General features: G+C 45.2%; 1 protein-coding gene and 1 long non-coding RNA gene across 2 annotated transcripts; one reads left to right on the forward strand and one right to left on the reverse strand.

Moving 5' to 3' along the window:
* Positions 1–10,009: 10,009 nt before the first annotated feature.
* On the reverse strand, positions 10,010–13,868 carry HMGB3 (high mobility group box 3). The gene is made up of 5 exons (XM_077285224.1): positions 13,719–13,868; positions 12,156–12,312; positions 11,889–12,028; positions 11,635–11,809; positions 10,010–11,511 (listed from the first exon to the last, which is right to left on the reverse strand). The coding sequence occupies exons 2-5, from the start codon at positions 12,303–12,305 to the stop codon at positions 11,368–11,370; spliced, it is 609 nt and encodes a 202-aa protein (XP_077141339.1). The 5' UTR covers positions 12,306–12,312; positions 13,719–13,868; the 3' UTR covers positions 10,010–11,367.
* On the forward strand, positions 12,621–85,923 carry LOC143805682 (uncharacterized). Its single transcript, XR_013221304.1, has 3 exons — positions 12,621–12,728; positions 85,593–85,716; positions 85,796–85,923. It is a non-coding gene; the product is annotated as an uncharacterized LOC143805682 (long non-coding RNA).
* Positions 85,924–142,354: the final 56,431 nt, after the last annotated feature.

Here is a 142,354-nt window from a genome sequence, read left to right on the forward strand (position 1 = left end):
AAAAACACATCACCATCACCAATGCATTTCTTAAAAAAAAAAAAAAAATACATGTAACATTAAAACTTGATTTAATCAATAGATCATTTTTGATAATCAACGTTTGAAATAGGAGTGGGCGCCAAAATTCCTCCAGAAAGATGTCACAGACTGATCATATCATATCATCATATCATGCAGAAAATGATTACTTCCACTTATTGCTGCTGAAGAGTTGTTCTACAAAGCAATTTATTGATACATGGGGTGTATTTTTTTTCACACTCTGCTTCGGCATTTTGGTCTAGTTTCTGTTAATTAAAGTGAACGTGACATCTGAGGTATGCTGCCTAATCCAGGGGCAACACAGTATCAGGCACTGGCTGTAGGATCTCAGCCAGGTATGTTTGAAATTCTTTTAATACTTTTAATAGCTGCCGGGACTGAGCTGTGCTGTAGAACAGTCGGACAGGTGGGTCCCCAGTGGTTTCTCCCTGCCCAATCACAGTGATTGACAGATCTATGACTATATGCACACGGTAGGCAGAGACCTGTCAAACCAGCAGGTGGGGAGATGCTGCTGGGGGATCCATCCGTGTTAGTAGTCTCCTGTTTGGCTTGGTCCCCGGCGGTTATTAAAATTATGTTTTTCTAAAATGCCGCAGCGTTTCAGAGTCAAACATACCTGGCTGAGATCCTACAGCCAGTGACTGATACTTTCATCCCACAGATTGGGCAGCATGTATCAGATGTCAGGTTCGCTTTAATGGCACGAGTGTAATTTAACATCTATTGTTGCTCATATGACATTGTATTTAACTATTGTTAAGACCTTCTAAGAACCAGATGTTATTTTTTTTATTATGTCCTGATATATAAAACAGAGAGCAAACACTAAGATGAAAACAACTTAGTACCCCTGGGTGAAGCTTTCTGAGCGAAACACGCGTCGGGTGTGGTGGGCACCTGGATATCTACACTTTGTGATAAATATGTAATGTTTAGTTAGATCTGCATACACTGCTAATGCCTGGGCTTATTATTGGCACTTTAACGGTGGTCTGGAATATATGACACATTGTCTCATTACCATAGATCCCTGTTCTGTACAGGGATGTATCTTATTTGAAACCCAGTTCGATGGTCCACAGCGTTTACAAGCACTTGCACTTTACAAATATTTTGGATGTTGTGTGTTTATGCGCATTTAGTATTTCCCAGGACTATTCAATTGAGATATATGTAATATCAATTCATTGCTTTTTTATATCCAGATGTTCCCACCTTTTTCCTGTTCTTGTTTTTTTGTGTCCCCTCCTGCTGTTACTCATTGATTAATATATGATTATTATTATTATTATTATTGTATTTTAAATTTTGTTTAATAAAAATGTATCTTTTAGCCCATTAAGAAAAAGTTGTTTTCATCTTAGTGTAGTGTTTGCTCTCAATTATCCCCTTTTCTTTGGGTGTAGTTATTTTGGAACTTTAGGTTCCTTTTGGTGTTACTGATATATAAAACCATAAAAACCATAGACCTCAAAGAAGGTGTAACGGGTTTTTCTCTTGACTGTATATATATATATCTATATATCTATATATATCTATATACATATATGTATGTATATATATATATATATATATATATATATATATATATATATATATATATATATATACACTATATATATACAGTACAGGCCAAAAGTTTGGACACACCTTCTCATGCAAAGATTTTTCTGTATTCTCATGACTATGCAAATTGTACATTCACACTGAAGGCATCAAAACTATGAATTAACACATGTGGAATTATAAACTTAACAAAAAAGTGTGAAACAACTGAAATTATGTCTTATATTCTAGGTTCTTCAAAGTAGCCACCTTTTGCCTTGATGACTGCTTTGCATACTCTTGGCATTCTCTTGATGAGCTTCAAGAGGTAGTCACCGGGAATAATCTTCCAACAATCTTGAAGGAGTTCCCAGAGATGCTTAGCACTTGTTGGCCCTTTTGCCTTCACTCTGCGGTTCAGCTCACCCCAAACCATCTCGATTGGGTTCAGGTCTGGTGACTGTGGAGGCCAGGTCATCTGGCGTAGCACCCCATCACTCTCCTCCTTGGTCAAATAGCCCTTACACAGCCTGGAGGTGTGTTTGGGGTCATTGTCCTGTTGAAAAATAAATGATGGTCCAACTAAACGCAAACCGGATGGAATAGCATGTCGCTGCAAGATGCTGTGGTAGCCATGCTGGTTCAGTATACCTTCAATTTTTAATACATCCCCAACAGTGTCACCAGCAAAGCACCCCCACACCATCACACCTCCTCCTCCATGCTTCACGGTGGGAATCAGGCATGTAGAGTCCATCCGTTCACCTTTTATGACACGGTGGTTGGAACCAAAGATCTGAAATTTGGACTCATCAGACCAAAGCACAGATTTCCACTGGTCTAATGTCCATTCATTGTGTTCTTTAGCCCAAACAAGTCTCTTCTGCTTGTTGCCTGTCCTTAGCAGTGGTTTCCTAGCAGCAGTTTTACTATGAAGGCCTGCTGCACAAAGTCTCCTCTTAACAGTTGTTGTAGAGATGTGTCTACTGCTAGAACTCTGTGTGGCTTTGACCTGGTCTTTAATCTGAGCTGCTGTTAACCTGCGATTTCTGAGGCTGGTGACTCAGATAAACTTATCCTCAGATGCAGAGGTGACTCTTGGTCTTCCTTTCCTGGGGCGGTCCTCATTTGAGCCAGTTTCTTTGTAGCGCTTGATGGTTTTTGCAACTGCACTTGGGGACACTTTCACAGTTTTCCCAATTTTTCGGACTGACTGACCTTCATTTCTTAAAGTAATGATGGCCACTCGTTTTTCTTTACTTAGCTGATTTTTTCTTGCCATAATACAAATTCTAACAGTCTATTCTATCTATCAGCTGTGTATCCACCAGACTTCTGCACAACACAACTGATGGCCCCAACCCCATTTATAAGGCAAGAAATCCCACTTATTAAACCTGACAGGGCACACCTGTGAAGTGAAAACCATTCCCGTGACTACCTCTTGAAGTTCATCAAGAGAATGCCAAGAGTGTGCAAAGCAGTCATCAAAGCAAAAGGTGGCTACTTTGAAGAACCTAGAATATAAGACATAATTTCAGTTGTTTCACACTTTTTTGTTAAGTATATAATTCCACATGTGTTAATTCATAGTTTTGATGCCTTCAGTGTGAATTTACAATTTTCATAGTCATGAAAATACAGAAAAATCTTTAAATGAGGTGTGTCCAAACTTTGGGTCTGCACTGTATATATATATATATATATATATATATATATATATATATATATATATTAAATACAAGGATGCTGAGTAAATATCATTCTATTCTCTAACATTCCATTCTGTAAGCGATGGATCTCACATATTGATTCTATTGCATTCATATTCCAAGCGCCCGATCACGTGCAGCCAGTGTTTAATAACAAACTACTGCTCACACGGTGGCATCAGGGATCCATGAAGCTGGAATTTCAACATATTAATTCATCCAAAGGCTTAGAGAGGCGTTGTATGTGTGTTCTTTCACCGCACTGCCATTACATCTTTGATTATTCTAGCTTTATGTTTGTCAGCGCAGCATATGGGTGAGATAATTTGTATTCCAAGTATTAGGCTGCCAGTGTAAATTATTAAAGGCCCAATTCAGAAAAGCAATATTCGCCATATGTATTTTCTTTCTTGTTTCGCAGCATTTTCCTAATGTGTCCTTTTCAGACAAAACTGGAAAACATTAAAATGCTTAAATGACTCAGTTATCCAAACTGAATCCAGCAGAGATAAAGAAAATATACAGCATAGGCTACTGTAGTATAATAATCCCGAGGTTTATGTGAGACCCTGCGTGAGGATATCACATAATTGGTATCAAGGAATTTTCTATATTATGTTATTCTGTCGGAGATAAGAAATAATGTAATTGTTTTTATGCTTTTTTTGTTCTATTAATAATATGATTGTATTTACACCCCCAGGCCTCTTTCACATGTCTAACATTAATGTTCATAGGCATATATGAGGCTGTTGAGTTCACAACCGGTCAAGACATGGTTTGACCATGAATGGTGGAAATATCACATTCCTTAGGATAAATCTCTGGCTGAACACAACTTAAAGGGGTTATCCGGGACAGTTTTATCTTTTTTACATAGGGTTAAGAGCTGACTTTTAGGTAGTTGCTAAGTGTTCTGCTTGGTGCTGGTTCAGACAGCTCTTGCCGGCGATTCTACTTCTTCATTTGAACTCACATCAACAGGACAGCTCTTCCTCTCCTGGGCTGCTCTGTTAATGGGTCATTACTACCAATGTTGTTTTTAACAGCTGGCTCCCCGCAGTTAAGCAGAGGGGAGCTGGCTTTCAATCACCATGACATTAGCAGTAATTGCCCAACATTAGAGCAGAGCAAAAGAGAAGCAGCAGCTCCGACGTGGTGACATCACCGGAAGCCGCAAAATTGCCACCAGGAGCTATCTGAGCCAGCAGATATCATGGCTGGGCAGAATCAGTAGTTAGCAAGTACCTGCCTATAAGTTCTTAGACCCATAAGAAAAAAATAAAATCATCCCGGATAACCCTTTTATTTATGGTTATTAGGGTATAAGGCCTTTGGTGATTGATCAGTATTTTTTCATTCATTTTTAAAAGAGGTTGTGTCTGATGAGGCCAATCAACAGTTTTCGCCCTATTATTGTGCATAAGAAGACAGCTAATAAGTAGCGGGTTGACAAGCTTATCAATATGCAGGGCTCCTGAGCCTGGCTCGCACCACATCTGATAATCTTCAATGTTTTGAAAACTACGCCATACTGAAAAATGACACATCACTGTAATCAGGGAATCTGTCACTAGTCTATGCAGTCCTCAAGTAAACAGATTTTGCAATACAAACTGAATACATTTTTGCATAATTAAAGTTGACTTGATGAGGCTGTTGTATTAACTTTGGAAATCTATGTGAGAATGGCTCTATAATGCTTTATATTACCATTAGCTTTTATGAGTTGAGTAAAAGAAAAGAGCTCATTATTCCAAGTTTCAGTCTGACAGATGCAGTTTGTACTGAGCAGTTTGAGCAACAGGGAGGAGGGACACTGAGGAGCTGTCAATCAAACTAGATAGGCTGATTGAACAATTGAAATTGTCAGCTCTGTCACCATGTTTCAGAATTCATAAAATATTCATCTTAAAGGGATCCCGTCATCAGATTCATGATGCCTAAGGTGCGGGCAGCATAAATCAGACAATGGCTGTGTGATTGCAGCCAAGTATGTTTTACTCTGAAATTCTGCAACGTTCTGGAGCAACCATACTTTGAAAATAGTATTGGTAAAAACTATGGTAGTGAAAATGGTAGTGACAATATGTTTTTGATGACTAATCCAAAAGACACGTCCATGACTGGCTTCTCACTTTTCCATTGACTGATAGGTCTCCCCAATGTTGGCACATAGGGGAGACCTGTCAAACAGATCGGGGTGGAAACAAATCGACTGTGGACCTGCCTTTTGGACTTTTCATCAAAGACACATAGTTACAGCTGGATTTTCACATTTTGTTTAATTTGAAATCCATTCTGGTTCAGACATAATGGATTTTGTTTTAAAAAAGAACACCTGTCTACTCAAGTTCTGACATCAATTTTTAAATTAAGCACATCAGTCTTCTCAAGTCCAAGAAATCTTTGTAATGATGTATTCAGCTTGTACTGTGAAATCTTGTCACAGACCGGCTTTAAATTAGTTCTCTCTTATCTGTATTTACAGAGGGTGAAATAAGTATTGACCACGTCACCAATTTTCTAAGTAAATATATTTCTAAAGGTGCTATTGACATGAAATTCTCACCAGACATCGGTAACAACCCATCCAATCCACATAGGCAAAGAAATCAAACCATAGATGTCCATAAATTAAGTAATGTGTAATAATGAGAAATGACACAGGAGAAATGAATTGAACACATGAAGAAACAGAGATGCAATAAGCACTGGAGAGTCATGACAGCAGCTGAAATCTATCAGTAACTAGAAAAGCCACCCTGCCACTAAGTGAAAAATAATATCAGCTGGTTCAACTGGTCACCTATAAAAATGTGTCTCACTACCAAGGTGCCACACAAGAAAAATCTCATGTGGCACATGATGTCTCAAGACATTTGTAACCTTATTGTTGCAAAACATACTGATAGCTTTGTCTAAAGAATTTCTAAACTAGTGAAGGTAGTCAGCACTGTTGGCACCATAATCCAAAAGTGTAAAAAACATAATTTCACTATCCAGCCACGACCAGTTGCTCCCCACAAGATTTCAGACAGAGTAGTGAAAAGAATTATCAGAAGAGTTGTCCAAGAACCAAGGACTACCTGTAGAGAGCTACAGAAAGACCTGGAATCAGCAGGTACATTTTTTTCAAAGAAAACAATAAGTAATGCAGTGAACCTCCATGGCCTGTATGCACGCTCACCAGGCAAAACTCCATTGCTGAAAAAAAACATGTTCAAGCAAGTTTAAAGTTTGATCAACAACATTTAAACAAGCCTGTGAAATATTGGGAGAATATAGTATGGTCATATGAGACTAAAATTGAACTCCTTGGATGCCATAATAGACACCATGTTTGGAGGTCAAAAGGCACTGTATATCACCCCAAACAGACCATAACAACAGTTACGTTTGGAGGTGAGAACATCATAGTGTGGGGCTGTTTTTCAACATACAAAAATGTCAAACTTCATATAATTGAAGGAAGGATAAAAGGACAAATGTACTGAGACATTCTTGATCAAAAATCTGCTGCCATCTACAAGGATGATGAAGATGAAACGAAGGTAGACAGTTCAGCAAGACAATGATCCCAAACACACAGCCAAGGAAACTCTCAATTGGTTTCAGAGAGAAAATAAAGCTGCTAGAATGGCCGAGCCGATCACCTGACCTGAATTCAATAGAAAATGTATGGAAGGAACTAAAGCTCTGAGTTCACAGAAGGAGCCCATTTGTGGAGAATGGGACAAAATCACACCTGAGCAATGCCCGAGACTAGTTTCTCCATACAGGAGGCGTCTTGAAGCTGTCATCACCAATAAAGGTATTAAATAAATTTATGTAACTGGTTAATACTTTTTCCCTGTTATTACACATAACTTAATTTAGGGACATCTATGGTTTATTTGTGCGGATTGGATGGGTTGTTACCGACATCTACTGAGAATTTCATGCCATTAGCACCGTTAGAAATATATTACTTATTTAACCCGCTGTGTGTATGTGTATATATATATATATATATATATATATATATATATAATTTTTTTGTTAAGACCTTCTGTTTATAAAAGTACCGTCTGCCGTTTTCTATAGTTAAATGCTAAACTAGCCAGATGAAGTCTAAAACCACTATTTTATAGCCCTTTCAGCTTCAGATTGGTTTGCAAACAAAAAAAAAAAAAAAAAGATCATATGAATTCAGCTGTGTTCCAGATGCATTTGGTGATAACGCAAGTGCACAAGTTTATTTTTACATTTGATGCCCTTCTTATTTTAACCCAGTCATATTGTTGCTGAAGACATTGAAAGGGATGCTGGGTGAGACATGGGCTTCTACAGAAGTATATGGACTGGATGATATCAGACCGGACGCCATGGCAGCTGTGTACCATCACTCCTGTATATATAGGGTGATGTACACACGTTGGTCACCTTCTGCAATTTTGGGCCCCTGCATGATGTCACGTGTGATCACACCATCAATCTTAAGGGATTGTGCATACGTGTAATGTTTGAACAATTCTGACACATATCGATGCTGAAGCTTCACTTGCTTGCAAATCAGCAATCCTTTATCCCCGATGTCTTGCCAGTGGACGCCATTGCTGTCTGAAGATGCCCCCACTCAAGCTTCTGCAGGACCATCTGCTTCATTGATTTTCTTTTTCTACCGCATGGACTCTATGCAAATGATTAGGCCCAGACAAGAGCTGGGTCCTGAGAATACACGGATGCATACCATTATTGTTTTGCTATGCAGTCTGCTCATGCCCTAGTCTGTGCAGCTGCCGAGAGCTCATTGATAGAGCTGCTAGATGAGCCCGAGTGACCTGCCCTGTATAATCCATTCCAGGGACAGCGCTAATGGCCACAGATTATAGCACTGGACTTTACAGCAGGATGGCGAGGGGTTATAATTGGAACGCCTCGTGCGCGAGGAATACGGATCTACACAAGTCACAGCACTGCCATTCATTAATACAAGACGTTAAAGAGGATCTGTGAACACTCCTATACTTCATTTAATGAGGGGGGTCTCGGCTTCTTGGAAAAGGGGAAAATTGCAATGTGATTCTAAATACAAGCTATTGTGTAATGTACCTCTTATTAAAAATTCTCAGTTCAAGAACAGGATTTATAATTTTATAGTTAATGGCTCTGTCGAATCGTTGCAGACACCGCTGCAGTCAATCGCTGGTGGACAGTCTCCTAGGCAAGAAGTGCAGGAGTTTCAGGCTCTCTGCTATAGTTTGCAGGCGTTGCTCTGAAGAAAAACCAAAGGCCACGTCCCCTGATGAAGCTTGGTGAAACGCACATTGGGGCGCAGGGCTACACATCATTACTATGTAAGTTTGCAACATATAATCTTCCATTTGATGTATATATTATCCAGTAGGGAATGTACTGCAATAGATGGGTTTACTAACTATATATTGTTTATAGTTACCTTGAGAGGTTTGCGGTTAAGCCCTCCTCTATTTAACAAAATCCAATATTTGGTAGCAGCATTTCTTTCAGGTTCATCTCTTATTTTCAGCCGGATACAAATACTGAACGTGGCCTAACCATTGGTGAGGAGTGCAGAAGTGGAGACATTTCTATTATCCTTTTCCTCAGATTGTTCCTCTCCTGATTTTGGCTAACAGAGGTAAAACACCAACTGGTTTTACAGGAAGATAGGTTGCTCCTAATAATGTGACTGTATCTGGCCAGCTTCAGTGCCCCTGCGCTCAATTGAATCAAGGAAAAGCTACCTCAGAACACTTTGACCAAGATGTTGGTTCAAACTACAAGTAATGTGCCATCAAGTAGTAAAGCATCCAGCACCAAAAGGTTGTTCTCCAATAAACTTTATTCCAAAATCTTGATATAAAAGCATAGACAACAGACAATAGAAAAAATGGCAAAACAATAGCAGGGGTTCCAGATGCCGGTTTAAACGTTTCAGGGCCAAATATGCCCCTTTATGTGTTTTCTACCACCCTGAAACGCGTAAGCTGACGTCTGGGACCCCTGCTATTCTTGCCATTTTTTCTATTGTCGGTTGTCTGTGCTTTTATATGTAGGTTTTGGAATAAAGTTTATTGCAGTGCAACCTCTTGGTGCTGGATTTATTACTACTTTGGATTTTCCTGGGATGGCAGCCATGCAGTGTGGACAGGTGAGCTGAAAAAGACTATTTGCTCAAGTAATGTGCAATCCTTGACTAGATGCTCAAAATTTGACTTGAGAAAGGATGCTTATGCTAGCACTATGTAGATTTCCCTTTTATACCTTCCCCTTGCTGTTTTTTTTTTTAAATATATTTCCAGGAGGAACAACACTCGCCCAAAAGTGGAGATGGTCTTTTTGCCCTTCCCTGAGGAAATGCAATAATTTGCTCAAATAGACAGGTGAGGAGCTCATGGGTCCCATAGAGGTGGCCTGCATCTACACATAGCAGGTGCCTGTACTTATGAGCTGGATTATCCCCGTTAGAAGTGACTCTTAAGCAAATCTGCCAGAAGATTGCTCATTAGTTACCTGCTGCTATGCACCACCTGCATGTGAGTAATGTATGTCACCAATGGGGGGGGAGAAATAGGGTTTCTATGAAACGCCCCATCATACTTTACTTGCTTACAAACTTGTCCAACTGCCATTTTCTACCACCCCCATTTTAGATTAGGATAATAAATGTGATACATGTCAAGTTTAAGACCACTTGAAAGGAAATTTCTCATTACATTTTAATACCATTTTTAACTAGGAAATATTAGAACATTTGTATGTTAACAATTACAACTTTTACATTGGTCCATTATACCATTGCATGTGACCGTACAGTCAGGAACAATTTTACATATGCAGGGAGGCGTAAGGCACAATAACCTACTCAAAACTTCTTAGTCGGATGGCAAGAGTTAAAAGTTTCACTTCAGTTTAATGTGTCATTAGAACCTGGAGAGATTAGGATGGTAGCATGACACCATCGTCACCACATAGGAAACATCCCGATCGTTACCCTACCATGTGTCACTGCACTTCAGATGCAGAATGCTATGTAATGAAGAGCACAAACTTCTGAAACCAGAACTGTCAAGAACAGTCTTAAAAAATGTAATACTGTTTTATTCGCTTCAAAAACATTTCAGCATTCTAAACATAAAAAAAAACAAAAAAAAAAAAAACAGGACAATGCAACATGAAAACGATGAAAACGCAAAATGGTTCTCAACTCTGCAAACCTTTACTTGACCCTCACTTTAGTCAGTGAAGCTGTGGCTACAACTTGTTTAAAAACCTATCGTACTTAACGAAAAAAAAAAAATTCATACACTTCTCATGCCAGCTGAACTCCTCAACAACTAAACGGCATAATGCTATTTCACTATATACAAAAAATAAAAGGTGTGTGTGTGTGTGGGGGGGGGGGGTTATAGAAAAAAAAAACAAAAAAAAACCAAAAAAAAAAAACCAAAACACCTATATATAAGCCAAGTTGATGCCCAATGTAGTGTGTAAGTCTTGTGTGCATGCTTTGGGCTGAAACCCTAAAAAGGGGCAGATTGTAATAGCCAGGGATGGTCTTAAACCCTGGAGGTATCAACATCTTAAAAATAGAAGAAAAAAAAAAAAAAAAAAAAAAAATGATATGCACCATAAGAAGTTGTCTAGTTTACAGATTAGATATGTACAGTTTACAACCCAGGATTTTTTATCTAATCAATAACCATTAACACCTTAAATTAAAAAAATATGAAAAATGCTTGAAACATTTTTAAATGCTTTGATACACCAACAGCAAAGTGCACAGAGTGAGGAGAACACTAGAGCGCCTGTCTGTTTTAAAAATGTGTTGGAAATATGTACAACTTTGATACAGTTTCTGAATGCTCGGCTTACACACACGGCTACATAATGTAAACCCAGTTACAACTCCAAGAGCATCTTTTTTTTTGTGTAGAAACTGTAAGAACCAAATTTTTTTCCTTCAATTGGGCCTAATAAAGGGCAGTCAGCCATCTTTAAGATGGCAGCCAGAGGTGATTCCCCTACTCTGATATTCACATCAACAGAACGTACAACTTCATTCGTCATCATCTTCCTCTTCTTCATCCTCTTCCTCCTCCTCGTCTTCATCATCATCTTCATCCTCTTCTTTTTTCCGGGCCATTTTAGGAGCACTTTTAGGACCATCAACCTTCCCTTTGGACTTGTAGTCGGCAACATCCTAGAAAAAAAAAAAAAAAAATTATATATATATATATATATATATACACACACACATATACATAGCCCTGTAACACCAACATTCATCCTTCATTCATCCTGACATAACGGAGGCCGGACTTACCTTCTCATACTTCTCCTTCAGCTTGCCAGCCTTGCTGTTGTAGGGCTGCTTCTCGCCATCACTCAGGTTGTTCCACATCTCGCCCAGCTTTTTTGCCACATCACCAATGGAGATCCCAGGATTAGTGGATTTAATTTTGGGACGGAATTCTGAGCAGAACAGGAAGAATCCAGATCTAGGAAATAAAGATGATCCAGGTTATGGTCACATTCCCAAGAGAAATACCTCTATGCCCTGCCAAGAAGAGAGCTTACGGGGGCCTCTTAGGTGCATTGGGGTCCTTCTTCCTCTTGCCTCCCTTAACGGGTCCAAAGTCTTTCATTTCCCGGTCATATCTTACTTTGTCAGCTTTTGCCAAGTCGTCAAATTTGGACTTCTCTTTTGCAGACATGATCTGTGAAAGGATTTTTTTTTTTTTTTTTTTTTTTATTATAGCACTCAACATCCACAAAAAACTACAATATGATAGACAGAGATATATAGAGAGAATATATTTTTCTTTTTTCTAATACCAGACATACCTTCCATCTTTCAGAACATTTCTTTGAAAATTCCGCAAAGTTGACGGGTATTTCAGGACTCTTCTTCTTGTGTTCCTCACGACACGTCTGCACAAAGTAGGCATAAGCAGACATCTTGCCTTTCGGCTTCTTAGGGTCACCTTTAGCCATGTTGAGTCTGAAGAAAAAAAAAAAAAAAATTAAGACAATTTTAGCTTTTTAACAAGGGTGCAGTACCACTGTATACTGTAGGGGCACTAGAGCTTGTTTGTGGACACGGCATTCGAGAGGGGGAGGAAAGAAAAAAAAATATAGAAAAAAACAAAAAAAAAAAACACTAGAGCCATTACATTAAGACATAAATGCTCGGCACATTTTAATTAAAATTATCTGTATTTTTTTCTATTATACACAAACAAAAAAAAAAAAAAATTGTCAAAAAAAAAAAAAAAAAACCGCAAGTAGAGCCGTGTGGCCGCGGTACCGGCCGGTGAGGTTGTCCCGCCATCTTTACCCGTCTCCACAGCCAAGGTCACGGCGCAGATAATACGCCCGGCCGGTGGGGGGAGCAGGAGCGGAGGGAGCACACGACAGGTCAGACACCAATAATTCATCTTCCATTTTGTGAAAAGCTTCTTCATGAAAGAAAGTGCCCCTGAAATGCGGCTGCGCAGCGCCCCCGGGCGGCCGGGTGGTGGCGGCGGGCGGGGCGCCGTGTGCGCGGTGGCGGCGGCCGGTGGGGCGGCGGGGCCGTGTGCTGCCGTGGGCTCCGCCGCCTGCCGCCCGCTCCATTCACTAAGATGGCTTCTCTCTGTGAGCGCAGACAGCAGCCGCCCGCACTGCTCCCTGCACGCCGCGCAGCCCCGCACTCAGCGGCCGATAGCTCGGCGGGACGGGCTCGGATCGGGCCGAGCGAGGCGGCGATGGAGAGAGCGGACGGCGGGCTAGCAGACCTGCGGCTCGGGGCAGCGCGGGGCGCCCGCGGAGGGGCGGGACTGACGGGTTTCGGGGCGCCCCCCCTCCTGAGGCTTAGCGCAATCCCCTGTATAACAAAGAGCCGTGATCAGCCATTACTGGCGGCACGGAAAAAGTGACCGGGCGGCGGGACCACGGGGACAACAACCGCCAAACCGACGCGACCGGAGAGCGCACCGTCCGGGGAGGAGGCCGAGCCGCTGATGGGGGCGCTGGGTGCCCTCCTGCGGGGGAGCCGGCGGGTACAGGAGGGAGCCCCGGCAGCGCGGACACCGGGTCACCGCCCCCTCCCCGGACACAAGGCGGCTGACAGGACAGCCATGTTATTATGCGGAGAGCGGAGCCATGTTACTGCGGAGCCCTGCCGCCCGCCCATTAACCCCCGCAGCACCGCGCCGGCACCAGGCAGCGCACAATGCCGGACTCCAGCAATGGCGCACGGGCTACAAGAGGTTAATTGGCACCGCGGCAAAACCGTCACTGACTGAGAAGATATGGAAATAATAACGCCTATAACACGGGACGTGAGGGCCCCGGGGGTGACGGGCACCCCGAGTCCCGGGGGAGCTGGGCGCGCAGGAGCGCCGGGCCCGCAGCCACCGGACCTACCTGTATTGTTCGCTGTAGTGTGATCCTCCGTGTGCACGCCGCTCACTAATGCTGCCTCACAGCCTCGCGCTAGCTTACTACGAGAGCGCCCTGATTGGCTGGAGCACACTCCCCCGTTTAAAACAACCTCCCAGCCTTGTGATTGGGCAGGAGACTTATGAATACCGACTCCGCCCACTCCATCCATTGGATGAAGTACAATCTACGTCATTCATTCAAAAAAAATAAAAAATAGTCTCCCCGCCCGGGGGACGATGCAGGCGATAGTGGAGCGCTGTGCTATGGTGTGGGAATGGGGGCGGTGACGTCACGCCGTGTGCACTCAGCCCATTGTATGCGCGAGCGGTAAACATGGCGCATCTTCCCGCAGCGGCGACATTTGTCGCACTGTACAGTCACACGTGCCCGAGTGCACACAGCCGAGCAGCGCGTTATGTCCGGGCGGTGCAGCTGCAGGGTCAGGCTCCCCTATGGAGGCTCTGGCTTCTGCCTCTGGACCCGGGATGGACGCTGTTTACTGTGGAAGTAATTAGCCACGTGGTTGGCGCTATTGTGGAGCCACAACGCTCAGCATGCCCACAGAGGTGACAGCACGCTGGGAGTTGTAGTCCCACAATTCGCATGCAAAGCACAGAATAATGACCAGGAAAGTGAGGAGGGCACAGTACTATAGGAGAAGGGGTGCAATCACACCTGGGCCCTGCAGACTAGGGGCCCCTATAGAAAGAAGGGATCTGTCAGTAGGATCCACCCTCCTATATGGGCCATAGGAAGCAGAGTAATGACACATTATACATTATACATATATGCGGAGGCAGATTCTGGGGAGATCTACGGCCGGCCCATAGATCGGAACAGCTCATTCCTATATAATAAACACGTCGCTTTCTCTGGATCACAGATATCAAGGTGTCATGGTTTTCAGCTTCTTATGGCTACATAATAATAATCTTTATTTTTATATAATGCCAACATATTAAAAAATAAAGATCTACTGCTGACATCTACTGACAGATTCCATCTAAAGGCCTCTGTTAGTGGGGGCCCTATTGGAGATGTTACATTGGGGTCCACAAGCTTCAGGTTATGCCCAGTGACTTAGATCAAAATCAGACATAGAAACTTGGGGCCTGACGCATCGAAGCCGTCACATCACAATTCTGCCATCATTATTATTTATATAATGCTATTAAAGGGAACCTGTCACCCCCAAAATCGTATATGAGCTGCGACCACCGGCATCAGGGGCTTATCTACAGTGTTCTGTAATGCTGTAGATAAGCCCCCGATGTAACCTGAAAGATGAGAAAAAGAGGTTAGATTATACTCCCCCAGGGGCGGTCCTGCTGCGGTCCGGCATCTCCCATCTTCTTACGATGACGTCCTCTTCTGGTCTTCACACTGCGGCTCCGGCGCAGGCGTACTTTGTCCTGTTGAGGGCAGAGCAAAGTACTACAGTGCGCAGGTGCTGGGCCTCTCTGACCTTTCCCTGCGCACTGCAGCACTTTGCTCTGCCCTCAACAATGTACGCCGGAGCCGCTACAAGAAGAGGACGTCATCGTATGAAGATGGGAGGTCCCGGACCGCGATGTCCATCAGACCCGGACCGCAGCAGGACCCCCCCTGGGTGACTATAATGTAACCTCTTTTTCTCATCTTTCAGGATATGTCGGGGGCTTATCTACAGCATTACAGAATGCTGTAGATAAGCCCCTGATGCCAGTGGCCGCAGTTCACATACGATTTTGGGAGTGACAGACTCCCTTTAAAGCTTTGAAAAGTCCCAAAATGTAGGCAGAACTCTGAGGGTATGTGTCCACGTTCAGGATGGCATCAGGATTTGGTCAGGATTTTATGCAGGTAAAATCCTGACCAAATCTGCACCTGAGGTCACTGGCAGGTCACCTGCGTTTTTCATGCGTTTTTTGACGTGTTTTTTCATGCGGATTTGTGTGTGTTCTTGTAAGCTCAATAAAGATATACCAAAAAAAAGGGTGATGTCATTTCTTGTATAACCTCTTCATTTACATACTCCATTGAAGAATAATGTTTACACACACAGACAGATAGATGATAGATAACAGATAGATCTATCGTATTTATCTATCGTATCTATAAATATATCTATCGATAGATATATCTATAGATAGCTAGATAGATATATCAATAGATAGATAATAGATAGATAGATAGATAATAGATAGATAATACCAAGCCCGATGTTTAGTATATCTATGTATCTTTATTCTGTTTGTCTGTCTCTGTCACGGAAATCCCAAGTCGCTGATTGGTCGCTGCAAAACGGCCACGACCAATCAGCGACGGGCACAGTCCGGCGGTGAAATGGCCGCTCCCTACTCCCCTGCAGTCAGTGCCCCCTCCAGTCAGTGCTCACACAGGGTTAATGGCAGCGTTAACGGACCGCACTATGCCGCGGTGTAACGCACTCCGTTACCGCTGCTATTTACCCTGTGTGACCAACTTTTTTACTATTGATGCTGCATATGCAGCATCAATAGTAAAAAGATCTAATGTTAAAAATAATATTAAAAAAAAAAAAAAAACATGATATACTCACCCTCCGTCGGCCCCTGGATCCAGCTAAGGCCTTTCCCGCTCCTCGCGACGCTCCGGTGACCGGTCTATGCATTGTGGTCTCGCGAGATGATGACGTAGCGGTCTCGCGAGACCGGTATGTCATCATCTCGCGAGACTGCAATGCACTCTTGAGACCGGAGCGTCGCGAGGTGCATCGGTAAACGCCTCGCCTGGATCCGGGGGCCGACGGAGGATGAGTATATAATTATTATTTATTTCAATTCTTTTTTTAAAGGGAACCTGTCACCCCGTTTTTTCAGTATGAGATAAAAATGCCGTTAAATAGGGCCTGAGCTGGGCTTTACAATAGTGTATTTTTTGTCCCCTGATTCCCCACCTATGCTGCCGAAATACCTTACCAAAGTCGCCGTTTTCGCCTGTCAATTACGCTGGTCTGGTCAAAAGGGCATGGTGAAATGGCCGTTTCTCCCCCACCTCTTGCTTATCTTCCCGGCGTTGGCGTAGTGTTTTGTGCATGCGCAACTGCCGAATGCACTGCGCAGCGGCAGACAAAGAGCGCGATCTGCGCTATTCACCGGCTTTTCCTGAAGCCGAGTTCGCATCTCTGCTTCAGGAAAATGGACCGGCGTGATTGACAGGCGACAACGGCGACTTTGGTAAGGTATTTCGGCAGCATAGGTGGGGAATCGGGGGACAAAAAATACACTATTGTAAAGCACAGCTCAAGCCCTATTTAACGGTATTTTTATCTCATACTGAAAAAACGGGGTGACCGGTTCCCTTTAACAGGGATATGGTGTCCACATTGCTATATATTACGTGGGCTGTGTTAGATACTGCGTGGGCTGTGTTATATACTACATCTCTGTGCTATATACTATGTGCGCTGTGCTATATACTATGTGGCTGTGGTATATATTACGTGGCTGGGCAATATACTACATCGCTGTGCTCTATACTACGTGGCCTGTGTTATATACTGCATGGGCAGTGTTATATACTACGTCTCTGCTATATACTACGTGGCTGGGCAATATACTACGTGGGCTGTGCAATATACTACGTGGGCTGCAATATACTACGTGGGCTGTGCAATATACTACGTGGGCTGTGCAACGTACTACGTGGGCTGTGCAATGTACTACGTGGGCTGTGCAATATACTACGTGGGCTGTGCAATATACTACGTGGGCTGTGCAATGTACTACATGGGCTGTGCAATATACTGCGTGGCCTGTGTTATACACTACGTGGCCTGTGTTATACACTACGTGGGCTGTGTTATACACTACATGGCCTGTGTTATACACTACGTGGGCTGTGTTATATACTGCGTGCGTGGGCTGTTATATACTACGTGAGCTGTGTTATATGCTACGTGGGCTGTTATAAACTACGTGGCTGTGTTATATGCTATGTGGGCTGTTATACACTCCGTGGGCTGTGCTATATGCTACGTGGCTGTGCTATATACTCCGTGGGCTGTGTTATATACTACGTGGCTGTGCTATATACTCCATGGGCTGTGCTATATACTCCATGGGCTGTGCTATATACTACGTGGCTGTGCTATATACTACGTGACTGTGCAATATACTACGTGGCTGTGCTATTTACTACATGGGCTGTTATATACTACATGGCCGGCAGCGACCAATCAGCGACAGGTGCAGTCAGGCCGTGAATTGGTGCGGGATTTAAACCACGCTTCGCTAGTTGCTCGCGCCCGGCCGGCCGTGACCAATCAGCGATATTGCAGCAGGATTTAAACACCACTTCGTAAATAAAGTACATACATATTCTAGAATACCCGATGTGTTAGAATCAGGCCACCATCTAGTAGATATATAATAGCAAGGCCGATGTTTATGAATGAACGTTTAATTTAAAAAAAAAAAAATGGGAAAAAAAATGGTGTGGGCTCTCACACAATTTTCTGCGCCAGAGGGGGAAAGCCGACGGCCGGGGCCAATATTTGTAGCCTGGGAAGGGGGTAATACCCATGGCCCCCCAAGGCTATGAATATCAACTCGCAGCTGTCTGCGTAGCCTTTACTGGCTATTAAAATAGGGGGACCCCCCCAAAAAAATTGACGTGGGGTCCCGCTATAATTTATAGCCAGAAAGGCTGCGCAGACAGCTGCGGGCTGATATTCATAGCCTAGAGAGGGGCCATGGATATTGGCCCCCCCAGCTACAAATACCAGCCCACAGCCACCCAAGAAATGGCGCATCTGTAAGATGCGCCAATTCCGGCACTTAGCCCCTCTCTTCCCACTCCCGTGTAGCGGTGGGATATGGGGTAATAAGGGGTTAATGTCACCTTGCTATTGTAAGGTGACATTAAGCCGGGTTAATAACGGAGAGGCGTCAATAAGACGCCTATCCGTTATTAATCCAATAGTAATAAAGGGTTAATAAAACACACACACATTAGGAAAAAAGTATTTTAATATTCTTCATTTAACCATACTTACCATACTTCAGCACCTGCAAAAAAACATAAAATAATAAACCGTATACTACCTGTCCGCCGTAGTCCAATTAATAATGTGTCCCACAACGATCTCCCCTATAGAACAGTGACATCGGGTGATGTCACTGCTCTATAGGACCCTCAGTGACACACTGACAGGAGACAATGGCTCCTGCAGTGCATCACTGAGAGGTTACTAGAGTTCACTGGTCTCACTTTATGGCAATTGCTGCATGGGAAAATTTCTCACACAGCAATGCAAAAAGTGAGACTAGGGACTATTTTCTCACAGGGGCGTATGAATACATTGTGAGGAATACATTGTGGAAGGATACCCTCCATCGTATTCCTGGAGCCCCTGGAGAGCGGTCGCATCAGCTGATGCTCCTGCTCTCCACGGGAGATCGTCGTGGGACACTCGTTTTAATTGGATTTCTGCGGACAGGGAGTATATTGGTTGTTTATTATTTTAATATTTTTTACAGATGACACTGGCTTCGGGGATCAAAGTGACAAGTGATGGTGAGTATGTACTCTATGTTTAATGTACTGTATGTATGTTGTATGTATGTACTGTATGTATGAGTTGTATGGTGTATGTTGCATGTTGTATGGTGCATGTCGTATGGTGCATGTCACATGTCACATGTCGTCGCATGCCGCATGTTGTCGCATGTTGCATGTTGTCGCATGTTGCAGCATGTCGCATGTTGTTGCATGTCGCTGCATATCGCATGTTGTATGTTGCATGTCGCATGTCGTCGCATGTTATCGCATGTTGCATGTCGCATGTTGTTGCATGTCGCATGTCTATGTTGCATGTCGTCACATTTTGCATGTTGTCGCATGTTGCATGTCGCCGCATGTTGTATGGTGTTTGTTGTGTGGTGTATGTTGTATGGTGTGTGTTGTATGTTGTGTGGTGTATGTGCACACAGTGTAGACGAGTTCAGCTCTGCTACATCTGGATGCCTGACATCTAGATGTAGCAGAGCCGGTAGATGATCGCCGGAGATAACTCTCCAGCGATCACCTACACTACAGCGTTCTCACAAACAGCTGATCCCCTCCACTATGCTGTAACATCTGGACGCTGCGTGTTTGACGCTGCGGCTCTATGCAGCGTCAAACATGCAGCGTTTCCTGAAGGTGGAAACATACCCTGATACTTTGTGTCTTTTATCGTTCTCACACCAGTTTCTCCCAACTCTGCCAAGATAGGTGCAGCTGGGACGAGGGCTTGGCGACCACCACTTGTCAAATTCATGAGGCCTTTACTACGCCACAAATCTTACTCCAGCCAGGATTTGTGTCAGGCCACTCCTTCAGTGCTCTTGATTCATAAGACGCGCACCTCCTCATGATTCAGGAGCGCCTGACTCCGCACATCTCATCAAAATCGGCGTGAACAACGCCTGTCTTAATGCATTGCACCCTTGGTCCTCGTACAAGTGAACAACCCCATAGACTATGAGGCCACCTGCACACCCTCAGTATATGATGAGTTTTTACCTCAGTATTTGATGAGTTTTTTACCTCAGTATTTGCAAGACAAAACCAGTGGTGGAACAATCAGTATAAGGGCTCTTTTCCATTTGCGAGAAACACATCCATGTCTCACATGTGAAAACCAAGCTCTGGCGCCGGCACTCCAGAGCGGAGCGTGCGGCCGCATAGGAACACATGGAGCGGCACGCTCCGCTCCCAAGTGCCGGCGCCAGAGCTTGGTTTTCACATGCGAGACATGGACATGTTTCTCGCAAATGGAAAAGAGCCCTCGGTAAGTTCACACAGGACGTTTTTGCTGCGTTTTTTTTTATGCTAATTTACAGCTGCTTTTTCCAGTACCAGCAAAGCCTATAGGCCCCGTCTCACATAGCGAGATCGCTAGCGAGATCGCTGCTGAGTCACAAGTTTTGTGACGCAACAGCGACCTCCATAGCGATCTCGCTATGTGTGACACGTACCAGCGATCAGGCCCCTGCTGCGAGATCGCTGGTCGTGTCGGAATGGCCTGGACCTTTTTTTGGTCGTTGAGGCCCCGCTGACATCGCTGAATCGGTGTGTGTGACACCGATCCAGCGATGTCTTCACTGGTAACCAGGGTAAACATCGGGTTACTAAGCGCAGGGCCGCGCTTAGTAACCCGATGTTTACCCTGGTTACCAGCGTAAATGTAAAAAAAAACAAACAGTACATACTCGCCTTTCGGTGTCCAGGTCCCTTGCCGTCTGCTTCCTGCTCTCACTGACTGCCGGCCGTACAGTGAGAAGTGAGAGCACAGCAGTGACGTCACCGCTGCGCTCTGCTCTCGCTGTACGGCGGCTCAGTCAGAGCAGGAAGCAGACGGCAGGGGACCTGGACACCGAAAGGCGAGTATGTACTGTTTGGTTTTTTTTACATTCACGCTGGTAACCAGGGTAAACATCGGGTTACTAAGCGCGGCCCTGCGCTTAGTAACCCGATGTTTACCCTGGTTACCCGGGTGCTGCAAGGGGACTTCGGCATCGTTGAAGACAGTTTCAACGATGCCAAAGTCGTTCCCCTGATCGTTGGTCGCTGGAGAGAGCTGTCTGTGTGACAGCTCCCCAGCGACCACACAGCGACTTACCAACGATCACGGCCAGGTCGTATCGCTGGTCGTGATCGTTGGTAAATCGCTTAGTGAGACGGGGCCTTATGAGATTTCAGAAATCTCATGCACACACATTGGTTTTTTGTTTGATCAGTATTTTGTGCTTTGCTGCCTTTTTTTGACATAGAGCATGTCACTTCGGCCTCTTTCACACTTCCGTCTTTTCAGATCCGTTGCAATGCGTCGTTTTGGGAAAAAAACGGATCCTGCAAATGTGCCTGCAGGATCTGTTTTTTTCCCATAGACTTGTATTAGTGACGGATCGCGACGGATGGCCACACGTCGCATCCGTCGTGCAACGGATCCGTCGTGTTTTGGCGGACCGTCGTCTGGAAAAAACGTTCAATGTAGCGTTTTTTTGTTTGTGTCGGGAAAACGTGTCGCGACGGATCCTGCGGCATACGTCGTTGACTAGAATGGAAGCCTATGGATGCAGGATCCGTCGTGACACGTCGTATGACGGAATCCAGTGCTGGAATCCGTTTTTTTTTTACACTGAGCATACACAGAATCAGGAATTTGTAGCCAATTGGCCAGACAGGCCCCAAACCTATATAAACCTGGCCTGGGGCGTAACCCCCAAATGTGCCAGCAAGACTCCTGCCAGCCTGAAGACAGCCAGCCAGCCAGTCAATATATTGGTTTCCCTATTTTCCAGTAGCCAATCACATTAGGGAGACTCCCATTTTTAGGCATGGAAAATGGATCCGTCAAAAAAACAGATGACACGAATGGTAAAAACGGACAAAATGGATGCAACGGATCCAGTTTTTCGACGGAACCGTCTAGCGGATCCGTTGAAATACTGGATGCGTTGCATCCGTTTTTCACTACTTTTGACGCATCCGTCGATACGTCGCGCCAACGCATTGTGACGGATTAAAAAAAACGGAAGTGTGAAAGTAGCCTTCTTTCAGCGTTTTTACTGCATTTTTTTCGCCTGTTGACTTGAATGAGTGTTGAAAAAACCGCAGCAAAAACGCAGGTATCATTATTTGCTGCGTTTTTGCTGCTGAAAATCCAAGGACATTAGCCTGGACAAAGAGAAAAAAAACGCACCCGAAAAATGTACCAAAAATGCACAAAAAACGCACCTAAACCTGCGTTTTTGACGCAGCTTCTTTCCCGCCAAGATGACCAGGTTTTGCTGCAGAAAAAAAAACAGCAAAAACACCCTGTGTGAAGTTACCCTAATAGGAGCACGTCACCACTTCTGTATTTATCACCCACTCCTAGTTTTGTCTTACAAATACTGAGGTAAAATACTCACCAAATACTGCACGTGTGAACATGGCCTGAAGGGTACATGTTGTAGCCATGAAATCACTGATGGACGTCAGTGAGGCCTATAAAGCCTTTTTTTTACACCAGATCTCCACAAAAAATATGAAAATATCACACAAGCTCATACCAGGAGCGAACACAGACAGAAGGGGCCCCTGTTCACAAGCAGGATATGGGCCCTTTGGAGTCCAATAACGTGTTTGTGCCAGAAGTGGATCGCTGCTTTGGAGGTGACATTAGCCCCCTTACCTCCTGGCTCATACATTTCCAGCATGACCCTCCAGAATTCACTTGTTGCCATTGGATGAATCTTTCATGATAGCCAAAAATGATTATTTGTCAGCAGCACATCCTATAGTAACAGACAGGTGGAAAGATGAGTGATCTCAAAATTAGAGAAAAATTATCTCTAAAAGCATCTCTCCCAGAAAATTATTGGAGTTACACGTTTTGTTATACACATGTTTATTTCCTTTGTTGGAATTGGAACAACACAACAAAATCTGAGGGAAAAAAAAGTTAAATTGGACATAATTTCACACAAAAGCCTAAAAATGGGCCATACAAAATTGTTGGCAACTTTCCAAAATTGGGTAAACAACTTTGTTTCAAGCATGTGATGCTCATTCAAACTCACCTGTGGCAAGTAACAGGTGTAGGCAATATGTAAATCGCACCGTAAACCAGATAAAAAGGGGAGAAGTTAATTAAATTTTTTTTTGCATTGTGGGTCTTGTGTGCCACCCTAAGGATGGAGAACAGAAATAGAAGAGAACTGTCTGAGGACTTGAGAACCAAAGTTGTTGAAAATTATCAACAATCTCAAGGTTACAAGTCAATCTCCAGAGATCTTGATGTTCCTTTTTAGTCAGTGTGCAACATAATCAGTAAGCTTACAACCCATGGCGCTGTAGTTAATCTCTCTGGATGTAGATGTGTCATGTCGGACGCTGTTCAGACCAGGTCGTCCGACAGACAGCGGTAATTCCGCTTTTGACCACTATTTACTCATTGGCGTCTGCTAGATTTTGTCTAGCTGTTCCGGGGTTAATTTACCTGATCCACGGATTGGAAGCTGGGCCATTTCCATGGCCTTTAAATAGTTCTCCTGATCATTGGGCGTCGCCGATTATAGCTTCTGTCTTGCGTTGTTATCTCGGTCTGGAGTGGAGAGCTGGTGGTTGGAGATTCGTTGCTGGTGGTGTATATTCCTTCGTCTTATTTACTCCTTCCTATATTTGTTTATTTTGCCCTGCACATTTAGGGTATGGCTCCACGGTACGGTTTGCCGGCGGGATCGCCGCAGCGGCGAAGCCGCTCGGCGCTAAGCCCCGCCCCCTTTCTGGGACGCGATGGTGCCGGATGTGTACAGTACACATCCGGGATCATCACCCCCCTCCCATAGGGCCCTGTGATATGCCTTGCGGGGACGCTGCGTCCCCGCAAGGTGTACGGACATGCTGCGTTCTGAAAAGACGCGCAGCATGTCCGGAGTCGCAGGGCCGCCGCGTGCGGGTTTCCACGCATAGTGGAGACGGGATTTCATAAAATCCCCTCCACTATGCTGGAACATCTGGACGCTGCTTGTTTGACGCTGCAGCGTCAAACAAGCAGCGTTTACGTACCGTGGAAACATACCCTTATAGTGTATTCCTGAGTGTCTGCGGCGTGGTGTATATTTTCCTTTATCCTTGTCTGTGCTAACTGTGGGTATTTAAGTATTACCTCTTCACTGGGTGGTGGGTGGAGGTTTCAGCTTAGGGCTGAGCTCAGGAGTTAGGGTGAGGTTCGAGGCCTGGACATGCACACCATCAGTGTAAACTTCAGGTAGAGGGTCAGTCAGGATTTCCCTAGTCTTAGGGAAATTGCAGGAGCCTGGGTTATTAGCTCTCGCTCACCAAGTCTCTCCCTGACAAGATGGCAGAGAAAAATTGATGAAAGGTTGCAACGCAGGATAAGTCCAGATGGTGGATAAGCAGTCCAATCAACTTCCAAAGAAATTCAAGCTATCCTTGCATGCTCAGGGTGCATCAGTGTTAGGCTAGGTTCACATTGCATTAGTGCAGTTCGTTCAACGCATTTAAAGTTCGCGTTATGCGATCGTGCTAGCGCAGATGCTCCATCTGTGCTAGCGGTGACGGACCCGAAAACGCTGCAGACCGCGTCCGAGGGTCCGTCACAAAATGACGGCACATCGCTAACGCATGCCGATTATGACATGCGATAGCGATGCGCTACATAATGGCAGTTAATGGGTGCGCTAACGCATCCGTTACATAGCGTTAGTGCCGCTATGTAACGGATGCTGTCAGCGCATTGCCATTAACGCAATGTGAACCTAGCCTTAGTGCAAACTATCCATCGACATTGAAATTAAACACTATGGCAGGAGACCCAAGAAGACCTACTGCTGACACAGAGACATTAAAAAGCTAGACTGCAGTTTGCTAAAATGTACATGAGTAAGCGTAAATCCTACTGGAAAAGCGTCTTGTGCACAGATGAGACCAAGATAGAGCTTTATGGTAAATCCCATCATTCTACTGTTTACCAAAAACGGAATGAGACCTACAAAGAAAAGAATACCGTACCTACAGTCAAATATCGTGGAAGGTCAAAGATGTTTTGGGGTTGTTTTGCTGCCTCTGGGTGCTTTGACTGTGGGCAAGGAATCATGAAATCTGAAGATTAGCAATGGATTTTGGGTTGCAATGTAGTGCCCAGTGTCAGTGACCTTGACTGTGGCAAGTGAGGTCTGCAGTTCTTTGGATGTTGTTGTGGGGTCTTTTGTGACCTCTTGGACAAGTCGTCGCTGTGCTCTTGGGGTAATTTTGGTCAGAAGGCTATTCCTGGGAAAGTTCACCACTGTTCCATGTTTTCGACATTTGTGGATAATGGCTCTCAATATGGTTTTCTGGAGTCCCAAAGCTTGAGAAATGGCTTTATAACCTTTTCCAGACTGATAGATCTCAATTACTTTGTTTCTCCTTTGTTCCACAATTTCTTTGGACAATGTCTAGCTTTTGAGGATTTAGGGTATGTGCACGCGTCAGGATTTCTTCAGGATTTTTTGCGGTTTTTTTGCGCATTTCCCCATCAAAAACGCTATAATACCGCATAAAAAACGCATACATTATGCATCCTATCATTTAGAATGCATTCCGCATTTTTTGTGCACATGTTGCGTTTTTTTACGCAAAAAAAACGCATTCCGGAAAAAGAAGAAACATGTTCATTACTTTTCACACGGGCCCTGTAGGTTTGTATTTCTTTTCACGTTAATAATAAAGATCTTCATTTAAAAACTGCATTTTGTGTTTACTTGTGTTATCTTTGTCTAATATTTAAATTTGGTGATCTGAAACATTTAAAGGGAACCTGTCAGCAGTTTTGGCCGATATAAGATGCGACCACTGCCTTTCAGGGCTTATGTACAGCATTCTTTCAGGTCCGACCTGAAAGATAAGAAAAATAAGTTTTATTATACTCACCCGGGGGGCGGTCCCGTCCAATGGGTGTCGCTGGTCCGGGTCCGGCACCTCCCATCTTCCTGCAATGCCGCCCTCCTGTTGCTTCATCGCTCCCCGGCATTGCGCTCCTGCGCAGGCGTACTTCTCTGCTCTGTTGAGGGCAGAGTAAAGTACTGCAGTGCGCAGATGCCGGGAAAGGTCAGAGAGGCCCAGCGCCTCTACGATTTTCCGGAATATCACAGACATGTGACTGGCACAGGTAGGAGTGCTATCCGTGAAAACCAGGGATAGCACTCGTACTTGAAAATTAGACATCTAAATGAGACCTAAGATAGAAAACGTGTGTCACTGAAATAAATGGGTCACTGTGAAGGAACCCCATTTAAGACAGGCCCAAGTAGCTGGTTTTGCCTCACTGTGGCCTTCATTGACCTGGTACTACAAGCCTGGTCTCACATGTTTGATCTGTTCTTACAAGAGGCGTCTCTGAAGGCTTCTAGTGTTCCACCTTTCTGTATGGACACGACATGAGCTTTATGACTTTGTATTTGGGTGGTGTGGATGTAACTCTCCATACGATGCCACATGGCTCCAGCATTTTGTCTGGTGTAGATTTGGGTTTTTGCTTTTTATTCCTTTGGCTTTAGGGTATGTGCACACGTAGAAAAGTCTATTGTGGATTTTTCCGTAGCGGATTTGATAAATCCGCAGGGCAAAAGCACTGCTTTTTTCCTGCGGATTTATTGCGGATTTACCGCGGTTTTTGTGCGGATTCCACTGCGGTTTTGCAACTGCAGTTTTCTATTATGGAGCAGGTGTAAAACCGCTGCGGATTCCGCACAAAGAACTAACATGCTGCGAAATGTAAACCGCTGCGTTTCCGCACGGTTTTTTCCGCAGCATGTGCACTGCGGATTGCATTTCCCATAGGTTTACATTGTACTGTAAATGCATAGGAAACCACTGCGGAAACGCTGCGGATCCGCAGCAAAATCTGCAGCGTGTGCACATAGCATTAAGGTACCTTCACACACAGCAACTTTACAACGAGAACGACAACGATCCGTGACGTTGCAGCGTCCTGGATAGCGATCTCGTTGTGTTTGACACGCAGCAGCGATCTGGATCCCGCTGTGATATCGCTGGTCGGAGCTAGAAGTCCAGAACTTTATTTCGTCGCTGATGAACCGCTGTTATCGCTGGATCGGCGTGACGCCGATCCAGCGATGTGTTCACTTGTAACCAGGGTAAATATCGGGTTACTAAGTGCAGGGCTGCGCTTAGTAACCCGATATTTACCCTGGTTACCATTGTAAAAGTTAAAAAAAAAACAGTACATACTCACATTCTGATGTCTGTCACGTCCCCGGCGTCCACAGGGTTAAAACTGCTTTTGGCAGGAGCGCTGCTAATGCCGCGCTGCCGAGATCTTCCCTGCACTGACTGTCAGCGCTGGCCGTAAAGCAGAGCACAGCGGTGACGTCACCGCTGTTACTGCCAGCGCTGACACATTCAGTGCAGGGAAGCTCTCGGCAGCAGCGCGTGCATTAGCAACGCTCCTGCCGAAAGCAGTTTTAACCCTGTGGACGCCGGCGGAGGACGTGACAGACATCAGAATGTGAGTATGTAGTGTTTTTTTTTTTACTTTTACAATGGTAACCAGGGTAAATATCGGGTTACTACGCGCGGCCCTGCACTTAGTAACCCGATGTTTACCCTGGTTACCCGGGTGCTGCAGGGGGACTTCGGCATCGTTGAAGACAGTTTCAACGATGCCGAAGTCGTTCCCCTGATCGTTGGTCGCTGGAGAGAGCTGTCTGTGTGACAGCTCCCCAGCGACCACACAACGACTTACCAACGATCACGGCCAGGTCGTATCGCTGGTCGTGATCGTTGGTAAGTCGTTTAGTGTAAAGGTACCGTCACATTTAGCGACGCTGCAGCGATCTAGACAACGATGCCGATCGCTGCAGCGTCGCTGTTTCGTCGTTGTGTGGTCGCTGGAGAGCTGTCACACAGACAGCTCTCCAGTGACCAACTATGCCGAAGTCCCCGGGTAACCAGGGTAAACATCGGGTTACTAAGCGCAGGGCCGCGCTTAGTAACCCGATGTTTACCCTGGTTACCAGTGTAAATGTAAAAAAAAAAAAACACTACTTACTTACATTCCGGTGTCTGCCGCGTTCCCCGGCGTTCTGCTTCCCTGCACTGTAAGCGGCGCTGACAGTGCAGGGAAGCGGACGCCGGGGGACGCGACAGACATCGGAATGTAAGTATGTAGTGTTTTTTTTTTCTTTACATTTACACTGGTAACCAGGGTAAATATCGGGTTACTAAGCGCGGCCTTGCGCTTAGTAACCCGATGTTTACCCTGGTTACCAGTGAAGACATCGCTGAATCGGTGTCACACACGCCGACTCAGCGATATCAGCGGGTGATCCAGCGACGAAATAAGGTGCTGGCCTTCTAGCTCCGACCAGCGACATCACAGCAGGATCCTGATCGCTGCTGCGTGTCAAACACAACGATATCGCTATCCAGGACGCTGCAACGTCACGGATCGCAAGCGATATCGTTGTTAAGTTGTTCAGTGTGAAGGTACCTTAACGGTACCTTTAGTATATTTTCTGTGTGTGGTTTTCTCAGTCTGTAGTAGGACAAGACCTTTCCTGTACAGAAAGTGACTGAGGGAGATAAGAAAAGTCTACAAGGAACCTCTGTAGGCTGCCTATAGGTCAGACAGAAACAATGCGCATACCTTGAGTAGCGTGGCTTTGTCTTATTATTACTGCTGTCTCAGACACCATCTAGCAAATGGCCACTGGAGTTCCCAGTGTGATGCTTCACACACCATTGTATCAGAAAGTGGCCTTATATGATATCATTATTTCTAATTAAAGGAGTTTTCTAATGGCAGGCATTTATGGCATATGATTAGGATACCCCTGTAGTGTCCGATCTGTAGGGGCTCCATTGCTATGATCTGTGGCGGTTACACTAGTAAAGCATGTTGCGATTATATGATTATATGTCTGTCAGGAGATAACCCCTTTAAGATGTCCTAATGTTCACAATTGAATCTAGATCTTCATTCCCTGTGGTCTGTGTGTCTTCTCCCTATCTATGGCTGACAAGAATCCTCAAAATAATACAAATCATAAAAATTACACCAATCACAGTTCCCTAGAGCTTTCCACTTTGGCATATCACTTCCTGCGCCCCAATCTTATATCTTGGTGTGCCAATCACAGCGAAGCCCACTGACACCTATACCAAAAATTGCAGAAGGTTAATGGCAGTACTTTCACCATTTCCTTAAAAATTCTTCTTTTATCCAAAAATTCACTAAAAAGTTAATTGAAAAAAATTGCATTCCACACGGAATAAAGCCTAATGAATTGCGGAATAAAAGGAGAATTTAAAAAAAAAAAAAAAGTAGTGGAAGCGCTGTGATTCCCCTTCTGCCATTTTCCATATAAAAACTACAGTCAGATGAATTTTCTATTAAAGGCCCAAAAACTTTTTCTTGGGGACAGCTCCAGCAGGGGGCAGTGGTTATTTATTTCTGACTTATCCATGTAGGGACTATACATGTCATTATAGGCCAGGAGGAATGTATCCAGAACCACAACTATTGCCTATTTGTTTGTTCGCTATATTCGGACATCATATGAACCTTTCAGAAAAAGCAGAAATAAATACCATAAAAAAAATAATGCCTAGGGCACCGTGGGCAATGGAATTCATGATTACCATATATCTTCTGACTGTTACCACATTAATAAAACAATGTAGTAGACAATGCAACACAAGTACTATGGCTGAGCTACTGCTGCACCAGGAGGTGTGTTTTTGTCTTCTTACTTCAATGGAATCAACCAACAAACTCAAGTCTAAGGGTACCGTCACACAGTGCCATTTTGATCGCTACGACGGCACGATCCGTGACGTCGCAGCGATCGTATGATTATCGCTCCAGCGTCGTAGACTGCGGTCACACGTTGCAATCACGGCGCTGGAGCGATGCCGAAGTCCCCGGGTAACCAGGGTAAACATCGGGTTACTAAGCGCAGGGCCGCGCTTAGTAACCCGATGTTTACCCTGGTTACCAGCGTAAACGTAAAAAAAACAAACAGTACATACTCACATTCCGGTGTCTGTCCCCCGGCGTCTCAGCTTCTCTGCACTGTGTAAGCACAGAGGCCGGAAAGCACAGCGGTGACGTCAGACGTCACCGCTGTGCTCGCTTTCTGGCTGGCCGGCGCTCACAGTGCAGAGAAGCTGAGACGCCGGGGACAGACACCGGAATGTAAGTATGTACTGTTTGTTTTTTTTACGTTTACGCTGGTAACCACGGTAAACATCGGGTTACTAAGCGCGGCCCTGCGCTTAGTTACCCGATGTTTACCCTGGTTACAAGCGAACACATCGCTGGATCGCTGTCACACACAACGATCCAGCGATGTCAGCGGGTGATCAAGCGACGAAAGAAAGTTCCATACGATCTGCTACGACGTACGATTCTCAGCAGGATCCCTGATCGCTGCTGCGTGTCAGACACTGCGATATCGTATGGATATCGCTGGAACGTCACGAATCGTACCGTCGTAGCGATCAAAGTGTGACTGTGTGACGGTACCCTAAAGAAAATCCAGCTGCCTGATAAAAAAAACAAACAAACTAACAAACAGGAATTGGACCAAATAAAATAGTTGATTCCTACTAGGTTCTCAATGTCAGGCAGCAGCTGCAAAAGCAAACAAGATTTTAGGGTGTATAAAAAGAAAGATAAAATCCTGTGATCCCAACGTATTGTTACCTCTCTATAAATCACTTGTGAGGCCACATTTAGAATATGGGATCCAGTTTTGGGCTTCACATTTCAAAAGGATATTCAGACGTTAGAGTCAGTTTAAGGCTGCCGTCACACTAGCAGTATTTGGTCAGTATTTTACATCAGTATTTGTAAGCCAAAACCAGGAGTGGGTGATAAATGCAGAAGTGGAGCATATGTTTCTATTATACTTTTCCTCTAATTGTTCCACTCCTGGTTTTGGCTTACAAATACTGATGTAAAATACTGACCAAATACTGCTAGTGTGACGGCAGCCTAAGGGTGTGTGTGCACACGTTCCGTATTTTTCACATTTTTTTCGCTATAAAAACGGGATAAAACCGCGAAAAAACCGCTCACTTTAAGCATCTTATTAATAGAATGCAATCCGCATTTTGTATGCACATGCTGTTTTTTTCCAGAGCGGAAATGCATTCCGGAAAAAAACGCGGCATGTTCATTAATTTGCGGGATCGCAGGGATTCCGCACACATATGAATGCATTGATCTGCTTACTTCCCGCATGGGGCTATGCCCACCATGCGGGAAGTAAGCGGATCATGTGCGGATGATACCCAGGATGTAGGAGAGGAGACTCTCCTCCAGGCCCTGGGAACCATATCACTGTTAAAAAAAAAAAAAGAATTAAAATAAAAAATAGTGATATTCTCACCTTCCGATGGCCCTCGGAGTCCTCCCGCCTCTCAGCGGTGCACGCGGCGCCTTCCATTCCCAGGGATGCTGTGTGCGAAGGACCTGGTATGACGTCGTGGTCACGTGACCGTGACGTCATCCCAGGTCCTTCGCACAAAGCATCCATGAGAACGGAAGCCGCCGCATGGACCGCTGAGGAGATCGGGGACTGTCAGAAGGTGAGAATAACCATTTTTTTTATTTTTTTAAATTATTTTTAACATTATATCTTTTACTATTGATGCTGCATAGGCAGCATCAATAGTAAACAGTTGGTCACACTTGTCAAACACTATGTTTCACAATTGTGACCAACCTGTCAATCAGTTTTCCAAGCGATACTACTGGAAAACGCTAGCATCCTGCAAGCTAATTACGCTTGCAAAACGCTAGTGCTTAGCGGGAAAACGCATGCCAATTCCTCATGCGATTTACCCATGGCAGGAGTTGCAGAATTGCCGTGGAAATTTCCGTGGCAATTCTACAACGTGTGCACTTAGCCTAAAGATGGGCAACTAGATTATTACAAGGGATGGAAGGCCTCTTATATGAGGAGAGGTTGGGAAAGTTGGGCTTGTTTAGTTTAGGAAAAAGATGGTAAATACAAAGGATTGGCACATGACTTATTTCTCCCACAGCCCTTACAAAGGACAATCATTACGTGTGGAGGAAAGGTGACAAGAAGCTATGCAGGAAAGGGTTCTTTACAGTTAGAGCAGTTAGGAAAAGCGTCAGATGGACATATAACTTGGACTCGAAAAGGTTGAACGTGATGAAACTGTCTTTTTTTCAACCCACGTAACTAACGTAAATTGGAAAAAAAGATGTAAGCCACTTAAGCATCTCAGGATGCCATATATTTTCACCCATCTGGTACCTTACACCACTAAGATGCAGACATAGCCACCTACTAGTGAAGAGCGAATATACTCGTTACTCTAGATTACCCGAGCATGCTCGGGTGTCCTCCGAGTATTTGTAAGTACTCGGAGATTTAGTTTTTCTTACAGCAGCTGAATGATTTACAGCTATTAGCCAGCTTGATTACATGTGGGGATTCCCTAGCAACCAGGCAACCCCCACATGTACTTATGCTGGTTAACAGATGTAAATCATTCAGCTGCGGCGATGAAAACTAAATCTCCGAGTACTTACAAATACTCGGAGGACACCCGAGCATGCTCGGGTAATCTAGAGTAACGAGTATATTCGCTCATCACTGCCACCTACACTTCCCTGGGTAACTGGCAAGCTGGAATTAAGTCCTTCACAACCTGAAACTACTTCAAGAAATGCACTTTTTTTTTTTGGGGGGGGGAGGGGGCATTTTGACAAAAATGCAACATGTGAACATACCCTTAGAAGGGAATTGATTTGATCTTGTATTTTCAGACATCAGTTTCTCTTGGACGAGTTCAATCTGTATTTTTCAGGGATAGAACTTGTACCTATTATAATCGGACAGTGTGGTCTGTACCACGACACAGAGACATGTCTGATTTTTATCTGAGTCACGGCTCAAACTCCCCAATTCAAGTCTATGGGTCAGTAAAAAAAAAAAATCATGCACGTGCTGTTCCTTTTTTACGGACTGTTTCGTAGGAAAAACTTGAGAAACCTCCATTAGTTTTTTGGGGGTAAATATTGACAATGACCAAACTCTGATAGAAAACTGATCCCTCACACCAATGGAAATTGTCCAGTTTTTTTTTATTAAAAATAATTTAAAAAAAACCACCATAAGGATACAGCCTTCCTAAACCCTGTCTGATGACAAATGCACTCGTAGCAGGATGTAGCAGACCCCCCACTAATAAAGGCAGGGGCAGCACAGGCGCAAACCACTGATCAAAACAGCCACCCCCACCTACCAGATTATGGAGGGGTTGGCTGCCTAGTAGAAGAACTTGCACACCAATAGGGCTTGTGTAGAATGCCAGTCACACAGGTATGTGCGGTGCAAAGTGTCTGGCTTACAGCCTTCTGATGACGCCCATATTATTATCAGGTGGGCTGCCCAGCACTATATACATGCACCTTACAGGGACAGACGCCCTAATACAGCAAGCCAACAAAAAGAGGCCAAAATATTAACTAAAACCTCATTTAATGTATTTATCAAATGCATTAATTTTTTCGCACTTTTAATAATTTTTTCAGGATGCAGCACCTGTGTGACTGGCATTCTACACAAGCCCTATTGGTGTGCAAGTTCTTCTACTAGGCAGCCAACCCCTCCATAATCTGGTAGGATGTTTTTATCAGTAGTTTGCACCTGTGCTGCCCCTGCCTTTATTCTTGGGAGCCTGCTGCATCCTGCTAGTGCATTTGTCATCAGACAGGTTTTGGGAAGGCTGTAGCCTTATGGTATGTGGTTCTTTGAAATTTTCTATTAGCCGTTTTATAAAAAAAAAAAAATCACAAATGAGGCCTAATGGTGCGTGCATGTCTGAACTGCTCAAACTATAGGCTGGGTTGCACAGCAGCACCTGCAGTGCGAACCATTACAATTTGTAGCATCCAAAGCTTTGAGATTTCTCAACAAGAAGCTGGTTTCCGTATTTTGCACTTGACGTGGATGCACTTTTCAAGTCTTCATCTCAAGTGCAGAAGAATAATACAGATGAAATGGAGAATTGTTTATTGTTCTCCGCTCTCGAGGTATATCTGTAGGATTAATCGAGTATACTCTACGTTATAAAGTGTTCTCTGTGAATCTGTAGGATTAATCGAGTATACTCTACGTTATAAAGTGTTCTCTGTGAATCTGTAGGATTAATCGAGTATACTCTACGTTATAAAGTGTTCTCTGTGTATCTGTAGGATTAATCAAGTATACTCTACGTTATAAAGTGTTCTCTGTGTATCTGTAGGATTAATCGAGTATACTCTACGTTATAAAGTGTTCTCTGTGTATCTGTAGGATTAATCGAGTATACTCTACGTTATAAAGTGTTCTCTGTGTATCTGTAGGATTAATCAAGTATACTCTACGTTATAAAGTGTTCACTGTATCTGTAGGATTAATCGCGTATACTATAGTATAAAGTGATCACTGTGTATCTGTAGGATTAATCAAGTATACTCTACGTTATAAAGTGTTCACTGTGTATCTGTAGGATTAATCGCGTATACTATAGTATAAAGTGATCACTGTGTATCTGTAGGATTAATTGCGTATACTCTACGTTATAAAGTGTTCTCTTTATCTGTAAAAGATTATCTTTATCTGTAGGATTAATCGAGTATACTCTACTTTATAAAGTGTTCTCTGTGTATCTGTAGGATTACTCAGGTATACTCTACTTTATAAAGTGATCGCTGTGTATCTGTAGGATTAATTGCATATACTCTACGTTATAAAGTGATCGCTGTGTATCTGTAGGATTAATCGAGTATATTCTACGTTATAAAGTGTTCGCTGTGTATCTGTAGGAGTAGGACTAATCGAGTATACTCTGTTATAAAGTGTTCTCTGTATCTGTGGGATTAATCGAGTATACTCTATGTTATAAAGTGATCGCTGTGTATCTGTAGGATTAATAGAGTATACTCTACGTTATAAAGTGTTCGTTGTGTAGCCCACCAACTTCATCCCATGACACAGACGTATATGATGAAATATTGCTCCCACACGCTCAGGCTGCTGGCTCAGCACTTTCCCGCTATTTGTAAATTTATTTCCAGACAAGAGAGAAGAGCAGATATGATTTCGGTCTCATTGCTCTACAATGTACTGCAGAGAGGTGGCAACTTTGAAGGGATGATGAAGAGCTGGAATCTCGTTTTATTTCACGATGCAGAGAACAAGCGTGGTGACAGCATCCATCTCAGCGGTGCAGTACAAGCTGAGCCTGGTAAAGGGTATTGTTGAGTCAGGCTGGAGTGTAATATATGACATCTCATTTATCTCTCCTTGTAATTCCCTGCCCATCCAGTTCCAATACTCTGGAGATCATGCCAGTCTTGGTTTACACATGCTATAACGGTGGCGTCACATACATCCATGTGACCACTGCAGTCAATCACTGGCCTCAGCCAGTGAGGAACAGGCAAATACAGACAGCACACATATCAATCATGGCCAATGTGCTAATGAAGCATGTGGTAAAATCACAGCATAGTCTGTTTTACAGACCTGAATTGTGTATGCAATAGGAGGCTGCTCTTTCGCCCCTGCACAATATGGACATGACTGAATCCGGCCTTAATCTCAAAAAACACTATTGGGTTTTACAATGAGCCACTATATGTTGTATACATAAAAGTGCACTTTTATTATTTTTTGTATACATTGTGTAGTAATGTACATTTGTATGAGCAACCCCCTTTTTTTTAGCAACAAAGCTTAGGTAGTTATTAACATTTTTTAAAAGCGTTGCTGTGCTCACGTGAGGTCCCGCCGGATGTTGATTAAAGAAGGATGAAACTCTAAGTAAGGTGACCTGTGACTGTATGTTGTATACATAAAAGTGGAATTTTTTTTATTGTTTTATTTTTCCTTGTCACATACCTATTTTTACCTATATATCTTTAGCACACTTTTACGGTAAATGTTTACCCCCCTCACCCACTTTTTGTTAATAACAAACTCTAGTTAAGTATTAAAAACGTTTAAGGGGTTTTCAGCGCTAAATGCGGAGCAGCGTCAGTCTGAGAGATATCAGGGGTGGTTTTCTATTTTTTTCTTTCATCTCCTTTGGCCTTATTTTTAGTGCACAACCCGTCAATGTAAATCATAGAATGTTAGAGTTGGAAGGGACCTCCAGGGTCCAGACCTCCTGCTCAATGCAGTATTCACTAAACCATCTCAGACAGATGTCTGTCCAGCCTCTGTTTGAAGACTTCCATTGAAGGAGAACTCACCACCTCTTGTGGCAGCCTGTTCCACTCATTGATCACCCTCACTGTCAAAGTTTTTTCTAACATCTAATCTGTATCTAAAATAACAGATCACATAGAGCAATAGTGATAACAATTTCTGTAATTAAATGGAAATATTACATTTGTTTATCTTTGACCAAGTCATGGAGAAATGGCGTAGTCATGAGGTTGAATAATTACACGAATCATCAAAAAATGCCTTAAAGGTAACCTTATAGCTGATACATGCTGCCCAATCTATAGGCGTCGTGTATCACACCATGGCTGCGTGACTCCAGCTGTATATATTTAACACATGGTTTCATAGCTACGGGGGACCAAGCTTCATGGGAGAGTAGCCAGACAGGATGGTACCAGGCGGCTTCTCCCTGCCTTCTACCCTTGAGTGATAGGTCTCTCCCTATACACATACGCATGGAGAGATATGTCACTCCAGGGCAGTCGGGAGAGAGAAGCTGTGATGGAACCGGCCTGTCCCACTAGTCTCCCATGCGGCTCGGTTCCTGGCAGCTATTAGGCTGCCGTCACACTATCAGTATTTGGTCAGTATTTTACATCAGTATTTGTAAGCCAAAACCAAGAGTGGAACAATTAGAGGAAAAGTATAATAGAAACAGGGTCCGGCGTCAGCATCCGGTGTACCCGGGCAGGTGCCGGGGCCCTGGCGAGACAGGGGGGCCCATTCAGGGCCGGCGTTAGGGGCAGGCAGCTGCCTAGGGCCCCTGCTCCCCCATGGGCCCTCAGCTAGCGGCACATCATGCAGCCGCTATGGGGCCTCTGTGAGGCAGGGGGGCCCGCCTGTCGCCAGCGCCAACTCCACCGCCACCGCATTGAATTATACCGGCGTCTGCGGGTAAAGTTCAAAGCAAATGATGGAGGAGAGAGTGTCACCTGACGCTCCCTCTCCCATCATTCCCCACTCTGACACTGCCGCTGCGGGTGCGCGATGACGACATCGCGCACTCTGTGTGTGTCAGGCAGTGCAGCGGCAGCCGCCGAGACTGGAGCAGGGAGCAGCGCGGGCACGTTGAGAGGTGAGGAGAGTTTTTTTTTTTTTTGTAACTATAACAGTGAGTACTGGACTATGGGGCCATTCTTGGGGGGAGGGGGGCTGTGCTGTATTCTACATGGCTGTTCTATATACTACGTGGGCCGTGTTATATACTACGTGGGCTGTGCTATATACTACGTGGCTGTGTTATATGCTACGTGGGCTGTTACATACTACATGGCTGTGTTATATGCTACGTGGCTGTGTTATATACTACGTGGGCTGTGTTATATACTACATGGCTCTGTTATATGCTATCACGAATCGTGGTATGTGTTAAAGGGGGGCCCACTGAGACTCTTTCACCCGGGGCCCTCAAAAACCTGGAGCCGACCCTGAATAGAAACATATGCACCACTTCTGCATTTATCATCCACTCCTGGTTTTGGCTTACAAATACTGATGTAAAATACTGATCCAATACTGCTAATGTGACGGCAGCCTTAAACCGCAGCGTGTCAGAGTCAAACATACCAGGCTGAGATCATACAGCCAGCATCTGATACATGCTGGTCATGGATCGAACACCATGTATCAGCTGTCAGATTACCTTTAAAAAGTACCGTAACTAAACCTTTTGTAAAGTATCTTCATATTTCATTGCAATTATAATCACAAGCATGGAGGGTCCTGGTTCACAAATTGCTTAGAAATTTCCCCCGCGAGGTGCACAGTTCAGGAGGTGACAGACAGCTCCAGCCTGTAAAAAAAGGGGCAAACAATTAAATAAAAAATTGGGAGATGCATAATATAAAATGTAAAAGCGGAGACCATAGGAAACATTAAATTAAAACAAAAGCAATGCCAATCACATGATATCGAACCCCATGGACCGCCCCACTGCCCAAGTTGTAATACAATGATGGTTAAGAGGCAGACAAAATAGAGCCCTATCGCTTAGCAAAGAATGTATCCAAAACACATGTCCCTAAATAAGCGCTGCAGTAGCCATTAATTAGACATAAATCAATTCATCAAAGACATGTGAATATTAGAACAATAATTACCTAAGTGGTGCTACCACAAAGCCAGAGCCCAAGTGTTTCCTCACCCTGACGTGCGTTTCGCCGCCTGCTTCTTCCGGGGGCTATCTACTATACATTTTATCTATCCATCTGATATCTATCTATTATCTATCTATTAGCTATCTCATATCTATTATCTATCTATCTCTATCTATGTAACTATTATACATCTACCTATCTACTATACATTTTATCTATACATCTAATAGCTATCTATCTATCTATTTGTCTAATCTATCACTGTCTCTATATATTCTCTGGTGTTATATATCATGTATTGTCATATCTTTCTCGATCTTGCTATCTCTGTCTATCTAGTTTTGCAGGTTTCCAGGCTAGTACAGCCAGGAATACATTGTCGAATTACCATTTTCCTCACATTTTGCTTGAAATTAGAAGCCTGAATAGAAAAAGTTTTCAAAACATTGTCCTCAATGGCAAGTATTACCTATTCACTATTTGCAGCCTACTTTCCCTTTTATATCCTCTGCTATTGAAGAGTCACACATTTCAGTGGGGAAGGTTGATGCATTGTTATGCTATGCAGGCTAACTTACATATAGAAGAAGTGTTCAAGGTGTGAAAAGGGAGCAGAGCAGCTGGACAATAGATGCATTCATCTGCAGATTGCTGCCAGACAAAACATGCTTTCCACTCCCAGACAATGAATAGAAGTGTAAATACAAAATACATGAAGGGTTACAGGCTGTACTTGAGAAAAACCAAGCTGTGTAAGATAAGTTAAGACATTGCAATATTTTGTATAAATATCTGTATAAAAATATCAGCCTTTGTTACAAATCAGGCACATAAAATTGTAAATTAAAAGCTCATTCACATTTTCAGATTATGTCACTGTATTTATTCCCTTTCTATTTTTAATTGAAAACTAAATGTTGCCAATACATTTGAATGGTTTTATTCAAACTTTTTAGGCACACCATGCCACCATGCACAGTATCAGTACCATTTGTAGTTACTTCACCTTTTGGACTTACTCAGTGGTCCTCCTCAGCCACCCACACAGACGGACATACACTAGACCTGGTCTTCACCCGTCTCTGCTCTCTAACTTCACCACCTCCCCTCTCCCTCTATCTGACCACCATCTGATCACCTTCTCATCCCTGTCCTCCTCACCGGTCACCCATGTCCAGCAACATGCGCACCCCCGCAGAAACCTTGCACACCTAGACACCCACATACTCTCTGACTATCCTACCACTGGCTTCCATATCTTCACTCCACGACACAGACAGTACCACTGCTTTCTACAACGCCACTCTCGCATCAGCTATTGACACGGTTGCCCCTCTTGTTCATGGCAGACTGCGACGTATCAATAGACAACCCTGGCACAATAACACCACTAAAAAGCTGCGGCAAGTGTCCAGGGTGGCAGAGCAGCATTGGAAGAAAACTCATTCGCAAGATGGCTTCACTGCATTCAAACAGGCAACACTCGCTTTTAAATCTGCTCTCACCTCGGCTAAACAGGCCTACTTCACAACCCTCGTATCTTCCCTATCCTACAACCCCAGTTATTCAAAACCTTTAACTCCCTCCTCTGCCCCCCACTGCCCCCTCCAACCTGCCTCATCTCTGCTGAGGACTTTGCCACACACTTTAAAAATAAGATCGACCAAACAAGGCAAGTCTTCATTGTTCAACCACCACAAACCCTTTGTGTACCAGACCAATATTCAAATCCCATAACCTCCCTATCCAACATCACTGAAGGGGGGCTTAATTGTCTCCTCTCCAAATCGCACCTCATCACCTGTGCGCTCGACCCCACCCCATCCCATCCCACCTCCTCCCCAACCTCACCACAACACTTATCCCATCCCTAACCCACCTCTTGAACCTATCACTAACTTCTGGCACCTTCCCTTCTGCTTTCAAACATGCCACAATGATGCCTATCCTTAAAAAGCCAACCCTCGATCCAACAGCTATGTCCAGCTATCGCCCAATATCGCTGCTCCCATTCGTTTCCAAACTCCTGGAGCAGCACGTCCACGCTGAACTTTCCTCCCACCTCTCATCTAACTTGCTCTTCGACAATCTACAATCTGGTTTCCGCCCCCATCACTCAACTGAGACAACCCTGACCAAAATTACTAACGACCTACTTACAGCCAAAGCTAACGGACAATACTCTGTACTCCTTCTAGACCTGCCCTCTGCTTTCGACACAGTTGACCACTGCCTCCTACTACAGATCCTCTCCTCCTTTGGCATCAAAGACCTCGCCTTATCCTGGATCTCCTCATACCTTTCCAACCGCACATTCAGCGTGTCCCACTCCCACACCACCTCCTCATCCCACCCTCTCTCTGTTGGAGTCCCCCAAGGCTCTGTTCTAGGACCCCAACTCTTCTCAATCTATACACTTGGCCTGGGACAACTCATAAAGTCTCATGGATTCCAGTACCACCTTTATGCTGATGACACTCAGATCTACCTTTCTGGCCCAGATATCACCGCTCTGCTGTCCAGAATCCCGGAGTGTCTACCAGCCATATCCTCCTTCTCCTCTCGCTTCCTCAAACTCAATGTGGACAAATCTGAACTCATCATCTTTCCTCCATCTCATAGATCTTCCTTACCTGACCTATCTATTGCAATTAACGACATCATGCTTTCCCCCGTACCGGAACTCCACTGCCACGGAGTAACCCTTGACTCTGCCCTATCCTTCAAACTGCAGATCCAAGCTCTTTCCACCTACTGTCACCTCCGGCTCAAAAATATCTTCAGAATCCGTCCTTTCCTCAACCCTCAATCTACTAAAATGCTTGCGCATGCCCTCATCATCTCCCGCCTCGACTACTGCAACATCCTTTTCTGTGGCGTCCCTGCTATCATCCTTGTACCTCTCCAGTCCATCCTTAACTCTGCTGCCCGACTAATTCATCTCGCTACTCCTCTGCTTCCCCCCTCTGTAAATCTCTTCACTGGCTCCCATTCCCTCAGCGTATCCAGTTCAAAATACTAATACTGACCTACAAAGCCATCCATAACCTGTTTCCTCCATATATCTCTGAACTAATCTCCCGATATCTTCCCTCACGTAATCTCTGGTTCTCCCAAGACCTCCTACTCTCCTCCACACTTATTCGCTCCTCATCCAACCGCCTCCAAGACTTCTCCTGAATATCCCCCATCCTCTGGAATTCTTTGCCCCAACACGTCCGACTATCAACCACATTCGGATCCTTCAGACGGAACCTGAAAACTCACCTCTTCAGGAAAGCCTACAACCTGCACTGACCCCGCTGCCTCCTCACCACTACCGAAGCTACCGCCTCACCAACACCGGAGCTCCTGCGACCCTCAACCTATTGTCTCCTTCCCCATCATCCTGTAGAATGTAAGCCCGCAAGGGCAGGGTCCTCGCCCCTCTGTATCAGTCTGTCATTGTTAGTTTGCTTACTGTAAGTGATATCTGTAATTTGTATGTAACCCCTTCTCATGTACAGCACCATGAAATCAATGGTGCTATATAAATAAATAATAATAATAATAATTTGTAGCCCATAGCAGTTGCGTGAATTTAGAAAGCACATTCCTATTTCCATAGTCTGCATATGTATATTTGTGCATTATTTTTTATCTTCCGTATTACTTCAACATTATAAAAACAGCAAAAAAATAAAGGTTAATCCTTTAAAAACAAACTGAACAACTATGGAGGAAACCTAAACAATTAAGGATGATATATAGAAACAAAAGTGGATGATATACTATAATAACAAAAATGGAGAAAATTGTAAAAAAAAAAACCCTTAAAGGGAACTTGTCACGTTGGATAACAGTATTAACCTGAAGATATAAGGTTAATCTGCAGATTAATAGCATTAGGCCGGGATCACACATGCGACAAATAAGGCCGAGTCTAGTATGTTAATAGCCGGCATTGCCGCCGTCACTCAGGAGCGGATCGTGCAGCCGCATAGCAATACATGCAGCTTGCACGCTCCAGTCCTGAGTGATGGCGGCAATGCCGGGTATTAGCATGTGAGACATGGGCGTATTTCTCGCATGTGTGATCCCGGCCTTAGAAAGAGAAGCAGCCAGGAGAAAATTAACTTTATTCCTCCTGGGAGCCGCCGGCTTTCAGTCATAGAGGCGTGCCAGTGTAGTACAGTCACTAGTCACAGCACTGCGAGAGGTGGCTACAGGCACGGCCCGGCAGTGACTGACAGCCGGACCAGCAGTGGATCAGTGTAGAGCTGGCTGTCAGTCAGTGCTGGGCGTGCTTACAGCTGACGCTGTCAGTGCTGTGAGCAGTTACTGCTATTGCTATGGGCATGCCTGCATGACTTAAAGCGACTCCCGTGAGGAAAAAAGTTCATTTATTCCCAGATGCCACACTTTCCCATAATGCCATAAACTTGCAGATTAACCCTATATCTGCAGGATAATACCGTTATCGGACATGAGAGGTTCCCTATAAGGTGAACCTGACAACAGATACATGCCGCCTGATCTAGGGACAGCATGTCTCGGGCACTGGCTGACAGTTGTTTGACTCTGAAACACTGTGGTATTTAAGAGAAGGATATACTTTAGAAGCCACCGGGAACCGAGCCACATGGAAGATTAGTTAGACAGATGGGTACTCGGCAGATTTTCCTTGGGCATAGCCTTTGATTGACAGGTCTGTGCCTATACTCACACTCAGGCTATGTGTCCACGTTGCAGAATGTTTGCAGAATTTTCCTGATAAAAACCGGACTATTTAGCAGGAAATCCGCTCGCGTTTTTTTTCCGGAGCTTTCCAATACAATAATATAACTGCAAATCCGCCGACATTCCGCAAAAATAATGAACATGCAGCATTTGTTTTCGTGGAAAAAAATGCAGCATGGGCACAACAATGCGGAATTCCATTAACAATAATGGGAAGCGTTTTGTAAGCATCTTGTAAGCGTTTTTTCACTGCGAAAAAAACGCAACGTGTGCACATAGCCTCAGGCAGAGCAGCGGGCGGGAGATGCCGCTAAGGACTCAACTGTCCGACTTGTCTACAGTGTGCCACGTTCCCCAGTGGCTTTTCAAGTAAGTATGTTTCCTTTGAAATGCGTCAGTGTTTTAGAGTCCACCATCCCTAGCATTGTTGATACAACCAATGCCTCAAGTGGGTGATAAATGCCTGTAAAATGTATAAATGTAAAATTTTATAGGGACCACATCACATTTGAAGTGACTTTCAGTGGCTTATGAGACAGATAACACCCAAAAGTGACACCATTTTAAAAGCTGCACCCCTTAAAGTGCTCAAAATCACATTCAAGAAGTTTATTATCCCTTCAGATGCTTCACAAGAATTAAATTAATGTGGATGGGAAAAATGAAAAATTGACTTATTCCCACAAAAATTTTACTTTAGCTCCAAATTTTTCATTTTCACAAGGGTAACATGAGAAAATGGACCACACAATTTGTTGTGCAATTTCTCCTTAGCACTCAGATACCCCATATGTGGTGCAAAACTACTGTTTGGGCGCATGGCAGAGCTCAAAAGGGAAGGAGCACCATTTTACTTTTGAAACGCAAAATTGGCTGGAATTGTCAGTGCACGCCACATAAGGTTTGGAGATCCCCTGATGTGCCTAAACTGTGGAATCTCCCCACAAATGATCCTACTTTGGAAACCACATCCCTCAAGGAATTTATCTAGAGGTGTGGAGAGTACATTGAACCCACAGGTGCGTCATAGAATTTTATTAAGTTGAGATGTGAAAAGTTAAAAAAAAAAATAAAATTCCTATAAAAATGTTGCTTTAGCCCCAAATTGCTCATTTTCACAAGGGTAACAAGAGAAAATGAAATTAACCATATAATTTGTTGTGCAATTTCTCCTGAGTTTTCACTGGCCCATATGTGGGGGAAAACAACTGTTTGGGCACATGGCAGGGGTCGAAAGGGAAGGAGCTCTATTTGACTTTCCAAGCACAGATTTGCTGTAATAGACTGCAGACGCCATGTCGCATTTGAAAAGCCTCTGCAGTGCCCCAGAGTCCTGGTCGTTGCAGTACTGTGGCTCCGCCACTAAGGGGAGCTATGGTATGTCCGATGGCACTGAAGGAGTTCATCTGACCAGGTATCACAGACACCAATACATTTCACAGTCGGGCCTCCAGGGGGAGCTAAGGGTTCTATTCATTAGGCCACTCCCCACCATTGCGGGTAAACTGGGGGTCAGGCAGGAAGTTAGGCAGAAAGCTGACTGGGTTGGAACCAGGCAACACCTTGTGGCAGGGGGTGTTGTGGGAGAAGATTCGGTAGGGTCCCTGTCAGGGGTGGGATCCTGACAGAGGCCTGGCAACTTGAGAGAACGTAACGGGACCGTGCCTGCTCAGCATAGCGGCGGTGCCCAAGGAGGTATTAGAAGCGAGATAGATTGTGCTGAGTGAGAAACGAGATCAAAGCAAGAAGGAGAATACCAGTAGGAGTCGTGCTGCGAGACCGAGGCAACATCCTATTGAGGCGCACAACCGGCGTCCGGAACGCCGAGGAAGTATTACTATATTCAGCTTCAGGCAATACTTCAAACCTACGGCAGGACAGTCAGTCATAGGCGGGCTGTCTCACCTAAATCACCTACGAAGACATAGGGGGCAACTTGTGGAGAGGGGCGACTCTAGGGTCCCGGAAGAGCTCCGAGCCTACCCGTCATACGGGTGCCGTCCTAACCGTAACATCAGGGAGGGACGGAAGATTAGCAGAACATCATCTAATCGAGTTGTGAGGGAACTTAAGAAACAGACACAACAGTTGTGGGGACTTTCTGTAAGCACAGCAGGGAAGGACCGCAACACATAGCGCTAGCAGGAAGGCACAGATTTCCACCTGCAAGGAGAACTCTGGAGGTGTCATTGGACCGGCCGGACTTGCGCAGCCTGGTTAACCGTATTCCGGATTGAGGACCCAGAGATCTTTAGTAAAGAGGTAAAGAGACTGCAACCTGGTGTCCTCGTTATTTACTGCACCGCACCACCACCACCATCCACATCTATCATTCACTGTACGCCCCTCAGCAGGGCCACGGACCGGGTACCCCTCGGCCCTGCGGCAGTGGGGGCGCTACAACTTGGCGTCACGAACAGGATCTACTTAAGCCTGAAAAATCAGGTCATGTGTGCCTTGGAACTGTGATTTATTGTGCTTGGACTGTACTTTATTGCAAAGACTGTATGTTGCCATTTACCGCCAAAAGTTCCCGCCAAAAGTCGCCGCCATTGCAGCGTCCCAGGGAGCGCGGAGGAAGAAGAGGGACGTGCCATGGGAGGAGACTACCAAAGCGGCGCCAGAAGTAGCGACCGCCCCCTCCGACTCCTGCTGCGAGAGGACGACTTACCCAGCAGCCGAGGAGAACCGCCCCCTGACTTGCAACGGCGGGAACGAGGTGAAGGAGGAGCTCGACCTCGGAGAAATGGCGGAGCCAGGTGCATGCGTTGCTGCCGAATGCCCGACAGCGACGATGAGCAGCAAGTGCCCGAGCCACAGCGAGGTGATCCTGGCCTGCCCCTGCCCATCAGAGACGGACTTGCGTCCACCGCCGGTGAAGGACCTGAACTCCTTGGAGCCGCCGGTGGAGGAGCCGAGCTTACCTATCCCAGCCACGGAGCCATGGAGGGCGGAGCCACATCCAGAGACCACTCCGGAAGAGCCGCGGTCCGGGCTGCAGCCGATTCCAGTGTCCTTGTCAACGGACCGGAGCGACATCGGTGGAATTACATCAGGCGCAGGTATGGACGGCACCCCTACTCCCCCGGCCGATTCTGCTCTCCCGACCGATCCGGCTCCCCTGACCGATCCCGCTCCTGTGACCGCTCCTCACCCCAGCAACAATAACCGTTTCTTCTCAGTGGAGCGGGTAGTCCTCACCCCCGACGCGATGGGGAAGCTGTTACCTCCACTACCGACCAAGATGGGGGAACCCATAGATGTGGGCCCGGACGGGGTGATCCTCCGGTGGGACACCCCCTAGAATGAGCCGTATGGAGCTGCGGGGGAGAGCCTCACCCTTGCGGTACTTACCTGGGAACAGTATAAGCAATGTCTTATACAACACTGGAAAGATCGAGACGAGACCGAACAACATGACACACAATGTAGGAAGTCTGCGCAAGGCCGGAAAGACGTGGTAAAGAGGGGAACTGTGCTGGCCTACCACCCGAAGAGGGGATGGGGCTCCATACAGGAACCGGGGCTACCAACTGATGTCTTTGTTACTAGTTACAACGTGAAAACTCCCTGCTGCAGTCGAGATGGTGACCCATTGCAAAGGGGGGATCAGGTGACCTACACTCGCCACCGGAATGCACAAGGATGGTGCGCTCGGAATGTACCCCGGTGTGAGCCTGAGGGAGCGTCGCCTGTTGCCCCGATCATGACTGATCCAGAATTGCCAGATCTCATTACTGTCACCACCGTGCGCCTTGTAGCGGCTGCTGAACTTGCAAGCAGGGTTAGCCTTCGAATCCAGACACCGACCGATCTGATGGCATCTGAGAGACCAACTACCAGCACAGGTGCTGCATCCGCCGGGAACCAAAGACCACCCCCTACACTGCAAGACTAAGTAAGCAAGAATGCTTTAATAAATGTAAATAGTTACTGTTCTACTGTTTTGCTGCTAAAACCCGTCGAGGGTTAACTCTTAAAGGGATCCCTTTGTTGACCCGGGATCCCTAGTGTTTTTGTTTGCTTTTCCTACCTTCCCCTGTTATCAAGAACTGCCGCCATCATGAACAGTGCATGATACAAACTGCTTGTAAATAGTTCGCACCTTATTAAGGGTGCTCCCTACTGGTTTTACTTAAAGAGAGACTCTTTGCGAAGATACCGCACCGGAGCTTTTGCTGAGTATGGACTGGTAGCTTGAGGCGATGTGCTACCTCATAAAGACTTGGTCCCCTCTTAAAGGGGATGTTCACGTATTGCGCTGATGAACCGTATTGCCTTAAGACAGTTGGGTGGCAATAATGTCTTGGAAAGAGAAAGTAATAATGCTGATATGAACACGTTAAATGTACCTAACTAGTTAAATGTGAAAAGTGTTTGATAATGTTGATGGAAGAACGAGGACAGGAAGTGAACCCGTAGGGGTTAGTTGGTGAGTCCTCCTAGGAGCCATATAGAGATGGCTCGGTGATTTCAAACTGAAGGTAAATGTTATGTTCTATACTGTGTATAGTAGTTGAAAAGGCAGTAGGCCCGGGCTGAAAGGGGCGGTCCTGTAAAGAAAGGAGAGGCAGTAGGTCTGGAGCCGTTAGGACAGGCGGTCCTGCAGATTTAAAGAAGGGGAATGAAGTTAATTGCCTTATAATGTGTTATAAGAAGGTCTTTAATGGATTTAGAGTGTGCATCCTCAAAGACAATGTTAAATTATTGTTCAACAATTTTGCACTAAGTGGAATACCCGGTTGGGTAAAAGAAACTTATCTATAGCATGTTGCTATAATATTTAACCATGTTTTGTAACGTTCAAGTGTCCTCACCTCCCATAAAGGGAAGCTCTGTTCAAGTATACTTATTGTTATTGCACTCAACAAAATTGTATGTCTTTTTGCTAACCTGTATTGTTGTTTTCTTCCCAGTCCAGGAGTACTGGATTTAACCGGGGGGGAGTGCAGCGCCCCAGAGTCCTGGTCGTTGCAGTACTGTGGCTCCACCACTAAGGGGAGCTATGGTACGTCCGATGGCACTGAAGGAGTTCATCTGACCAGGTATCACAGACACCAATACATTTCACAGTCGGGCCTCCAGGGGGAGCTAAGGGTTCTATTCATTAGGCCACTCCCCACCATTGCGGGTAAACTGGGGGGTCAGGCAGGAAGTTAGGCAGAAAGCTGACTGGGTTGGAACCAGGCAACACCTTGTGGCAGGGGGTGTTGTGGGAGAAGATTCGGTAGGGTCCCTGTCAGGGGTGGGATCCTGACAGAGGCCTGGCAACTTGAGAGAACGTAACGGGACCGTGCCTGCTCAGCATAGCGGCGGTGCCCAAGGAGGTATTAGAAGCGAGATAGATTGTGCTGAGTGAGAAACGAGATCAAAGCAAGAAGGAGAATACCAGTAGGAGTCGTGCTGCGAGACCGAGGCAACATCCTATTGAGGCGCACAACCGGCGTCCGGAACGCCGAGGAAGTATTACTATATTCAGCTTCAGGCAATACTTCAAACCTACGGCAGGACAGTCAGTCATAGGCGGGCTGTCTCACCTAAATCACCTACGAAGACATAGGGGGCAACTTGTGGAGAGGGGCGACTCTAGGGTCCCGGAAGAGCTCCGAGCCTACCCGTCATACGGGTGCCGTCCTAACCGTAACATCAGGGAGGGACGGAAGATTAGCAGAACATCATCTAATCAAGCTGTGAGGGAACTTAAGAAACAGACACAACAGTTGTGGGGACTTTCTGTAAGCACAGCAGGGAAGGACCGCAACACATAGCGCTAGGAGGAAGGCACAGATTTCCACCTGCAAGGAGAACTCTGGAGGTGTCATTGGACCGGCCGGACTTGCGCAGCCTGGTTAACCGTATTCCGGATTGAGGACCCAGAGATCTTCAGTAAAGAGGTAAAGAGACTGCAACCTGGTGTCCTCGTTATTTACTGCACCGCACCACCACCACCATCCACATCTATCATTCACTGTACGCCCCTCAGCAGGGTCACGGACCGGGCCTAGCCACCGTGACAACCCCAGAGCAGAGACTCAGAGGCCCGGTATCGGGTACCCCTCGGCCCTGCGGCAGTGGGGGCGCTACACCTCTACAGCAGAAACCACCCATATATGATCCATTTTGGAAACTACACCTCTTTAGGAATTCGTCTAGGGGTGTAGGGAGCACTGTAAACCCACGGAAATGTGTAACACTGGGCTGTGGAAATTAAAAATTATTTTTATTCCATTAAAATGTTGTTTTAACCAAGTTTTTAATTTTCAAAAGGGCAAATGGACCACATAATTTGTTACGCATTTTATCCTGAGTTTCCAATATCCTATATGTGGTCAGAAATTGGTCAGTGCAAAGCTCAGAAGGGAATGCAGATTTTGCTGGAATGCTTTGCAGGCGTTATGTCACATTGGCAGAGCCCCTGAGGTGCCAAAACAGCAGAACTCTCTATAAGTGACCCCATTTTACAATCTGCACCCTTCAGTGAATATATCTACTCATAGGCCGGCGTCACACTAGCGAGTTTTACGGACGTAAGAGCGCAGAAAATACGTCCGTAAAACTCGCCAAACAAACGGCACAATTATTCTCAATGGGGCTGCTCCTATCAGCCGTATATTACGGTTCAGTATTATACGGCTTTCTACGGCCGTACAAAATCGCAGCATGCTGCGTTTGTCAGCGTATTGCGCAAAAAAACGCCAATGAAAGTCTATGGGGGCAAGAAAAATACGGATTCCACATGGACCAGCAGTGTGACTTGCGAGAAATACGCAGCGGTGTTAGTCAAAAGCCGGTAATTCAATTGCCGGCTTTTCATTTCTCCTTCCCAAACCCGACAGGATATGAGACATGGTTTACATACAGTAAACCATCTCATATCCCCTTTTTTTTTGCATATTCAACACTACTAATGTTAGTAGTGTGTATGTGCAAAATTTGGGTGCTGTAGCTGCTAAAATAAAGGGTTAAATGGCGGAAAAAATTGGCGTGGGCTCCCGCGCAATTTTCTCCGCCAGAGCAGTAAAGCCAGTGACTGAGGGCAGATATTAATAGCCTAGAGAGGGTCCATGGTTATTGGCCCCCCCGTGGCTACAAACATCTGCCCCCAGCCACCCCAGAAAAGGCACATCTGGAAGATGCGCCTATTCTGGCACTTGGCCACTCTCTTCCCACTCCCGTGTAGCGGTGGGATATGGGGTAATGAAGGGTTAATGCCACCTTGCTATTGTAAGGTGACATTAAGCCAGATTAATAATGGAGAGGCGTCAATTATGACACCTATCCATTATTAATGCAATTGTCTGAAAGGGTTTAAAAACACACACACACATTATTAAAAATTATTTAAATGAAATAAACACACAAGTTGTTTTAATATTTTATTGCTCTCTCAATCCACCTAAGACCCTCACTTGGCAAAATAATAAACCCACAATATACATACCCTCTGATGAACCGTCACGTCCCACGAGGTAATCCATCTGAAGGGGTTAAAATATTTTACAAGCAGGAGCCCTGCTAATGCAGCTGTGCTCGTGCTTGTAAGCCCCGGCGAATGAAGGAAATGTAGGTCAATTACCTATAGTAACCTTCAGTCGCGGTGATGCGCCCCCTGCAGGTTGTCCTCATGAACTGCAGCCTGGGAACTTTTTCCCACGCTCCAGGTCATATGAGGACATCCACCAGGGGGCGCATCACCGCGACTGAAGGTAACTATAGGTAATTGACCTACATTTCCTTCATTCGCCGGGGCTTACAAGCACGAGCACAGCTGCATTAGCAGGGCTCCTGCTTGAAAAATATTTTAACCCCTTCAGATGGATTACCTCGTGGGACGTGACGGTTCATCAGAGGGTATGTATATTGTGGGTTTATTATTTTGCCAAGTGAGGGTCTTAGGTGGATTGAGAGAGCAATAAAATATTAAAACAACTTGTGTGTTTATTTCATTTAAATAATTTTTAATAATGTGTGTGTGTGTTTTTTTAACCCTTTCAGACAATTGGATTAATAATGGATAGGTGACATAATTGACGCCTCTCCATTATTATTCTGGCTTAATGTCACCTTACAATAGCAAGGTGGCATTAACCCTTCATTACCCCATATCCCACTGCTACACGGGAGTGGGAAGAGAGTGGCCAAGTGCCAGAATAGGCGCATCTTCCAGACGTGCCTTTTCTCGGGTGGCTGGGGGCAGATGTTTTTAGCCACGGGGGGGCCAATAACCATGGACCCTCTCCTGGCTATTAATATCTGCCGTCAGTCACTGGCTTTACCACTCTGGCGGAGAAAATTGCGCGGGAGCCCACGCCAATTTTTTCCGCCATTTAACCCTTTATTTTAGCAGCTACAGCGCCCAAATTTTGCACATACACACTACTAACATTAGTAGTGTGGAATATTAAAAAAAAAGGGGATATGAGATGGTTTACTGTATGTAAACCATGTCTCATATCATGTCGGGTTTGTGAAGGAGAAATGAAAAGCCGGCAATTGAATTACCGGCTTTTCACAGATATCGCGCTGAATTAAATATAAATACATAATATATATATATATATGTGTCTCAATGACATATATATATATATATATATATATATATATATATATATATATATATATATATATATATACTGTATATATGTTTTCCCGAACATTTGAGCACATAAATCCATTAGATGTCGGTTTTGCAAGCCTGCGAGAAAATATCGCAGTACGGATGCCATACGGATTACATACGGAGGATGCCATGCGCAAAATACGCTGACACACCCTGCCTACGGATCACTATTTTGGGAACATTTCCCTGTATTACGGCCGTATTACGGCCGTAAAAAAACGGACCGTATTGTCTTACGCTGAGTGTGACGCCGGCCTTACAGTGAGAATATTGACACCACAGGTGTATCACAGAATTTAATACCATTGTGTGGTTAAGAACTAATAATTACATTTTCCAGGACGTCCCCCTGACAACACCCTGGAAGGCGTCCTCCTCCTCCTTGCAGGGACAGGAAAAACACATGAGAGGTTAAAAGGTCCCACTCCGCCCCCTTTCCTTCAGAAAATATGGTCCTTTCAATAATAGCGGTGCACTTGGAAGGGTCACAAAATATCTTGGCCGACTACCTGAGCAGGAGGAAGGTCTGTTCGACAGAGTGGGAACTAAACCAAGAAGTTTTCCAGTTATTGTGCCACCAGTGGGGAACTCCCAGAATAGATTTGTTTGACGCAAGAAAAAATTCAAAGGTGCCCAGTAGTGATGAGCGAATATACTCGTTACTCGAGATTTCTTGAGCATGCTCGGGGGTCCTCCGAGTATTTTTTAGTGCTCGGGGATTTAGTTTTTCTTGCCGCAGCTGAATGATTTACATCTGTTAGCCAGCATAAGTACATGTTGGGATTCCCTAGAAACCAGGCAACCCCCACATGTACTTATGCTGGCTAACAGATGTAAATCATTCAGCTGCGGCAAGAAAAACTAAATCTCCGAGCACTAAAAAATACTCGGAGGACCCCCGAGCATGCTCGAGAAATCTCGAGTAACGAGTATATTCGCTCATCACTAGTGCCCAGATTCTATTCTCTGAATCCTTCAGACATGCCACAAGCAGTCGACGCCCTAAGCCAGACATGGAACGAACCACTCTCCTATGCTTTTGCCCCGTTGGCACTCATTCCGGTGGTGCTCAGAAAAATCCAGGAAGACCAGGCAAGAGTTCTGTTGATTGTCTGTTCTGGCCGAAGAGAAGCTGGTTCCTGTTACTGGGGTCCATGGCTATAGGAAATCCATTCAAACTTCCTCTGTGGAAGGACATCATCCATCAGGGTCTTGTCTTACATCAGAACCCAGAAAGGCTGCACCTTTCAGCATGGATCCTGAAAGGGACATTTTGAAAGCCCGGGGTTTATCGGATCAAGTCATTTCCACTATACAAGCTAGTAGGAAACCAGTAACTTCAGCGATCTACTATAAGATCTGGAAAAAATTCTGTATGGAGGGTGGCAGGTCTGCCGTTGTAGCAGAGATCCCTGATGTCCCTAGAGTCCTGGATTTTCTTCAGGCAGGGTTCAACATGGGTCTTAGGCCTAGTACTCTTAAGGTACAGATTTCGGCCCTCAGCACTTACTTGGACTACCCTTTGGCCTCTCACCCGTGGGTAATTAGATTTGTTAAAGCCATCCAGAGATTGTGCCCCACTATTAGGCAGTTAACTCCCCCCTGGGACTTAAACCTGGTCCTCAGGGCTCTTTGTAAAGAACCTTATGCCCTTGATGAAAATATGCCTATCTCAGTTCGCACATGGAAAACAGCTTTTCTAGCGGCCATTATGACAGCTAAAAGAGTGGGGGAGATCACGTCAAGATTTCTGGCAGAAATGTTCCTGACAAATACCGGACATTTCTGTCAGAAATCCGCATGCGTTTTTACCGCGATTTTACCGCGTTTTTGATGCGTTTGTTTCCCAATGCATAGAATAGCGGGAAAAATGAAAAAAAAACCCGCAAAATTAATGAACATGCTGCTTTTTTTACCGCACCATGTGCACAAAACATGCAGAATGCATTCTAAATGATAGGATGCATAATGTATGCGTTTTTAATGAGTTTTTATAGCGAAAAAACCTGAACATGTGCACATACCCTAAAACATACTGAAACCACTGGGGGGCTTGAAGGATCAGCGGGCCACCTGGCCGAGCACTTTGGGATAGACACGGAGCAGGTAATATGTATAGGGCATGGGGTGTTCTTGTTACCTATTGTATGATTACAGCAATAGTGCCTTAATAAGAAGTGCAGGGAGATTTGATTCATTCGTGGCATAGGTTCTTGGTTTAAGTCCCGCCACAGCATTTAGAAGACTGCAGCAAATTTTATGCATGACTTAATATCTTTATATATGCTTCCTTTAACCCCTGCTAGTACATTTAGAGGATTACAGCAAATTATATGCATATCCTTATATCCTTATGTATGTTCCCTTTAATTCCTGTCTTTGAAAATAACGTGTCTAGCTCTAGCTGACCGCATCCACTTTTGTTGGTTTGTTTTGAGGCACCTTATTGATGGTTCTTGTTTGTGTATATGTTTTTAACTATTTATAATAAACAAATTCAGTTTTAACAAAAAAGATTTTTTGAGACACTTCTTTGAACACAGTCTATCCAACTGTGTTTTCAGTATGTTGTAGTGTTATGTGAAGTGTTGCCCACTCCTTAGGGGAATATGGGCTTGGGTGTTGTGCTTACAATTCTATCTATTAGAGACCCGTATCTACAGATTCACGATGACCACATAATTCTAAAACTAGACCCATCTTTTATCCCCAAGATAGCATCAGTACAAAATCGGAACCAATAAATAATTTTACCCTCCTTTTGCGAAAACGCCTCAAATGCAAAGGAGCAGTCTTTACACTCCCTGGATGTTAGACGAACAGTAATAGACTATCTATAGGCCACTAGTACCTGGAGGAGGGACCCTAACCTATTTATCCTATTTGGGGGTAAAAATAGAGGTAAAAAAGCTTCCAAAACATCTATAGCTAGATGGATCACAACTGTAATTTCTAAAGCCTATTCATCAGAAGGGGTAGACTGCCCAGTAGGGATAAAAGCTCATTATACTAGGGCCATTTCAGCATCATGGGCTGAACGAGCAGGAGCTTCCTTAGAACAGATATGCAAGGCCGTGACCTGGGTCAGGGTAAATACATTCTGTAAACATTATAAGCTTGACAGGTTAGCAGGTCAGCAGACGTCATTTGGGAGAAAAGTTCTCCGATCAGCAATCCCACCCTAAGGGAGTTTTCTTTGGTATTTTCCAGGGTGCTGTCAAGGGGACGTCCTGGAAAATGGGTATTAGACCTACCGGTAATTCGGTTTCTAAGAGTCCATCCTGACAGCACCGTTACTTCCCCCCGTGTATACTATTTCATATGATTTGGTTAATAAAGAATTTTAATTGCATCTATCCATGGTGTGGTACTTGTCAAAACACTGAAGGAAAGGGGGCGGAGTGGGACTTTTTAACCTCTCATGTGTTTTTCCTGTCCCCGCGAGGAGGAGGAGGACGTCCTCCAGGGTGCTGTCAGGATGGACTCCTGGAAACTGAATTACCGGTAGGTCTAATACCCATTTTTATCACAAAAATATTGTTTTAACCACTGATTTTCAAAAGAGTAAGTGGGTAACAAATGGATAAAAAAGACCCCATAATTTGTTACACAATTTCTCCTGAATGTGACAATACCCCACATAAGGCTGCTCAGTACTGTTTGGCCACACAACAGGGCTCGGGAAGGAAGAAGCGGTATTTGACTTTTGCGGCGCTAGAACAGTTTGCATACTCAATTTGCAGAGCCCCTGATGTGCCTAAACAACTCCCCTCAAGTAACCCTTATTAGATGTACACTCCTCTGGGAATCAATCTATGGGTCTAGTGACGATTTTTACGCTGGGGGCATTTTCCAGAAACAAACACGCAGTGGAAATTGCAGCGTGAAAATTGCAAATCTGCCATTGTAGTACCCAGAACATTATACAGCCCAGTACATTGTGCTCAGCTTGTAGTTCTGGAGTCATGCACCCGTAAATCAAGTGGGTTCGCCTAACTACAGTATGTTAATGTCAACCATGTGGATGCTAACTGCGATTTAGGCACATTGTGTGGCTCAGAAGGGAAAGGGGCATTTGGATTTAGAAGTGCAGATTTTTCTAGATTTCTTTTGGTGGAAACCATGTCGCTTTTCTAGAGTCTTTGTACTACCCATAACGTGGAAGCCTCCTATATTTCTGTTAACAGGTGACAGATTCAAGTGGGAAGTTGTTTTTGTGGGTCGAGTTGAAGCTTTTATTGTTGCCATTTTTTGGGTAGAGAACATTTTAGATTAGTTCACATTTATACTGTTCTCCACACTGAGCACTTACATCAGGATTTACATCTAAATATCTGAAACACGCGATTCAGATAAAATCCCTGACGGACCAATTCACTAATGAAGCAGAGGAGTTAGACTCTGTTTAGCCTTGGTTTAGTGGTGTCTGGCTTTTCAGATGCCTAAAAAAGACACCACTGGATCACAGGCCAGTTGGTGTCCACAGTGAGTCCAGCTGCCTTATTACGGGGTATTTTTCGCCGGAGGCTCCATCTGAATCATGTGTTTCGAGATTTACACGGAAATTCTGGTGTAAGCGCTCAGCGTAGAATGCAGGATAAATATGAGCCGAGGTTTACTGCGATCTTCGGGAAGCAGAATGAAATGATCAACAGCAGGTCAAGAATTGGTTTTATTTTTTTTTTTACTCCATTTCTCATACGGTATAGGTGATAAGATGACTTTATTCTCCAGGCCGCTGCGATGGTAAGGAGGTTGCTTTCCCTGCTCCTTACCTGGAACCACTTAGTCAGAAAGCTGGGCTGTCGGGGGGAAGACTTGGACAGAAGGGACCATGTGATGGCTGGGGGCAGAGAGGAAGAGAGGGGGTGTGTTCAGAAAAGAGCGGGAGAGCAGAGCGCGCCAGACAGAGGGGACAGGTGCCAGAGAGAAAGCAGGCTGCAGCGCCGCGCTCCCCATCACAGAGTGCTCCCCTAAGGTTGGAGTGAGAGTGGGGACTTGGAAGCCTCCATAATCAGAGACGACGTATCCCCTTACAGTGACCAGAGCGCGCAGCCCCGGTGACCGCACTGACAAGCCAGGACCCCTGAGTGTGACTAAGGAAACTGCTCAGTGTGTGTGTACTCTTGCTGCAGAGAGAGAGAGACTGTCAGCCTGGTGTACAGAGACTGGCAGCAGAGTGGCTGTGTGACTTCCTGCTTGCAGCTTCACTGGGAGAAAAGTCTTAACCCCAGAGTTTCCAGTTCCCAGGAAACAGAGAAGAGACTTCTATCCCCTGGTCCCTGCAGTATCAGTACAGAGACTGTGATTCTTGGTGAGAGACTTAACAGTGCGGAGCCCCTGATTCCTGGCTGTGCTGTAAAAGCTAAAGACTTCATCTTGTGAGTACATGAAAGCGGACTCTGCTGGTGACTGTACTCACGCTGGAATTAGGACCCTCCAGTCAGGACCTCCCTGGACTGATAAGTTACAAGAACACTCATTAACCCTTTTGTTTTCGCTTAACTGTTTACTGTTTGATTTACCTCTATTAACCCCCTGTTTACTCCCTGCGAGGAGAATCTTACTCCTGTTAATAAATTCCCCTCAACAGTTGGTCTGTCTGTTCCGTGGTATATACTCAACCCTGCACTCTATTACACGATTACAGCGATATCAGATTTATTTAAGTTTTTAAGGGTTTGCTGCTGTCGCACAATATATGCTTTTACAAAGCAAGTTTTTGCATCACCATCTTTTGAGAGCTATAATTTTTCCATATTTCAGCTGACAGTCATTTGAGTGCTTTTTTTTGCGAGACGAGCTGACATTTTTTATTTTTGGGAGGCAGAATGAACAAAAACCAGCAATTCATGAATTATTATTTTCTTTAATTTTAATGCCGTTCCGCATGTGGTAAAATTGATAAGACAGCTTCAGATCAGTGCAATTACAGCAATACCACATATTTACTATTTTTATGATTTGCAGCTTATGCACAATAAAAACTGTTATAGAAAAATGATTTTTTTTTTGCATTGCTATATTCTGAGAGCTGTAGCTTTTTTATTTCTCTGTGTGGCTGCTTGTTTTTTGAGGGCCAATATGACTTTTTCAGCTATACCATTTTTTATTTACATTTGTCTTTTTTTATCTTGTTTTACTCTACTTTTTGTTCCAGGGTTTAATGAAAAAGCATTATTTGTTGCCATGTTTTTTATTTACTTTTTTACAGTGTTCACTGAACGGGTTAAGTAGTATGACAGTCTTATACATTGGGTCATTTCAGACATCATAATACCAAATATTTGGTGTTCTTTATTTTTACATAAATATATGTATTTAATGGTATCATATTATTTCAGGTTTTTTTTTATTTATTTTGCCATAATATACTGAAAAGTGGGGTGTGCAATATTATTCGGCCCCTTTAACTTAATACTTTGTTGCGCCACCTTTTGCTGCGATTACAGCTGCAAGTCGCTTGGGGTATGTCTCTATCAGTTTTGTACATCGAGAGACTGAAATTCTTGCCCATTCTTCCTTAGCAAACAGCTCGAGCTCAGTGAGGTTTGATGGAGATCGTTTGTGAACAGCAGTTTTCAGCTCTTTCCACATATTCTCGATTGGATTGAGGTCTGGACTTTGACTTGGCCATTCTAACACCTGGATACGTTTATTTGTGAACCATTCCATTGTAGATTTTGCTTGTTTGGGATCATTGTCTTGTTGGAAGACAAATCTCCGTCCCAGTCTCAGGTCTTTTGCAGACTCCAACAGGTTTTCTTCAAGAATGGTCCTGTTTTTGGCTCCATCCATCTTCCCATCAATTTTAACCATCTTCCCTGTCCCTGCTGAAGAAAAGCAGGCCCCAACCATGATGCTGCCACCACCATGTTTGACAGTGGGGATGGTGTGTTCAGGGTGATGAGCTGTGTTGCCTTTACGCCAAACATATCGTTTGGCATTGTTTGATTTTGGTTTCATCTGACCAGGGCACCTTCTTCCACATGTTTGGTGTGTCTCCCAGGTGGCTTGTTGCAAACTTTAAATGACACTTTTTATGGATATCTTTGAGGAATGGCTTTCTTCTTGCCATTCTTCCATAAAGGCCACATTTGTGCAGTGTACGACTGTTGTCCTATGGACAGACTATCCCACCTCAGCTGTTGATCTCTGCAGTTCATCCAGAGTGATCATGGGCCTCTTGGCTGCATCTCTGATCAGTCTTCTCCTTGTTTGTGATGAAAGTTTAGAGGGATGGCTGGGTCTTGGTAGATTTTCAGTGGTATGATACTCCTTCCATTTCAATATGATCGCTTGCACAGTGTTCCTTGGGATGTTTAAAGTTTTGGAAATCATTTTGTATCCAAATCCAGCTTTAAACTTTTCCACAACAGTATCACGCACCTGCCTGTTGTGTTCCTTGGTCTTCATGATGCTCTCTGTGCTTCAAACAGAACGCTGAGACTATCACAAAGCAGGTGCATTTATACGGAGACTTGATTACACACAGGTGGATTATATTTATCATCATTAGGCATTTAGGACAACATTGGATCATTCAGAGATCCACAATGAACTTCTGGAGTGAGTTTGCTGCACTGAAAGTAAAGGGGCCAAATAATATTGTACGCCACACTTTTCAGTTTTTGAATTTCCACAAAAAATGTAAAATAACCAATAAATTTTGTTCAACTTCACAATTGTGTTCCACTTGTTGTTGATTCTTCACCAAACATTTACATTTCGTATCTTTATGTTTGAAGCATGATATGTGGGAAAAGGTTGAAAAGTTCCAGGGGGCTGAATACTTTCGCAAAGCACTGTATATATTAGCAAGAAGTTGGAACAGCCACATATGGCAATACTTCGGGTGCAGGGCCTCCCAGGCATGGAATCCCCTCCATGCAATAGGATATAGATTTGGAAAAAAAAAGGCAGCACTACAGTATTTTCAAAAATACAAAAGGGACTTTAATAGCCTTGGTGGCGGGCAATGTTTCAGCTACAATAAGCCTTTAGCCAAGCTCGGCTGTCACAGCCTTGATATCACTTAAGCCAAGCTCCCAGCAGTGATCGTACGGGTACAGCTCCTGTGCCCCACACAATGACGTACTCATATGTTAAAGGTCGGGAACCCCTTCCTGACCATGATGTATGGGTATGTCAAAGGTTGTGAAAGGGGTTAAATGGTTACTGGGGCTTTTTTATACTTCTTTCAGGATGAGCTTTCAACAGGCTCCTTATCATCAGAGGCAGAATAACCATGACAGGTGACACAGCCGAGAACACAGAATCCACCAATCATAATAGGTGATGTCATAGCTCCCCTGCTCCCCCTCCCTGCACAATGACTTTTGCACACGCTCAATAGATGCCTCAGATTGTCACGGGGGTACTGGGTAGACTACAGCTGATTACCTGGGCCCCTGCGATATCCCTCAGACTAGGGGAAACCCTGTCTGTCCCTCTCCCAGAATTTACACTGATGGTGTGCTTGTCTGGGCCGCCAGGCCTGACCCTGACTCCTGTTTCAGTCCTATGCTGAAACCTCCACCCGCCACCCAGTGATAAGACCACACACCAACCCCTACAGAAAGCACAGACAGGGAAAACTAAAAACGCACCACGCCGCAGACACACAGGAAAACACTATAATGTGCACAGGGCAAAACAAATACAAATATAGGAAGGAGAAATATGACAAAAGATAATACACCACCAGATACAATATTTCTTCTCCTAGACCACCACTCCAGACCGAGATCACCAGGCACAAGACACAAGCTATAATCGGCGATGCCCAAAGTCCAGAATGACTATTTAAAGGCCATGGGCGTGACCCAGCCTCCAACCCGATTACCAGCTAGATTAACCCCGGACAACCTGGATAAAGTCTAGCCGACTCCACTGAGCGTATAGTGGACGAATGTGGAATTACCGCTGTCTGTCGGACACCCTAGTGTGAATAGCGTCCGACATGACAGTACCCCGCCTTCTACGAGGGACCCCAGGGCCCTCACGACTTATAGGACCCAGCTTGTCCGGATGGCGGCGGTGAAACATACTGACCAGCCGGTCCGCATGTATGTCTGAAGCTGGTACCCAAGACCTTTCCTCCGGCCCATAACCACGCCAGTGTACCAGGTACTGTAATGTGCGACGCACTATACGAGAGTCAACCACCTTGGAGACTTCAAACTCCAAATTGCCATCCACCAAGACTGGAGGTAGCATCGGCGCCGCATCCACGGAACCCACCACCTTATTTAAAAGAGATCTATGAAACATATTGTGTATTTTATATACAGTAGGAAGCTCCAATCGGTAGGCTACCGGGTTAATGATGGCGGCGACCCTAAATGGACCAATAAACCTTGGACCCAATTTCAGGGATGGTACTTTGAGTTTTATGTTCTTTGTGGACAACCACACCCAATCACCCACACTCAGGTCCGGACCTGGCACACGTCTACTGTCAGCCACTCGTTTGTACCTTGCACCCACGCTCAGCAAACGCTGTTTCAGTCTCCTCCAAACGGATGACAGCTTTGCTCCTAGCTGGTCCTCCTCCGGAAAGCCAGCAGAGCCACCCTGACGCAGAGTACAAAATTGAGGATGGTACCCGTAAACACAAAAGAACGGGGACTCCCCAGATGATTCCTGGCGGTAATTATTAATGGCAAACTCAGCCAAAGGAAGGAACGTCGACCACTCCTCCTGGTTGTCAGAAACAAAGCAGCGTAAGTACTGCTCCAAATTTTGGTTCATACGCTCGGTCTGACCATTTGACTGAGGATGAAACGCCGAAGAATGCGACAACTTGATCCCCAGCCGTGAGCAAAATGCTTTCCAAAACTTTGCCACAAACTGAGTACCCCTATCCGACACTGTCAGACGGGACCCCGTGAAGTCTGACCACCTCCTGCACAAAAACCTGAGCCAGAGTGTTCGCGTTAGGCAACGAAGGCAAGGACACAAAGTGCGACATCTTTGAGAACCGATCAACAACCACCAAGATGACCGTGTTCCCAGCTGAGGAGGGCAGGTCTGTAATAAAATCCATGGATATCTCCGTCCATGGCCTAGTGGGTACCCCTAGAGGATGTAATGTGCCAGCAGGATGGGAGCGAGGCTGTTATGATCCCAGTGGCTTAGGATCACAAATCTAACCAGCTAAGTTAGAGACAATAGGACGAGCTCTGGGGATGTGGTAACTGGACTGACCGCAAAGCTGATCCTAACCAAACACACTAAAGGTAGCCGAGGAACGTTTCCTGAAATCCTAGACGTCTCTTCACGGCCTGAGAAACTGACTACCCCTAGAGATAAATTAAGACCTCACTTGCCTCAGAGAAATAACCCCAAAGAAATAGAACAGCCCCCCACAAATAATAACGGTGAGTTAAGAGGAAAAGACAAACGCAGAGATGAAACAGATTAAGCAAATGAGGCCCGCTAACACTAGATAGCAGAAAATAGCAAGGGATCTGTGCGGTCAGTAAAAAACCCTATACAAAAATATCCACGCAGAGAATGCGAGAACCCCCACACCAACTAACGATGTGGGGGGAGCAACTCAGCACCCCAGAGCTACCAGCAAGCAGAGAAATCACATATTAGCAAGCTGGACAAAACTCATAATATTCTAGGAACATATTGAACACAGATGAGCAAGAATAAGCAAACAGAACTTAGCTTCTCTTGAAGAGACTGGTAACGGATGTAGACAGGAGCAAACAGAATAGCACTGAATACAACGACAGCAGGCATAGACTGAGATTCCAAGTGAGCTTAAATAGAAAACCAGCCCACAGATAACGAGACAGCTGATGCCAGTCACAAACCTGCAGAAAGACAGCACTCACACAGTACCACTTGTGACCACAAGAGGGAGCCCAGAAATAGAGTTCACAACAGTACCCCCCCCTTGAGGAGGGGTCACCGAACCCTCATCAAAACCCCCAGGGCGATCAGGACGAGCCACATGGAAGGCACGAACCAAATCGGCTGCATGAACATCAGAGGCGACAACCCAGGAATTATCCTCCTGACCATAGCCCTTCCACTTAACCAAATACTGAAGCCTCCGTCTAGAAATACGAGAATCCAAGATCTTCTCCACCACGTACTCCAATTCGCCCTCCACCAGCACCGGGGCAGGGGGCTCAACAGAAGGAACCACAGGCACCACATACCTCCGCAACAAAGACCTATGGAACACGTTATGAATGGCAAACGACGCTGGGAGGTCCAAACGAAATGACACCGGGTTAAGGATTTCCAAAATCTTATAAGGACCGATGAAGCGAGGCTTGAATTTAGGAGAGGAAACCTTCATAGGAACATACCGAGAAGACAGCCATACCAAATCCCCAACACGAAGTCGGGGACCCACACCGCGACGGCGGTTGGCAAAGCGCTGAGCCTTCTCCTGTGACAACTTCAAATTGTCCACCACATGGTTCCAAATCTGCTGCAACCTGTCCACCACAGAATCCACCCCAGGACAGTCAGAAGTGTTGTGAACTCTGTGTTCAGGCTCCCTCTTGTGGTCACTGGTGGTATGGTGTGACTTTTGCTTTGGGCTCCCCCTGGTGGCTTTGCCTGTTATCCTGCTGGTCTCTGGCTATCAGCTGGTTCGTTATCCTCTGGGAGGTTCCTATATAGCTCTGTTTTACTTCCACTTGTTGCCGGCTGTCGATGTAATCAGTGCTACTCAGATTCCTTCTGACTACCTTGCTCCCAGTCCATCCAGGATAAGCTAAGTTTTGTTTGCTCATTTTTTGATCAGCAGTGTTTATCATGTTTTCTGTTCCAGCTTGCTAAAATGTAATTCCCTCGCTTGCTGGTTGCTCTAGTGTGCTGAGTTTCTCCCCACACACCGTTAGTTGGTGTGTGGGTTCTTGAAATCTCAGGATGGATATTTTGTAAGGGTTTTTTATTGATCGCATAGACCCCTGCTCTATTTTCTGCTTTCTAGTACTAGTGGGCCTCTTTTGCTGAATCTGATTTCATCCCTATGTATGTGCCTTTTTCTTACTTCACCGTTAATATTTGTTGGGGGCTTCTATATCTTTGGGGATTATTTCTCTGGAGGCAAGCGAGGTCTTTCTTTCTCTTTAGGGGTAGCTAGTTCCTCAGGCTGGCTCGAGACGTCTAGGAATTTTTTAGGCACGTTCACCGGCTACCTCTAGTTGTTTTGGATAGGTTCAGATTTGCGATCAGTCCAGTTACCATCTCCCTAGAGCTCGTCCTTAGTTTAATCACTTGCTGATCTATTTGTGATCCTCAGCCACTAGGGATCATAACAGTACAGCCGGCCCGCAAAGTGTTAATTGCATGGCAGAAGCAGGAGAAAAGAAGCCTTGAGAATTTTTTTTTTTTTTTTCTTGTTGTTGCCGTGTGTCTAGCTGCTGTGTGTCTGGCTTCTCTCCTCCTCTTAATCTTGGTGTGGCTCTGAGTTCAGCTGCTGACATGGATGTCCAGAGCTTGGCTTCCAGTCTGGATCATCTTGCTGCTAGAGTTCAGAGTATTCAGGATTTTGTTGTTCACAGTCCTATGTCTGAGCCTAGGATACCTATTCCGGAGTTGTTTTCTGGAGATAGATCTAGGTTCCTAAATTTTAAGAACAATTGTAAGTTGTTTCTTTCTTTGAAACCTCGTTCCTCTGGTGATGCCGTTCAGCAAGTTAGGATTATTATTTCCTTTTTGCGTGGTGACCCTCAAGATTGGGCCTTCGCATTGGCGCCAGGGGATCCTGCATTGCTCAGTGTGGATGCGTTTTTTCTGGCCCTTGGATTGCTCTATGAGGAACCTAATCTTGAGAACCAGGCTGAAAAAGCGTTATTGGCCCTCTCGCAGGGGCAAGATGAAGCAGAGGTGTACTGCCAGAAATTTCGGAAATGGTCGGTGCTTACTCAGTGGAATGAGTGTGCCCTGGCTGCAAATTTCAGAGAAGGTCTTTCTGAAGCCATTAAGAATGTCATGGTGGGGTTCCCTACGCCTGCAGGTATGAATGAGTCAATGACTCTGGCCATTCAGATTGATCGGCGGTTGCGGGAGCGCAAACCTGTGCACCATTTGGCGGTGTCTTCTGAACAGACACCTGAATCTATGCAATGTGACAGAATTCTGACCAGAAGTGAACTGCAAAATTATAGACGGCAAAATGGGTTGTACTTTTACTGTGGTGACTCAGCTCATGTTATCTCAGCATGCTCTAAGCGCAAAAAAAAGGTTGATAAATCTGTCACCATTGGTACTTTACAGCCTAAGTTCATTTTGTCTGTTACCCTGATTTGTTCCCTGTCATCTTACCCGGTTAATGCCTTTGTAGATTCAGGTGCTGCCCTGAGTCTGATGGCTTGGTCATTTGCCAGGCGCTGTGGTTTTGATTTGGAGCCTTTAAAATTCCCTATTCCACTAAGGGGAATTGACTCTACGCCATTGGCTACGAATAGACCTCAGTACTGGACACAAGTGACCATGTGCATGACTCCTGTTCATCAGGAGGTGATTCGCTTTCTTGTATTGCATAATTTGCATGATGTTGTCGTGTTGGGTCTACCATGGTTGCAGACTCATAATCCAGTCCTGGATTGGAAAGCTATGTCTGTGTCAAGTTGGGGTTGTCAGGGAATTCATGGTGACGCTCCTGTGGTGTCAATTGCTTCGTCCACTCCTTCTGAAGTCCCTACGTTTTTGTCAGACTACCAGGATGTATTTGAGGAGCCCAAACTCAATTCTCTACCTCCTCATAGGGACTGTGATTGTGCTATAAATTTGATTCCTGGTAGTAAGTTTCCTAAGGGACGACTTTTCAATTTATCTGTGCCGGAGCATGCTGCCATGCAGAGTTATATAAAGGAGTCTTTGGAGAAGGGACATATTCGCCTGTCCTCTTCCCCTCTTGGTGCGGGATTCTTTTTTGTGGCCAAGAAGGATGGTTCCCTGAGACCTTGTATTGATTATCGCCTTTTGAATAAAATCACGGTCAAATTTCAGTATCTTTTGCCATTGTTAACTGATTTGTTTGCTCGCATTAGGGGGTCTAGTTGGTTCACCAAGATAGATCTTCGTGGTGCGTATAACCTTGTGCGTATAAAACAGGGTGATGAATGGAAAACTGCATTTAATACGCCTGAAGGCCATTTTGAGTACCTGGTGATGCCTTTTGGACTTTCTAATGCTCCTTCAGTCTTTTAGTCCTTTATGCACGACATCTTCCGTGAATATCTGGATAAGTTTATGATTGTGTATCTGGATGATATTCTGGTTTTTTCGGATGATTGGGAGTCTCATGTTAAGCAGGTCAGGATGGTCTTTCAGGTCCTGCGTGACAATGCTTTATTTGTGAAGGGCTCAAAATGTCTTTTTGGAGTCCAGAAGATTTCTTTTTTGGGTTTCATTTTTTCTCCTTCTACTATTGAGATGGACCCAGTCAAGGTTCAGGCTATTCATGACTGGACGCAGCCTACATCGGTTAAGAGTCTTCAGAAGTTCTTGGGTTTTGCTAATTTTTACCGTCGCTTCATAGCTAATTTTTCTGGTGTTGTTAAGCCTTTGACGGATTTGACCAAGAAAGGTTCTGATGTGACTAATTGGTCCTCTGCAGCTGTGGAGGCCTTTCGGGAACTGAAGCGCCGGTTTTCTTCGGCTCCGGTCTTATGTCAGCCAGATGTCTCACTTCCCTTCCAGGTGGAGGTTGATGCTTCCGAGATTGGAGCGGGGGCTGTTTTGTCGCAGAGAAGCTCCGATGACTCTGTGATGAAGCCATGTGCTTTCTTTTCAAGAAAGTTTTCGCCTGCCGAGCGGAATTATGATGTCGGTAATCGGGAGTTGTTGGCTATGAAGTGGGCATTTGAGGAGTGGCGACATTGGCTCGAGGGAGCTAAGCATCGTGTGGTGGTCTTGACTGATCACAAGAATTTGATTTATCTCGAGTCAGCCAAGCGGCTGAATCCCAGACAGGCTCGTTGGTCGTTGTTTTTCTCTCGTTTTGATTTCGTGGTTTCGTACCTGCCTGGTTCGAAGAATGTGAAGGCTGATGCTCTTTCTAGGAGTTTTATGCCTGACTCTCCTGGAGATTCAGAGCCGGCTGGTATTCTTAGAGAAGGGGTGATTTTGTCTGCCATCTCCCCAGATTTGCGACGTGTTCTGCAAGAGTTTCAGGCGGATAGACCTGATCGCTGTCCACCGGAGAGACTGTTTGTCCCGGATAGATGGACCAACAGAGTCATCTCCGAGGTTCATTCTTCGGTGTTGGCGGGCCATCCTGGAATATTTGGTACCAGAGACTTGGTGGCCAGGTCTTTTTGGTGGCCTTCCTTGTCGCGGGATGTGCGTTCCTTTGTGCAGTCTTGTGGAATTTGTGCTCGGGCTAAGCCTTGCTGTTCTCGAGCCAGTGGTTTGCTGTTACCTTTGCCTGTCCCGAAGAGGCCTTGGACGCACATTTCCATGGATTTTATTTCAGATCTCCCTGTCTCTCAGAGAATGTCTGTCATCTGGGTGGTGTGTGATCGTTTTTCTAAGATGGTCCATTTGGTGCCCTTGCCTAAGTTGCCTTCCTCCTCCGAGTTGGTTCCACTGTTTTGTCAAAATGTGGTTCGTTTGCACGGGATTCCTGAGAACATTGTTTCTGACAGAGGATCCCAGTTTGTGTCTAGATTTTGGCGGACCTTTTGTGCTAAATTGGGCATTGATTTGTCTTTTTCGTCGGCCTTCCATCCTCAGACGAATGGCCAAACCGAGCGAACTAATCAGACCTTGGAGACTTATTTAAGATGTTTTGTTTCTGCTGATCAGGACGACTGGGTGACTTTTTTGCCATTGGCCGAGTTTGCCCTTAATAATCGGGCTAGTTCTGCTACTTTGGTTTCTCCTTTCTTTTGTAATTCGGGGTTTCATCCTCGTTTTTCCTCGGGTCAGGTGGAGCCTTCTGACTGTCCTGGAGTGGATGTTGTGGTTGATAGGTTGTATCAGATTTGGAATCATGTGGTGGACAATTTGAAGCTGTCTCAAGAGAAGGCTCAGCTCTTTGCCAACCGCCGTCGCTGTGTGGGTCCTCGACTTTGCGTTGGGGACTTGGTGTGGTTGTCTTCTCGCTTCGTTCCTATGAAGGTCTCCTCTCCTAAGTTCAAGCCTCGGTTTATCGGTCCTTATAAGATTCTGGAAGTCCTTGGCCCTGTGTCATTTCGTCTGGACCTCCCAGCATCATTTGCTATTCATAATGTGTTCCATCGCTCGTTGTTGCGGAGGTATGTGGTGCCTGTGGTTCCTCCGGTTGAGCCTCCTGCCCCGGTGCTGGTTGAGGGAGAATTGGAATACGTGGTGGAGAAGATCTTGGATTCTCGTATTTCTAGACGGAGGCTCCAGTATTTGGTTAAATGGAAGGGCTATGGTCAGGAGGATAATTCTTGGGTTGTCGCCTCTGATGTTCATGCAGCCCATTTGGATCGTGCCTTCCATGTGGCTCATCCTGATCGCCCTGGTGGTTTTCATGAGGGTTCGGTGACCCCTCCTCAAGGGGGGGGGTACTGTTGTGAACTCTGTTTTCAGGCTCCCTCTTGTGGTCACTGGTGGTATGGTGTGACTTTTGCTTTGGGCCCCCCTGGTGGCTTTGCCTGTTATCCTGCTGGTCTCTGGCTATCAGCTGGTTCGTTATCCTCTGGGAGGTTCCTATATAGCTCTGTTTTACTTCCACTTGTTGCCGGCTGTCGATGTAATCAGTGCTACTCAGATTCCTTCTGACTACCTTGCTCCCAGTCCATCCAGGATAAGCTAAGTTTTGTTTGCTCATTTTTTGATCAGCAGTGTTTATCATGTTTTCTGTTCCAGCTTGCTAAAATGTAATTCCCTCGCTTGCTGGTTGCTCTAGTGGGCTGAGTTTCTCCCCACACACCGTTAGTTGGTGTGTGGGTTCTTGAAATCTCAGGATGGATATTTTGTAAGGGTTTTTTATTGATCGCATAGACCCCTGCTCTATTTTCTGCTTTCTAGTACTAGTGGGCCTCTTTTGCTGAATCTGATTTCATCCCTATGTATGTGCCTTCTTCTTACTTCACCGTTAATATTTGTTGGGGGCTTCTATATCTTTGGGGATTATTTCTCTGGAGGCAAGCGAGGTCTTTCTTTCTCTTTAGGGGTAGCTATTTCCTCAGGCTGGCTCGAGACATCTAGGAATTTTTTTAGGCACGTTCACCGGCTACCTCTAGTTGTTTTGGATAGGTTCAGATTTGCGATCAGTCCAGTTACCATCTCCCTAGAGCTCGTCCTTAGTTTAATCACTTGCTGATCTATTTGTGATCCTCAGCCACTAGGGATCATAACACAGAAGGTTCAACCTGACCCCAGGAAAAACGAGGATGAAAACCAGAATTGCAGAAAAAAGGCGAAACCAAAGTAGCAGAACTAGCCCGATTATTAAGGGCAAACTCGGCCAATGGCAAAAAAGTCACCCAATCATCCTGATCAGCAGAAACAAAACATCTTAAATAAGTTTCCAAGGTCTGATTAGTTCGCTCGGTTTGGCCATTCGTCTGAGGATGGAAGGCCGACGAAAAAGACAAATCAATGCCCATCTTAGTACAAAAGATCCGCCAAAATCTGGACACAAACTGGGATCCTCTGTCAGACACAATATTTTCAGGGATGCCGTGCAAGCGAACCACATTCTGAAAAAATAGAGGAACCAAATCGGAGGAGGAAGGCAACTTAGGCAAGGGCACCAAATGGACCATTTTAGAAAAACGATCACACACCACCCAGATGACAGACATTCTCTGAGAGACTGGAAGATCCGAAATAAAATCCATGGAAATGTGCGTCCAAGGCCTCTTCGGGACAGGCAAAGGCAAAAGCAAACCGCTGGCACGAGAACAGCAAGGCTTAGCCCGAGCACAAATCCCACAGGACTGCACAAAGGAACGCACATCCCGCGACAAGGAAGGCCACCAGAAGGACCTAGCCACCAAATCCCTGGTACCAAAAATCCCAGGATGGCCTGCCAACACCGAAGAATGAACCTCGGAAATAACTCTGCTGGTCCATCTATCTGGGACAAACAGTCTCTCTGGTGGGCAACGGTCAGGTTTATCCGCCTGAAATTTCTGCAGCACTCGTCGCAAATCTGGGGAAATGGCAGACAAAATCACTCCCTCTCTGAGGATACCAGCCGGCTCTGAAACTCCCGGAGAGTCAAGCACAAAACTCCTAGAAAGAGCATCAGCCTTCATGTTCTTCGAACCAGGCAGGTACGAGACCACGAAATCGAAACGGGAGAAAAACAACGACCAACGAGCCTGTCTGGGATTCAGCCGCTTGGCCGACTCGAGATAAATCAGATTTTTGTGATCAGTCAAGACCACCACACGATGCTTAGCTCCCTCGAGCCAATGTCGCCACTCCTCAAATGCCCACTTCATAGCCAACAACTCCCGATTACCAACATCATAATTCCGCTCGGCAGGCGAAAACTTTCTTGAAAAGAAAGCACAAGGCTTCATCACAGAGCCATCAGAGCTTCTCTGCGACAAAACAGCCCCTGCTCCAATCTCAGAAGCATCAACCTCGACCTGAAAAGGAAGAGAGACATCAGGCTGACACAAAACTGGAGCCGAAGAAATCCGGCGCTTCAGCTCCCGAAAGGCTTCCACGGCCGCAGGAGACCAATTAGTCACATCAGAACCCTTCTTGGTCAAATCCGTCAAGGGTTTAACCACGCCAGAAAAATTAGCAATGAAGCGACGGTAAAAATTAGCAAAACCCAAGAACTTCTGAAGACTCTTAACAGATGTAGGCTGAGTCCAGTCATGAATAGCCTGGACCTTGACTGGGTCCATCTCAATAGTAGAAGGAGAAAAAATAAAACCCAAAAAGGAAACCTTCTGTACTCCGAAGAGACATTTTGAGCCCTTCACAAATAAGGCATTAGCACGCAGGACCTGAAATACCATCCTGACCTGCTTCACATGGGACTCCCAGTCCTCAGAAAAGATCAAAATGTCATCCAGATACACAATCATAAATTTATCAAGATATTCTCGGAAGATGTCATGCATGAAGGACTGGAACACAGAAGGAGCATTAGAGAGTCCAAAAGGCATCACTAAGTACTCAAAATGGCCTTCGGGCGTATTAAATGCTGTTTTCCATTCATCTCCCTGCTTAATGCGCACAAGGTTATACGCACCACGGAGATCTATCTTGGTGAACCAACTGGACCCCTTAATCCGAGCAAACAGATCAGATAATAATGGCAAAGGATACTGAAATTTGACCGTGATTTTATTTAGAAGACGATAATCTATACAAGGTCTCAGAGAACCATCCTTCTTGGCCACAAAAAAGAATCCAGCACCAAGAGGGGAGGAGGACGGGCGAATATGTCCCTTCTCTAAAGACTCCTTTATATAACTCCGCATTGCGGCATGTTCTGGTACAGACAAGTTAAAAAGTCGTCCCTTGGGGAACTTACTACCAGGAATTAAATTTATAGCACAATCACAATCCCTGTGAGGAGGCAGGGCACCGGATCTGGGCTCATCAAATACATCCTGGTAGTCCGACAAAAACTCAGGGACCTCAGAAGGAGTGGAAGAAGCAATTGACACCAAAGGAGCATCGCCATGAATCCCCTGGCAACCCCAACTTGAAACAGACATAGCTTTCCAATCCAGAACTGGATTATGGGCCTGCAGCCATGGCAGACCCAAAACGACAACATCATGCAGATTATGCAGCACAAGAAAGCGAATCACCTCCTGATGTACAGGAGTCATGCACATGGTCACTTGAGTCCAATACTGAGGCTTATTCTCAGCCAATGGTGTAGCATCAATACCCCTCAGTGGAATAGGGAATTCCAAAGGCTCCAGGACAAAACCACAGCGCCTGGCAAACGACACATCCATCAGGTTCAGGGCAGCACCCGAATCCACAAAAGCCATAACCGAGTAGGATGACAAAGAACAAATTAAAGTAACAGACAAAATGAATTTAGGCTGTATAGTACCAACAGTGACAGATTTAGCGATTTTGTTTTACGCGCTTAGAGCATGCTGAGATAACATGAGTTGAATCACCACAGTAAAAGCACAACCCATTTTGACGTCTATGATTTTGCCGCTCAATTCTGGTCAGAATTCGGTCACATTGCACAGACTCAGGTCTCTGTTCAGAAAACACCGCCAGATGGTGCGTAGATTTGCGCTCCCGCAAACGCCGATCAATCTGAATGGCCAAAGCCATTGAGTCATTCAGACTTGCAGGCGTAGGGAACCCCACCATAACATTCTTAATGGCTTCAAAAAGACCTTCTCTGAAATTTGCAGCCAGGGCACACTCATTCCATTGAGTAAGCACCGACCATTTCCGAAATTTTTGACAATACACCTCAGCTTCATCCTGGCCCTGAGAGAGAGCCAGCAAGGCCTTTTCTGCCTGGTTGTCAAGATTAGGTTCCTCATAAAGCAGTCCAAGCGCCAGAAAAAACGCATCCACATTCAGCAATGCAGGATCTCCTGGCGCCAGGGAGAAAGCCCAATCTTGAGGGTCGCCGCGTAACAAGGAGATAACAATTTTAACTTGCTGAGCGGAATCACCAGAGGAACGAGGTCTCAAAGAAAGAAATAATTTACAATTATTCTTAAAATTCAGAAACCCAGATCTATCTCCAGAAAACAACTCAGGAATAGGTACTTTTGGCTCAGACATAGGACTGTGAACAACAAAATCCTGAATGCTTTGCACCCTTGCAGCAAGATGATCCACACTAGAAGTCAGACTCTGAATATCCATGTCTGCAGCTGAACTCAAAGCCACCCAGAGATTAAGGGGATGAGAGAAGCTGGACAGACTGCAGCAAAGGGAGAGGAAAAAAAATTGTACTCAGGACTTCTCTTATCCCACTTCTGCGATGCATTAAACACTTTTCAGGCCTGCTGTACTGTTATGATCCCAGTGGCTTAGGATCACAAATCTAACCAGCTAAGTCAGAGACAATAGGACGAGCTCTGGGGATGTGGTAACTGGACTGACCGCAAAGCTGATCCTAACCAAACACACTAAAGGTAGCCGAGGAACGTTTCCTGAAATCCTAGACGTCTCTTCACGGCCTGAGAAACTGACTACCCCTAGAGATAAAGTAAGACCTCACTTGCCTCAGAGAAATAACCCCAAAGAAATAGAACAGCCCCCCACAAATAATAACGGTGAGTTAAGAGGAAAAGACAAACGCAGAGATGAAACAGGTTAAGCAAATGAGGCCCGCTAACACTAGATAGCAGAAAATAGCAAGGGATCTGTGCGGTCAGTAAAAAACCCTATACAAAAATATCCACGCAGAGAATGCGAGAACCCCCACACCAACTAACGATGTGGGGGGAGCAACTCAGCACCCCAGAGCTACCAGCAAGCAGAGAAATCACATATTAGCAAGCTGGACAAAACTCATAATATTCTAGGAACATATTGAACACAGATGAGCAAGAATAAGCAAACAGAACTTAGCTTCTCTTGAAGAGACTGGTAACGGATGTAGACAGGAGCAAACAGAATAGCACTGAATACAACGACAGCAGGCATAGACTGAGATTCCAAGTGAGCTTAAATAGAAAACCAAAAGAAAAAAGTAATATAGTCAGCTTACCGGTCTTAGACGAAATCCCCAGACCTGCCAACGCCCAGCACGGTTCGGGGTGAGCGCCCACAGCAAATGAAGACAAAAAAAGAAATGATCCAGCTGAAGGTGGAGGCAGTTCAGACTTTGTGAGACTTTATTAGACAACTAAAGCGATAAATAGTTCTTCAAAATGAAAAATCTTTACATAGCAAACACCTGGCACACCAGTGAGGAGGATCAACGCGTTGATGAGTAAGACTTCATAATTGAAACGCGTTGATCCTCCTCACTGGTGTGCCAGGTGTTTGCTATATAAAGATTTTTCATTTTGAAGAACTATTTATCGCTTTAGTTGTCTAATAAAGTCTCACAAAGTCTGAACTGCCTCCACCTCCAGCTGGATCATTTCTTTTTTTGTCTTTAAATAGAAAACCAGCCCACAGATAACGAGACAGCTGATGCCAGTCACAAACCTGCAGAAAGACAGCACTCACACAGTACCACTTGTGACCACAAGAGGGAGCCCAGAAATAGAGTTCACAACACGAGGCGTCTTAGCCCTAGCACATGTGGTACATGCTGATACGCACAAGACCACGTCCTGTCGGATTTTGGGCCACCAAAACCGACGCGACACCAACTCCAAGGTACCCCTAACCCCTGGATGGCCAGCCAGAAGAGCATCATGATGCTCACCCAACACCTTTAGGCGATGATGAAGCGGTACAAATAATTTGTTAATGGGAAGCTCTGGTGGTACTTCCTCCTGAGCTTCGGCAATCTCAGCCTCAACCTCTGTCGTGAGAGCCGAGACCACTACACCCTTTTGGAGGATGGGTACCGGATCTTCCCGAGGTTCTCCCCCCGGAAAACACCTAGATAAAGCATCTGCCTTAGTGTTCTTAGACCCCGGTCGGTACGTAACAAAAAAGTTGAATCGCGTGAAAAACTGCCCAGCGAGCCTGCCTGGGGGACAGACGCTTGGCTGACTCTAAATAAAGCAGATTTTTATGATCGGTGATAACTGTAACCTGGTGGACTGACCCCTCCAAGAAGTGTCGCCATTCCTCAAAAGCCAACAACTCCCTGTTGCCGATATCATAGTTACGTTCGGCGGGCGACAGCTTCTTGGAAAAGTAGGCGCATGGACGCAACTCGCCCAAGGATGAGCCTTGTGACAGCACCGCCCCCACTCCAACCTCAGACGCATCGACTTCCACAGTAAATGGTTTTGATACGTCCGGTTGCATCAGAACGGGGGCCGAAGCAAAACTTCTTCAGAAATTCGAACGCGCGCACAGCAGCCTCAGGCCAGGCGGAGAAATTGGTACCCTTTTTCGTCATGTCAGTAAGCGGTTTAGCAATGGTAGAAAAATCTTTGATAAATTTTCTATAATAATTAGAAAATCCAAGGAACCGCTGGAGTGCTTTTAGGTTATCAGGTCGTTCCCAATGCAGTACCGCTTGCACCTTTGCGGCGTCCATTTTAAACCCTGAAGCAGACACAATATAACCCAAGAAAGGCAACTCCTGAACCGAAAAAACACATTTCTCCAGTTTTGCATAGAGCTTATTTTCTCTGAGTAGCTGTAACACCTGCCTCACATGCTCTAAATGAGTATCACGGTCGCATGAATAAATGAGAATGTCATCTAGGTACACAATAACGAATTTCCCCAGTACATGCGAGAACACATCATTTATGAAATGTTGAAATACAGCAGGCGCATTTGTCAACCCAAATGGCATCACCAAATTTTCAAAATGACCCTCAGGAGTATTAAAAGCCGTCTTCCACTCATCACCTTGACGGACTCTTATGAGGTTGTACGCCCCCCTGAGGTCAAGCTTGGAAAACCACTTAGCACCAGCCACCTGGTTGAACAAATCAGGTATCAGTGGCATAGGGTATGGATCACGGACCGTAATCTGGTTTAACTCCCTGAAATCCAGACACGGGCGTAGTCCGCCATCTTTCTTCTTAACGAAGAAGAACCCTGCTGCCACCGGCGACGACGAAGGCCTGATGTGCCCTTTGCTCAAACTCTCAGTAATGTAGTCTTTTAAAGCTTGCCTCTCAGGACCAGAGATGTTAAACATCCTAGCTTTCGGCAATTTGGCCCCTGGTTTAAACCTAATAGTACAGTCATAGGATCGATGTGGTGGCAATTCTGAGCAACCCTTCTCAGCGAACACATCCACAAAATCAAGAAGTGACTCAGGAATGCTAGGAGTCACAGCGGAAACACATGTGGCCAGGCAATTCTCCTGGCAGAATCCGCTCCACTGAATTATGTCCTGAGTTTTCCAGTCAATCACCGGGTTGTGCATAGACAACCATGGAAAACCCAGAACCATTTGTGCAGGAAGATTACTGAGCACCCTACATGTAACTTGCTCAGAATGTAGGACCCCAATGTGGAGTTTAACCTCAGCCACAAACTCAGTAATCTCCCCCTGTGGGAGTGGAGTAGCATTGATGGTGACCACCCGGATAGGATGAGGCAGTTTTTTGACCGTGAACCCGGCCGTGCGCGCAAACTCCTCATCAATGAGATTAGTGGCTATTCTGACTCATGGGTATGTAGAACGCAGTGGTGCCTGGATAGGCCAATTCTTTTGGGCGCTTCCGTATTGACCTGTACTCACGTTCATACCGATTTATCAGATAGCTTAACTCAGCCACGTTCTCATGTAAGAAGACTCCAGGAAAAGAGGATTGCTTTAACCGAAATTCTTGTATTATGATGAAAGTAGCAGGTAAAAAGGAATATTCAACAGAGGACATGTAATAGGATGCATACAGATATGGGGATGATGACAAAATGGAGAATAAGGGCGTGAACAAACATACATCACAGGACTACAGTGAGAGAGTTGGGACAAAATAAAGGGAAAGGCAAACTTCTGCCTAGAAAGAAAGGATGGAACACAAACAATGCAAACATTAAATGATTTCTCAAGTCGTGGGACATGACACTCCCCGTCTGAAATCCTTGGATTTCACGATGTCCGTAATTTTTCGAAGTCGTTCGAACCTGAAAAAACAAGAGGAAGAAAACATGCATGCAATAATAAACATAAAAGATTTTTAAGTCCAACTCGTTGTTGTTGACCCGTAGATCACACCGAAAGATAAGTTCAAGTATATAAAACCCATCTTCAGATTGGGGAAGCCGCAAACATGCAAACTCTTCCACCAACCCAGAATCCAATGGGAATGTTAAGGGTTCAATCCAATGGAAAATGTCAACATTCAATAAACTGGGGAATGAGGAGGAATGCTCCCCGCCGTGAACAACGTCCAGGAGCATGTTCAGTTCATGTGATGTCCTCCTTTCGTAGAAGCAGCACGAGTTCAGTGACCGGGCGGAAGAAGGTTCGGGTAGAGCCCCCTTTTGTCACCTTAACTTCTACCTTACGAGTCTTTCCGTCCTCACCGGGTAGGACTTTGGTGATAAGTCCCATTGGCCAGTCATTACGATGAGCCTCTTTGTCCTTTAAGAGAACAAGGTCTCCTTCTTGGAGATTGGGACTGGGCGTCTGCCATTTGTGACGGTTTTGAAGCAAGTGTAAATATTCGGTCTTCCAGCGATGCCAAAACACATTAGCCAGGTGTTGAACTTGTCTCCACTGACGTTTGTAAATGTCCTTGTTATCGAAATTCCCAGGTGGGACTGTAGCGGCTCCAATCTTCTGTGTAAGGAGTGTAGCTGGAGTAAGTATCGTTGGAGCATCGGGGTCGGATGATACTGGAACCAAAGGTCTAGCATTTATTATGGCTGACACTTCTGCGAGGAAGGTGACCAGAACTTCATGAGTAAGGGGAAGTTTATGGTCCAGCAACATGGAGTCGAGGATCCTTCGTGCAACACCAATCATGCGTTCCCAAGATCCACCCATGTGTGAAGAGTGTGGAGGGTTGAATACCCAAGTGCATCCATTGTCGGACAAGAAGTTGTCAAACTGCAGTTCCTTGCAGGCTCCTACAAAGTTTGTGCCGCAGTCGGACCGGAGTTGTTTGGCAGGTCCCCGGATGGAAAAGAATCTTCTTAGGGCATTGATGAAGCTGGAGGTATCCATGGATTCAATAACCTCGATGTGAACTGCACGGATACTGAGACAGGTGAATAGGACAGCCCATCGCTTACTGTTCGCGGCTCCTCCACGGGTTTTCCTGGTAACAACCGACCATGGCCCGAAGACGTCTACACCAACATATGAAAACGGTTGGTCCATGCTCAGTCGATCTGCTGGGAGGTTCGCCATTTGTTGTTGTTGGTGTTTTCCTCGTAACCTTCGACACTTGACACATCTATGGAGAACTGAAGAGACGCACCTCTTCATTCCCATGATCCACAAGCCAGCAGACCTGATGGCACCTTCAGTAAGATGTCTGCCTTGGTGCTGTACTCGTTCGTGATAGTGCCGAATCAACAGAGTAGTGACGTGATGTCGACCTGGAATGATGATAGGGTTCTGCTCCTTATCGTATAGGTCTGATTTACTTAAACGTCCTCCCACTCTTAGAAACTTGAGATGATCGACTACTGGATTCAAGTCGAGTAGAGTGCTGTTTTTGGACACGCTGACTCCCTTGGTAATACTGCCAATCTCATGTGAATATTCTTCTTGTTGCACACACCTGATGATAACTTGTTCAGCATGGTCTATGTCGTCGGCAGTAAGACGACTCTTACACACGTGCCAACCATGGCACCCTGAGGGCTTGTCCTTTGTAAAACAGCGAGCAATGTGAATGAGACGAGCTACAGTTCGTACAACGGAGGACCAGCTTGAAAAGCATTCAAAACGATGAGACTTCAAACCTTGCCTAGATGTAATTGAAGTATAGTGAGCAGAGATAGTTTGTCTTATCTCCTTGTCAGATTCTGGTTCCACCAGCTCATAAGCATTTTTGGTGTTGTTCGCACAGAAATCTTCGTACAGGAGACTGGGAGGCGTCAACCACATGTTGTCACCAAGCTTAGAAGCAGCTGCGAGTCTTGTACCTCGGTCGGCTGGGTTAAAATCGGTGGAGATGTGATGCCACTGCTCAGGGGTAGAAAAACTTCTGATGCGCTCAACTCTGTTGCTCACATATGTATAGAACTGCTTTGTTTGGTTGTGAATGTACCCGAGTACCACCCTGCTGTCAGTGTAGAAAGTAAAGGAATCAATTGTAATGTCCATTTCGTCTTGTACAACTTCAGCAATTTCTACTGCCAATACCGCAGCACAAAGCTCGAGTCTGGGTACAGAGTGTGCAGGCTTTGGAGTTAATTTGGCTTTACCCAGGATGAAACCACAGTGTACCTTGTTAGCTCCTAAGGTCATCAGATAAGCTACTGCGGCTATGGCTTCTGTAGATGCGTCAGAGAAAATATGGACTTCTCTTCTGATTGCAGTCGAAGGTGATCTTGGAGAATAACAACGTGGGACTTGGAGTTGCTCTAAGAACTTCAGAGACTTCTTCCACGCCTCCCACCTTTGCTGTTTCTGAGTTGGGAGCGGGGTGTCCCAATCCGTGTTCTCGGCCGTAAGCTGTCTTAACAGTATCTTGCCTTGAATAGTGATGGGTGCTACAAACCCGAGAGGATCATAGATGCTATTTATGACAGATAGGACTCCTCGTTTGGTAAAGGGTTTGTCATAGGGTGACACTTGGAAAGTGAAGGTGTCCCGTTTGATATCCCACAGTAGACCAAGGCTGCGCTGTGTTGGAGGAACATCGGAACCCAAGTTGAGGTCCTTTAGGTTTGTGGCATGGTCCTCAGATGGAAACGCGTTCATTACCTCTTGACTGTTAGAGATAATCTTGTGGAGTCTGAGGTTTGATGTGGATAGCATTTCCTGTGTTCTGGAGAGTAGGTCAATTGCATCTTCGCTTGTGGGCAAGGACTTGAGCCCATCGTCCACATAGAAGTTCTTCTCTACAAATTGCCGAGCATCGGAACCGTACTCTCTCTCACCTTCCTGGGCTGTCCGTCTCAGTCCATAGATCGCCACAGCAGGTGAGGGACTGTTGCCGAAGACATGGACCTTCATCCGGTAGTCTATGACCTGATTGTTGACGTTGTTGTCCTTGTGCCATAGGAACCTAAGATAGTTTCTGTTGTCTTCTTTCACAATGAAGCAATGAAACATCTGCTGAATGTCGGCCATTATGGCAACAGGTTCTTGTCTGAAGCGGATCAATACTCCAAGGAGGCTGTTGTTCAGGTTGGGCCCAGTTAGGAGCAGGTTATTGAGAGAGAGGCCTTCAAACTGAGCACTGGAGTCAAACACCACTCTGATCTGATTAGGCTTGCGAGGGTGATAGACACCAAAGGATGGAAGATACCAACATTCTTCTCCCTCCCTCAGTGGTGGCGCAGGTTCAGCATGATTTCTGTCAAAGATGTTCTGCATAAAGTCAATGAAATGCTTCTCCATCTCTGGTTTCCTCTTTAGGGTACGCTTTAAGGATGAGAACCTTGCAGTTGCTTGCTGCAGGTTGTTCGGCAACCTCACTCTTGGGAAACGAAAGGGTAAAGGAGCTACCCAACTGTTGGAGTCGTCTTGAACAAATTCTTTATCCATAACCTTTATAAATTCTTTATCTTCCCTTGTGGGTGCCAACTTGTTGTCATTACTTGTGGAATCGAACACTGATGACCCGAGGTTTTCTTCCCAGGACTGGAGTGTGTTCATGTTGTTGAAGGATTCCTGTTGCCACTTGGTGTTGCTCACTTTCTCTTTCACCCAGTAGTGATGTGGGCATGGTTGGAAATGGGTGCTGCGACCATTTGACAAAATGTGTGTCTTGTAAGAGGAGATGTTGTTAGGTCTCTTCATCTTGTGTATGCAAACATTGCCTATGATTACCCAGCCTAGATCTAAGCGTTGGGCAAATGGTGCATCGTGTGGTCCATTAATTTGCTGACGCACCTTGTGCAGCCGGAGGATGTCTCTGCCTAGCAGAATCAGGATATCTGCACTGTTGTTGAGGGCTGGTATCTTGTTTGCTATCCCCTTGAGATGTTGGTGATGAAGAGCAGCCTCTGGCGTTGGGATCTCTTCTCGATTGGATGGAATCTGGTTGCACTCGACCAGTGTAGGTAACGGTATCTCGACGGTGTTCTCAAGAGATGTCGCTGTAAGACCACTGGCCCTTCTCCCATAAACCTCTGTAACACCACTGCAGGTACCTAAGGTGTAAGGGTAGGCATTTCCCTTTAAGTTAAACATATCAAAGAGTTCTGACCTTGCAAGTGATCGGTTGCTCTGATCATCCAGAAGGACGTACACCTTCACGGCTTTCTCTGGGTGACCGTTGGGATATACGTTCACCAGGCAAATCTTCGCACAGGACTTGTCCCAGAGGTCTTCTCCGCAGACTTCTGTGCATGAAGAAGATATTGTGGTATGGCTTGCAGTTTGAGCTGCGTCCTCCCCGCCATGGCTCGTGGTGGGGGAAGGAGTAAGTGTAGAGTCAGGACGGAATGGGTGGAGTGCTTGTACGTGGTCCTCACTGTCACACTCCATGCACTTAATTGTAGTTTTACAGTCTTTAGCAAGGTGTTCAGTAGAAGCACAACATCTGTAGCATACCCCGAACCTCTTTAGAAGCTCCTTGCGTTCCTGGAGCGGTTTCTTCCTGAAGCCGATGCACTTTTTTAAGGGATGTGGCTTCTTGTGGATGGGACATTCACGATTTGGGTTCTCTATCTTTTCACCTTTGTTACTCTTGTCTGGGGCTGGTGTTGGTAAGGGAAGAATATCCGTCTTCTTCACTGACACTGGACCCCTGCGGTTTCTGTCGTTCGAGCGTGCGCTGACGTATTTAGAAGGAGGTGAAGCTGGGCCACTGGATTCTTGGTAAGAAAAGCTTGGGTCGTTCTTGCGCTCTGCCACATCTTTTATAAACTCACAGAAGTAGGAGAATGGAGGAAATGACACTTGATGGTCTTTCTTGTATTTTGACCCTAGTGTAGTCCACCTTTCTTGCACGTTGTACGGTAGCTTGGAGATAATGGGATTTACTCCACGAGCAGTGTCCAGGTAGCTGAGGCCAGGTAGGTGGGTGTCTGCCTTGGCCAGCTGGAGCTCTAACAGCAAGTCACTGAGCTCCAGGAACTTTGAACTGTCTTTGCTTGATATCTTTGGAAAACTCTGTAGTCGCTTGAACAGTGCGTCCTCTATGGCTTCTGGACTGCCAAAGTTTTTCTCTAGTCTTTCCCATGCAGCCATGAGACCAGCCGTTGGATTACTGATATGTACAGACCTGAGTCTCTTGACACGCTCGGTGGATTGTGGTCCTAGCCATCTGATTAGCAGGTCCAGCTCTTCGGCAGCAGTGATGCCGAGGTCACTAGTTACGGTTCTAAAGGCATTTTTCCAACCTCTGTAATTTTCAGGTTGGTCGTCAAACCTTGTGAGACCGGTTTTAGTAAGTTCGCGGCGAATCATGTACCTTGCGAAGTCGGACATGTCTGTTCTTTCTGACTTAGGATGCACGAATGTGGGCTGAGCGGTGTTGTACATAGGAGTGGAGACGTCTTGGACTTGAAACGTGGGTAAGTATGGAGTGGCATATGCATTTAGTCCAGCAACCGGTTTGGTGGGTATAGTCTCTGCTACATGCGGAGCTGGCACTGTGCGGTTGTCGAGAGTATAATGACCTGCCGGTATATTGGGTTGCGTGTAGATAATAGCCTGTGGAGTTTGATGAGATGCAGGGTCTTGGCGCATACTGGAATACGAAGGAAGTTCAAGTTTGGGAGCATTGTGCTGACCTTGAGTGTAGGGTTCTGTAAGTTGATCGGCATCCTGGTGCCCTGGAGAAGCATGAACGCCATCAGAAGTGTTAGTGATGATCTGCGGTTCGCCATTTTGGCTTAGCACGTAGTCTCTTGTGCGTTCAATAGGGTCCTCTGCCTCCACTTCACACAAACTGATGCTGTCTCTTTGACTCCCACTGATAGCTCGCTCCAGGATCCTTAACTCCGCCATGGCTGTTGCGTGCTCACATTCCTTCTCCAGAGCTTCCTTGCGTGCTGCATCCGCATCCATTTCTGCTCTCTTTTGTGCTGTGGCTGCATCCATTTCTGCTTTCCTTTGCGCAAAGGCTGCTTGTATCTTAGACATTTCTGCCTTAGCACGTGCCCTTATAAGCTGCTCGCTGAGAGTGGAATGTTTTGATGAACTTGACCTAGATGAGCGTTTTGAGTGCTTAGACGATTTGGATGAGCGAGATGATGCATCTGGTGTCTGTGCAATTTTAGCCTCTATCTTTGTCTTAATGTCGCGTACGGTGCAGTCCCTTTCAGAATTAAGCTGCTGGAAACTTTGCAATTCTTTTAAAGTCTCTGGCAAATTCAGTTTCTTCAGGAGAATAATGTATTGATCAGTCTTCTCCATATACCTTTGGTATGCTGTGCATAATTGTTCTAGGGCTCCCTCAAGTGGTAACTCATGAGAAGCAGGCCTTGATACAGTGTCTATGTGACTCAGCACTTTCTCCCACAGTGAAGACACATCACTATATACAACACATTTTTCAGTCTCTAAATTCTCCATGACTTTCCATGTAGGTTTAACTGTACGTTTTCCTCTTTCACTAGCTGGTGGATGGGGATCTGGGTCTCTGTCCTGTGTTTGTAAGTCTGGTAGGGACATTGTATTCCTTGCTTCAGACATGATTTGATTGCAGGCAGGAAGAGTGGATGATGAGGGTTATACTTCTCACTGTTTATCTGCAGTGTGTGCTTCTATGCACACTGGGGTCTGGCTGGGAACTGGGTTACTGTGTATCTGGGAAATGTCCTTTTCCACTGAGGTTCAGCACAGACCTTGAGTTACTGTCTCTGAAGGCAGGCTATTCCTTTTTACTATTCTGACTCATGGGTATGTAGAACGCAGTGGTGCCTGGATAGGCCAATTCTTTTGGGCGCTTCCGTATTGACCTGTACTCACGTTCATACCGATTTATCAGATAGCTTAACTCAGCCACGTTCTCATGTAAGAAGACTCCAGGAAAAGAGGATTGCTTTAACCGAAATTCTTGTATTATGATGAAAGTAGCAGGTAAAAAGGAATATTCAACAGAGGACATGTAATAGGATGCATACAGATATGGGGATGATGACAAAATGGAGAATAAGGGCGTGAACAAACATACATCACAGGACTACAGTGAGAGAGTTGGGACAAAATAAAGGGAAAGGCAAACTTCTGCCTAGAAAGAAAGGATGGAACACAAACAATGCAAACATTAAATGATTTCTCAAGTCGTGGGACATGACAGTGGCCGACCCACTATCCACAAAAACAGTGATTGGCAGCTCTCTGCCAGCGACAATAACTCTGGCAGGAAGCATACATTGAGAGACCACCATGGAGGATATGTATAAGCTCAGATTGGCCTCCTCCACACCCTCTGAGCTTAGTAGTTTTCCGCCATTGCGTTTTTCTTAGAAAACAGAGGACAAGCATTAACATAATGCCCTTTTTTACCACAGCAAAAACAGGCTCCCTGCTTCCTGAGTGAGGGGGCTCGATGATGTGACACCCCTGCGATTTGCATAGGCTTCGTGGGCTCACCTGCAGCAACCTCACGTGCAACTACGCCCTCCCCCATAAGCGGCGTCTCTTGCACCCCCTGACGCAAACGGCGATCAACAAGACTCATGGCAGACTCTAGAGAAGCAGGAGTCTCATACATCAGGAGGGCTTGTTTAACCCTTCTCGAAACCCCATGTACAAACTGACTCCGCAGCGCCGGGTCATTCCATTGTGTGTCCACCGCCTAGCGGCGAAATTCAGAACAGTAATCCTCCGCCATTCGCTCCCCCTGGCGGAGAGTGCGTATTTTAGATTCTGCTAGAGCCAATCTGTCAGGATCATCATATATGAGCCAAAGAGCAGAAAAAAAATCTCCACTAAGTTAAATGCAGCTGAATCAGATGGTAATGAAAATGCCCATGCTTGGGGGTCTCCGTTCAGTAATGACAATACCAGGCCCACACGCTAAGCCTCATTACCTGAGGAAACCGGGCACATACGAAAATATAATTTGCAAGCTTCACGAAAAACAACAAATTTACTGCGTTTCCCAGCAAACCTCTCAGGTAAAGGAATCTTTGGCTCTGCAACTCTACCTGCAGTTTCAGCTTGCACATTAGATACTACAAGACCCTGTTGCTGAACTGCCCCCTTCAACTAAGTGACCTGTAAGGACAGCGCCTCCAACTGGCGGGTTATGGTAGTCATGGGATCCATGACATCCAAAATTTATTTAGGACGATTATAATGTCACGGGGGTACTGGGTAGACTACAGCTGATTACCCAGGCCCCTGCGATATCCCTCAGACTAGGGGAAACCCTGTCTGTCCCTCTCCCAGAATCTACACTGATGGTGTGCTTGTCTGGGCCGCCAGGCCTGACCCTGACTCCTGTTTCAGTCCTATGCTGAAACCTCTACCCGCCACCCAGTGATAAGACCACACACCAACCCCTACAGAAAGCACAGACAGGGAAAACTAAAAACGCACCACACCGCAGACACACAGGAAAACACTATAATGTGCACAGGGCAAAACAAATACAAATATAGGAAGGAGAAATATGACAAAAGATAATACACCACCAGATACGATATTTCTTCTCCTAGACCACCACTCCAGACCGAGACCACCAGGCACAAGACACAAGCTATAATCGGCGACGCCCAAAGTCCAGAATGACTATTTAAAGGCCATGGGCGTGACCCAGCCTCCAACCCGATTACCAGCTAGATTAACCCCGGACAACCTGGATAAAGTCTAGCCGACGCCACTGAGCGTATAGTGGACGAATGTGGAATTACCGCTGTCTGTCGGACGCCCTAGTGTGAATAGCGTCCGACATGACACAGATACAAGATTGCTGTTTATTTTTAATAAGGATTGCGGTATACAAAAAAAAAATTGACAAATATTAATAAAAAAATACATTTTACACGAAAACCTGATTTTTAACAATAGTCCATTTTCTGATGACACATTTTCTTTTATTTTTAGAGGATAAAATCTCTTTGAGCTGAATCAATATCGGTTTTAGGTGTACTGACCTCTCCAGATCCATTACAGGGAATCCAAGGAAAAAGCAGGAAAATGAGGAACAATGGAAACTACTGCACCGCGGGTAAGGATGGTTCGAAATGTAAGATGTAGGGGAATTTTTATTTTTAAATAGGATATTGGTAACATATGCTCCATTATAGATGGCTTACCATGCTAATGAGGCTGTTATGGAGAAGGAACCTCAATTCACACATTGCAAACCAGCGGTACCCTGCGATGCCAAGGACCAGGAGATGTCCGAGAAATCACTTGGGAGCCTGTGTGTTTTGTGTTATCAGCATTGTCCCACGGTCACCCATTATTACTGCAGGATATAAAGAAATGTGCACTCTATTCATTGTATCAGATGGAGATGTAAAATAAACTCATCAAGCCATCAGGAGCAGAAATAGAGCAGAGAATGTCATGAATTCACAGTTTATATATCTGATGCTACAGCTGTAAACCATCTCCTTTTCTATTAGCATGCTGCAGACATTCTTCAGCAGTCATAATGAATTAGCCAAGGGGCAGAGAAACAATATATTCCAGTTGTCTAATTGCAATCCTGTCTGCCCATGCTTTATGGATGCAATCTTAGAAATGCATGTTTACAAATTCCTCTTCTAAAATCCTCTTTCTTCATGCCCCTGGTTGGAAAAATATGTGTATTTCACAGAAATGTCCTCTTGTAAATTACCGATGAGAAAAAAAAAATGAATTGTTTCATCTGTAAACCTGTTAACCGCCAGCAGTGAACGTACATATTCTTGATTTGCCACTTACGTATCAGTATTGACTTAGACTTTAGTATTCTTTCTAATGAAGTTTATTGCAGACAGAAACAATGCATCATGGCAGATCTGCACTGTGCGGAAGATACAATGGGGAGTTGATGTCAGCATTATGGCTGCATACAATGGGGAGATTTACTAAGCAAATTGTGCCAAAAACTTAGCAAACATGGTCGATTTATTATGTGCCTAAAACAGCCTATACTCATTAGACTAATATCGTCTGAAGATGCCGATATCGATGGGTTCAGACATCAGTCTAACATGTATAGGGGGCCCAGACAGATGACCGTTGGGCAAGTTAAGGATCTGACACGTCCAGTATCAGACTGCGGCCCTTTTGTTCTCTAGATATAAACCTCTACCAGGGGAGTCTGGCAGCGGCTCTCTCTTGGAAAACGTAGGAAGCCGTAGCAGAGTAAGGCTTCTTTCACATTTCCGTCGGTACAGGGCCGTCACGAAGCGTCGACGCGACGTACCGACGGAAGTGTTTGCTTTCACATTTCCGTCTGAGTTGCCGAGCAGGAAAGATCGTGAGAGCGATCGGTCCGCCAAAACCCGACGCATCCAGTGGACGACGCATGCAACGTATGGCCATACGTCGCAGTGCGTCGCTAATGCAAGTCTATGGAGAGGAGAAAAAACGCATCCTGCGGGCAACTTTGCAGGATGCTTTTTTCTCCAAAATGACGCATTGCGACGTTGGCCAAACGACTGAAGTGTGAAAGAAGCCTAAGCAACAAGCGAGAGTGCTGCCAGCCGAACCATCAACTAAACTATTGCTTGGCCGAAAGCCACCTAAGGAGTATGGGGGGCATATGTGTGAGGCCACACAGATTGGCTGAAACTCTGCCTGCCATGATGGCCAATGGCCATAATGTGAAACTGGAGCGTTTGGCCATCAGCCACTGCCGGTGGAGCGGAGTTTCGGCATCGCAGTCAGCCACACCTTCTGATCTCATTCTTAGCAGTTGTGGATAAGCAGATTCATTCTGTATGGTTTGCAACGTAATACCAAGGCACAGTCAGTCTGTTGGGGATCAGCGCTATACTATTATAGCTCTTTGATCAGTAACAGCACCATGGCTGCAATATACAGCCAAGTTACTGAGGCAAATATCAAGATCGGAGATAACTCAAAAGAGCACCTTATGATAGAAAGGTCAAAACCAATAGAGCCATCTATGTTTGACTAACTAAAGGAATTCTCTGTCAAAATCTCGGGGCATTAATGAGTTACTTCTGCAGATGGGGACCTCAGTACTGGGAACATTGGTCTTCATTCAATACAGATTTTACCTGCTCATTGAGGGGTAACATTTCTGCTTGTGGAGAGTGACATGTCAAGCATGACATCTCCCCAAGGAGATACGTTACCCCTTGGGTCCAGGTCAGACACCTCTCACCCAGCCAAACCAGATCTCACTATGTGCACTGACGAGAGGCAATATCCTGAAACAGTGTCTGCAAATTGAGGTTCTGGTTTTGGCCTTTATTCTAAGACATGTGACGAGTCTTGTTGGACAGTCAATATTGACTTCCAGGATTTCTACTTCCTATAGGTGGCACTAGAGTTCTAGTCCTCTTCCTCTCTGAAGAGACAATTTACACCTGCGAGTTGAGAATTTTGAGAATGAACGATCAGTCGAAGAGGGAAAAGAAGCAGATTTTTCTGATAAGATATGTTATACAGTTTCTTATTTTCATGTGTTTCATGTTTTCATTTAAGATAATAAAGTTGTAACAACAACCTATATAATAAAGATAGCTTATTAGTATAATAACACAGTATGTAGGTAGCACACAAGTCAAATTGTCAGGCAATCCCAGTACAATATAGTATGCAAGATTATTTCAATGCTTTAGGGTGATGGCAGTGGACTGACAAATCATACTACAACATTTCAACCTTGTTGGTAATTATGAAGTGTAGAATGCCGCTAGTTAGGTATCAAGATAAAATTCTCCCTTACAAACCCCTCTAAAAAAACAAAAACTTTTTTTATTAAAAATTATTTTTTAAATATTTAACTTAAAATTGTGTGAAAATTGCAAGATTTGTATTATTTTTTACTTTTAATACAAAATTGTGATATGAAAAAATACACCAATTATGTAAAACTAGATGGTGGCCCGATTCTAACGTATCGGGTATTCTAGAATATGTAGATAGTATATAGCACAGGCTAAGTACTATATTGCACAGTGACGTAGTATATAACACAACCGACGTAGTATATAATATAGCTACGTAGTATATCACAGAGCTACGTAGTATGTAACACAGCCACATAGTATATAACATAGCCACGTAGTGTATTGCACAGGTATGTCATATATTGGTCAGCCACGTAGTATATAGCAGAACCACGTAGTATATAACATAGCCACGTAGTATATTGTAGAGCCACGTAGTATATTGCACAGGCACGTAGTATATTGCACAGCCATGTAGTATATAACACAGGCACGTAGTATATTGCACAGACATGTAGTATATAACACAGTTACGTAGTGTATTGCACAGCTACATAGTGTATTGCACAGCTATGTAGTATATTGGTCAGCGACGTAGTATATAGCAGAGCCACGTAGTATATAACATAGCCACGTAGTATATTGTAGAGGCACATAGTATATTGCATAGCTATAGTATATTGCACAGTCGACGTAGTATATAACAGAACTGACACAGCCACATAGTATATTGCACAGCTACGTTGTCACGGAGCAGAAATAGGAAAACAGGAGATGAGGAATCTGGGCCCCTGAACTGCCCCTCAGGCTAGGGGAAGCCCTGTCTTTCCTTAACTTGGGGGTACCCTTGAAGGTAGGGAGGCCCAAGTCACCGACCTGTCCCTGCCTCCTGTTAAACCCTGAACTAAACCTCCACCCCCCACCCTAGGAGGTGAACAGTGTAAACAGCACCACAAAGCAAATAAACAGGAATAAACAATATGAGAGTGAGGGGAACACAATACCAAAAGGTGAATGCACAAACTACAAAGTAACAAAACTCAGAACTTAGCTTGTGCACGCCGCTGCTGACTCCACAACACAGATAGTACAGCAACTGAGCTCCTAACACCAGACTAGGCTGACACCAGGGAGCTGCTACTGTGAGGTTAGTCTCCTGAAAGGACCTGAATAGGCAGCATCAATAGTAAAAAGTTGGTCACACAGGGTTAATAGCAGCGTTAACGGAGTGCGTTACACCACGGCATAAAGCGGTCCTTTAACGATTCCATTAACCCTGTGTGAGGGCTGACTGGAGGGGATAATGGAGCGGGCACTGACTGCAGGGAGGAAGGAGCGGCCATTTTGCTGCTAGACTGTACCCGTCGCTGATTGGTCGTGGCAATGGTCGTGGGCATTTGCCACGACCAATCAGTGACTTGGATTTCCATGACAGACAGAGGCCGCGACCAATGAATATCCGTGACAGACAGAAAGAAAGAAAGACAGAAGGACAGACAGAAAGACGGAAGTGAATCTTAGACAATCATATAGTAGATTATATATTTAACATAAAAATCTTACTTAAACAATAAGTGGGTTTTGTAGCTTCTCTTTAAATGGATTTTAGGTTTATTTAAAAAATGTAACCAAAAAAGGGAAGTTATATAAAATAATCACAGACACAGCCATTCAGCACTACAGCTCCGATGCTCTGTACATATGTGGCCTGCAGCGATAACACCCCTAAATTTATTGAGATATCTTGCTTGAAGTTTAATTTAATTTAGAAGCATTTATCACCTTTCCACTGAATAAGTAATAAATACTAGATCTGTCTTCCGGCCGCTAATATTTCCCACTAATTTCCAGTATCCGTTCTAGGTGGAGCTTGAATGAAGTGGCCATTAAGCATATGACCTGCTACATTCAAGCCTCACTTAGCCACAGGCTTTTAGGATAGAATTTGTTTTCAACAGCGACATCTACTTGATTTGAGCTCCTCCTAAACGTGATTTGGAAGTGGAAATGGGGGACTGACGTCCTGTATTCTAGGAATCATGAGGAATACAGTAGTTGACCATCTCCTGGTCTTACATTTATTATTAAGTGAAGAGATGATAATTGCTTTTCAAAGGAATACCCCATTAATGGCAGCGCAGAGGCCTTCTTGCTGCCTCTCCCAGTGCCCAGATTGAATAGCGGCCTGCGCATTGTGCCCTGCTTATGGTTCCCGTTATTGTGTACCATATGCCTTATCCATTACAATGTGCCATGTAGTACCCATATAAGTCAACAATAAATTACTCGAACACTGCCCAGTGAATACAGGAGGAATTAAAATTGCACCCTATATAATGGCTTTTTGGGCACAAGTGAAAGTTGGAGGAATACGGTCCAGGTTCCCAGGCCATCAGATTACTTTCAGTAAAGATGATGTACCTTGTGGATGACATATCCTGATTTCCACAAGTGCAGGGAACTGCACGTTACTGTCAGATCCTGCCAGTGTCGCTGTAAAAAAAAAGTGATGTGGAGCCTGAAAGAAGCAGTGTATCATCATCCATTGTTGCCAATGGACTGCAGGTTGGCTGAAGACAAAGAGCAGGAGATAAATGATGCTTGACTGGTGCTTCATAGTTAGGATGAATGCCGCCAGTAAGCTTGTTGGGGGCCAAAACTGGGTCAGTGCCGGCTGTATAAGCACCAGCCCACAGTTGGAGACACCAATGAGAAACTAGCTGCTCAGAGGCTTAGTGAGTACTTGTTCATCCAAGTACATCCAGTAGGGATAGGAGGATCTATAATAGAGCAGTCTGTTCTTGGGAGAGGTGTTCTGGTTTGTGGAAGATTAGCCATTGTGTGGCCCAGAACCATACTCCTATTACTGAGAGTGCGATTTAAAGAACTTGGTGCTGTAGGTTGGATATCCATGAAAAGTTATAGTGTACCTGCCACGAGGACCAATGGAGATTCCATATTAAGTGACTGGAACAACTCTGTGAGTGGTGTATGAGTGACCCCTAGCAGTGCTATAGGATGATGGAGAGGTAACAGTGACTTGTGTACAACACACCTTGGAGGCATCTGACAACCATGTAAAGACGGCTCAGAATCAGTTATGCTAATGTTACTTCTTCAAACATGTCACAATTCTGCGTTGAACCCTTCTTACACATTGTTTCACTCTGCACAAAGTTTTAACAACCTCAGGAAGTGATATCAGCTCAAGAACTGTGCAATAGGAGCTTCATAGTCATGCAGCAGCACATAACATTTCCATGTCTAGACCTGGTTAACCTTTATCTGCGCTTGCTCTTTCTGGAGCCATGGGAATGATTCAGAAACGCTTCAGGTACAGTTTGCATTTAATGTCGTCTTGCTTTTAATACATTTAGGAGGCCGTAATGGCACAGCAAATATAAAAAACGTAGAGTAGGACTGCCCCATTATGAGAATGCCTTGGCGTGGCGGGGTGGCTCAAAGAATTGATCAATTGTTTGCTAAATGTCTCATTTTGAAATACAGTTAGAAATCAATATGTGCAATTGCACTTTATGTATTGCGTTCTGACCATATGCAGCGCTGGTTTCTCCCCTTTGCAGGGTAATAATGCAGAGCAGCCTAAAAAAAAGCCCCAAGAGTCCCGTGAGACACTTGACATGGAGACAGGTCCTTTTAACCTTTTCAAACTACTTTGGGATGAACTGGAAGATCAAGTGGCCAAAATCGGTGTCTGATCTTACAAATGCGGTTATAGTTGGCCACAAATATTCACAAATACACTCCAAAATCTTTTCAAAAGTCTTCCAGTAAGAGCAGGGATTGTTATAGTGATAAAAGGGAGCAGAATTTAATATTAGCATAAAAGGAATTGTATAGGTGTGGTAGTACAAATGGCTCACTTAGGCTGGGTCCACACTAGGTTTTAACTCTAAGGGTACAGTCTCACAAAACGATTTACCAACGATCACGACCAGCGATACGACCTGGCCGTGATCGTTGGTAAGTCGTTGTGTGGTTGCTGGAGAGCTGTCACACAGACAGCTCTCCAGCGACCAACGATGCCGAGGTCCCTGGGTAACCAGGGTAAACATCGGGTTACTAAGCGCAGGGCCGCGCTTAGTAACCCGATGTTTACCCTGGTTACCATCGTAAATGTAAAAAACCAAACAGTACATACTCACATTCCGGTGTCCGTCAGGTCCCTTGCCGTCTGCTTCCCGCACTGACTGACTCCCGGCCGTAAAGTGAAAGCAGATCACAGCGGTGACGTCAATGTTTACCCTGGTTACAAGCGAACGCATCGTTGGATCAGTGTCACACACACCGATCCAACGATGACAGCGGGAGATCCAGCAACGAAAGAAAGTTCCAAACGATCTGCTACGACGTACGATTCTCAGCAGGGTCCCTGATCGCTGCTGCGTGTCAGACACAGCGATATCTTATGGATATCGCTGGAACGTCACGGATCGTGCCGTCGTAGCGACCAAAGTGCCACTGTGAGACAGTACCCTAAGTCCAAGACTCCAAAATGGGATTCAGACAAAACCTCAGACAGAGCCATTATGATTTGAAAAACAGAGGCTAAAATCTGCCACTTTGGACTCCTTTTCACATCTTTTAATGCAGTGTCCAACTTTTCAGAAAGGACACAATATTGTAGTTGACAACGCTATGGCGTCCAGCTAAATAGACACTGCTGGAAAGGATGACAAAAGGACTTTGGACTTAATTTGCCTTATTTGTTGAAGTCTGATGTTCTATCTGAATTCCGTTTTTTGGGGATTTAGACAGAACCCGTGACAAAGTTATAGAAGTATAGCAGAAACCTAATGTGAACCCAGCCTTCTATGCACATTTTTCTTGGACCCCCTTTGGAGTCTATCTACTGTTGAGCATAAAGTGCTGGGATTCTTTCTTTTATTTTCACATGTGGCAAACCACTAATTACTAAGATGTGCCAGTCACAGCAATCTGCCAAAGCCATTATTACTGACACAGTTATACAAACATCTGATACATTGAAGCGTAAGAGAGCGAGAATCCTGTCCTTAAATTATATGATAAGGAATTAGAACAGATCTATCAGCTTGCTTTTTCTCTTGAATTGTAACTTGTTAAAAAAAAAATCATTAGCATGATAACACAATGTCTTTGTACATAAAAACGATGACAATAAATGAGCTGCTTACTTTCCAAGCAGACTCGTATGAAAAAACGTAAAGACATGACAAACACATCAATCAGGGCTGTTGTGTTACTTCTGACAGGGGCGACATTGCTTAATGGGCTCTTGGTGTTCCAAGAAATAAAATATATACAGTACTCCCAATCCAGAGAGATGCCGGTCATCTATAACCTCTACTGTGTCCCCTTCTGGGTTATTAAAGAGGCTCTCTGATTCAAAATGATAAGTCTGCAGTCGCTCTGTGCGACTACCGACTTATGAATCCATGCGTGAATGAGTGCGTGCGCTGCAGGGATTTACCGGTTCCTGAGCCAGGACCAGCAGGTACTTATGCGTTATACATACTCCCGGCCAGACTACTGGGCACTTGCATGGAGAGAGGCCGCGCTCACTAGTCAGGCTCTCGCTGGGAGTTTCTATAACTCATACATACCAGCCGGTCCCGGCTCAGAGTGACTGCAGACTTATCATTTTGGATCTGACAGCAACTAAAAAGGCAGAGAATGTTTATCTAGTGTTAGTTATTTCCACTTAGTAAAAACAATGAGATATTTGGTTAGTTTTTCACAGTTGCGTAAATTTACTGTTTTTATAATACAGCTTTTCTTCTTCGTTGATTGTATATAAATAGTACTTGTTCCACAAATTTGCTGTAGTTTTTTTTTTTTTTTTTTTTTTTTTTTACTATTACCGGTACATAGAATTATTTTCTAAGAGTCCATTACAGGCGGTCAATTTTTTTTACTGAAGTCTATTTAGTAATTTTTATTAACATTACTTGTTTTATAGTTGTAAATTGTTTAATATATTTTAAAATTTTGATTTTCCAGCAAATTATAATCCATATGTACATTTTTAATTTGTATCCTCCTTCTATCTCTAATTTGAAAAAGAGCAAACACTACATACACCCCACTTTTTCCACATATAAAACACTAAAGACACCATACCCACCTCGTACACATAAAAATATCCCAGTAATGCCAAAGATGCTGTTCAGCAGATGCGGCATCAACCCTCCTGGCTTCTTACACTTATACATCCAGTGAGGTAGAGGAACGTACCCAATCCCTATGTTCCCACTCCCCCCCATCCAGTGACAATATACCCCAGATGAGGTGAGGCAGCCCCCACAATGAGTAATCTCGTAAAAGATGAAGCTCAGATTCCATAGTCAGTTGAGAAATCCGGAGACTATAGGCCTTACAAAAAATGTTATTTTTTTAAGTTTTCTTCTCTGAGGATATAGCTATTTTTATTTACCACTTGTCCATTACATGCTTTGAAGCAATCGTAAAGTTTTTCATTATATTAACACACATTTTTCATCCCAAAAAGACTCCACATTTGACCATCTATTCAAACTTAGGGATGTCATACATAAGTTAGGCTGTGTGCATGGCCCAATGCACGTTGCAGCTGAAATATATGTTCAAGGATAGCCTGGTCTGGACCATAATACATGGTCATATCAGCACCCCTGTCCCTGTATTCTTACCCCCACAATGACCCCCAAGCCAGCATGTATTCTCAACCCTAATTACATGGAAGTGGTTGGTCTTTTACTGAAAGAAAAGGATGGCTGTGTTTATTGTGTACAGATGGCACGGCACTGTATTACGCTTATACACTATCATGATGTGGAGGCCACGCTGGAATATTACTTTACTTTGAAGAGGTGGTAATAAAATCCCACAAGTTTGGATGGGCCCTAATACATCTCGAATTGTTGAACCAGGCCAACACTTTCTCTGTGAAATCCTCCACAGTGCAACAAAAAAGACAATTCGCAAAAAAGGTGCAAATTCTGGACATTCTGTCTGACCATAAGGAAATTGTCTCTTCAGAGAGGAAAAGGACTAGAACTCTAGTGCCACCTATTGGAAGTAGCAATCCTAACAGCCAATGTCGACCCTTTAACGAGCCTTGTCACATGACTTAGGATAGAAGCCAAACCAGAATCTCAATTTGCAGACACTGTGTTTCGGGGTACTGCCCCTTGTCAGTGCAAAGTGAAGATCTGGCTTGAGGATGTGGCTAATTTCCCCAATTGCATTGGTGCCGTGGATGGCAAGCACATTCGGATTCAGAAACCAGTGCATAGTGGATCCCTATACTATAACTATAAAAAATACTTTTCCATTGTATTGATGGCTGTTGCGGATGCTAGCCCCTTCATGACCCAGCCTATTTTGGCCTTAATGACCTTGCCGTTTTTTGCAATTCTGACCAGTGTCCCTTTATGAGGTAATAACTCAGGAACGCTTCAACGGATCCTAGCGATTCTGAGATTGTTTTTTCGTGACATATTGGGCTTCATGTTAGTGGTAAATTTAGGTCGATAATTTCTGAGTTTATTTGTGAAAAAAACGGAAATTTGGCAAAAATTTTGAAAATTTCGCAATTTTCACATTTTGAATTTTTATTCTGTTAAACCAGAGAGTTATGTGACACAAAATAGTTAATAAATAACATTTCCCACATGTCTACTTTACATCAGCACAATTTTGGAAACAAATTTTTTTTTTGCTAGGAAGTTATAAGGGTTAAAATTTGACCAGTGATTTCTCATTTTTACAACAAAATTTACAAAACCATTTTTTTTAGGGACCACCTCACATTTGAAGTCAGTTTGAGGGTTCTATATGGCTGAAAATACCCAAAAGTGACACCATTCTAAAAACTGCACCCCTCAAGGTGCTCAAAACCACATTCAAGAAGTTTATTAACCCTTCAGGTGTTTCACAGCAGCAGAAGCAACATGGAAGTAAAAAATGAACATTTAACTTTTTAGTCACAAAAATGATCTTTTAGCAACAATTTTTTATTTTCCCAAGGGTAAAAGGAGAAACTGGACAACGGACGTTGTTGTCCAATTTGTCCTGAGTACGCTGATACCTCATATGTGGGGGTAAACCACTGTTTGGGCGCACAGAAGGGCTCGGAAGGGAAGGAGCGCCATTTGACTTTTTCAATGAAAAATTGGCTCCAATCTTTAGCGGACACCATGTCGCGTTTGGAGAGCCCCCGTGTGCCTAAACATTGGAGCTCCCTGACAAGTGACCCCATTTTGGAAACTAGACCCCCCAAGGAACTTATCTAGAAGCATAGTGAGCACTTTAAACCCCCAGGTGCTTCACAAATTGATCCGTAAAAATGAAAAAGTACTTTTTTTTTCACAAAAAAATTATTTTAGCCTCAATTTTTTCATTTTCACATGGGCAACAGGATAAAATGGATTCTATATTTTGTTGGGCAATTTCTCCTGAGTACACCGATACCTCACATGTGGGGGTAAACCACTGTTTGGGCACATGGTAAGGCTCGGAAGGGAAGGAGCGCCATTTGACTTTTTGAATGAAAAATTATCTCCATCGTTAGCGGACACCATGTCGCGTTTGGAAAGCCCCTGTGTACCTAAACATTGGAGCGCCTCCACAAGTGACCCCATTTTGGAAACTAGACCTCCCAAGAAACTAATCTAGATGTGTGGTGAGCACATTGAACCCCCCAAGTGCTTCACAGAAGTTTATAACGCAGAGCCATGAAAATAAAAAATAATTTTTCTTTTCTCAAAAATTATTTTTTAGCCCACAATTTTTTATTTTCCCAAGGGTAACAGGAGAAATTGGACCCCAAAAGTTGTTGTCCAGTTTCTCCTGAGTACGCTGATACCCCATATGTGGGGGTAAACCACTGTTTGGGCACATGCCGGTGCTCAGAAGGGAAGTAGTGACGTTTTGAAATGCAGACTTTGATGGAATGCTCTGCGGGCGTCAGGTTGTGTTTGCAGAGCCCCTGATGTGCCTAAACAGTAGGAACTCCCCACAAGTGACTCCATTTTGGAAACTAGACCCCCAAGGGAACTTATCTAGATGTGTGGTGAGCACTTTGAACCCCCAACTGCTTCACAGAAGTTTATAACGCAGAGCCGTGAAAATAATAAATGTGTTTCCTTTCCTCAAAAATATTTTTTTAGCCCAGAATTTTTTATTTTTGCAAGGGTAACAGGAGAAATTTGACCCCAAAAGTTGTTGTCCAGTTTCTCCTGAGTACGCTGATACCCCACATGTGGGGGTAAACCACTGTTTGGGCACATGCCGGTGCTCAGAAGGGAAGTAGTGACGTTTTGGAATGCAGACTTTGATGGAATGGTCTGCGGGCATCATGCTACGTTTGCAGAGCCCCTGATATGCCTAAACAGTAGAAACCCCCCAAAAGGGACCCCATTTTGGAAACTAGACCCCCCACGGAACTTATCTAGATGTGTGGTGAGCACGTTCAACCCCCAAGAGCTTCACAGAAGTTTACAACGCAGAGCCGTGAAAATAAAAAAATCATTTTTCTTTCCTCAAAAAAGATGTTTTAGCAAGCAATTTTTTATTTTCACAAGGGTAACAGGAGAAATTGGGCCCCAATATTTGTTGCCCAGTTTGTTGTGAGTGTGCTGGTACCCCATATGTGGGGGTAAACCACTGTTTGGGCGCACGTCAGGGCTTGGAAGGGAAGTAGTGACATTTGAAATGCAGACTTTGATGGAATGATCTGCGGGCATCACGTTGCATTTGCAGAGCCCCTGATGTGCCTAAATAGTAGAAACACCCCACAAGTGACCCCATTTTGGAAACTAGACCCCCGAAGGAACTTATCTAGATGTGTGGTGAGCACTTTCAACCCCCAAGTGCTTCACAGAAGTTAATAACGCAGAGCCGTGAAAATAAAAAATAATTGTTCTTTCCTCAAAAATTATGTTTTAGCAAGTAATTTTTTATTTTTGCAAGGGTAACAGGAGAAATTGGACCCCAACAGTTGTTGCCCAGTTTGTCCTGAGTACGCTGGTACCTCAAATGTGGGGGTACACCACTGTTTGGGCGCACGTCGGGGCTTAGAAGGGAGGGAGCACCATTTGACTTTTTGAACGCAAGATTGGCTGGAATCAATGGTGGCGCCATGTTGCGTTTGGAGACCCCTGATGTGCCTAAACAGTGGAAACCCCTCAATTCTAACTTCAACACTAACCCCAACACACCCCTAATCCTAATCCCAACTGTAGCCATAACCCTAATCACAACCCTAACCCCAACACACCCCTAACCACAACCCTAACCCCAACACACCCGTAACCCTAATTCCAACCCTAACCCTAATCCTAACACTAATCCCAACCCTAACCCTAATCCCAACCCTAACCACAACTGTAACCCCAACACACCCCTAACCCTATCCGTAACCCTAACCACAAGCCTAATCTTAACCCTATTTCCAACCCTAGCCCTAATTCCAACCCTAACCCTAAGGCTATGTGCCCACGTTGCGGATTCGTGTGAGATTTTTCCGCACGATTTTTGAAAAATCTGCAGGTAAAAGGCACTGCGTTTTACCTGCGGATTTACAGCGGATTTCCAGTGTTTTTTTGTGCGGATTTCACCTGCGGATACCTATTGAGGAACAGGTGTAAAACGCTGCGGAATCCGCACAAAGAATTGACATGCTGCGGAAAATACAACGCAGCGTTTCTGCACGGAATTTTCCGCACCATGGGCACAGCGGATTTGGTTTTCCATAGGTGTACATGGTACTGTAAACCTGATGGAAAACTGCTACTAATTCGCAGCGGCCAATCCGCTGCGGATCCGCTGCCAATCCGCTGCGGATCCGCGGCCAATCCGCTGCGGATCCGCGGCCAAATCCGCACTGTGTGCACATGCCATAACCCTAACCCTACCCCTAACCCTACCCCTACCCCTAGTTCTAACCCTAGTTCTAACCCTAACCCTAGTGGAAAAAAAAAAAATATATATTTTCTTTATTTTATTATTGTCCCTACCTATGGAGGTGATAAAGGGGGGGGGGTTATTTATTTTTTTATTTTGATCGCTGTGATAGAACCTACCACAGCGATCAAAATGTACTTTGCCGGCCGGCAGATTCGGCGGGCGCACTGCGCATGCGCCCGCCATTTTGGAAGATGGCGGCGCCCAGGGAGAAGACGGACCGACTTCGGGAGGCTCGGTAAGTATGAGGGGGTGGTGGGGGGTGTATCGGAGCACAGGGGGGGGATCGGAGGACCGGGGGAGCGGACAGGAGCACGGGGGAGCGGACAGGGGGACGGAGGGGGGTACCGGACAGAACGGAGGACTGGGGAGGAGATCGGTGGCGGTGGGGGGATAGGGGCAGAACATGATTTCCAGCCATGGCAGATGCTATTGCAGCATCGGCCATGGCTGGATTGCAATATTTCACCATTTTCATAGGTGAAATATTGCAAATTGCTCTGATTGGCTGTTGCACTTTCAACAGCCAATCAGAGTGATCGTAGCCACGTGGGGGCAAAGCCACCCCCCCTGGGCTGAAGTACAACTCCCCCTCTCCCTGCAGATCGGGTAAAATAGGAGTTAACCCTTTCACCCGATCTGCAGGGACGCGATCATTCCATGACGCCACATAGGCGTCATGGGTCGGATTGGCACCGACTTTCATGACACCTACGTGGCGTCAAAGGTCGGGAAGGTGTTGTGAATTTGCTTTTTGCTCCCTCTAGTGGTTACTAGTTTTTTGACTCTGGTTTTTCTGTCATTCCTTTTATCCGCACCTGGGTCGTTAGTTAGGGGTGTTGCTATATAAGCTCCCTGGACCTTCAGTTCAATGCCTGGCAACGTAGTTATCAGAGCTAGTCTGCTGTGCTCTTGTCTACTGATCCTGGTTCCAGTTATATCAGCTAAGTCTGCCTTTTGCTTTTTGCTATTTGTTTTGGTTTTGTATTTTTGTCCAGCTTGTTCCAAATCTATATCCTGACCTTTGCTGGAAGCTCTAGGGGGCTGGTGTTCTCCCCCCGGACCGTTAGACGGTTCGGGGGTTCTTGAATTTCCAGTGTGGATTTTGATAGGGTTTTTGTTGACCATATAAGTTACCTTTCTTTATTCTGCTATCAGTAAGCGGGCCTCTCTGTGCTAAACCTGGTTCATTTCTGTGTTTGTCATTTCCTCTTACCTAACCGTCATTATTTGTGGGGGGCTTCTATCCAGCTTTGGGGTCCCCTTCTCTGGAGGCAAGAAAGGTCTTTGTTTTCCTCTACAAGGGGTAGCTAGATTCTCCGGCTGGCGCGTGTCATCTAGAATCAACGTAGGAATGATCCCCGGCTACTTCTAGTGTTGGCGTTAGGAGTAGATATATGGTCAACCCAGTTACCACTGCCCTATGAGCTGGATTTTTGTATTCTGCAGACTTCCACGTTCCTCTGAGACCCTCGCCATTGGGGTCATAACAGTTTGCCAGGCCAGTATTAAATGTTTAATGCATTGCAGAAGAGGGATTATAAGAAAGAAGATTCTGAGTTTTTTTTTTTTTTTTTTTTTTCTTCTTCCCCTTTACCTCAGAGTGGCTATGCTTGCTGCAGACATGAATGTCCAGACCTTGATTACAAGTGTGGACCAGCTGGCTACTCGTGTGCAGGGCATACAAGACTATGTTATCAGAAATCCTAGGTCAGAACCTAAAATACCGATTCCTGAACTGTTTTCCGGAGACAGGTTTAAGTTTAGGAATTTCGTGAATAATTGTAAATTGTTTTTGTCCCTGAGACCCTGTTCATCTGGAGATTCTGCTCAGCAAGTAAAAATTGTTATTTCGTTCTTACGGGGCGACCCTCAGGATTGGGCTTTTTCGCTGGCGCCAGGAGATCCGGCATTGGCTGATCTTGATGCGTTTTTTCTGGCGCTCGGTTTACTTTATGAGGAACCCAATCTTGAGATTCAGGCAGAAAAGGCCTTGCTGGCTATGTCTCAGGGGCAGGACGAGGCTGAAGTGTATTGCCAAAAATTTCGGAAATGGTCCGTGCTGACACATTGGAACGAGTGTGCACTGGCCGCTAATTTTAGAAATGGCCTTTCTGAAGCCATTAAGAATGTTATGGTGGGTTTTCCCATTCCCACAGGTCTGAATGATACTATGGCACTGGCTATTCAAATTGACCGGCGGTTGCGGGAGCGCAAAACCGCAAATTCCCTCATGGTGTTGTCTGAACAGACACCTAATTCGGTGCAATGTGATAGAAAAACCGCAAATTCCCTCATGGTGTTGTCTGAACAGACACCTGATTTAATGCAATGTGATAGAATCCTGACTAGAAATGAGCGGAAAATTCATAGACGCCGGAATGGCTTGTGCTACTACTGTGGTGATTCTACACATGTTATCTCAGCATGCTCTAAACGTATAGCTAAGGTTGTTAGTCCTGTCACCGTTGGTAATTTGCAACCTAAATTTATTCTGTCTGTAACTTTGATTTGCTCACTGTCATCTTATCCTGTCATGGCGTTTGTAGATTCAGGTGCTGCCCTGAGTCTCATGGATCTCTCATTTGCTAAGCGCTGTGGTTTTACTCTTGAACCATTAGAAAATCCTATTCCTCTTAGGGGTATTGATGCTACACCATTGGCAGCAAATAAACCGCAGTATTGGACACAGGTTACCATGTGCATGACTCCTGAACACCGCGAGGTGATGCGTTTCCTGGTTTTACATAAAATGCATGATTTGGTTGTTTTAGGGCTGCCATGGTTACAGACCCATAATCCAGTCCTGGACTGGAAGGCTATGTCAGTCTCAAGTTGGGGCTGTCGTGGTATTCATGGGGATTCCCTGCCTGTGTCTATTGCTTCTTCTACGCCTTCGGAAGTTCCGGAGTATTTGTCTGATTATCAGGATGTCTTCAGTGAGTCTGAGTCCAGTGCACTGCCTCCTCATAGGGACTGTGACTGTGCTATAGATTTGATCCCGGGCAGTAAATTTCCTAAGGGAAGACTGTTTAATCTGTCGGTACCTGAACATACCGCTATGCGTTCATATATCAAGGAGTCTCTGGAGAAAGGACATATTCGTCCGTCTTCTTCCCCTCTTGGTGCGGGATTCTTTTTTGTGGCAAAAAAGGACGGATCTTTGAGACCTTGTATTGATTATCGGCTTTTAAATAAGATCACTGTCAAATTTCAGTATCCTTTACCGCTGTTGTCTGACTTGTTTGCCCGGATTAAGGGTGCCAAGTGGTTCACCAAGATAGACCTTCGTGGTGCGTACAACCTTGTGCGCATTAAGCAAGGTGATGAATGGAAAACCGCATTCAATACGCCCGAAGGTCATTTTGAGTACTTGGTGATGCCTTTTGGGCTCTCCAATGCGCCTTCAGTTTTTCAGTCCTTTATGCATGACATTTTCCGGAAGTATCTGGATAAATTTTTGATTGTTTATCTGGATGATATTTTGGTTTTTTCTGATAATTGGGATTCGCATGTGGAGCAGGTCAGGTTGGTCTTTAAAATTTTGCGTGAAAATTCTTTGTTTGTCAAGGGCTCAAAGTGTCTCTTTGGTGTACAGAAGGTTCCCTTTTTGGGGTTCATTTTTTCCCCTTCTGCTGTGGAGATGGACCCAGTCAAGGTCCGAGCTATTCTTGATTGGACTCAGCCCTCGTCAGTTAAGAGTCTTCAGAAGTTCTTGGGCTTCGCTAACTTCTACCGTCGTTTTATCGCTAATTTTTCTAGCATTGTGAAACCTTTGACGGATATGACCAAGAAGGGCTCCGATGTAGCTAACTGGGCTCCTGCTGCCGTGGAGGCTTTCCAGGAGTTGAAACGCCGGTTTACTTCGGCGCCTGTTTTGTGCCAGCCTGACGTCTCACTTCCCTTTCAGGTTGAGGTGGATGCTTCGGAGATTGGGGCAGGGGCCGTTTTGTCGCAGAGAGGCCCTGGTTGCTCTGTTATGAAACCTTGTGCCTTTTTCTCTAGGAAATTTTCGCCTGCCGAGCGAAATTATGATGTGGGCAATCGGGAGTTGTTGGCCATGAAATGGGCATTTGAGGAGTGGCGTCATTGGCTCGAGGGTGCTAAGCATCGTGTGGTGGTCTTGACTGATCACAAAAATCTGATGTATCTCGAGTCTGCTAAACGCCTTAATCCGAGACAGGCCCGCTGGTCATTGTTTTTCTCCCGCTTTGATTTTGTTGTCTCGTATTTACCAGGTTCAAAGAATGTGAAGGCCGATGCTCTTTCTAGGAGCTTTGTGCCTGATGCTCCTGGAGTCGCTGATCCTGTTGGTATTCTTAAAGATGGAGTTATCTTGTCAGCTATTTCTCCGGATCTGCGACGTGTGTTGCAGAGATTTCAGGCTGATAGGCCTGAGTCTTGTCCACCTGACAGACTGTTTGTCCCGGATAAGTGGACCAGCAGAGTCATTTCCGAGGTTCATTCCTCGGTGTTGGCAGGTCACCCGGGAATTTTTGGCACCAGAGATCTGGTGGCCAGGTCCTTTTGGTGGCCTTCCTTGTCAAGGGATGTGCGGTCATTTGTGCAGTCCTGTGGGACTTGTGCTCGAGCTAAGCCTTGCTGTTCTCGTGCCAGCGGTTTGCTCTTGCCCTTGCCTGTCCCGAAGAGACCTTGGACACATATCTCCATGGATTTCATTTCTGATCTTCCGCTATCTCAGGGCATGTCCGTTATCTGGGTGATATGTGATCGCTTCTCCAAGATGGTCCATTTGGTTCTTTTGCCTAAGCTGCCTTCCTCTTCCGATCTGGTTCCTGTGTTTTTCCAGAACGTGGTTCGTTTGCACGGCATCCCTGAGAATATTGTGTCAGACAGAGGATCCCAGTTCGTTTCCAGGTTCTGGCGATCCTTTTGTAGTAGGATGGGCATTGATTTGTCGTTTTCGTCTGCTTTCCATCCTCAGACTAATGGACAGACGGAGCGAACCAATCAGACTTTGGAGGCTTATTTGAGGTGTTTTGTCTCTGCTGATCAGGACGATTGGGTGACATTCTTGCCGTTGGCTGAGTTTGCCCTTAATAATCGGGCTAGTTCCGCCACCTTGGTTTCGCCTTTTTTCTGCAACTCTGGTTTCCATCCTCGCTTTTCTTCGGGTCATGTGGAGCCTTCTGACTGTCCTGGGGTGGATTCTGTGGTGGATAGGTTGCAGCAGATCTGGAGTCATGTGGTGGACAACTTGAAGTTGTCACAGGAGAAGGCTCAGCGCTTTGCCAACCGCCGCCGCGGTGTGGGTCCCCGACTACGCGTTGGGGATTTGGTATGGCTTTCTTCCCGCTTTGTTCCTATGAAGGTCTCCTCTCCCAAATTTAAACCTCGTTTTATTGGGCCTTACAAGATATTGGAAATCCTTAATCCTGTATCTTTTCGTCTGGATCTTCCTGTGTCGTTTGCTATTCACAATGTATTTCATAGGTCCTTGTTGCGGCGGTACATTGTGCCTGTAGTTCCTTCTGCTGAGCCTCCTGCTCCGGTGTTGGTTGAGGGCGAGTTGGAGTACGTGGTGGAGAAGATCTTGGATTCTCGCCTCTCCAGGCGGAGGCTTCAGTACCTGGTCAAGTGGAAGGGCTATGGTCAGGAGGATAATTCCTGGGTGGTCGCCTCTGATGTTCATGCGGCCGATTTAGTTCGTGCCTTTCATGCCGCTCATCCTGATCGCCCTGGTGGTCGTGGTGAGGGTTCGGTGACCCCTCACTAAGGGGGGGGTACTGTTGTGAATTTGCTTTTTGCTCCCTCTAGTGGTTACTAGTTTTTTGACTCTGGTTTTTCTGTCATTCCTTTTATCCGCACCTGGGTCGTTAGTTAGGGGTGTTGCTATATAAGCTCCCTGGACCTTCAGTTCAATGCCTGGCAACGTAGTTATCAGAGCTAGTCTGCTGTGCTCTTGTCTACTGATCCTGGTTCCAGTTATATCAGCTAAGTCTGCCTTTTGCTTTTTGCTATTTGTTTTGGTTTTGTATTTTTGTCCAGCTTGTTCCAAATCTATATCCTGACCTTTGCTGGAAGCTCTAGGGGGCTGGTGTTCTCCCCCCGGACCGTTAGACGGTTCGGGGGTTCTTGAATTTCCAGTGTGGATTTTGATAGGGTTTTTGTTGACCATATAAGTTACCTTTCTTTATTCTGCTATCAGTAAGCGGGCCTCTCTGTGCTAAACCTGGTTCATTTCTGTGTTTGTCATTTCCTCTTACCTAACCGTCATTATTTGTGGGGGGCTTCTATCCAGCTTTGGGGTCCCCTTCTCTGGAGGCAAGAAAGGTCTTTGTTTTCCTCTACTAGGGGTAGCTAGATTCTCCGGCTGGCGCGTGTCATCTAGAATCAACGTAGGAATGATCCCCGGCTACTTCTAGTGTTGGCGTTAGGAGTAGATATATGGTCAACCCAGTTACCACTGCCCTATGAGCTGGATTTTTGTATTCTGCAGACTTCCACGTTCCTCTGAGACCCTCGCCATTGGGGTCATAACAGGAAGGGGCTAGATACCATTTTGTTGCTGTGGATATTGGTGCATATGGACGGACGAACGATTCCAGAGTCTTCAAAGAGTCCAATATGGGGAAATGTTTGTACAGCAACAGCTTCAACATACCCTCAGCACGACCACCTCCGGGGACCGAGGGCCCAAGTTTGCCCTATGTTTTAGTTGGGGATGAGGCGTTCTAACTAGGACGCAATCTCCAGCTGGTTGACCCTGATGACTGTGAGTCGAACCTCATGAGCATTGATTCGACTACTGTTCGGTCTACAGTTGAAATAATGAGGATTCATGATCAATTAGCAAATTACTTCATACATGAAGGTCTTGTTCCATGGCAAGACATACACGTGTGAAAATGTTAAAGACTGTTTATATTGGTGCAATGTGTGGAGCAATTCTTTGTTCATTTTTTCTTAAGTTTATATAACCTTAATAAATTTTAAAAAGTTCAATCCATACATGAATATGAAATGTTTAATAATAACAGCAAAATTTACTAAAATTATTTTGAAGACATTGGTCGTCCAACCTGATTGTTGGTAGACATTTTATCATATGCGATCCCATAGGGATGAATAAAAATATACACAACAAACTTTGGTACACAAAAATTTAACACAAACATTTAAAAGGCTGTAATTGCCAAAGTTTGGTAATTTTTTTAACAGTAGTTACAGACTGTGATATTACGCGGGCGTATTGTCTGCCCAACTGTATGCTGGACTGCTACATTGCCTTTGCATTTCCATACTCAGTTCACCCTGGCCTCTGTATTGTGGTTTGTATGACGGCATGTCCATGGTTCTTGGTCTCGCAGAAGTGGGTTCATGAGGGGCCAAAAATTCCTCGAATAGGTCATGAAATCTTTGCCTAAACATTAAATTTCTGTGCGGTGGTATCTTTTGGGCTACAGGCACATATGACAAAAACAGGAGCTTCCACTCATTGGCTGCATATACTGATTCACGGGATTGAAATTCTGTAATTTCCCGCCTTAGATCTGTGTTCACTGCGACACAGATCCTCTAACCGTTGGAGTCCATCGACAATTATGGCATCAATTTCATCTATGGCAGATGATCGCTTGCGTCCACAGTGTACTTGCAAACGGGCACTGACAAAAGGAGCCACAGTACTACTCTCCATTGATCGTGGCTCGCTCAGGCCAGACACATCTTCAGCACCCGTCTGCTGGCTTGTTTCCTGTTGAGATGGCTCCGGTTCCTCTGCCTCTCGAGGTGCAGCGGTACTGCATATCGTTCTATAACAAAAAAATATATATATTATTTCAGAGATTTTAATTAAATACTTCTTCCTCTCTCACACCGTAAACTTTTTACTTACGAGCGCTGGGACGTTTTCTGTAGAAACAACAATTGCTCATAATGAACATACAGGGGTGACACGTTTGCCACCAGATCCACTGGGGGTGTTTTGGCTGCTGCTGCGGAAGTCCCATACAAATTGATCTCTAATGGATCTCCACTGGGTATGGACAGCATTGGCTTCAAAGAAAAAAAAATTATCTTAGAGCTTCCAATCTTTACATTTTAGCAATTTAAGTTCAGCAATAATTACCAATTTTTTTCTTAGAGGATGCGGACTTATCCAAATACCGTGGGTCCAACTGGCATATTATTTTCTCCCACACCTTCCGATTTTTAATAATATCATTGTGGGAGCTGTCACTTTGATCCCATATGGACGGATTCGCTTCCACTAGTGTTATTAGTGTCTCGTTTTCTATGTCCAAGGGCTCTTCGTCAACCGCAATGTTCCTCCTTTTTTTGGCGGGCTGCTTGGACTATGTAAACACAAAACGTTATATTAAAATGTACATGTTCATTTTTGGTTGCATACATTTATCTCATCCCCAAAACTACATTATTTTTAAGGACAGTTTTCCAAATTTTTTACATTTAACACTTTTTATAAATTACCGTATTTTTCCGACCATAAGACGCACTTTTTTTCCTCCAAATTTGGGAGGAAAGTGTGGGTGCGTCTTATGGTACGGATGTAGCATGTGGGGAGGGGGGCAGCAGTGAGTGGGATCGCACTGTTATCCCACTTCAGGATGTCCTCCCTGCCAGGAATCAGCGCTGAGAAAACCATGTGGTCCCGATGATTAAGTGCAGTGAATATTCATTAGCGGCTCCCCGCCCACAGATCAGCTGAGCGGTAAGCTGGGAGCAGCAAATGAATAGAGCACTTAAGCAGGGACACACATGGCTTCCTCAGCGCTGATTGCTGCAGCAGCTAGGGAGATCTGTGTGTCCTGGGGAGGAGGCAGCAGCAGGGGCCAGAGCGGAGAGGAGATCGCTGTATACCTGCCTGCCATGCCTGGACACCGAGTGCTGTGCACAAACAGGACCTGTGTGATGTCAGGAGTGGGCGGGCTGGAGCATCACATGGCAGCTCAGAGCCCTCCCTCTTCTTGACATCATCACAGGTCCTTCAGGCTCTCCACTGGAATCTGCAGCTTCCTCAAAACCTGTGCTGTGGAGAGGCAACAAGAGGGAGGGCTCTGTGTGCAGTCATGGGATGCTTTTACCTCACCACAGTGGCTGGCAGGCTGCCACAATTAAGAGGTTAGTCTTTACAATACACAATAAAGCACTCTGCCACTCCTGTGGTGAACTATAACTCCCAGCATGTCATAGGATCTGCAGGACATGCTGGGAGTTATAGTTCTCCCTTGGGATTTTAAAGCAGCACTCCAGTGTTATTTTGCAGTGCTGGAGTGGTGCTTTCAATATCAGCCCTGTGCCCCCATTCTTATACTTACCCTCCAGCATCTTCATATAGTACTTCACAGACACCACACTGGTCCTGCAGCTTCCAACATAATAACATACTATTATATGTAATAACACCACATATAATAGTATGTTATTTATGTTATTAAATATTTTACCACATTTTTTTGCTTCAAATATTTTTGAAGCAAGGATGCTTCCGACCTTGAGTATCCTTTTGGAAGAGGACTGCTCCAGCACCAACGGAAGAGGCATCCACCACCATTATAAACGGCTTATCTACATCGGGGCGATGTAGAATGGGAGCGCTAGCAAAATGAGATTTAATAGAAGTGAAAGCCTTGGAGACCTCCACAGACCACAATTTGGGATTTGCTCCCTTCTTGGTGAGGGCTACCAAGGGAGCTACCAAGGTTGAGAAATGAAGAATGAACTGGCGATAATAGTTAATGAACCCCATAAAGCGCTGCACCGCTTTAAGGGAATGGGGTTCTTGCCAGTCCCTCACAGCCTGTAATTTGGCAGGATCCATAGCCAATCCTTGGGCGGACATGATATAGCCCAGGGAAGGTAAGGACTCCTGCTCAAACACACATTTCTCCAACTTGGCGTAGAGGGAGTTAGTTCGTAAGAGGTCGAAGACTCTGCAAACATCTCTCCAGTGGGAGTCAATATCTGGAGAGTAGATGAGAATATCATCCAGATAGAATGCGACCGAGGTGGAGAGCATATCCCGGAAGATATCGTTTACAAAGTTTTGGAAAACGGCTGGGGCATTATAGAGCCCAAAGGGCATCACTAGATATTCATAGTGCCCATCCCTGGTGTTAAAAGCCGTCTTCCATTCGTCCCTCTCACAGATGTGAATCAGGTTGTAAGCACCCCGCAGATCTAGTTTAGTAAACACCCTTGCTCCCTGAAGCCTATCAAAAAGCTCAGATATCAGGGGCAGAGGATATTTATTATTAACGGTGATGGCGTTAAGGCCCCTGTAGTCTATGCATGGATGCAGTTCTCCACTCTTCTTCTGCACGAAGAAGAACCCAGCCCCTGTGGGTGACACTGACTTTCTGATGAATCCTCTTGCCAGATTTTCCTGGATGTACTGAGACATTGCCTCCGTCTCCAGGAGAGATAACGGATAGACTCGACCCCGGGGAGGCTCAGCACCAGGCAGGAGGTCAATAGGACAGTCATAGAGGCAGTGAGGCGGAAGGGTCTTTGCAGCCCTTTTGGAGAACACGTCAGCATAGGACCAATACTGCTTGGGCAGAGAGGAAAAATCTGCGGGTACCTCTGTTGTAGCAACCTGAACGCTCTCCCTCTGACATCTACCCCCACAAGATTCACCCCATCCCAAAATTCTGCCTGTGGACCACTCGATATGAGGAGTGGTACCGTAGCCAAGGCATCCCTAACAGGACCTCATCAATTCCTTCAGGAATGACGAGCAGAGATATAATCTCCTGATGAGACGGTGACAAGGACAGAGTGAAAGGGATGGTCTGATGTGTAATCTGTGAGGGCAGTGTCGACCCATTTACCACACGTACTGTTACTGGTTGAGCTAACATTACCAGGGGAATTGCGTGATGTTGGGCGAAGGCAGAAGACATAAAATTGCCATCCGCCCCAGAGTCCATGCAGAGCTCTACCAAGTGGGTAAATGATTAAAACACAGCCAGAAAACATATTACCGGGACCAAAAGACCGGCACAAGAGGGGGCCAATTACCACATAATAATGAACAATTAGCCTCAGGCCTACCACGAGGCCACCCACTCCATAATATCACTTGAAGATAAGGAGAACACAAGAGTATAATGGGTACCAAAAATTTATTAGATATACAATGTATAAATACAAGCAATAGTTATATATTTAGACAACAGGGGATACAAACCACATATAAAGTGCATATAGGATGAGGACAGGGGAACCCCATCTGGTGCACAGGGCCCAAAAGATGAATCAATCTGCACTATGGCGTGGGTAGATGAAGACAGTAGCCATACGGTGCCATGTGGCTTGCAAATGCAATGTAAGAATACCAATAGTTAATAATAGAGGCCACAAGGCATGCTTACCGCAGTAGTGACAGGGCTGCACCTGGGCACCAGGCTGGGACCAAGAGGAGACTATATTGCTTGTATTTATACATTGTATATCTAATAAATTTTTGGTACCCATTATACTCTTGTGTTCTCCTTATCTTCGAGTGGGTAAATGAGCCTATAGTAATTGTCCCCTTACAGGACAATATGGAGGCAAACGTCGCCGTGTCTAGTGTACCTCCACCTACTACCACTAGACGCTGACGTTCCCTCGACCGCTGAGGACATCTGGTGGCAAGATGTCCTGACTGCTGGCAAACATGACAAGCTTGGAGTGCACGAGCGGTCCGGGACTTAGATCCCGCTCGTGACCCTACCATGGCCTCATGTGACTCAGGGACCAGGACCGGAGATTCCAGAGGTTTGGCAAAGGTGGGAGCCAGCCGAAACCTCTGCCTACACTGGGCTCGCTCTAACCTCCGCTCGTGAAAACGGAGGTCAATACGAGTGGATACAGTTATTAACTCCTCCAGTGTGGCGGGAATCTCCCTAGTGGCCAGAGCGTCCTTCACGTGGTCAGCCAGCCCCCTCCAAAATATTGGAATAAGGGCCTTATCCGCCCACTCCAGCTCAGATGCTAGGGTGCGAAAGTGGACGGCAAAATGGCTGACTAAGGACGAGCCCTGAGTCAATGCCAACAGCTGGAGCGCAGTATCATGGGTGACACGAGGTCCTAAAAAGACCTGTTTCAGAGTGCTCAGGAACAATGGAGTACTCTGCATCACATGATCGCCATGCTCCCACAGTGGCGTAGCCCACTCCAACGCCCTGTCCGACAGGAGAGACACAATAAATCCCACCTTAGCCCGCTCTGTGGGGAAATGTGCGGCCAGAAGCTCGAGATGTATAGAGCACTGCCTCACGATACCCCTACAAGATTTACTATCACCAGAAAATTTTTCTGGCAGTGGGAGGCGAGATAGAGTCGGAACAGGGGTGGCAGTGGACATGGTTGCTGCAGCCACGCTAGCTGCCTGAACAGCAACTGCGGTTACGTCCACAGCTGAGGTTATGCGCTCGAGAGCCGCCAACCTACCCTGCAGCTGCTGGATGTACCGCATGGATTGCTGTGTGTCCGCCATAACTAGCCAGATCCTGGCGCTAGTGTACTGTTAGGGTTGGCGGAACGGACCAAATATATATATTTATTAGAAGAAGTTGGTGCGTTCGCAACCCGGGATCCACCGTGCAGGAAAGCACCTGCAGCTAGATATGGCGGAACAATTTAGTAATATAAACAGACTCTGTTACTTCACAGAGTCTGTTAGCAAGGATAACGCTGTGCCCTGTTTGGCTCACAGAGGAACACAGCTACTTAGTAGAGCAGATGGTGGTCATGCAGTCAAATGCAAACACGCAGCTCCTCGCCGGAGGTGCCAGCATTCTAGGGGCTTATTTCAGCCGGGTCCCTGAATACACACACACCAAACTCCTCGCCAGAGGTGCCAGCATTCTAGGGGCTTATTTCAGCCGGGTCCCTGAATACACACACAAACATGACCACACTGGCGCTGAGCTCGTACATAAATTGACACTAGCGCATGGCCGTGCGGACATGCGCACCTCTTATAGCTGCAGCAAGTACAGGACCTTCTTAGAAAGACCAATCAGAGACTGCCACAGACGTTGAACACCTTCAGGACCTTCCTAGAGGACCAATAGGATTTGCTGCAGTACCTGAGCATGTGACCCTTGATCTCCAATGAGAGATCTTACCCTGGGCATGCTCAGAAGGGGAAAAGTAGGACTTAGTCCCAAAGACGTCTGGTCGCTGCTGACCAGTACTGGCCACAATGGCAGAAGCTGGAAGGACAGCAGTAACCCTTCGCACAGTGTCAGAATGAGCATGACGCTGGGACCGATGCCTCCGCTGAGCAGGCTCCACTGCAGCAGAAGAAGAATGGGAGACCGCAGCGGAGATGGCTCGAGATTCCCCCTGTGCAGAGGCAGGAACTCGACCCCTAACACGGTCAATATACCCTATAGGCCAAATGAATAACAAAGATTTCCACTAGTATTGAAAATGAACAAGAGTCTATATGTATTGCCCCTGTGGAGGGCAATATATCAAGAATTACAATAATTAATGTACTGATAAATACATAACCATAGTGCCCCCAACAAAGTGACTCTGACAGGTGATGCACAATTGAATCTGATGTAGCAGTGTCAATTGGTTTCTTATAATATCAAATGCATCAACCAATTAGTAACCAATAGAAATGCCTAATAGGTCAATATAAAGCAGCCATTACCTGAAAATACGTGTTGCTAGCAAAAATTATCCCCTTAACCCCCTAGGGTGGTTTGCATGTTAATGACCGGGCCAATTTTTACAATTCTGACCACTGTCCTTTTATGAGGTTATAACTCTGGAACGCTTCAACGGATCCCGGTGATTCTGACACTGTTTTCTCGTGACATATTTGTACTTCATGTTAGTGGTAAAATTTCCTTGACATTACTTGACTTTATTTGTGAAAACAAAATGGAAATTTGGCGAAAATTTTGGAAATTTCACAATTTTCCAACTTTGAATTTTCATGCCCTTAAATCACAGAGATATGTCACAGAAAATACTTAATCAATAACATTTCCCACATGTCTACTTTACACCAGCACAATTTTGGAACCAACATTTTTTTTGTTAGGGAGTTATAAGGGTTAAAAGCAACTTCTCATTTTTATAACACCATTTTTTTTTAGGGACCACATCACATTTGAAGTCACTTTGAGGGGTCTATATGATAGAAAATACACAAGTGTGACACCATTCTAAAAACTGCACACCTCAAGGAGCTCAAATCACATTCAAGAAGTTTATTAACCCTTCAGGTGTTTCACAGGAATTTTTGGTATGTAAAAAATGAACATTTAACTTTTTTTCACAAAAACTTTTACTTCAGATCCAATTTGTCTTATTTTCCCAAGGGTAATAGGAGAAATTGGACCCCAAAAGTTGTTGTACAATTTGTCCTGAATACACAGATACCCCATATGTGGGGGGGAACCACTGTTTTGGGCGCATGGCAGACTCAGACGGGAAGGAGCACCGTTTTTTTTTATTTTTTGAATGCAAAATTGACTGGAATTGAGATGGGATGCCATGTCGCGTTTGGAGAGCCCCTGATATGCCTAAACAGTGAAACCAGCACAAGTGACAACATTTTGGAAAGAAGACCCCCTAAGGAACTTATCTAGATGTGTGGTGAGCACTTTGACCCACCAAGTACTTCACAGAAGTTTATAATGCAGAGCAGTAAAAATAAAAAATCATATTTTTTCACAAAAATGATCTTTTCGCCCCCAATTTTTTATTTTCCAAAGGGTAAGAGAAGAAATTGGACTCCAAAGTTGTTGTGCAATTTGTCCTGAGTACGCTGATACCCCATATGGGGGTAAACCACTGTTTGGGTGCATGGCAGAGCTCGGAAGGGAAGGAGCGCCATGTTGCGTTTGGAGAGCCACTGATGTGCCTAAACATTGAAACCCCCAAAATTGACACAATTTTGGAAAGTAGACCCACTAAGGAACTTATCTAGATGTGTTGTGAGAGCTTTGAACCCCCAAGTGTTTCACTACAGTTTATAACGCAGAGCCGTGAAAATAAAAATTATTTTTTTCCCACAAATTATTTTTTAGCCCCCAGTTTTGTATTTTCCCAAGGGTAACAGGAGAAATTGGACCCCAAAAGTTGTTGTCCAATTTGTCCTGAGTACGCTGATGCCCCATATGTGGGGGGGGACGACAACCGTTTGGGTGCATGGCAGAGCTCGGAAGGGAAGGAGCGCCATTTGGAATGTAGACTTAGATGGATTGGTCTGCAGGTGTCACGTTGCATTTGCAGAGCCCCTGATATAACTAAACAGTAGAAACCCCTCACAAGTGACCCCATATTGGAAACTAGACCCCCAAGGAACTTATCTAGATGTGCTGTGAGAACTTTGAACCCCCAAGTGTTTCACTGCAGTTTATAACGCAGAGCCGTGAAAATAAAAAATCATTTTTTTCCCACAAAAATGGTTTTTTAGCTCCCTAAATTTTTATTTTCCCAAGGGTAACAAGAGAAGTTGGACCCCAAAAGTTGTTGTTCAATTTGTCCTGAGTACGCTGATACCCCATATGTTGGGGTAAACCCCTGTTTGGGCGCTGTTTTACTTTTTCAACGCAGAATTGGCTGGAATTGAGATCGGACGCCATGTCACATTTTGAGAGCCCCTCATGTGCCTAAACAGTGGAAACCCCAATTCTAACTGAAACCCTAACCCTAGCCCCAACCCTAGCCCCAATCCTAGACCTAACCCTAGCCCTAACCCTAACCTTAACCCTAGTCCTAACCGTAGCCCTAATCCTAAACTCAGCCCTAACCCTAATGCTAATGGGAAAATGGAAATAAATACATTTTTTTAATTTTATTATTTTTCCCTAACTAAGGGGGTGATGAAGGGGGGTTTGATTTACTATTTACAGCGGGGTTTTTTAGCGGATTTTTATGATTGCCAGCTGTCACACACTCAAAGACGCTTTTTACTGCAAAAAATTGTTTTTGCGTCTCCACATTTTGAGAACTATAATTTTTCCATATTTTGGTCCACAGAGTCATGTGAGGTCTTGTTTTTTGCGGGACTTGTTGACGTTTTTATTGGTGACATTTTCGGGCACGTCACTTTGATCGCTTTTTATTCCAATTTTTGTGAGGCAGATTGACCAAAAATCAGCTATTCATGAAATTCTTTTGGGGGGCGTTTATACCGTTACACGTTCGGGAAACTTGATAAAGCAGTTTTATTCTTCAGGTCAGTGCGATTATAGCGATACCTCATTTATATCATTTTTTTATGTTTTGGCGCTTTTATACGATAAAAACTATTTTATAGAAAAAATAATTATTTTTGCATCGCTTTATTCTGAGGACTATAACTTTTTTATTTTTTCGCTGATGATGCTGTATGGCGGCTCGTTTTTTTGCGGGACAAGATGACGTTTTCAGCGGTACCAAGGTTCTTTATATCTGTCTTTTTGATCGCGTGTTATTCCACTTTTTGTTCGGCGGTATGATAATAAAGCGTTGTTTTTTGCCTCGTTTTTTTTTACCGCGTTCACTGAAGGGGTTAACTAGAGGGACAGTTTTATAGGTGGGGTCATTACGGACGCGGCAATACTAAATATGTGTACTTTTATTGTTTTTTTTATTATTTAGATAAAGAAATGTATTTATGGGAACAATATTTTTCTTTTTTCTTTATTTAGGATTTTTTTTTTTTTTTTTTACACATGTGAATTTTTTTTTTTTCACTTTATAACATTGCCCCGGGGGGAAGGGGGGGGGCGGGTCACTTTGCAGAGCACTGTGTCAGATCAGCGATCTGACATGCAGGGCTGCAGGCTTACCAGCGCTTGCTCTGAGCAGGCGCTGGTAAGCCATCTTCCTGCAGGACCCGGATGTAGCCCCACGGCCATTTTGGATCCGGGGCCTGAAGGGAGGAGACTCTCGGTACAAGGTGAGCACATCGCCTTGTACCGAGGGTCTCAGGGAAGCACGCAGGGAGCCCCCTCCCTGCGTGATGCTTCCCTGTACCACCGGAACGATCATGTTTGATCGTAGTGTTCCGGGGGTTAATGTGACAGGAGCGGTCCGTGACCGCTCCTGGCACATAGTGCCGGATGTCAGCTGCGATAGTCAGCTGACACCCGGCTGTGCTCCCCCCGTGAGCGCGGCCGATAGCATATGACATACTATCCCGTCGGTGGTCATACGGGCCCACCCCACTTCGACGGGATAGTACGTCATATGGGATTAAGGGGTTAAATCAAAGAGATACGTCACACAAAATAGTTAATAAATAACATTTCCCACATGTCTAATTTACATCAGTACAATTTTAGAAACATTTTTTTTGTTAGCAAGTTACAAGGGTTAAAAGTTGATTTCTCATTTTTCCAACAAAATTTACAAAACCATTTTTTTAGGGCTGACCTCACATTTGAAGTGACATTGAGGAGCCTATATGACAAAAACTACCCAAAAGTGTCACCATTCTAAAAACTGAACCCCTCAAGGTATGCAAAACCACATTCAAGAAGTTCATTCACCCTTCAGGTGCTTCACAGAAACTAAAGCAATGTGGAAGGAAAAAATTAACATTTATTTCACAAAAAATTTACTTTAGACCCAAACTTTTTATTTTCACAAGGGTAACAGCAGAAAATGGACCTCAAAATTTGTTGTGCAATTTCTCCTGAGTACGCCGATACCTTATTTGTGGGGGAAATCTATTGTTTGGACAAACGAAATGACTCTGAAGGAAAGGAGTGCCATTTGGCTTCTTGAATGTAAAATTTGCTGGAATAATTAGCACACGCCATGTCGCGTTTGGAGAGCCCCTGAGGTGCCTAAGCAGTGGAAACCCACCCCACATGTGACCCCATTTTGGAAACCACACCCCCCTCAAGGCTTTTATCCAGTGGTATAGTGAGTATCTTGAACCCACAGATATGACACAGAATTTGATAACATTATGTCGTCATACTGAATATGTCATCATTAGTGTTGAGCGCAAGTGCTTGCTACTCTTGTTTGCATCGGGTGCTTGGGTAGGCCCCAAATATCGCGGGTGCTCAAGTGACATGCTCGCGTACTTGCCCTGCATGTTTCGCAGCTGTTAGACACTCCGTGCACACCTGAAAAAATCCCCAATTCTAATCCCAACCCTAACACACCCGTAACCCTAACACAGCCCTAACCTCGACCCTAACACAACCCGAACATACCCCTAACCATATGCCAAACTGCAAAGAATGGAAAAAATATATATTTTATAACTTTTATCTAACAAAGAGGATGACAAAAGGGGGGTTGATTTACTATTTTTTTTATTTTGATTACTGTGATAGGCCCTATCACAGTGATCAAAAGGAACCAAAGGGAAAAATTTCCTATTGTTGTCTGGTACCGGCCGGTCGATCTTGGCGGGCTCACTGCTCCTGTCATTTTTTTTTTTCCCAGGAAGATGATTCCGAGCCGGGGGGAATTATCAGGAGGAACCGGGGGATGGCGGAGGTACCAGAGTGTCTCTCTCCTCTGACATGTATATCACGTGATCGAACATTGGAAAATCTAGCCCTGATCATTTTCTGACTCTGGAGGGCGCTACAGCCTTATTCCTGGTCATCGTTTTAAAACGGCAATGAGGGAATAAGCACCCTTAGCGGCCACTGTTTTCATGCGTATCGCCGGTCGCTAAGGGAGTAAATCAACACCTTTTTCACAAAATATACGGTAAACAGCGAATTGGGAAAATAAAAAAGTGACATATTTGGTACCTAATTATCGATGCAATTATTATCTGATCTAATAAGATACCAACACATTTGTCCCATGAAGTGGATAGTGAAATGTGAAAAGACAGCAGGATTGTTTTTTTGGTCACAACACCTTCCTAAAAAAATTGAATAAAAAGACGAGTCACATGGACTCCAAAATAGTACCAATAAAATCTATAGCTCACCATGCAAAAACTAAACCCTCAAACGTTATCGACCAAAAAGCATAAAAGCGATTGTTCTCAGCATTCAGACTGAAGCCAGAATTATTTATATTTTTTTGCAAAAATGTTTATATAAATTTTGTGTCTTGTAACTCTATTAACCCATAAAACTAAGTTAGAGGGTCATTTTTGATAAAAAAAAAGTGAATTGGAAAGTGAGAAGCAAAAAAAATAAAAAATGAAATGGCTGCATATCCAAGGGCTTACATTTTATGCATATAGTAGCATGTAAAAGCTTAGGCACCCCAGGTCAAAATTACTGTTATTGTGAACAGTTAAGCAAGTTGAAGATTAAATGATCTCTAAAAGGCTTAAAGTTACAGATGACACATTTCCTTTGTATTTTAGGCAAAAAAAACTGGGAAAACGTATTGATTCGAATATATGCCTGGTATGGCCCCTTCATCCCTATCCTGGTCTGCATGGCCCCTTCATCCCTATCCTGGTCTGCATGGTCCCTTCATCCCTATCCTGGTCTGCATGGTCCCTTCATCCCTATCCTGGTCTGCATGGTCCCTTCATCCCTATCCTGGTCTGCATGGTCCCTTCATCCCTATCCTGGTATGCATGGCCCTCTCATCCCTATCCTGGTATGCATGGCCCCTTCATCCCTATCCTAGTATGCATGGCCCCTTCATCCCTATCCTGGTATGCATGGCCCTCTCATCCCTATCCTAGTATGCATGGCCCCTTCATCCCTATCCTGGTATGCATGGCCCTCTCATCCCTATCCTGGTATGCATGGCCCCTTCATCCCTATCCTGGTATGCATGACCCCTTCATCCCTATCCTGGTCTGCATGGTCCCTTCATCCCTATCCTGGTCTGCATGGCCCTCTCATCCCTATCCTGGTCTGCATGGCCCTCTCATCCCTATCCTAGTATGCATGGCCCCTTCATCCCTATCCTGGTATGCATGGCCCTCTCATCCCTATCCTAGTATGCATGGCCCCTTCATCCCTATCCTGGTATGCATGGCCCTCTCATCCCTATCCTGGTATGCATGGCCCCTTCATCCCTATCCTGGTATGCATGACCCCTTCATCCCTGTCCTGGTCTGCATGGCCCTCTCATCCCTATCCTGGTCTGCATGGCCCTCTCATCCCTATCCTGGTCTGCATGGTCCCTTCATCCCTATCCTGGTCAGCATGGTCCCTTCATCCCTATCCTGGTCTGCATGGCTTTTCATCACTATCCTGGTATGCATGGACTCCATCAGAAAAACATAAAAAAAAGTAAAACCATCCTACTTACCCCATCCCTGCTCTCCCTCACAGTGTCTTGTTCTGATGCCAGGTGCTGCAGCGGCAGGGCGATAACGTGTGCCCGCTACTAAAGGGAATATTCGCCTGGCCACTGCAGGAAGCTGGCAGCTGCGACTACTGTTCCCACTATTAAAGGGGCGCAGTGAATATTCATTTATCTTTAGTAGCAGGCACAGGCTTTAGCTGTAGCAGCTGGCTCCTGCCTCCTGTGACCCGCTGCTGCTTCCCCTCCATTTTCTGGGACCCTTACTCGAGTATAAGCCGAGGGGTTTTTTTTTCAGAACATTGTGTATACAGTATATTATATATATATTTTTTTTCAACTTTTACTTTTTAAAAATTACATAAAGGAAAGTGGGCCGATGGAAACGTTTGGTCACCCTTGGAGATTTGTGTGCTCCGATAACTTTGACCAAGGTTTCAGACCCTAATTAGCCTGTTAAGTGGTACATTGTTCTACTGTTCAGAGGCACCTGCACAAAAAAGGCCTTCATGTAATAGTCATCAGAAGTAAACCTGTACTGTGTCCTCAACATAAAATTCAGGGTCCGAAGTATGCAAAAGAACATCTCAACAAGCCTGATGCATTTTGGAAACAAGTCCCGTGGGCCGATGAGGTTAAAATAGAGCTCTTTGGCCACAATGATCAAAAGGTATGTGTCACGTGACTGTAGTTTGATATCCTAGGGGCTCCTTCCCTATTCCTAAAGCTAGGGGTGCCCTAGCTATCCCAGCTCCCAGGATTACTTCTAATGGTGAAGATGCCAGGGCCATGTAACTTGCTGAGCTATTTGATCAGCCCTTATCTGCAACTCCCCACCCAGGGAAGTGGAGAGAAATTATACATATAAGAATACACAAACCAGACTAACAAGGGAAGATGTACAGGGATAAATCAGAATACCAATCATACAAATATGCACTCACAAACAGAGTGGAACAGCAGGAAGTAAAAGGAAGGAACACCCAAACAGGAAAGGATGAGGATATGCACACAGACAAATCACCAAACAGCCTTTCAGTCTTTAGAACACTTCAAACGCCTCCCCAACAAACACCTTCAACTTGATACCAGGCAGTATAAATCTAAGGCTGCGGTCACACTAGCAGTATTTGACATCAGTATTTGTAAGCCAAAACCAGGAGTGGAACAAATAGAGGAAAAGTATAACAGAAACATATGCACCACTTCTGCATTTATCACCCACTCCTGGTTTTGGTTTACAAATATTGATGTAAAATACTGACCAAATACTGCTGGTGTGACAGCAGCCTAAGCTGGCAATTCTGATTGCCAGAGGCCAGTATATCTAGCAGAGGGGAGTGGCCAACACTGGACAGCTGAGATCATCAAAGCAGGAATGCTTCATAGACTCTCAACTGAACAGGTTTAACCCCTGCACTGCTAGAAGAAACCTTCACTGTTTAATATGATGGTGAAGTGCATCTAACTACTGTAGTGTAGGAGTACGTGAAATCAGACACCATGGTGTTCTGGCCCCTCTGTTACGGTAAACCTGTGACAGTATGTGTGGAAAAAAAGGGCACAGAATTTCAGGAAAAGAACATCTCGCCAACCATTAAGCATGAGGGTTGATCAACCAATTGTTGCTTTGGGACAGTGTTGCATCCAAAGTCACGGGGAACATTTCACAGGTACAGGGAATAATGGATTCAATGAAATTTCAAAAAATTCTTGATGCAAACATAACACCAGCTGTAAGAAAAGCTGAAGTTGAAAAGAGGATGGCCTCTACAAATAGATGATTCTAAACACATGTCAAAATCCACTATAGATGACCTCAAAAGGCACAAGCTGAAGGTTTTACAATGGCCCTCACAGTCCCCTGATCTGAACATCATTGAAAATCTGTGGCTAGACCTCAAAATAGTAGTGCATGCAAGACGACCCAAGAATCTTACAGAACTGGAAGAATTTTTCAAGTAAAAATGGATGAAAATCCCTCAAACAAGAGTTGAAAGACTCAAAAAGCATTTTCAAGCTGTGATACTTTCAAAAGGTGGTGCTACTAACCATGCAGGGTATCCAAACTTTTGCATCACCCCATTTTCCTTTTTGTAATTTTTAAAATGTAAAAGATGAAAAATATTTTTGCCTAAAATGCAAAGGAAATGCGCCATCTTTAACCCGTTCCCGACCTTTGACGCCACGTAGGCGTCATGAAAATCGGTGCCAATCCGACCTGTGACGCCTATGTGGCGTCATGGAGGGATCGCATCCCTGCAGATCGGGTGAAAGGGTTAACTCCAATTTCACCTGTTCTGCAGGGACAGGGGGAGTGGTACTTCAGCCCAGGGGGGGTGGCTTCACCCCCTCGTGGCTACGATCGCTCTAATTGGCTGTTGAAAGTGCAACAGCCAATCAGAGCAATTTGTAATATTTCACCTATAAAAAGTGGTGAAATATTACAATCCAGCCATGGCCGATGCTGCAATATCATCGACCATGGCTGGAAACCCTGATGTGCCCCCCCCCCCCCCCCAGCCACCGATCGCCTCCCCAGTCCTCCGTTCTGTCCCATAGTCCCCTCCGTCCGCCTGTCGCTCTCCCGTCCTCCTGCCCGCTCCCCCCGTGCTCCGATCCACCCCCCCGTGCTCCGATCCACCCCCGTGCTCCGATCCCCCCCTCACACTTACCGAGCCTCCTGGAGTCCGTCCGTCTTCTCCATGAGCGCTGCCATCTTCCAAAATGGCAGGCGCATGCGCAGTGCGCCCGCCGAATCTACCAGCCGGCAGATTCGTTCCAGGTACATTTTGATCACTGTGATAAAACTTATCACAGTGATCAAAATAAAAAAAATAGTAAATGAACCCCACCTTTATCACCCCCATAGGTAGGGACAATAATAAAATAAAGACATTTTTTTTTTCTGCACTAGGGTTAGGGTTAGCATTAGGGCAAGGGTTAGGGTTAGAACTAGGGTTAGGGTTAGAATTAGGCTATGTGCACACGGTGCAGATTTGGCTGCGGATCCGCAGCGGATTGGCCGCTGCGGATTCGTAGCAGTTTTCCATCAGGTTTACAGTACCATGTAAACCTATGGAAAACCAAATCCGCTGTGCCCATGGTGCGGAAAATACCACACGGAAACGTTGTGTTGTATTTTCCGCAGCATGTCAATTCTTTGTGCGGATTCCGCAGTGTTTAACACCTGTTCTTCAATAGGAATCCACAGCTGAAATCCGCACAAAAACACTGGAAATCCGCAGTAAATCCGCAGGTAAAACGCAGTGCCTTTTACCTGCGGATTTTTCAAAAATGGTGCAGAAAAATCTCACACGAATCCGCAATGTGGGCACATAGCCTTAGGGTTAGGGTTGGAATTAGAGTTAGGGTTGGAATTAGGGCTAGGATTGGAAATAGGGTTAAGATTAGGCCTGTGGTTAGGGTTATGGGTGTGTTGGGGTTAGGGTTGTGGTTAGGGTTGGGATTAGGGTTAGGGTTGGGATTAGGGTTAGGATTAGGGTTGGGATTAGGGTTATGGGTGTGTCGGGGTTAGGGTTGTGGTTAGGGGTGTGTTGGGGTTAGGGTTGTGATTAGGGTCATGGCTATAGTTGGGATTAGGGTTAGGGGTGTGTTGGGGTGAGTGTTGGAGTTAGAATTGAGGGGCTTTCACTTTTTAGGCACATCAGGGGTCTCCAAACGCAACATGGCGCCACCATTGATTCCAGCCAATCTTGCGGTCAAAAAGTCAAATGGTGCTCCCTCCCTTCCGAGCCCCGACGTGCACCCAATCAGTGGTTTATCCCCACATATGGGGTAACAGCATACTGAGGACAAACTGGGCAACAATTATTGGGGTCCAATTTCTCCTGTTACCCTTGCAAAAATAAAAAATTGCTTGCTAAAACATAATTTTAGAGGAATGAAAAATTATTTTTTATTTTCACGGCTCTGCGTTGTAAACTTCAGTGAAGCACTTGGGGATTCAAAGTGCTTACCACATATCTAGATAAGTTCCGTGGAGGGTATAGTTTCCAAAATGGGGTCACTTGTGGGGAGTTTCTACTGTTTAGGCACATCAGGGGCTCTGCAAACAGAACATGACGCCCGCAGATCATTCCATCAAAGTCTGCATTTCAAAAGTCCCTACTTCCCTTCCGAGCCCCAACATGTGCCCAAACAGTGGTGTACCCCCACATATGGGGTATCAGTGTACTCAGGACAAACTGGGCAACAACTATTGTGGTCCAATGTCTCCTGTAACCCTTGTGAAAATAAAAAATTGCTTGCTAAACATCATTTTTGAGGAAAGAAAAATGATTTTTTTATTTTCACGGCTCTGCGTTGTAAACTTCTGTGAAGCATTTGGGGGTTCAAAGTGCTCACCACATATCTAGATAAGTTCCTTGGGGGGGTCTAGTTTCCAAAAGAGGGTCAATTGTGGGGGGTTTCTGTTTAGGCACATCAGGGGCTCTGCAAACGCAACGTGACGCCCGCAGACCATTCCATCAAAGTCTGCATTCCAAAACGTCACTACTTCCCTTCCGAGCCTCGACATGTGCCGAAACAGTGGTTCCCCCCCACATATGGGGTATCAGTGTACTCAGGACAAACTGGACAACAACTTTTGGGATCCAATTTCTCTTGCTACCCTTGTGAAACTAAAAAATTGCTTGCTAAAACATAATTTTAGAGGAAAGAAAAATTATTTTTTATTTTCACGGCTCTGCGTTGTAAACTTTTGCGAAGCACTTTGGGGGTCAAAGTGCTCACCACATATCTAGATAAGTTCCTTGGGGGGTCTAGTTTCCAAAATGGGGTCACTTGTGGGGGGTTTCTACTGTTTAGGCACATCAGGGGCTCTGCAAACGCAACGTGACGCCCGCGGTCCATTTCATCAAAGTCTGCATATCAAAAGTCACTACTTCCCTTCCGAGCCTTGACGTGTGCCCAAGCAGTGGTTTACCCCCACATATGGGGTATTAGTGTACTCAGGACAAACTGGACAACAACTTTTGGGGTCCAATTTCTCCTGTTACTCTTGTGAAAATAAAAAGTTGCGGGCTAAAAAATAATTTTTGAGGAAAGAAAAATGATTTTTATTTTCACAGCTCTGCGTTATAAACTTCTGTGAAGCACTTGGGCGTTTAAAGTGGTCACCGCACATCTATATTAGTTCCATGGGAGGTCTAGTTTCCAAAATGGGGTCACATGTGGGGGAGCTCCAATGTTTAGGCACACAGGGGCTCTCCAAACGCGACATGGTGTCTGCTAACGATTGGAGCTAATTTTTCATTCAAAAAGTCAAATGGCGCTCCTTCCCTTCCGAGCCCTGCCGTGTGCCCAAACAGTGGTTTACCCCCACATGTGAGGTATCAGTGTACTCAGGAGAAATTGCCCAATAAATTTTAGGATCCATTTTATCCTGTTGCCCATGTGGAAATGAACAAATTGAGGCTAAAAGAATTTTTTTTTGAAAAAAAAAGTACTTTTTCATTTTTACGGATCAATTTGTGAAGCACCTGGGGGTTCAAAGTGCTCACTATGCATCTAGATAAGTTCCTTGGGGGGTCTAGTTTCCAAAATGGGGTCACATGTGGAGGAGCTCCAATGTTTAGGCACACAGGGGCTCTCCAAACACGACATGGTGTCCGCTAGCGATTGGAGCTAATTTTTCATTCAAAAGTAAAATGGCGCTCCTTCCCTTCCGAGCCTTGTCGTGTGCACAAACAGTGGTTTGTGACCACATATGAGGTATCGGCGTACTCAGGAGCAATTGCCCAACACACTTTAGGATCCATTTTATCCTTTTTGCCCATGTGAAAATGAAAAAATTGAGGATAAAAGAAATTTTTTGTGAAAAAAAAGTACTTTTTCATATTTACGTATCAATTTGTGAAGCACCTGGGGGTTCAAAGTGCTCACTATGCATCTAGATAAGCTCCTTGGGGGGTCTAGTTTCCAAAATGGGGTCAGTTGTGGGGGAGCGCCAATCTTTAGGCACACAAGGGCTCTCCAAACGCGACATGGTGTCCGCTAAAGATTGGAGCCAATTTTTCATTGAAAAAGTCAAATGGCGCTCCTTCCCTTCCGAGCCCTGTCGTGCGCCCAAACAGTGGTTCCCCCCCACATATGGGGTATCGGTGTACTCAGGACAAATTGTACAATAACTTTTGGGGTCCAGTTTCTCTTTTTACCCTTGGGAAAATAAAAAAATTGTTGCTAAAAGATCATTTTTGTGACTAAAAAGTTAAATGTTCATTTTTTCCTTCCATGTTGCTTCTGCTGCTGTGAAACACCTGAAGGGTTAATAAACTTCTTGAATGTGGTTTTGAGTACCTTGAGGGGTGCAGTTTTTAGAATGGTGTCACTTTTGGGCTTTTGGGTATTTTCAGCCATATAGACCCCTCAAACTGACTTCAAATGTGAGGTGGTCCCTAAAAAAAATGGTTTTGTAAATTTCGTTGTAAAAATGAGAAATTGCTGGTCAAATTTTAACCCTTATAACTTCCTAGCAAAAAAAAATTTTGTTTCCAAAATTGTGCTGATGTAAAGTAGACATGTGGGTAATGTTATTTATTAACTATTTTGTGTCACATAACTCTCTTGTTTAACAGAATAAAAATTCAAAATTAGAAAATTGCTAAATTTTCAAAATTTTTGCCAAATTTGCATTTTTTTCACAAATAAACGCAAAAATTATTGACCTAAATATACCACTAACATGAAGCCCAATATGTCACGAAAAAACAATCTCAGAACCGCTAGGATCCGTTGAAGCGTTCCTGAGCTATTACCTCATAAAGGGACACTGGTCAGAATTGCAAAAAACGGCCAGGTCATTAAGGTCAAAATAGGCTGGGTCATGAAGGGGTTAACGTTAGGCCTTTTTAGAGATCATTTCATCTTCAACTTGCTTAACTGTTCACAATAACAGTAATTTTGACCAGGGGTGCCCAAAGTTTTACATGCCACTGTGTGAACATAATTATGTAGAATTCTTTTATATCATGTTTTTAATGGAATTGCTGTTTTTATAAGACACTATTGTAGCACAATGAGGAATATGTCAGTTTAATACAAGTGATCTGGTGCTGAATGTAAGATTTTCCACTGCCTCACAATATTGTGTATCTGTTCTGGTTAGAGGGAACTATTCTGATAGTAGCATTATGACAATTTTAACAGTGTACTCCACCAGCTATGCATCATGCAGCGCTCCTGGTTGCCCTCTGCTGGGCTCGCCTCCACTTGGCAGTGTCTTATTTAATGAAATATTACATCATACACAGCCCCATGGTTTCATGCATCTCATGATATCTTGGGAATGCGTCAGTGTGAGAAATTGTAATGTGCTGCAGATTTGTTGCTGATCAACATTGTCATTACACCGCTTAATCTTGTATGAGAAGTAACAACTACAACACAATAATTAACAGAATATTGATAACATAGACATTTACTGAGTCAGGCACGAACAAACAATGAATCTCTCGAGGCCTGGGATTTTTTGGGGATACGGAGTCTACATTAATTTAGGTGTCCATTCTACAGTCTGTATTAATTTGGTGGTCTGTGTTCTGAATTATTGTAGGGGGTCTTAATTACTTTTAGGGGTCTGTCTGGGATCGGAGTTGTGGTCAATGTGGTCAATGGGGCAGTTCACATTATTTTAAAGCACCACTCCAGCGTTTTTTTTATTGCACGGTTGGAGTGGTGCTCTAAATATAGTTCACCTGCCCTGTCTGATACTCACCTGCCACCGCCTTCATTCTTTTTCAGCGTCGCTCCCATGGGTCTCCAGCGAAAAGTCGGCTGTTCCAGTGTTTCCACTATGTGTGCACCGCTTCCCACAGCTTACCTGCGGAGACGCACATGAGGCGCGTCTTTCCAGACTGCAGCATGTCTATGTATCTTGCGGAAAACGGTTGCACTCTATCGTGTTAAAGCATGTCAATGTGAAATATATGAAATATGAATAACAATACGGCTTTTGAATATTAGAAAAAAATGAATGAGACACTTTGCACAAAATTTGGCCAAATAATGTCTGCCCATCAACCAACGTCAAGGTGGTTCCATTAGACTGATGGGTCCCTAACCAGTGTGAATACCTATCCTAGGCTGATGTCTGAATTCCTGCCCAGTGCAATGTATTGGGCACAGTGAATCTGCACAGTTCAATTAACACATGCGGAATCGCTTGCGTTCAAAAGCCAGCAGCGCTTTGGACGCAGCGGACGTGTGCTGCGTCCAAAGCGCTGCCTGATACTGAAAGTCTGCACATACCCTAACAGGTCAAAACATCTGCAGCATATGTTCATTTGTTACATATACACTGTGGATTTTCTGACCTTTAGTGCATGTACATACGCTGCACATTTTCTGATCTTTAGTGTATGATCATATGTTGTATATACGTTGCAGATTTTCTGACCTTTAGTTGGGGCCGGACTGGCCATCTGGCAAATACCAGATGGGCTGGTCCATGTGTGGACTGCATGAATTGCAACTTAGTTAACAGTACTGGCCTGTTAGCAGCTGTGGCGGAGCACAGAGTCGCTGGTTCCATTCTCCATCACTTACTCCAGAAGGCCTCAAGTTGCTTCCAGGCCTGCCCCACACAAGTGTCATCGTGCGGCGCCATGATGTCACTGCATCGCACATCTGACATCTACTACAAAACCGGATTGAAGAAGAGACAGTGGCTGCAGTGCAAGCAAAGGCTGGATTAGGCGAGTATTAGTTTTTATTATGTTTTGCTTTTTTTGTGGGCTGGGGTGCCAGTAATACTGTGTGGTACATCATTATACTATATACGGGACTGTGGGGTGGATAATCATACTATATGGAAAGCTGTGAGAAACCATCATACTATATAGCGGCCTGTGGGGGAACCAGCATATTATATGGAAAGCTGTGGGGGGGCCATCATAATATATAGAGTCCTATAAAGTATGTGTGGGGGACAATCATACTATATAGGGACCTATGGATGGGACAATCATACAATGTGAAAAGCTGTGGGTGATCATACTATAAAGGGGCCTGTAGAGGGCCATCATACAATATGGAAAGCTGTGGGGGACCATAATATTATATAGGGACCATCATACTATATGGAAAGCTGTGGGGAACCATAATACTATATAGGGATCTGTGGGGGAGAACCATCATACTATATAGGTGATGGTAGAATGACCACGAGACAGCACAGCAGGGCCCACATGACTGGAGGGAGGGCTGCCCAGGTTGGTACACAGGGCTGCTTGCAAGTGCTAAATTTGTCTACCCATACCCTTACTGAGGACCAAATATATGTCCTCAGTATGGGTCTTACGTTTTCTCCTACTAACTCTTTCAATTACTTTGCAGCACTAAAAGACCTGCATTTATTCTCCCGCAAACTCATTTTGAAGAAACTGCATTCCAGCAGGGACCATATGGCTGGTTTGAGTGAGGTGGAGAGGGAGACCCTTCGTGATTTGGAGGATTTACTTGAGGAACAACAGACATCTGACGTAAGTAAATTTCCCCCCTTCGCCCGGCCCAGATCGACCAGGTTTCCCCCCTTGTCCCTATCACCAGCCATAGAAGTGTTCACCAAATTGGTGAGCGAGGACTTCAAAAGATTATCAATGCGGCGGACCTATGATAATTTGACCTTCAGGCACCGCCTGGCAATACAACAACTTAAATCTCTTAAAGATGTGGTTTTTAAACAAGCGGACAAGGGGGGGAACGTGGTGATCTGGCCGTGTGCTAAGTATGAGCGGGAAGCTGTCATGATCTCAATGGCAAGAGAACATAGCATAAGCATATATAGGAACTAGCTCTTGGAAGATGGGAACTGAGCTGACCATGAACTAAACCTAACGCACAACTAGCAGTGGCCGGGTAGCATGCCTACGTTGATTCTAGATGCCCAGCCCAGCCGGAGGACTAAATAAAGCTAGCAGAGGAAAATATTAGTCCTAGCTCACCTCTAGAGAAATACCCCGAAAGGAGACAGAGGCCCCCCACATGTATTGGCGGTGAGTTGAGATGAAATAACAAACGTAGTATGAAAATAGGTTTAGCAAATTTGAGGTCCACTTACTACATAGCAGAAGACAGAAAGGACACTTTCATGGTCAGCTGAAAACCCTATCAAAAACACCATCCAGAAATTACTTTAAAACTCTGGCATTAACTCATAACACCAGAGTGGCAATTCCCGTACACAAGAGCTTTCCAGACACAGTAACGAAACTACAGCTGTGAACTGGAACAAAATGCAAAAACAAACATGGACAAGAGTCCAACTTATCTAGTAGTTGTCTAGGAGCAGGAACAAGCACAGAGAGGCTTCTGATAACATTGTTGACCGGCAAGCAACTAACAGAGCAGCAAGGTTATATAGCGACTCCCACATCTTGATGGGAACAGGTGAACAGAGAAGATGAAGACACCAGTTCAATTCCACCAGTAGCCACCGGGGGAGCCCAGAGTCCAAATTCACAACAGTACCCCCCCCTCAAGGAGGGGGCACCGAACCCTCACCAGAACCACCAGGGCGATCAGGATGGGCCCTATGAAAGGCACGAACCAGATCGGAGGCATGAACATCAGATGCATTCACCCAAGAATTATCCTCCTGGCCGTATCCCTTCCACTTGACCAGATACTGGAGTCTCCGTCTGGAAACACGAGAGTCCAAGATTTTCTCCACAACGTACTCCAACTCACCCTCAACCAACACCGGAGCAGGAGGCTCAACGGAAGGCACAACCGGTACCTCATACCTGCGCAATAATGACCGATGAAAAACGTTATGAATAGAAAAGGATGCAGGGAGGTCCAAACGGAAGGAAACAGGGTTAAGAATCTCCAATATCTTATACGGGCCGATAAACCGAGGCTTAAACTTAGGAGAAGAGACCCTCATAGGGACAAAACGAGAAGACAACCACACCAAATCCCCAACAGAAAGCCGAGGACCAACACGACGGTGGCGGTTGGCAAAAAGCTGAGTCTTCTCCTGGGACAACCTCAAATTGTCCACCACCTGCCCCCAGATCTGATGCAATCTCTCCACCACAGCATCCACTCCAGGACAATCCGAAGATTCCACCTGACCAGAGGAAAATCGAGGATGAAACCCCGAATTACAGAAAAACGGGGACACCAAAGTGGCAGAGCTGGCCCGATTATTGAGAGCGAACTCCGCCAATGGCAAAAAAGCAACCCAATCATCCTGGTCAGCAGACACAAAACACCTCAGATATGTCTCCAGGGTCTGATTAATCCGCTCGGTCTGGCCATTCGTCTGAGGATGGAAAGCGGACGAAAAAGATAAATCTATGCCCATCCTAGCACAGAATGCCCGCCAAAATCTAGACACGAATTGGGTCCCTCTGTCAGAAACGATATTCTCAGGAATACCATGCAAACGAACAACATTTTGAAAAAACAGAGGAACCAACTCGGAAGAAGAAGGTAACTTGGGCAGAGGAACCAAATGGACCATCTTAGAAAAACGGTCACACACCACCCAAATGACAGACATCTTCTGAGAAACAGGCAGATCTGAAATAAAATCCATCGAGATGTGCGTCCAAGGCCTCTTAGGAATAGGCAAGGGCAACAATAATCCACTAGCCCAAGAACAACAAGGCTTGGCCCGAGCACAAACGTCACAAGACTGCACAAAGCCTCGCACATCTCGTGACAGGGAAGGCCACCAGAAGGACCTTGCCACCAAATCCCTGGTACCAAAAATGCCAGGATGACCTGCCAACGCAGAAGAATGAACCTCAGAGATGACTCTACTGGTCCAATCATCAGGAACAAACAGTTTATCAGGTGGGCAACGATCAGGTCTCTCCGCCTGAAACTCCTGCAAGGCCCGCCGCAGGTCTGGAGAAACGGCTGACAATACCACTCCATCCTTAAGGATACCTGTGGGCTCAGAGTTACCAGGCGAGTCAGGCTCAAAACTCCTAGAAAGGGCATCCGCCTTAACATTCTTAGAACCCGGTAGGTATGACACCACAAAATTAAACCGAGAGAAAAATAATGACCAGCGCGCCTGTCTAGGATTCAGGCGCCTGGCGGTCTCAAGATAAATCAAATTTTTGTGGTCAGTCAATACCACCACCTGATGTCTGGCCCCCTCAAGCCAATGGCGCCACTCCTCAAAAGCCCACTTCATGGCCAAAAGCTCCCGATTCCCAACATCATAATTCCGCTCAGCGGGCGAAAATTTACGGGAAAAGAAGGCACAAGGCCTCATCACGGAGCAGTCAGAACTTTTCTGCGACAACACTGCCCCAGCTCCGATCTCAGAAGCGTCGACCTCAACCTGAAAAGGTAGAGCAACATCAGGCTGACGCAACACAGGGGCAGAGGAAAAACGGCGCTTAAGCTCCCGAAAGGCCTCCACAGCATCAGGGGACCAATCAGCAACATCAGCACCCTTCTTAGTCAAATCGGTCAATGGCTTAGCAATATCCGAAAAACCAGCAATAAATCGACGATAAAAGTTAGCAAAGCCCAAAAATTTCTGAAGACTATTAAGAGAAGAGGGCTGCGTCCAATCACAAATAGCTTGAACCTTGACAGGATCCATTTCAATGGAAGAGGGGGAAAAAATATATCCCAAAAAGGAAATCCTCTGTACCCCAAAAACACACTTAGAACCCTTCACACACAAAGAATTAGACCGCAAAACCTGAAAAACCCTCCTGACTTGCTGGACATGAGAGTCCCAGTCATCCGAAAAAATCAGAATATCATCCAGATACACAATCATAAATTTATCCAAATAATCGCGAAAAATATCATGCATAAAGGACTGGAAAACTGACGGAGCATTAGAAAGACCAAAAGGCATCACTAAATACTCAAAGTGGCCCTCGGGCGTATTAAATGCGGTTTTCCACTCATCCCCCTGCCTGATTCGCACCAAATTATACGCCCCACGAAGGTCAATCTTAGAGAACCACTTGGCCCCCTTTATGCGAGCAAACAAATCAGTCAGCAACGGCAATGGGTATTGATATTTAACAGTGATTTTATTCAAAAGCCGATAATCAATACATGGTCTCAAAGAGCCGTCTTTTTTTGACACAAAGAAAAAACCGGCTCCTAAGGGAGATGACGATGGACGAATATGTCCCTTTTCCAAGGACTCCTTTATATATTCTCGCATAGCAGCATGTTCAGGCACAGACAGATTAAATAAACGACCCTTTGGGTATTTACTACCCGGAATTAAATCTATGGCACAATCGCACTCTCGGTGCGGAGGTAACGAACCAAGCTTGGATTCTTCAAAGACGTCACGATAGTCAGACAGGAACTCAGGAATTTCAGAGGGAATGGATGATGAAATGGAAACCACAGGTACATCCCCATGAGCCCCCTTACATCCCCAGCTCAACACAGACATAGCTCTCCAGTCGAGGACTGGGTTGTGAGATTGCAGCCAAGGCAATCCTAGCACCAAATCATCATGTAGATTATACAGCACCAGAAAGCGAATAATCTCCTGGTGATCCGGATTAATACGCATAGTTACTTGTGTCCAGTATTGTGGTTTATTATTAGCCAATGGGGTGGAGTCAATCCCCTTCAGAGGAATAGGAGTCTCCAAAGGCTCTAAATCATACCCACAGCGTTTGGCAAAGGACCAATCCATAAGACTCAAAGCGGCGCCAGAGTCGACATAGGCGTCCGTGGTAATAGATGACAAAGAGCAAATCAGGGTCACAGATAGAATAAATTTAGACGGTAAGGTGCAAATGGAAACAGATTTACCAAGCTTTTTAGTGCGCTTAGAGCATGCTGATATAACATGAGTAGAATCACCACAATAGAAACATAACCCATTTTTCCGTCTAAAATTCTGCCGCTCGCTTCGGGACAGAATTCTATCACACTGCATACTCTCTGGCGACTTCTCAGTGGACACCGCCAGATGGTGCACTGGTTTGCGCTCCCGCAAACGCCTATCGATCTGAATAGCCATTGTCATGGACTCATTCAGACCCGCAGGCACAGGGAACCCCACCATAACATCCTTAATGGCATCAGAGAGACCCTCTCTGAAAGTCGCCGCCAGGGCGCACTCATTCCACTGAGTAAGCACAGACCATTTACGGAATCTTTGGCAGTAAATTTCCGCTTCATCTTGCCCCTGAGATAGGGACATCAAAGTTTTTTCTGCCTGAAGCTCCAAATGAGGTTCGTCATAAAGCAACCCCAAGGCCAGAAAAAACGCATCCACATTGAGCAACGCAGGATCCCCTGGTGTCAATGAAAAAGCCCAGTCTTGAGGGTCGCCCCGGAGCAAGGAAATCACAATCCTGACCTGCTGTGCAGGGTCTCCGGCAGAGCGAGATTTCAGAGACAAAAATAATTTGCAATTATTTCGAAAATTCTGAAACCCGGATCTATTCCCCGAGAAAAATTCCGGCAAAGGAATTCTCGGCTCAGATACAGGTGCATGACAAACAAAATCTTGCAAATTTTGTACCTTCGTGGCGAGATTATTCAAACCTGCAGTTACACTCTGAAGATCCATTACAAACAGGTGGACACAGAGCCATTCAAGGGTTAAGAGGAGGTAAGAAGCAGCTAGACAGCAATTAAGGGCTAGGCAGCAAAACTCTGAGGGGAAAAAAAAAAATTTCCCTTCAAAACTTCTTTTTCTCCTGCTTCAGCCCAAACAATTAACACTTTGCGGGCCGGTCAAACTGTCATGATCTCAATGGCAAGAGAACATAGCATAAGCATATATAGGAACTAGCTCTTGGAAGATGGGAACTGAGCTGACCATGAACTAAACCTAACGCACAACTAGCAGTGGCCGGGTAGCATGCCTACGTTGATTCTAGATGCCCAGCCCAGCCGGAGGACTAAATAAAGCTAGCAGAGGAAAATATTAGTCCTAGCTCACCTCTAGAGAAATACCCCGAAAGGAGACAGAGGCCCCCCACATGTATTGGCGGTGAGTTGAGATGAAATAACAAACGTAGTATGAAAATAGGTTTAGCAAATTTGAGGTCCACTTACTACATAGCAGAAGACAGAAAGGACACTTTCATGGTCAGCTGAAAACCCTATCAAAAACACCATCCAGAAATTACTTTAAAACTCTGGCATTAACTCATAACACCAGAGTGGCAATTCCCGTACACAAGAGCTTTCCAGACACAGTAACGAAACTACAGCTGTGAACTGGAACAAAATGCAAAAACAAACATGGACAAGAGTCCAACTTATCTAGTAGTTGTCTAGGAGCAGGAACAAGCACAGAGAGGCTTCTGATAACATTGTTGACCGGCAAGCAACTAACAGAGCAGCAAGGTTATATAGCGACTCCCACATCTTGATGGGAACAGGTGAACAGAGAAGATGAAGACACCAGTTCAATTCCACCAGTAGCCACCGGGGGAGCCCAGAGTCCAAATTCACAACAGTACCCCCCCCTCAAGGAGGGGGCACCGAACCCTCACCAGAACCACCAGGGCGATCAGGATGGGCCCTATGAAAGGCACGAACCAGATCGGAGGCATGAACATCAGATGCATTCACCCAAGAATTATCCTCCTGGCCGTATCCCTTCCACTTGACCAGATACTGGAGTCTCCGTCTGGAAACACGAGAGTCCAAGATTTTCTCCACAACGTACTCCAACTCACCCTCAACCAACACCGGAGCAGGAGGCTCAACGGAAGGCACAACCGGTACCTCATACCTGCGCAATAATGACCGATGAAAAACGTTATGAATAGAAAAGGATGCAGGGAGGTCCAAACGGAAGGAAACAGGGTTAAGAATCTCCAATATCTTATACGGGCCGATAAACCGAGGCTTAAACTTAGGAGAAGAGACCCTCATAGGGACAAAACGAGAAGACAACCACACCAAATCCCCAACAGAAAGCCGAGGACCAACACGACGGTGGCGGTTGGCAAAAAGCTGAGTCTTCTCCTGGGACAACCTCAAATTGTCCACCACCTGCCCCCAGATCTGATGCAATCTCTCCACCACAGCATCCACTCCAGGACAATCCGAAGATTCCACCTGACCAGAGGAAAATCGAGGATGAAACCCCGAATTACAGAAAAACGGGGACACCAAAGTGGCAGAGCTGGCCCGATTATTGAGAGCGAACTCCGCCAATGGCAAAAAAGCAACCCAATCATCCTGGTCAGCAGACACAAAACACCTCAGATATGTCTCCAGGGTCTGATTAATCCGCTCGGTCTGGCCATTCGTCTGAGGATGGAAAGCGGACGAAAAAGATAAATCTATGCCCATCCTAGCACAGAATGCCCGCCAAAATCTAGACACGAATTGGGTCCCTCTGTCAGAAACGATATTCTCAGGAATACCATGCAAACGAACAACATTTTGAAAAAACAGAGGAACCAACTCGGAAGAAGAAGGTAACTTGGGCAGAGGAACCAAATGGACCATCTTAGAAAAACGGTCACACACCACCCAAATGACAGACATCTTCTGAGAAACAGGCAGATCTGAAATAAAATCCATCGAGATGTGCGTCCAAGGCCTCTTAGGAATAGGCAAGGGCAACAATAATCCACTAGCCCAAGAACAACAAGGCTTGGCCCGAGCACAAACGTCACAAGACTGCACAAAGCCTCGCACATCTCGTGACAGGGAAGGCCACCAGAAGGACCTTGCCACCAAATCCCTGGTACCAAAAATGCCAGGATGACCTGCCAACGCAGAAGAATGAACCTCAGAGATGACTCTACTGGTCCAATCATCAGGAACAAACAGTTTATCAGGTGGGCAACGATCAGGTCTCTCCGCCTGAAACTCCTGCAAGGCCCGCCGCAGGTCTGGAGAAACGGCTGACAATACCACTCCATCCTTAAGGATACCTGTGGGCTCAGAGTTACCAGGCGAGTCAGGCTCAAAACTCCTAGAAAGGGCATCCGCCTTAACATTCTTAGAACCCGGTAGGTATGACACCACAAAATTAAACCGAGAGAAAAATAATGACCAGCGCGCCTGTCTAGGATTCAGGCGCCTGGCGGTCTCAAGATAAATCAAATTTTTGTGGTCAGTCAATACCACCACCTGATGTCTGGCCCCCTCAAGCCAATGGCGCCACTCCTCAAAAGCCCACTTCATGGCCAAAAGCTCCCGATTCCCAACATCATAATTCCGCTCAGCGGGCGAAAATTTACGGGAAAAGAAGGCACAAGGCCTCATCACGGAGCAGTCAGAACTTTTCTGCGACAACACTGCCCCAGCTCCGATCTCAGAAGCGTCGACCTCAACCTGAAAAGGTAGAGCAACATCAGGCTGACGCAACACAGGGGCAGAGGAAAAACGGCGCTTAAGCTCCCGAAAGGCCTCCACAGCATCAGGGGACCAATCAGCAACATCAGCACCCTTCTTAGTCAAATCGGTCAATGGCTTAGCAATATCCGAAAAACCAGCAATAAATCGACGATAAAAGTTAGCAAAGCCCAAAAATTTCTGAAGACTCTTAAGAGAAGAGGGCTGCGTCCAATCACAAATAGCTTGAACCTTGACAGGATCCATTTCAATGGAAGAGGGGGAAAAAATATATCCCAAAAAGGAAATCCTCTGTACCCCAAAAACACACTTAGAACCCTTCACACACAAAGAATTAGACCGCAAAACCTGAAAAACCCTCCTGACTTGCTGGACATGAGAGTCCCAGTCATCCGAAAAAATCAGAATATCATCCAGATACACAATCATAAATTTATCCAAATAATCGCGAAAAATATCATGCATAAAGGACTGGAAAACTGACGGAGCATTAGAAAGACCAAAAGGCATCACTAAATACTCAAAGTGGCCCTCGGGCGTATTAAATGCGGTTTTCCACTCATCCCCCTGCCTGATTCGCACCAAATTATACGCCCCACGAAGGTCAATCTTAGAGAACCACTTGGCCCCCTTTATGCGAGCAAACAAATCAGTCAGCAACGGCAATGGGTATTGATATTTAACAGTGATTTTATTCAAAAGCCGATAATCAATACATGGTCTCAAAGAGCCGTCTTTTTTTGACACAAAGAAAAAACCGGCTCCTAAGGGAGATGACGATGGACGAATATGTCCCTTTTCCAAGGACTCCTTTATATATTCTCGCATAGCAGCATGTTCAGGCACAGACAGATTAAATAAACGACCCTTTGGGTATTTACTACCCGGAATTAAATCTATGGCACAATCGCACTCTCGGTGCGGAGGTAACGAACCAAGCTTGGATTCTTCAAAGACGTCACGATAGTCAGACAGGAACTCAGGAATTTCAGAGGGAATGGATGATGAAATGGAAACCACAGGTACATCCCCATGAGCCCCCTTACATCCCCAGCTCAACACAGACATAGCTCTCCAGTCGAGGACTGGGTTGTGAGATTGCAGCCAAGGCAATCCTAGCACCAAATCATCATGTAGATTATACAGCACCAGAAAGCGAATAATCTCCTGGTGATCCGGATTAATACGCATAGTTACTTGTGTCCAGTATTGTGGTTTATTATTAGCCAATGGGGTGGAGTCAATCCCCTTCAGAGGAATAGGAGTCTCCAAAGGCTCTAAATCATACCCACAGCGTTTGGCAAAGGACCAATCCATAAGACTCAAAGCGGCGCCAGAGTCGACATAGGCGTCCGTGGTAATAGATGACAAAGAGCAAATCAGGGTCACAGATAGAATAAATTTAGACGGTAAGGTGCAAATGGAAACAGATTTACCAAGCTTTTTAGTGCGCTTAGAGCATGCTGATATAACATGAGTAGAATCACCACAATAGAAACATAACCCATTTTTCCGTCTAAAATTCTGCCGCTCGCTTCGGGACAGAATTCTATCACACTGCATACTCTCTGGCGACTTCTCAGTGGACACCGCCAGATGGTGCACTGGTTTGCGCTCCCGCAAACGCCTATCGATCTGAATAGCCATTGTCATGGACTCATTCAGACCCGCAGGCACAGGGAACCCCACCATAACATCCTTAATGGCATCAGAGAGACCCTCTCTGAAAGTCGCCGCCAGGGCGCACTCATTCCACTGAGTAAGCACAGACCATTTACGGAATCTTTGGCAGTAAATTTCCGCTTCATCTTGCCCCTGAGATAGGGACATCAAAGTTTTTTCTGCCTGAAGCTCCAAATGAGGTTCGTCATAAAGCAACCCCAAGGCCAGAAAAAACGCATCCACATTGAGCAACGCAGGATCCCCTGGTGTCAATGAAAAAGCCCAGTCTTGAGGGTCGCCCCGGAGCAAGGAAATCACAATCCTGACCTGCTGTGCAGGGTCTCCGGCAGAGCGAGATTTCAGAGACAAAAATAATTTGCAATTATTTCGAAAATTCTGAAACCCGGATCTATTCCCCGAGAAAAATTCCGGCAAAGGAATTCTCGGCTCAGATACAGGTGCATGACAAACAAAATCTTGCAAATTTTGTACCTTCGTGGCGAGATTATTCAAACCTGCAGTTACACTCTGAAGATCCATTACAAACAGGTGGACACAGAGCCATTCAAGGGTTAAGAGGAGGTAAGAAGCAGCTAGACAGCAATTAAGGGCTAGGCAGCAAAACTCTGAGGGGAAAAAAAAAAATTTCCCTTCAAAACTTCTTTTTCTCCTGCTTCAGCCCAAACAATTAACACTTTGCGGGCCGGTCAAACTGTCATGATCTCAATGGCAAGAGAACATAGCATAAGCATATATAGGAACTAGCTCTTGGAAGATGGGAACTGAGCTGACCATGAACTAAACCTAACGCACAACTAGCAGTGGCCGGGTAGCATGCCTACGTTGATTCTAGATGCCCAGCCCAGCCGGAGGACTAAATAAAGCTAGCAGAGGAAAATATTAGTCCTAGCTCACCTCTAGAGAAATACCCCGAAAGGAGACAGAGGCCCCCCACATGTATTGGCGGTGAGTTGAGATGAAATAACAAACGTAGTATGAAAATAGGTTTAGCAAATTTGAGGTCCACTTACTACATAGCAGAAGACAGAAAGGACACTTTCATGGTCAGCTGAAAACCCTATCAAAAACACCATCCAGAAATTACTTTAAAACTCTGGCATTAACTCATAACACCAGAGTGGCAATTCCCGTACACAAGAGCTTTCCAGACACAGTAACGAAACTACAGCTGTGAACTGGAACAAAATGCAAAAACAAACATGGACAAGAGTCCAACTTATCTAGTAGTTGTCTAGGAGCAGGAACAAGCACAGAGAGGCTTCTGATAACATTGTTGACCGGCAAGCAACTAACAGAGCAGCAAGGTTATATAGCGACTCCCACATCTTGATGGGAACAGGTGAACAGAGAAGATGAAGACACCAGTTCAATTCCACCAGTAGCCACCGGGGGAGCCCAGAGTCCAAATTCACAACAGGAAGCCCTTCGGCAGCTTAAAGATCTGAATACTTACCTCAGGTTATCCTCCAATCCGACGGCTCCCTTCCTACAAGAACTACAAAATATTTTGGTTGGGGCCCTCGATGACAATATCATCTCCAAGCAGGTATTTGATGGACTGCTTGTGAGGTCCCCGAGGGTCCCAACTTTCTACTTATTGCCCAAGATCCACAAGGATGCCCTCGACCCTCCGGGGCGTCCTATCGTGTCAGGGATCGACGGCATTTGCGATCCGATATGCCGTTTCATTGAATTTTATCTTAAACCCTTAGTTGAGACCCTACCGTCTTTTGTCAAAGACACGACGGACGTCCTGACTAGGGTTGATGGCATCCTTGTGGATCAGGGCACTATTCTTGTTACGGCCGACGTCGAAAGCCTTTATACATGCATAGATCACTCGCATGGCCTGGCGGCTGTCCGTCGCTTCCTGGGGGCCTCCGACCTGGACGGCCCTTTGTGTGGGCTGATCCTCGAGCTGGTGGGGTACATCCTCTCCCACAACTTTTTTGTCTTCAAAGACCATTTCTATCTTCAGAAGCGCGGCACAGCCATGGGCGCGGCGTGTGCGCCCTCGTACGCCAACCTCTTCCTGGGCGCCTGGGAGAGGGAGCTTTTTGGCGACGGGGGCCCACCGCTAGCTGCCCATGTGCTGTGCTGGCTTCGTTATATTGATGACATTCTGTTTTTGTGGAGTGGGTCTGCACGCCAGCTCGAGGAATTCATGAGGCACCTTAATGAGAATTCTCTTAACATACGTCTTACTCATCAGTGCAGTGTGGCCGCGGTCGACTTCCTGGATGTCCGCCTGGAGGTCGACTCCGACCGGCGCATCCAGACGGACGTCTACCGGAAGCCGACCGCCGTCAACTCCTTACTGCATGCCTCATCTGCCCATTATCCAGCCACCATTAGGGCCGTCCCGGTCGGACAGTTCCTCAGGGTGCGGCGGATTTGCTCCACTGAGGCCAAATTCGAATCTCAGGCCCTGGACCTAAAGGACAGATTTGCTGTCCGGGGGTACAGTCGCAGGTCTATCAAGGCCGGATATGACCGGGCACGGTCTACACAACGCAGTGATTTGTTGCATTCGAGGGCTCGACGCCGTACTGTGGGTGGAGATGGACACATCAGATTCATCTCCACCTACAATCATGAATGGGAGAATATGCGGTCTATTCTGAAGAAACATTGGCCGGTCCTCCGGGCCGAGCCATCCCTGTGTGCCACCCTGGGCACCTCTCCCCTCATGACCCCCAGAAGGGGCACCAATCTCAGTAATTTGCTTGTGAGGAGCCATTACATTCCAGCTCCGGAAAGAAATTTCTTTGGCACAGGTGGCCCCCGTGCGGGCTGCACCCCCTGTGGGCACTGTCTTGCCTGCGCCAATGTCCTGCGCTGCTCTGATTTCACCAACAGTGATGGTACTAAAACATTTCAGATCAAAGAACGTATATCCTGTGGCACCACGAACGTTATATATTATGCTACTTGTCCGTGCCCCAGGATATACGTTGGCCTCACTACCCGTGAACTTAGAGTTTGGGTTAGGGAGCATGTGCGGGACATTGGCGCGGCCAAGACGGTGTCACCAGGGGTTGAGATCAAAACAATCCCCCGTCACTTTAGGGCATACCATTACTGTAATAGTGGACTGCTCAAAGTGAGGGGGATCGATGTGCTCCATCTGGGGATCAGGGGTGGGGATAATAAAAAACGACTAGCACAGATCGAAACTAAGTGGATCGTATTGCTTGACACAATGACCCCTAGGGGCCTTAACGAGTCCCTTAGTTTCGCTCCCTACCTCTGATTTGTCGTCCTTGCTGTGCTCTCTCTTCCCCTTTTTTTACCACCAGTGGTCTTCTCCATCTCCTCCGGTGGTTTCAGTGTTTTGGTGTTTTTAATTGTTTTTAACCCTTTTATTACTCTTTCCTTTTCATTTATAGTACTTCTCTTTGGGCCTTGTCTTGGTTCCCTCCTCCCCGTCTCATGTCATCTGACCTTAGTGCGACTGCTGATTTTACCGCACCAATGAACGTCCGGATGGCTCCCTGGACATCAGTCACAAAAAAGAAAACAGCCATGAAGATGGATTTTTTGTATAGTCTATTGACAGTAATATTTGTATGGGCTTGTGCCTATATATGGTTTCTTCTGTTGTCCACTCATGCCTATAACTCTGTATCTATTACTTTTTATCTTAAGTACATTGTGTGTTTTGATATATATGCCGCACTAGGTCTTTTCTATTGCCTCCACCATTGTGTGGGCCCCCATGTGGCCGTGCGCGTCGCCCTGTGTACGGGCGGTTGCCGTGCTGGGACGGGTGTCTAACGGGCTTGCTGCGCGGGCCTGGAGATTTTTCTCCTGGTCTGCGCATCTGGCTCGACT

This window comes from Ranitomeya variabilis, chromosome 2, assembly GCF_051348905.1.
Source record: "Ranitomeya variabilis isolate aRanVar5 chromosome 2, aRanVar5.hap1, whole genome shotgun sequence".
NCBI lineage: Eukaryota > Metazoa > Chordata > Amphibia > Anura > Dendrobatidae > Ranitomeya > Ranitomeya variabilis.

Bases quoted from the DNA above. Each gene is read 5' to 3' on its own strand.
- HMGB3 (XM_077285224.1), bottom strand. From the start codon at position 12,305: ATGGCTAAAGGTGACCCTAAGAAGCCGAAAGGCAAGATGTCTGCTTAT. The intron at 11,810-11,888 runs GTAAGCTCTCTT...TTTATTTCCTAG, and splicing joins AATGCACCTAAGAGGCCCCC to ATCTGGATTCTTCCTGTTCT. The intron at 11,512-11,634 runs GTAAGTCCGGCC...TTTTTTTTCTAG, and splicing joins TGAAGGAGAAGTATGAGAAG to GATGTTGCCGACTACAAGTC.